At 43.8% G+C, this 142,864-nt stretch overlaps 1 protein-coding gene across 1 annotated transcript; it reads left to right on the top strand.

The window, feature by feature from the left end:
• Window positions 1-33,727: 33,727 nt before the first annotated feature.
• Window positions 33,728-94,210, top strand: LOC308154265 (solute carrier family 22 member 3-like; the record flags this gene model as incomplete). Its single annotated transcript, XM_080527432.1, has 7 exons — window positions 33,728-34,162; window positions 53,754-53,854; window positions 90,071-90,285; window positions 92,855-92,963; window positions 93,270-93,382; window positions 93,548-93,647; window positions 94,120-94,210. 7 exons carry the CDS (start codon window positions 33,728-33,730, stop codon window positions 94,208-94,210), a joined length of 1,164 nt encoding a protein of 387 aa, XP_080383558.1.
• Between the last annotated feature and the right edge of the window lie 48,654 nt (window positions 94,211-142,864).

The following is a 142,864-nucleotide window of genomic DNA, read 5'->3' as shown; positions in this document are numbered from 1 at the left end:
TAGTGAGTTGGACTTGTGATCGGAAGGTTGTGAGTTCAAATCCCGCCTGAAACCACACCACTACTAGTGTGCCCTTGAGTTCTTCTTCTCTTCTATAATTTTTTTTTTAATTAAAAATTAATTCTTCTTCTTCTTCTTCTTCTTCTTCTTCTTCTTCTTCTTCTTCTTCTTCTTCTTCTTCTTCTTCTTCTTCTTCTTCTTCTTCTTCTTCTTCTTCTTCTTCTTCTTCTTCTTCTTCTTCTTCTTCTTCTTCTTCTTCTTCTTCTTCTTCTTCTTCTTCTTCTTCTTCTTCTTCTTCTTCTTCTTCTTCTTCTTCTTCTTCTTCTTCTTCTTCTTCTTCTTCTTCTTCTTCTTCTTCTTCTTCTTCTTCTTCTTCTTCTTCTTCTTCTTCTTCTTCTTCTTCTTCTTCTTCTTCTTCTTCTTCTTCTTCTTCTTCTTCTTCTTCTTCTTCTTCTTCTTCTTCTTCTTCTTCTTCTTCTTCTTCTTCTTCTTCTTCTTCTTCTTCTACATGAGATAGGAGTGCACCGTTCCTGGATGTACTGCAATACCAGGTCGATGCGTGGAGTGGACGGAGCAAGCCCCGATTCCAGCTCCCTGTTGCAAAAATCAATTTAATATATGGTCCCCGGGTAGGGGACGTATCAGATATTAAACTGATAAGAACAGATACTACACTTGATCTTAGCCAAAAGGCCGAGAAGCGATAACCCATGAATGGAACCGCGCCGACCTCCGCCGCCATTAAATTCAAAGTGTGAAAGCTGGGTTGACCTGTGACCTGTGACCCCCACCTGGCTTACCTTGAAACACGGATATGGGCTCAGCTAGACGCAGAGCCTGCCAAAAATAGCTTGAACTCGTAAGTGTTCCTCTCCACAGAAGTCTTTAGTAAAAGGCGAAAGGTTGTGAGTTCAAATCCCGCCTGAAACCACACCACTACTAGTGTGCCCTTGAGTTCTTCTTCTCTTCTATAATTTTTTTTTTAATTAAAAATTAATTCTTCTTCTTCTTCTTCTTCTTCTTCTTCTTCTTCTTCTTCTTCTTCTTCTTCTTCTTCTTCTTCTTCTTCTTCTTCTTCTTCTTCTTCTTCTTCTTCTTCTTCTTCTTCTTCTTCTTCTTCTTCTTCTTCTTCTTCTTCTTCTTCTTCTTCTTCTTCTTCTTCTTCTTCTTCTTCTTCTTCTTCTTCTTCTTCTTCTTCTTCTTCTTCTTCTTCTTCTTCTTCTTCTTCTTCTTCTTCTTCTTCTTCTTCTTCTTCTTCTTCTTCTTCTTCTTCTTCTTCTTCTTCTTCTTCTTCTTCTTCTTCTTCTTCTTCTTCTTCTTCTTCTTCTTCTTCTTCTTCTTCTTCTTCTTCTTCTTCTTCTTCTTCTTCTTCTTCTTCTTCTTCTTCTTCTTCATGAGATAGGAGTGCACCGTTCCTGGATGTACTGCAATACCAGGTCGATGCGTGGAGTGGACGGAGCAAGCCCCGATTCCAGCTCCCTGTTGCAAAAATCAATTTAATATATGGTCCCCGGGTAGGGGACGTATCAGATATTAAACTGATAAGAACAGATTGTTAAAGTATTTTTATTTCCATTTTTCGTACACGGGGAACCTTGTTCCCCCTTTCCATTAAAACTGCACAAAAATAATCAAACACGTCCACCCCCCGTTCTTTTGTGGGGGGTTAAGGCGCAAACCAAAACAAACAGCACTTTCTTTTCACAATCAGTCAATTTGTATTAAAACAAAAACAACCCTGTTGCCCCCCATCCTTTTGTGGAGGGTCAGGATGCAAAACCTGCATATCAACTTAACAAAACAAGCAAACAAACCGACAACCACACTCCTCAATGTGCAACATAAACCAATAAACAATTATACATCACCCCGAGGGGTAAAGGTCCTCCTCAATCGACATTCCTTTCAGAACTTTCATCCGTCTCATCCGTCTCAACAGACCTTCCGTCCGTCTCCATGGCTTTTTCAGCCTCTTCCCTTTCCATCTGGGTAGCCCATGTAGGGCTTGAGACCGGGGGCTCCGGCATCCTCAGAACCGCCTGAGGCCCCCCTCTCTCCCCCAGATTTTCTCCACTTTCCCCCTGGGCAGGGGGACCAGCGATCAGTAAATGCAAGTGACTCACTCGCGACGGGTCAAACCGACTCACTCGCTTAGACCCCCCACCCGGGCTCTCTTCACTGCTCCCACTGCGGCTCCTGCTGCGGCTCCTGTCCGCTTTCCTCTCCCTCTCCTTGTCCTTTTCCTTCTTCCGCTGCCTCTTCCGCTGCTTCCTGGGGGTCGACTCCTGCTGCGTGCCCCCCAGAGGTGTCACGAAATCCTGGAGCGGGTCTTCTTCCCCCAGGAGCACATTCAGCTCCCTCTCCAGGGCATCCAGGGTCTGTTTCCCCCGGGGCACACTCAGCTCCCTCTCCAGGGCCTCCAGGGTCCTCTCCTCCCCCGCCGCGTCACTCCCCTCCCCGGGGGCCGAAACCGGAAAACCGTTGGTTCTCCGGGTCCTTCGGTCTGGGGGGTGGGGGGGGCGGGTGGGGGAGGGGGGGGGGGAGGAAGGGGGGGGGGGAGGAAGACGTTTGTTCCTTTCAGCTTCCTTCCTTGTTTTAACAGTGCAGTTTTGTATTTTCTGTTGGTGAATCTCATAATGATGATTGCCGGATTGTCGCCGTCGTTTCTCCGGGGCAGAGGGTGGCATGCCTCGATGTTGTCGCAGTTCACTTCAATCCCCTTGGACTGGAGAAAGGTAGCTACCTGTTGCTCCGCGGAACTGACATCCTGCTCGCCGGATGTTGATTTGATTTGATTTGATTCCTCTGCCCGGCGTCAGTCCAATGGAATCGTCAAGCACAGCCTTCCCCATATAAATACATCGGTGCGCGATTACAGAGATGTACAATCATGTTTATTTAAAAATAAATTGTGGTGTTTGACAGCGGATGATGGTAGACATATTTAATGTAAAGTTATCTATCTAAAGTTATCTATCCACAGGCTGATATGTGCATGATATGCGCAAATCCCCCCCCCCCCCCCCCCCCCCCCCTGGTGGTATATGACGCTATCTGTATTGCGGCACTTATTATATTATCGATGGATGTGCCATGATGGAGGGCAGTGAGCGGGAGACTCATCAAGGACATGTAGTTAATTAATGCAGTGTTCCTGTCACATCGGATTTCGTAACGCCATCAAAATATATCTGTGCTGTTATATATATATATATATAAATTACATGTTATAAGGCTGATCTGCGCATGATAGTGCTGCATTTTGACATATTTCATGTTTCCGCCCGTTGATGGTATATGACGCTATAGTCAGTCCCAATGGTCCAAAAGTCAAGCGCTTCGTAACACAGACGGGGTGAATTTTATGAATGAAAGTGAAAGTTCTGTCACAAAACACCGTTACGTATCCTCACACATTTTTAAGTGGGTATATGGAAATCCTTGGCCTTTCCTAGTGGGTATACGGCATAGTCCTGCGTATCACCTAGACTACACCACTGGAGCACAGGTTTCATACAGGTTTAGAGCTTATTCTGTCATGGTCTGATAATGAAGCATTGTTCTTTTTTATTTGATGACTTGTTTGATCGATTGATAGCGTTCAAGTTCATTCAAGTTGTGAATGAATCGCAAGCGTCAATGCTTTTTAACCCTCAGGAAACTAAATTGCAGGAATGAATCGCAAGCGTCAATGCTTTTTAACCCTCAGGAAACTAAATTGCAGGGCTGACACGTTTAAATAGCTAAACAATAATAATAATAATAATAATAATAATAATAATTCAATATTCATGATTTTTTATTGCCATGTGTGCCAAAAGTTTATTACATCCCATTACAAGTACAAGAGAGTAAAATTCATGGCAATGGAAAACATTTGGCAAGATACAATTGAGCAATACAATAATAGAATGGTCAAAAATTATAATGTTGTCCGTGTGCACATGCATTTATCATTTGGGGGCCCCCGGATGCCCCGTGTGCCTGGTCTGTTCCGCCGCCGGGGCACCTGCTTGGCCGTCCTTGTGCGGGGCCTTTTATGGTCTGTGCTTGCTTGGCTGGGCCGGGCGGGCTGGGTGTGTGTGCTCCCCGGGGGGGGGGGGGGGGGTCCACCGCTGGGTGCTGGTAGGCAAACTGGTTAGTAGTCGCTGTATGTGTAGAGGGCTGCAAGGGAATTTTCCTGGCTACATAGTGTACAGGTTTTTTACTTTTGCCTGCTTGCGGCTCTGTCAGTATGTGAAGCGCATTGAGTTGCATCAATACAAATAATACGCTATACAAATAAAATGTGGTTTGATTTGATTTGATTATAGTCCATAAAGCATCTAGTGGGACTTCGGCGTAGTTCCTTCCCATCCCATCTGGGCATCAAAGCTGTAATAAAAAAAGAAGACAGTACATTTAAAATGATTGCCCACTGTTACCAACACCACTTTTACGAAATAGCCTACTACTATCTTCATAAAATAGAATTGCTTATACAATGACAATGACAAAGGGGTGGTATGCTGGTGACTCTCATCAAGGTGTCATCTCTCAGAACCTCTCACCTCCTCATTCTGTAACACAAATTTCAGGTCAGAGGTGTGGACTCTTCTCTAGTGTAGGTTTTCCATAGACTGTACTTGTACTGAAGTAGGCTAGTGAAATCATTTAAATTCACAGTATTATTCTACAGCAAATCTACATATCAATGAATTAATCATTATTTTTGATTCCACATAACATTACCGTTCATTACAAAAGCATTTACTTTTTCTATAATCTATTACATCTCTAACAAAGCTAGCTAGCTAGCTAACAAGCTGACACTTGTTTGGCTAGCTAGCTAACAAGCTAACACTTGTTTGGCTAGCTGGTACACACAAACACACTAAAATGGTGCATGAAACATACTGTACAGTATGTTGCATGTTTAGTAGGTCTGCAACAAATGTATTTATTCATTATGTTTTATCTTTGACAACCTATTTCTTCCTCCCACTGTTAGGGATTTGTATTAAAATAACTAGAAGTGATAAATCAAGTACTGTGTGTTCATTTAAATAATATGTGACTGAGGTCAGTTGAGGTCTCACAAAGCCAAATAAAAGAGAGGTTCTGCTTTTGAGCGACATGGGGGGAAGGGGCTCCTGACTGGGAGAAAGTGTTGTGGTTCAAACCGCCTGTAGATTGCTTATTTTTACCTATGTGCTAACAACCATTTTGTATATGCTGTTATGATATTCTATTTTCCTATACTGATTTTATACTATCATAACTAATGATTAATGATAAGTCTATTCTTCTATACTGTATTTTAACTAGTTAATCGAATCCCAAGTCATGGGACTCTGTGGGCCTGGCAACAGTGATGTTTACACAAGCGATCCTGATAAGGGCCTACTGACCTGGCCAGGAGGGAATGTGTTTGAAGATCAATTAACTGGCCAATTAGTGCTTTAGAACGTACGTAGAATACACCCAAAATAACTATCAAAATATCTGTGCATCCTAAAAACATAACTGTGTGCATATGCTTACTGGTTTCTTAAAAAACACAACAGAATGTGTGTGTGTGTGTGTGTGTGTGTGTGTCTAACGTGGCGCAAGACTAGGCTGCTCAGGATACCGTTGCCGACAGAGTGTCCGAACACTCTCACCATGACAAACGACCGGGGGGTCAGAAGAAGAAGATAACACACAGCACACTCGCACGGACACCGAAAGAAGTCGAAAGCCACATACCGATATAAAACAGACGCTTACCATAAAATCTACCAGAGGGACAGCCCATCCCTAAATGTTAAGGAAAATGTATAAAGACTATGCACCAAGAGGAAACGGGGCTCTTGTCTGGTGAAGCTTCTGCAGTTAACCTATTGACGACTAGCTGATACCTTGCCTGCGGAGGTGAAGCTAGATAAGACCCCTTTCCATGGAATGAAATGCTATTGCTTGCTGATGCTATTGTTTGCTGATGTGCTCAAATAAATATTCTCTTAAAGAACAGTTCAGTAGTGGTGCCGAATATATGAGTGGATCATTTTATCTTAGAAGTTATATCAAGGACGTCTCGTTGAGATTAAACGAACTCGCTTGTAAGTAAAGACTCAATTAACTAAATTCTGGAGAAGTTGATCGCCTTACACCACCATCTCATTAGTTTTGGAGAGGGGTGGTATAATTGTGGTGAGCAGTTTCAGTGGTTTGATATGATGCTAACAACGGGGCTATCTACCTTACTCACAAAACAACAAATAACTGTTTGGCTATCCTAAGTAAACAACACAAAAACCTAGTAAACAACACATGTAACTCACTAAAACTTACCCAAGAACACAGCAGAAGGTCTGTCTGTAGACGACTGCTCCGTGAACTGATGTGGAGATCAATGTCTGACATTCCGTTGTCATCTGTTATCGTCAGATTCGGAGTTCGGAGTTGCCGTTCGTAGTTCCCATTATGTATAGTCCAATATGAAGGAGTTCATTAATTGCCCACTGTCGATATTTCTGCCTGCTTATGAAATTCTGTTGATAGCATTAGCGAGAGCTTCAGCATCCATTTTGTCAACAAACAACTCCACACACATGGCTCCTTACATACAGCTGGGGTGGGCGTGGCTACACACACTGCCACACTAATACGAATAATACCCGCCACCCGACTTTGCTAACTAAATGTAGGTATTTAGTGAATGTAAAACTGTTGGATATGATATCGAGTGGGTTCTTCATCGCTTCGTTTGTCGTCCTATGCCAAAAACCGGAAAACATTTTTTTTCACAACAAGACTTGTTTGACTCGATTGCGAGGTTTCACAATTGCCGAGATGGGAACCTTTTAATGAAACCCTGTCACATATGGTTACTTTCTTGGCTGAAAACATATTAAAACTTCATAAAATGACATTAGACATTACACACTTGTAGAGCCAAAATTACATCTTTTATCTGGAGGTTTAAAATGGAGGATTTAAAATCCCCGCTCCACGACCGGCCGGTGCGAAATGCATTCTGGGAGGCAGTATGCATGCTGCAGTGTAAACAGTCGGCTGGTATTGGCATACTTAATATGAATTTACTATGCAGTATGCAGTATGTACTCATTGAGTCAGTGTTGCCAACTTGGCGACTTAACTAGTCAAAAGCGCCCAGCGACAAATCTAGCTACTTTTTCTGGTCATTTGGGGAGTATCTAACATATCCCATCACAACAATGATTTTTCACACTAAAAAAATCCCACATACATGAATATAGGGGATTTTGGCAAATATTTTTGGGCCGCTACCCACACGTTTAGCTTTGTTGCTCATTCCACGAATGCATGATCCATACAAGTTGTACCTCGTTGTAAAGGTGACTAATCAGGCTTTCCAACGATACAAAATACAATACCAATTGGTATTATTAAAGGGGAGGAATAATCAACAAAAAAGCGTTTCCAAACTTTTTTTGAGGGGTTTAGTTAGTTTGTAAACCTGGTCAGCCTATTTTTTATTCATTTAGCCTTTCAGAATTGCATATTATGCAAACTAGTTGATTACGTAATCTAGCTACTTCTAGCTGCTTTTGGGAGAGCCAACAGCTACTTCCATTACAGAGGAGTTGGCAACGCTGCATCTAGTATGCGGTATAATTCTCATTGAGTATGCCAGTATGCTAGTATGCCAGTATGCTAGTATGCAGTATGCTAGTATGCCATTTCGAACACAGCCTCTGAGTTTATTCCGTACCTCATCATATGCGCGTTGCATCTTGTGCAACCCCGCGGAGAGGTCCGGGTGGAGACGAACCTGCTCGTTGTTGTAGGCTAGAGGACCTTTCTTTCTGTATTATCTAAATGCAATTCCCGAAATCTAGGTGTAATTGCAGTATACAGACTAGATTGTCCTACAAAGACACTTAGATTTTGATTTAGTAATGTAAGGCGATCAACTTCTCCAGAATTGAGTTAATTGAGTCGTCACTTACAACAACAGTTCGTTTAATCTCAACGAGACGTCCTTGATATAACTTCTTAAGATAAAATGATCCAATCAAATATCAGGCACCACTACTGCACTGTTCTTTAAGAGAACATTTATTCAAGCACATCAGCAAGCAATAATAGTTCATTTCCATGGAAAAGGGGTCCCATCTAGTTTCACCTCCGCAGGCCAGTATCAGCTAGCTGTCAATAGGTTAACTGCAGAAGCTTCACCAGACAAGAACCCAGTTTCGCCTTGATACATAGTCTTTATACATTTTGATTTAACATTTGGGGCTGGGCTCCCCCTGCTCCCCCTATCTGGTAGTTTTTTAATTGTCAGCATTAAATCTGTTGCAGCTGTGACCATTTGATTAGTAAGCAAGTGTTTTAATTAGTTATGTGGCCTTCAACTCCTTTTGGTGTGTGTGCGAGTGTACTGTGTGTTATCTTCTTCTTCTGGCCCCCGGCCGTTAGTCATGGTGATCCACCTGTGTGAGCAGCCTAGTCTTGCGCAACGTTAGACACACACACATTCTGTTATGTTTTTAAGAAATCAGTAAGCATATGCACACAGTTATATTTTTAGGATGAACAGACATTTTTATACAGTTAATTCTACGTGCGTTCTAAAGCACTAATTGGCCAGTTATTTGATCTACAAACCCATTCCCTCATGACTAGGTCAGTGTGTCCTTTATCAGAATAGCTTGTGAGTCCCATGACTTGGGATTCGATTAACAAGTTAAAATACAGTATAGAAGAATAGACTTATCATTAATCATTAGTTATGAAAGTATAAAATCAGTACAGGAAAATAGAATATCATAACAGCAGGTGTAAAATGGTTCTTCTTTGGCGTACGGGTAGTTGTTTTCCGAAATCTAGGTGTAATTTCAGTATACAGAGTAGATTGTCCTACAAAGACACTTAGATTTTGATTTAGTAATCAAAAAATCAATAAGACCCCTATACTTTCTTTTGTTTCTTTTTTGTTTCTTTTTATTATTACTACTCTATCTTTTCCGTTTGTAAAGCGTCCTGGAGACGGTTCTCCTCCTCGTAGAGGCGCCCCGCTGTGCAGGAGGGTCTGAGGCGGGGGGTCTGGGCTGAATGACGCTGTCCTGAACAGACGCCCGCATTTCCTCCTCTGAGCCAGTCTGCCTCAGGGCCTTCTTCTCTGAGGTGGTGGAGGATTCTCCATCATAGGAGGACGGACTGCTTGACTGCTCAGTCAGGAAGTAAAGGGGGTTCCTGAAGATGGTGTGGATTCTCACCCTCTTTGGGGCGACCCCGGGGTCGTGTTCCACACAACTGGCTGGTGAGGAGGAAGGTTCTGATGCCTCTCCGTCTGTCGGGGGCACAGGGAGGTCCTGTGAGACCGACGTGCCGGGCTCCTGCAGGGGTACGAGATTGTGGTCCAGTATGTTGTTGAACACCGTCTCCATGAGGCCTGCCACGATGTCGTCCATCTTCTGGGACGGCATCCAGGTCCCTGGATGTCTGTCGTCTAGCTCCTCTGACAGATGGCTGACAGAAGGCAGTGGAGTTCCCTCTCCAAGTCCGATGTCACCCTGGTTCACATCGTCCTTCACCCTCTCCAGAACACTGGTCACCACATCCAAGGCTGTTTGACTGGCCTTTGAAGAGGCAACGAGGTCCTGGTCCAGTGTGTTGTCGAACACCGTGTCCATGAAGACTGCCACGATGTCGTCCATCTTATGGGACGGCATCCAGGTCCCTGGATGTGCGTCGTCTAGCTCCGGCTGGAACCTGGCCTCCTCTGATTGGCTGACAGACGGCACTGGAGTCCCCTCTCCAAGTCCGATATCACCCTGGGTCACATGGTCCTTCACCCCCTCCAGGATACTGGTCACCACGTCCAAGGCTGTTTGACTGGCCTTCGCAGAGGCAACTCTAACAGCTGGAGGGCGGACCTGGTACATCCAGACGGTGACTTGCTCCTTCACCTCCTCCAGAACACTTGTGATGAACGCGATCACAATCCTGTCGAGGTTTCCAGCGTTCAGCTCCTCTGATTGTTCGTCATCTCGTCTCCCCCCAAGGAGCCTGACCACCGGCTCCTCGCTGGGTCGGAACGGGTTCACAACCCGAGAAACGCACCTCAACATGCCGGAGGCGATTCTGGCACTGCCAGCCCGCTGTGCCGCTGGTTTCAGCCCTCGCGCTGACGCCTCCGGTTTCAGCTCAGCCTTGACCGCCTTGGCGAGCTGCTTCCTGACACCCGTCGTGCCCAGGTGGTCCAGGACAGAGCACCTGACAACTGCCCTCAGCTGTCTAAGCTTGTTGACGACTCCTGAGTTCCTGATCTTGTCCAATACCGGTCCTCCAGAACTCTGCTCTGTCTCCCTTCCAGTCGACTGTACAGTAAGCAGAAGTACAATTATTATTTTCTTTAAAAAGAAACTAGAAATTATGCAATCAACGCTATCTGAAAGAACATAATAGCAATTTACACACTTTCAAAAAATATCAACAATCTTATTTCATCTGTACCTGCTCTGTCATGTTGGCCTTCTCTCCCCTCAGCCTGGCGTAGCTAGGCAACGGCGGCAGGCGCTCCAGGGTCCACCTCCTCTCGATCTGCTCGTCCAGAGGTGTCACATGACCTACGAACACAGAACACATCACATGACCTCACAACCTGTTATTATAATGACATCACAACCTGTTATTATACGGTACCTACGACCGAATCACAGCCGTGCTGATATTCAGTATAACACACTCCCTCTCGTGTGATATTGCTTAATTAATGCATTTAAACATTGAGACAAGAAGCTGTCTTCTGTACCCGCTCTCCCAATATCTCAAACTGTGACCCCCCTCCCCAAGAAAAAGTTTCAGGCACAGGATTTTTTCCCACTTTAAGCCCTGTGTGTCTGTGAAATCGACTTACCTGCCGGTGAGGGCCACTTACCTGCCGGTGAGGGCCACTTACCTGCCTCTGGCTGAGGAGCTGGAGGAGCGGTCTGATGAACAGGGGCTTCAATTCAAACACAAATCAAAGATTATAGGTCATTGATGTGATTTGGTTTTACATGTTGATTTCACGTTGTATTTTAAACTTTCAAGCCCAAATCCCATGACTTCATGTGAAATTTCAAGTTGTGGCGTTTTACATATTTTGTCCAGGAGCCTGTTCCCACGGCGACAGGCCTCTGTCCTCCTCTTATACTCCTTTATGCTGTTTTGCATCTCCTGCACTTTCCTCTGCTGACAGGGTCCATATTGGTACTGATTCTTTTTCTGTGAGGAGGAACATTATTTGGATATGTCCAAGGTAAAAACAAGGTTATTGATTTGGATTGTCAATTCAATCACCCTTCTTGGGACAGGTACAAAGATGCTAAGGCTTTGTTGTCAATTTCTAGGGTAAAACGTTGACATTTGTACAGCTTCCATGGCTTAAAACAGACGTGTTGGTTACATCATTCCATACATCTCTGAATTATTGAAACTGGACAGTGTTGTTTGTGTTTGGGAGCTTTGTAAAGTATAAAAGTGTAAAACATTTGACCTTGCTATCCCGCTGGTCTCTGGCCTCCTTCTGGTACTTGGCCTTGTTGAACTCCTGCTTTACCTCCTTTTCTATCAGTTGGAGCCGAGTTCGCGCCTTACGTTGCATTGGATCAGAACAGGAGTTTAAATACCACACGAGACCACACGGTCACAAACACATTGCAGAAGAGGAACTGTCATTTTCATGTCCTTATCAACTAATTATTGTTGTCACTGACACTCTAATTAACAACTCTAATTAACAACTCTCTGACAGTGTTCATTCTCCTTGACTCCCTACCAGCTGGGTAACGTCCTCTCTCTGTGGGACACCTGATGCAGTCTGCAGGCCATCTCTCTGTCCCTCTCTGTCCCTAGCACTGAATTCAACAAATCATTTACTGAACATTTCGAAATACTTTCTTATGTGGCTAAACATCATCCAACCCAGCTGGAATGTGACGTCACAGATGTACAATCTGCCCACCTGGAGTCACTGGCTGACTGGAGCTGCTTCAGGCTCTTCTCTCCCTTCTCCAACAGGAAGTCAGTCATGTCGGCCAGAGTGAAGTTCTCAGCAGCCTGGCGTTCCTCTTGCAGCTTCACCAGATCCTTCATGTGTCCCCGCTGGAATATGATAAAGAACACACTACTATACTGCATTTGCAGATTTTAAAACGATATGTTCGAATATGTTACTTCATGTGTGATCTTTTATTTTTATTTTTTTTAGAACATTACCATCTGTGTTTTGTCCGTTTTAACGGTGTCCAGGTACTCGTTGAAGGTGTTGTACTCCTTCACTGAGCAGACAACCTTGGGAAGAGACTTTGGGAAGAGAGTGTGTGAGAAGTGAATATGGTCTGATTAAAGTGTATCCTGTCACCTCAATCACTTCTGACATCATTAAGTTCAGTTTCACCTCACAACAGTAAGGCGTAATAAACGTCACACTTACATTGTCATCTTGCGTGATGAAGTTCTGCTTCTTCAGCTTGTCATGCCTGTCCTTCTGGTGGTGATACTCTTTGAGGTTTGGGTCATGCAAGCTGTGGTAATCAGACCTCATAATGTGACACTTGGGGTCATTGAGGCTGAAGACAGTTGTTGGCTGAAACAACTGGAGGAATAACATCAATACTTTACTTATACGGCCCTTGGTTCTGGGTTAGGGTTAGTAAGTAAGATTCAGTCCTAGATGGACCTTGGTACTGGGTTAGGGTTAGTAAGTAAGATTCAGTCCTAGATGGACCTTGGTACTGGGTTAGGGTTAGTAAGTAAGATTCAGTCCTAGATGGACCTTGGTACTGGGTTAGGGTTAGTAAGTAAGATTCAGTCCTAGATGGACCTTGGTACTGGGTTAGGGTTAGTAAGTAAGAGTAAGAGGTCTAGATGGAGGTTAAGCTGGTAGAACATGATGGTGTTTGGGTATTTGAGTTTTGCTCTGAAGCTAATCTGAATCTGATAAAGCAGGACTGTCATTTCCTTTTTCACAGCTAGTCTAACAAAGAAAATTACATCACTACCAAGTGATCAAACACTACAATGAGTAGTAGAGGGCTAGCATTAGCGTTGGGGTAAGCTATAAAACAAGATGTTGGTTACTAAAACATGCCCTATGACAGAATAGGTGGAATCTCCTAGACACCTTGCTTAGACCTTTATCCAGTCCTTTCAGATCTATACAACTCTGGGGAGTAGGGGCCTATGTTTCTGGACACGGCCTAGCTTATGCCTATCCAGTCCTGTCAGATCTGCTCCTGCCTTGGGAGCTATGGGTAGGTCTGTGCAGGGCCTCCATGTCTACTCTAACAGTCTGAAAGTGTTGTGATGTGAGATGAGGCGTGGTCCCTACCTGTTCACCCAGGCTGCTCCTGGTCAGCTCAAAAGTGTCATTTTCTTTCAGTGAGTCGATCTCTTCATTCATCGCTCGTTCCCATCCGGGTGCCTCTGGTGACCTCAGGGCTTCTCTATAGGTTTGAGGGACTCCACATACCGCCCTGTAACAATAATCAACACTTGTATTGGTTACGTCCTCATCTGTAAAGTCTGATGAATAGTCGTTTAAGTATTGTGGGGCCCTCTTGTCTCTTTTTGGATAGCGATGCTTTTCACTATGACTAGGTTGTGAATCTGCATTGTTTTCATCATGTTCGTCTGTATCTGTATTTACAGTCTCATCACTCCCCTCTAGAACCTGACTCCCTGTGCTCTCTTCACCCTGTTGGAGTGGCACATGAGTGCTGTTCTCACTACCAGATGTTCTGCCATTATGTGTCTGGAGTTCTGTATCATCCTCATCAGTTTGAGTATGTTGTTCCGCACTGTTCTTTCTAATGAATTTTACTAGTCTGTGTTTTGATACCTTTCCTGTATGTGGTTTGTATACTAGGTATGCCGGGCTGTTTTTGCAGTGACTGAAAATAATTGCTTGTGAATTCCGTACCATTATCTGATCTTATGCACTTGACTTGGCCATATGGTGCACTGTCTGCAAGGAATCTTTCAGTTGCTAATGTTGTCTCACTCTTGTTTTTAAGGAAATAAACTGACACTGCCCCTGAGAAATCATCTGTGAATGCAATCGCATATTTATGTCCATCTTGAGAAGTTGGGTAAATAGGACCTGCTAAGTCAGTATGTACTAACTCTAGGGGTGCACTAGCTTTTGCGTCAGGTTTCCTATTTCTGATGTTGGTAAATTTCCCTTCAGTACAGACACTACAGTCTATCTTAGTGTTACCTGTGATCTTCTTACCCTCTACCACCTTTGGTAATTTCAACACATCATCTACATTACAATGACCCATAATTTCATGCCATGTTTTCACATCACAAGTCAAGTTCACTTTGTCTCTGGACATCATATCATTTACTATGTTAAGAAGTTATATCAAGGACGTCTCGTTGAGATTAAACGAACTCTCTTGTGACAACTCAATTAACTCAATTCTGGAGAAGTTGATCGCCTTACATCAGCATAGCTATGGTAGTTAACGCTATGCCTCTTGATAACAGAACTGAGGGGTAGCATGTATAGGCTAAAAAGCAACGGTCCTAAAATGGACCCCTGGGGAACTCCACAGGTTGCGCTATATTTTTTTGACTTATGGTCACCAAGGGCTACAAAGTAGTCTCGGTCAGCCAGGTAAGTCCTGAACCAGTTTAAGACCGGACCTGAGAGGCCAACCCAGTTTTCAAGTCTCTCAATAAGTATGGAATGGTCTACCGTATCAAAGGCTGCACTTAAGTCTAAGAGTACAAGAATCGAGAGTTTTTTCGAGTCTGCATTAATCCTAAGGTCATTAGTTACCTTAAGCAAAGCGGTTTCTGTGCTGTTGTATGATCGGAAACCTGACTGAAGTGGTCATATCTATTATTTAAGACAAAAATTTCATGAAGCTGTTTGTACGCTGCCTTTTCTAAAATGTTGCTTAGAAAAGTGAGATTGGATATTGGTCTACAGTTTTTGGGATCAGAAGGATCTAGGTTACTTTTCTTCAGGGTGGGTCTAACCAGGGCAGTTTTAAGCACCGCTGGAAAAATTCCTTTAAGTAGGGAGTGATTTACAATGCCTAGTATGTCATCAGACACAGATTCAAAAATAGGTAGGAATAGGGTCAAGAGGACACGTAGACTGTTTAAGCTGTGACACAATTTTGCCTAATGTTTCAGCACTAATCATGGTGAACATGCTCATAGTCATGTTCTGTGGTGGCGGATCTACAGTGTTACACACAGGCATGAAAATGGGTCGGGGTGAAAAAGGTGAGAAGGATACGAGACCCGGAACCTGCTAGGCGGTCCCGGCGGAAAGTCTTTTTTTTTGGAAAAATTAGCTTCCATGTGCTCATATCTGATTTCTTTTAGATTTACTCTAGTGGTGGTCACATGCAGAATTACAAGATTGCAACCCCCCCAAAAAAGTATGAATGTAGGTCACCTATTTTGGATTCAAAACGGCGAATTTCGCCGAAAGGTGAGCGATTATCATGCCTGAAAGAAACCAAGGAAATAAAATAACACATCCAATCACAAGCAGTGTTGCCAACTTGTCGACTTTGTCGCTAGATCTGGCGACTTTCCATACACCCTTAACTAGTCAAAAGCGACCAGCGACAAATCTAGCTACTTTTTCTGGTCATTTGGGGAGTATCTAACACATCCCATCACAACAATGATTTTTCACACTAAAAAAATCCCACATATATGAATATAGGGGATTTTGGCAAATATGTTTGGGCCGCTACCCACACGTTTAGCTGTGTTGCTCATTCCACGAATGCATGATCCATACAAGTTGTACCTCGTTGTAAAGGTGACTAATCAGGCTTTCCAACGATATAAAATACAATACCAATTGGTATTATTAAAGGGGAGGAATAATCAACAAAAAAGCTTTCCGAACTTTTTGGGGGGTTTAGTTAGTTTGTAAACCTAGTCAGCCTATTTTTTATTCATTTAGCCTTTCAGAATTGCATATTATGCAAACTAGTTGATTACGTTATCTAGCTACTTCTAGCTGCTTTTGGGAGAGCCAACAGCTACTTCCATTACAGAGGAGTTGGCAACGCTGCATCTAGTATGCGGTATATTCTCATTGAGTATGCCAGTATGCTAGTATGCAGTATGCTAGTATGCCATTTCGAACACAGCCTCTGAGTTTATTCCGTACCTCATCATATGCGCGTTGCATCTTGTGCACCCCCGCGGAGAGGTCCGGGTGGAGACGAACCTGCTCGTTGTTGTAGGCTAGAGGACCTTTCTTTCTGTATTATCTAAATGCAATTCCCGAAATCTAGGTGTAATTGCAGTATACAGACTAGATTGTCCTACAAAGACACTTAGATTTTGATTTAGTAATGTAAGGCGATCAACTTCTCCAGAATTTAGTTAATTGAGTTGTCACTTACAAGCGAGTTCGTTTAATCTCAACGAGACGTCCTTGATATAACTTCTTAAGATAAAATGATCCAATCAAATATTAGGCACCACTACTGAACTGTTCTTTAACCCTTGTGTGGTGTTCGGGTCAACTGGACCCGTTTTACATTTTTACTTGGTGAGAAATGGTACAAGAATACATTTGATCAATATGAAACTCCATGGCCTTGGCTTATTTTCTATGAAAAACATGTAAAAGTGAAAGTTTTTTTTTTTTACACATCCTACAATACCCCAACACATTTATGTCCTTCATAAGATCTTCGGGTCATTTAGGCCCGGATGCACAGAGACACACAGAAACATACACACACTCACACTGACACTCACTCACTCACTCACACACCTCTGCTCGAGCTTTCCCGTGCCAAGAAGCCGTCTGCTCTCGCACTTTTTACCCTTTGAAGTGCAACATTGTAAAACATTTTACATTTTCTTGCACTGTACAGAACGTATGCAGCAACTGCAAAAAGTACATTTGAGGTACACACACTGTCACATTCTGTGCTTCATGTGTTGTGTAGACAGGCATACCCATGCACACACAATTGTAGCCAGTGGTATTTCAGAATTATTTGGGATTTTTCAGACATAATACTGTATTTCGACAGTGACAGTGAAAACAGTGTACATTCCGTTCGTGTTTTGTGATTCAGCATTTGCAGAAATTTTTGAGAGATGTATTTCATAGCTATTGGCAAAAACAATCTTAGTTTGGTTCTTTCATTTCTATTCTTGTTCATCACCTGTATTTTCTTTACAGCTTTGATTGTAATTAGATAAATGTGAAATTCAATTGAGAATATAAATTCAAAATAATAAACAGCAATGAAAACATTGTTTCATTTACATTTTTCCTAGATAAGTATGATTTATGACACCCAGGTCTTTATTATAGTGGATTTTGCATTTTCAAAGTTAGGGGCATCATGTGCGTAAAAACGCTTCTACTCATCATGCTGTCGTTCGGCCCCACCTATTCTCAGGGGTCTGACACTTTGTGGGTTGTTACTAAGCATCCTCTGCTCCAGCCTCTCCAAAGGGCAGCCCCCTAGATCCACTAGAACAAAATATATGCACTTTTGAATGTGTACACAGTACCTATTGTGCATTATTGGGTACAGTACCTGTTTGTGCCCACAGGAGGCGCCCTTTAATATTATGGGCTATTTTGGGGCTTTCTTGCGCCCTGAGTATACCCCCTTGTATGGGTCACCCTTGGGACTAGGAGCACCGTGTCAAGACAAGTGCTTTTAAAACCCCAATGATGTCCCGGGTCAACTTGACCCGAACACTACGAAAGGGTCCAAAAAGTGAACACCACACAAGGGTTAAGAGAACATTTATTCAAGCACATCAGCAAGCAATAATAGTTCATTTCCATGGAAAAGGGGTCCCATTTAGTTTCACCTCCGCAGGCCAGTATCAGCTAGCTGTCAATAGGTTAACTGCAGAAGCTTCACCAGACAAGAACCCAGTTTCGCCTTGATACATAGTCTTTATACATTTTGATTTAACATTTGGGGCTGGGCTGTCCCATCTGGTAGTTTTTTAATTGTCAGCATTAAATCTGTTGCAGCTGTGACCATTTGATTAGTAAACAAGTGTTTTAATTAGTTATGTGGCCTTCAACTCCTTTTGGTGTGTGTGCGAGTGTACTGTGTGTTATCTTCTTCTTCTGGCCCCCGGCCGTTAGTCATGGTGATCCACCTGTGTGAGCAGCCTAGTCTTGCGCAACGTTAGACACACACACATTCTGTTATGTTTTTAAGAAATCAGTAAGCATATGCACACAGTTATATTTTTAGGATGAACAGACATTTTTATACAGTTAATTCTACGTGCGTTCTAAAGCACTAATTGGCCAGTTATTTGATCTTCAAACCCATTCCCTCATGACTAGGTCAGTGTGTCCTTTATCAGAATAGCTTGTGAGTCCCATGACTTGGGATTCGATTAACAAGTTAAAATACAGTATAGAAGAATAGACTTATCATTAATCATTAGTTATGAAAGTATAAAATCAGTACAGGAAAATAGAATATCATAACAGCAGGTGTAAAATGGTTCTTCTTCGGCGTATGGCTAGTTGTTTTCCGAAATCTAGGTGTAATTTCAGTATACAGAGTAGATTGTCCTACAAAGACACTTAGATTTTGATTTAGTAATCAAAAAATCAATAAGACCTGTTGGAGCCAAAAAAGCTTTATATTATTATTGATGAAAAGCCACTTGAATGGTATTTTGAAAGTGGTACTTTGGCCCATAAAGACTTTTATTTTGAAAATGGGTGTCGCCCAATCTAAGGACATAATTGATATAAGGAAGTGATCTCTCCTTGCTTGGGCTTGATGAGTCCTGACACGTGAGGGTGCGACACAGTTTTTCAACCATCACGATAAACCACCACCACCACATTAGAAAAGATTGATTGTTTTGTTTGTTACAAGTTTTGTTTGATACAAGTTTTGTTTGATACAAGTTTTTGTTTGATACCTTTGTTTGATAACTTTGCTTTTGAATTCCGATCGGGGATAGGCCCGACCCAGAAGTGACACACATACAAACAAACATTTACATACGCGTACATACCACACCACACCAACATATATTACTTTCGTTTGTTACTTTTATTTGGACTTTGGATTTCAAGACCACTTCAATTCATGGAAAGGTCCAGAGTCTTTGTTGCAAACGGAGGAACTACAAACAGCAGGTGCGTTGGAACCAACACCCACTCATGCCAGGACGATGGCTAATTTGATAGACATGATAAAATCAATAAGACCCCTATACTTTCTTTTGTTTCTTTTTTGTTTCTTTTTATTATTACTACTCTATCTTTTCCGTTTGTAAAGCGTCCTGGAGACGGTTCTCCTCCTCGTAGAGGCGCCCCGCTGTGCAGGAGGGTCTGAGGCGGGGGGTCTGGGCTGAATGACGCTGTCCTGAACAGACGCCCGCATGTCCTCCTCTGAGCCAGTCTGCCTCAGGGCCTTCTTCTCTGAGGTGGTGGAGGATTCTCCATCATAGGAGGACGGACTGCTTGACTGCTCAGTCAGGAAGTAAAGGGGGTTCCTGAAGATGGTGTGGATTCTCACCCTCTTTGGGGCGACCCCGGGGTCGTGTTCCACACAACTGGCTGGTGAGGAGGAAGGTTCTGATGCCTCTCCGTCTGTCGGGGGCACAGGGAGGTCCTGTGAGACCGACGTGCCGGGCTCCTGCAGGGGTACGAGATCGTGGTCCAGTATGTTGTCGAACACCGTCTCCATGAAGCCTGCCACTATGTCGTCCATCTTCTGGGACAGCATCCAGGTCCCTGGATGTCTGTCGTCTAGCTCCTCTGACAGATGGCTGACAGACAGCACTGGAGTTCCCTCTCCAAGTCCGATGTCACCCTGGTTCACATCGTCCTTCACCCTTTCCAGAACACTGGTCACCACATCCAAGGCTGTTTGACTGGCCTTTGAAGAGGCAACGAGGTCCTGGTCCAGTGTGTTGTCGAACACCGTGTCCATGAAGCCTGCCACGATGTCGTCCATCTTATGGGACGGCATCCAGGTCCCTGGATGTGCGTCGTCTAGCTCCGGCTGGAGCCTGGCCTCCTCTGATTGGCTGACAGACGGCACTGGAGTCCCCTCTCCAAGTCCGATGTCACCCTGGGTCACATGGTCCTTCACCCCCTCCAGGATACTGGTCACCACGTCCAAGGCTGTTTGACTGGCCTTCGCAGAGGCAACTCTAACAGCTGGAGGGCGGACCTGGTACATCCAGACGGTGACTTGCTCCTTCACCTCCTCCAGAACACTTGCGACGAACGCGATCACAATCCTGTTTCGAGGTTTCCAGCGTTCAGCTCCTCTGATTGTTCGTCATCTCGACTCCCCCCAAGGAGCCTGACCACGGGCTCCTCGCTGGGTCGGAACGGGTTCACAACCCGAGAAACGCACCTCAACATGCCGGAGGCGATTCTGGCATTGCCCTCGCGCTGACGCCTCCGGTTTCAGCTCAGCCTTGACCGCCTTGGCGAGCTGCTTCCTGACACCCGTCGTGCCCAGGTGGTCCAGGACAGAGCACCTGATAACTGCCCTCAGCTGTCTAAGCTTGTTGACGACTTACCTGCCTCTGGCTGAGGAGCTGGAGGAGCGGTCTGATGAACAGGGGCTTAAATTCAAACACAAATCAAAGATTATAGGTCATTGATGTGATTTGGTTTTACATGTTGATTTCACGTTGTATTTTAAACTTTCAAGCCCAAATCCCATGACTTCATGTGAAATCTTACCAAGTTGTGGCGTTTTACATATTTTGTCTAGGAGCCTGTTCCGACGGTGACAGGCCTCTGTCATCCTCTTATACTCCTTGATGCTGTTTTGCATCTCCTGCACTTTCCTCTGCTGAAAAGGTCCATATTGGTACTGATTCTTTTTCTGTGAGGAGGAACATTTTTGGATATGTCCAAGGTAAAAACAAGGTTATTGATTTGGATTGTCAATTCAATCATCCTTCTTGGGACAAGTACAAAGATGCTAAGGCTTTGTTGTCAATTTCTAGGGTAAAACGTTGACATTTGTACAGCTTCCATGGCTTAAAACAGACGTGTTGGTTACATCATTCCATACATCTCTGAATTATTGAAACTGGACAGTGCTGTTTGTGTTTGGGAGCTTTGTAAAGTATAAAAGTGTAAAACATTTGACCTTGCTATCCCGCTGGTCTCTGGCCTCCTTCTGGTACTTGGCCTTGTTGACCTCCTGCTTTACCTCCTTTTCTATCAGTTGGAGCCGAGTTCGCGCCTTACGTTGCATTGGATCAGAACAGGAGTTTAAATACCACACGAGACCACACGGTCACAAACACATTGCAGAAGAGGAACTGTCATTTTCATGTCCTTATCAACTAATTATTTTTGTCACTGACACTCTAATTAACAACTCTCTGACAGTGTTCATTCTCCTTGACTCCCTACCAGCTGGGTAACGTCCTCTCTCTGTGGGACACCTGATGCAGTCTGCAGGCCATCTCTCTGTCCCTCTCTGTCCCTAGCACTGAATTCAACAAATCATTTACTGAACATTTCGAAATACTTTCTTATGTGGCTAAACAGATTCTATCCATGTTTTCATCATCCAACCTAGCTGGAATGTGACGTCACAGATGTAGAATCTGCCCACCTGGAGTCACTGGCTGACTGGAGCTGCTTCAGGCTCTTCTCTCCCTTCTCCAACAGGAAGTCAGTCATGTCGGCCAGAGTGAAGTTCTCAGCAGCCTGGCCTTCCTCTTGCAGCTTCACCAGATCCTTCATGTGTCCCCGCTGGAATATGATAAAGAACACACTACTATACTGCATTTGCAGATTTTAAAACGATATGTACGAATATGTTCTAATTACTTCATGTGTGATCTTAAAAAAATGTTTCTTTTAGAACATTACCATCTGTGTTTTGTCCGTTTTAACGGTGTCCAGGTACTCGTTGAAGGTGTTGTACTCCTTCACTGAGCAGACAACCTTGGGAAGAGACCACAGTGTGTGAGAAGTGAATATGGTCTGATTAAAGTGTATCCTGTCACCTCAATCACTTCTGACATCATTAAGTTCAGTTTCACCTCACAACGGTAAGGCGTAATAAACGTCACACTTACATTGTCATCTTGCGTGATGAAGTTCTGCTTCTTCAGCTTGTCATGCCTGTCCTTCTGGTGGTGATACTCTTTGAGGTTTGGGTCATGCAAGCTGTGGTAATCAGACCTCATAATGTGACACTTGGGGTCATTGAGGCTGAAGACTGGCTGAAACAACTGGAGGAATAACATCAATACTTTACTTATACGGCCCTTGGTACTGGGTTAGGGTTAGTAGGTAAGAGTCAGTCCTAGATGGACCTTGGTACTGGGTTAGGGTTAGTAAGTAAGAGTAAGAGGTCTAGATGGAGGTTAAGCTGGTAGAACATGATGGTGTTTGGGTATTTGGGTTTTGCTCTGAAGCTAATCTGAATCTGATAAAGCAGGACTGTCATTTCCTTTTTCACAGTCATTTCCTTTTTCACCAGTCTGCCTCAGGGCCTTCTTCTCTGAGGTGGTGGAGGATTCTCCATCATAGGAGGACGGACTGCTTGACTGCTCAGTCAGGAAGTAAAGGGGGTTCCTGAAGATGGTGTGGATTCTCACCCTCTTTGGGGCGACCCCGGGGTCGTGTTCCACACAACTGGCTGGTGAGGAGGAAGGTTCTGATGCCTCTCCGTCTGTCGGGGGCACAGGGAGGTCCTGTGAGACCGACGTGCCGGGCTCCTGCAGGGGTACGAGATCGTGGTCCAGTATGTTGTCGAACACCGTCTCCATGAAGCCTGCCACGATGTCGTCCATCTTCTGGGACGGCATCCAGGTCCCTGGATGTCTGTCGTCTAGCTCCTCTGACAGATGGCTGACAGACGGCACTGGAGTTCCCTCTCCAAGTCCGATGTCACCCTGGTTCACATCGTCCTTCACCCTCTCCAGAACACTGGTCACCACATCCAAGGCTGTTTGACTGGCCTTTGAAGAGGAAACGAGGTCCTGGTCCAGTGTGTTGTCGAACACCGTGTCCATGAACCCTGACACAATGTCGTCCATCTTATGGGACGGCATCCAGGTCCCTGGATGTGCGTCGTCTAGCTCCGGCTGGAGCCTGGCCTCCTCTGATTGGCTGACAGACGGAACTGGAGTCCCCTCTCCAAGTCCGATGTCACCCTGGGTCACATGGTCCTTCACCCCCTCCAGGATACTGGTCACCACGTCCAAGGCTGTTTGACTGGCCTTCGCAGAGGCAACTCTAACAGCTGGAGGGCGGACCGGGTACATCCAGACGGTGACTTGCTCCTTCACCTCCTCCAGAACACTTGTGACGAACGCGATCACAATCCTGTCGAGGTTTACAGCGTTCAGCTCCTCTGATTGTTTGTCATCTCGATGTTGGTCACCACATCCAAGGCTGTTTGACTGGCCTTTGAAGAGGCAACAAGGTCCTGGTCCAGTGTGTTGTCGAACACCGTGTCCATGAAGCCTGCCACGATGTCGTCCATCTTATGGGACTGCATCCAGGTCCCTGGATGTGCGTCGTCTAGCTCCGGCTGGAGCCTGGCCTCCTCTGATTGGCTGACAGACGGCACTGGAGTCCCCTCTCCAAGTCCGATGTCACCCTGGGTCACATGGTCCTTCACCCCCTCCAGGATACTGGTCACCACGTCCAAGGCTGTTTGACTGGCCTTCGCAGAGGCAACTCTAACAGCTGGAGGGCGGACCGGGTACATCCAGACGGTGACTTGCTCCTTCACCTCCTCCAGAACACTTGCGACGAACGCGATCACAATCCTGTTTCGAGGTTTCCAGCGTTCAGCTCCTCTGATTGTTCGTCATCTCGACTCCCCCCAAGGAGCCTGACCACCGGCTCCTCGCTGGGTCGGAACGGGTTCACAACCCGAGAAACGCACCTCAACATGCCGGAGGCGATTCTGGCACTGCCAGCCCGCTGTGCCGCTGGTTTCAGCCCTCGCGCTGACGCCTCCGGTTTCAGCTCAGCCTTGACCGCCTTGGCGAGCTGCTTCCTGACACCCGTCGTGCCCAGGTGGTCCAGGACAGCGCACCTGACAACTGCCCTCAGCTGTCTAAGCTTGTTGACGACTTACCTGCCTCTGGCTGAGGAGCTGGAGGAGCGGTCTGATGAACAGGGGCTTCAATTCAAACACAAATCAAAGATTATAGGTCATTGATGTGATTTGGTTTTACATGTTGATTTCACGTTGTATTTTAAACTTTCAAGCCCAAATCCCATGACTTCATGTGAAATCTTACCAAGTTGTGGCGTTTTACATATTTTGTCCAGGAGCCTGTTCCCACGGCGACAGGCCTCTGTCATCTTCTTATACTCCTTGATGCTGTTTTGCATCTCCTGCACTTTCCTCTGCTGAAAGGGTCCATATTGGTACTGATTCTTTTTCTGTGAGGAGGAACATTATTTGGATATGTCCAAGGTAAAAACAAGGTTATTGATTTGGATTGTCAATTCAATCATCCTTCTTGGGACGAGTACAAAGATGCTAAGGCTTTGTTGTCAATTTCTAGGGTAAAACGTTGACATTTGTACAGCTTCCATGGCTTAAAACAGACGTGTTGGTTACATCATTCCATACATCTCTGAATTATTGAAACTGGACAGTGCTGTTTGTGTTTGGGAGCTTTGTAAAGTATAAAAGTGTAAAACATTTGACCTTGCTATCCCGCTGGTCTCTGGCCTCCTTCTGGTACTTGGCCTTGTTGACCTCCTGCTTTACCTCCTTTTCTATCAGTTGGAGCCGAGTTCGCGCCTTACGTTGCATTGGATCAGAACAGGAGTTTAAATACCACACGAGACCACACGGTCACAAACACATTGCAGAAGAGGAACTGTCATTTTCATGTCCTTATCAACTAATTATTTTTGTCACTGACACTCTAATTAACAACTCTCTGACAGTGTTCATTCTCCTTGACTCCCTACCAGCTGGGTAACGTCCTCTCTCTGTGGGACACCTGATGCAGTCTGCAGGCCATCTCTCTGTCCCTAGCACTGAATTCAACTAATCATTTACTGAACATTTCGAAATACTTTCTTATGTGGCTAAACAGATTCTATCCATGTTTTCATCATCCAACCCAGCTGGAATGTGACGTCACAGATGTACAATCTGCCCACCTGGAGTCACTGGCTGACTGGAGCTGCTTCAGGCTCTTCTCTCCCTTCTCCAACAGGAAGTCAGTCATGTCGGCCAGAGTGAAGTTCTCAGCAGCCTGGCCTTCCTCTTGCAGCTTCACCAGATCCTTCATGTGTCCCTGCTGGAATATGATAAAGAACACACTACTATACTGCATTTGCAGATTTTAAAACGATATGTACGAATATGTTCTAATTACTTCATGTGTGATCTTAAAAAAATGTTCCTTTTAGAACATTACCATCTGTGTTTTGTCCGTTTTAACGGTGTCCAGGTACTTGTTGAAGGTGTTGTACTCCTTCACTGAGCAGACAACCTTGGGAAGAGACCACCGTGTGTGAGAAGTGAATATGGTCTGATTAAAGTGTATCCTGTCACCTCAATCACTTCTGACATCATTAAGTTGAGTTTCACCTCACAACGGTAAGGCGTAATAAACGTCACACTTACATTGTCATCTTGCGTGATGAAGTTCTGCTTCTTCAGCTTGTCATGCCTGTCCTTCTGGTGGTGATACTCTTTGAGGTTTGGGTCATGCAAGCTGTGGTAATCAGACCTCATAATGTGACACTTGGGGTCATTGAGGCTGAAGACTGGCTGAAACAACTGGAGGAATAACATCAATACTTTACTTATACGGCCCTTGGTACTGGGTTAGGGTTAGTAGGTAAGAGTCAGTCCTAGATGGACCTTGGTACTGGGTTAGGGTTAGTAAGTACGAGTAAGAGGTCTAGATGGAGGTTAAGCTGGTAGAACATGATGGTGTTTGGGTATTTGGGTTTTGCTCTGAAGCTAATCTGAATCTGATAAAGCAGGACTGTCATTTCCTTTTTCACAGCTAGTCTAACAAAGAAAATTACATCACTACCAAGTGATCAAACACTACAATGAGTAGTAGAGGGCTAGCATTAGCGTTGGGGTAAGCTATAAAACAAGATGTTGGTTACTAAAACATGCCCTATGACAGAATAGGTGGAATCTCCTAGACACCTTGCTTAGACCTTTATCCAGTCCTTTCAGATCTATACAACTCTGGGGAGTAGGGGCCTATGTTTCTGGACACGGCCTAGCTTATGCCTATCCAGTCCTGTCAGATCTGCTCCTGCCTTGGGAGCTATGGGTAGGTCTGTGCAGGGCCTCCATGTCTACTCTAACAGTCTGAAAGTGTTGTGATGTGAGATGAGGCGTGGTCCCTACCTGTTCACCCAGGCTGCTCCTGGTCAGCTCAAAAGTGTCATTTTCTTTCAGTGAGTCGATCTCTTCATTCATCGCTCGTTCCCATCCGGGTGCCTCTGGTGACCTCAGGGCTTCTCTATAGGTTTGAGGGACTCCACATACCGCCCTGTAACAATAATCAACACTTGTATTGGTTACGTCCTCATCTGTAAAGTCTGATGAGTAGTCGTTTAAGTATTGTGGGGCCCTCTTGTCTCTTTTTGGATAGCGATGCTTTTCACTATGACTAGGTTGTGAATCTGCATTGTTTTCATCATGTTCGTCTGTATCTGTATTTACAGTCTCATCACTCCCCTCTAGAACCTGACTCCCTGTGCTCTCTTCACCCTGTTGGAGTGGCACATGAGTGCTGTTCTCACTACCAGATGTTCTGCCATTATGTGTCTGGAGTTCTGTATCATCCTCATCAGTTTGAGTATGTTGTTCCGCACTGTTCTTTCTAATGAATTTTACTAGTCTGTGTTTTGATACCTTTCCTGTATGTGGTTTGTATACTAGGTTTGCCGGGCTGTTTTTGCTGTACCCCACAAATATCCCTTTTTCACATCTGGGGTCAAGCTTCTTATGATCGTGTTTATACGCATAACACTCTGAGCCGAACACCCACATTTGACAGATTGGGTTTCTGTCCTGTTAACATGAAGGGGTATTGTTGGTCCTTTCTTTGTAGCATCTATTTCGGATGTGAGCTGCATTTTTTACAGCATAAGGCCACAGTACCTTTGGTAATCCCTTCTCTAGTAATTGGCACCTTCCCATTTCAAATAATGTCCTAAACTGTCTCTCGGCGGTGCCATTTTGATGAGGTGAAAAGGGGCACGATGTCTCATGTCGTATCCATCTATCTCTTAACAGTGACTGAAAATAATTGCTTGTGAATTCCGTACCATTATCTGATCTTATGCACTTGACTTGGCCATATGGTGCACTGTCTGCAAGGAATCTTTCAGTTGCTAATGTTGTCTCACTCTTGTTTTTAAGGAAATAAACTGACACTGCCCCTGAGAAATCATCTGTGAATGCAATCGCATATTTATGTCCATCTTGAGAAGTTGGGTCAATAGGACCTGCTAAGTCAGTATGTACTAACTCTAGGGGTGCACTAGCTTTTGCGTCAGGTTTCCTATTTCTGATGTTGGTAAATTTCCCTTCAGTACAGACACTACAGTATATCTTAGTGTTACCTGTGATCTTCTTACCCTCTACCACCTTTGGTAATTTCAACACATCATCTACATTACAATGACCCATAATTTCATGCCATGTTTTTACATCACAAGTCAAGTTCACTTTGTCTCTGGACATCATATCATTTACTGAATAATCAACACATGTTTCATCATTTACCGTTTCCAAGTAGTACAGTCTCTCATACTGCTCTATGCGGAAAACGGCTCCATCTCTGTTGATGAGCATGTTCTGTCCTTCTTGAAAGGTCACCTTATCTCCGTCAGTTGTGGCTGCTTGTACGGAGAGTATGCTCTGTGGGTAGGATGGTATGAATAGCGCATTCCTCAGTGTGACTCCGACGCATCTTCCTTCTGAGTCCTGTAAGAACACCTCTGCATCGCCCCGTTTCACTGCCACGTTGTTCATCCTGGTTCCGTCAGCTAGTTCCATGTAGTGTGACTTCGGGTCAAAGGTCTCGTCAAATCTCGTGAACTTGTTTTCCTCTGTTATGATGTGGGATGTAGCTCCGCAGTCTACCATTAGTCCGTTTCTTCTAATAGTGTCTGGGAGGAATCCTTGACTGACTGTGAATACAAAAGTATGTTCTTCCTCACCTTCTCGTCTGTCCGCAGTCTGTTTTGCGTCATCTTTCTGCTGGGGGTTTTTGCGACATGTTTCATCGCTGTGTGTAGAGCTTCTATGGTAGCTGCACCACTTAGCTCCACTGCCTCTCTTCTGAGCTACACTGGTTCCTTTCTGACGACACTCTCTTGCTATGTGTCCCTGGCCTCCGCATCCGTAACATGTCACCGATGCTATGTTTACTTTCATGACGTTGTCTGATTTTTCTTTAGTGTCAAACTTTTATGTCTCCTCGTAGCTCCGTAGCTTACTTTTAAACTGGGTGAACGTCAGTTCATCACTGCTCTGTGTTGTATGAATGGCGAAAAGCTTGTACGCCTCTGGAAGTCCCTTTAGAATCATCGCTATAATTAGTCCGTCACCAATAATTTCTTTTGCATTTCTTAGGGAAGTTACTGCCTTTTCAGCTCGGATGATGTAATCTGTCACAGTTCCACCAGACTCTTTCTTTAGTGACGTTAGTTCTGTATACAGGGCAATACTCCTTGGCTTACCCTGACTGGCGTAATGACTTCGTAGTATTTCAAGTGCTTTCTTGCCTTCATCTGCCGCCTCTCTCATAACCAACGATAGGCTCTTGTCGTCCAGGAATTGGATTAGCTCTGCGTAGCATTCTTCGTTCTTTTCTGGATCTGGACCTTCATTCCTGGTGCAGAGTATCGTGTCTTTTAATCCCATCATTCTCATGTGGCCGAGAAACTTCACTTCCCAAAGTTCGTAGTTGTTTTCATCTCCGTCAAAAACGAAACGGATATTTATACCTAAATGTCACGTGATATATATATGCATAAACGTCACGTGTTACACATGTCACATGTACAGATAAACCTATATATAAGATATAACCTTTACAATAAATGTGTACAAGGCACTACAACACAAATATGTACCATGAATGTACACTCATCCTAATACATGAGAACACACATCCCAACAGACCTTTTCTTTATAACAAGCACAACAACAACAAAACGTTATTATGCCGATGTGCTGTGTGTCTAACGTTACAAGCTGATTTGTGCATGACAGCCGCGCATTGACATATTTCCATGTCTGATGTCTAATGTCTAATGTCTGATGTACTTATGTCATTTCAATGCATTATAGACCTTTTCTTTACACGCTTCGTGCACTAGGTGGGCCGCGAATACTGTAGAGATTTGTAAAGTGGGCCGTGAGTCCAAAAAGGTTGGGAACCGCTGCATTACGCCGGGTGCACACAGGGCCATTGCGTTGCGTTGCGTCGTTCTGGCGCAACCTGGTGGGATGGACTTCAAAACTGCGTGTTGCTAGCGAAGTTTCCCACAGAAGTGGGGAAAAAAACGTCAGATCAGATATATAAACGGGTTATTTTGATAAACTGGACACATTTTGTGAATATATATGGTTACTTTCTCGCCTGAAAACATATAAAAACTTCATAAAATGACATATTAACACGTGTAGAGCCAAATTACAGATTTTAGCCAATGGCGGCCAAAATTGAGGATTTAAAATCTGAGGCGAGAGCTCTGGGCAAGAAACTACTTCCGGTTGTTTTGACGGATCCAACGCAACGCAAAAGCTGATTTTTTGACTGATTGCCGCACCCTGACGGTCAAGAAACGCAATGCAGAGCAACGCAACTGATCAACGCAACGGCAACGCAACGGCCCCATTGAGATGAATGACTTCCGGTGCAACGCAACCCAACGCAATGGCCCTGTGTGCAAGCGGCGTTAGACTATCAAAGCAGGACACCTGAGATATCTGCGCGTTTGTCACAGGGCGACAGTGAGTTGCGCATTGAGTTGCATCTTGTAAGAAATGCGCTATACAAATCAAATTTGATTTGATTTGATTTGATTCCTCTGCCCGGCGTCAGTCCAATGGAATCGTCAAGCACAGCCTTCCCCTTATAAATACATCGGTGCGCGATTACAGAGATGTACAATCATGTTTATTTAAAAATAAATTGTGGTGTTTGACAGCGGATGATGGTAGACATATTTAATGTAAAGTTATCTATCTAAAGTTATCTATCCACAGACTGATATGTGCATGATATGCGCAAATCCCCCCCCCCCCCCTTGGTGGTATATGACGCTATCTGTATTGCGGCACTTATTATATTATCGATGGATGTGCCATGATGGAGGGCAGTGAGCGGGAGACTCATCAAGGACATGTAGTTAATTAATGCAGTGTTCCTGTCACATCGGATTTCGTAACGCCATCAAAATATATCTGTGCTGTTATATATATATATATAAATTACATGTTATAAGGCTGATCTGCGCATGATAGTGCTGCATTTTGACATATTTCATGTTTCCGCCCGTTGATGGTATATGACGCTATAGTCAGTCCCAATGGTCCAAAAGTCAAGCGCTTCGTAACACAGACGGGGTGAATTTTATGAATGAAAGTGAAAGTTCTGTCACAAAACACCGTTACGTATCCTCACACATTTTTAAGTGGGTATATGGAAATCCTTGGCCTTTCCTAGTGGGTATACGGCATAGTCCTGCGTATCACCTAGACTACACCACTGGAGCACAGGTTTCATACAGGTTAGAGCTTATTCTGTCATGGTCTGATAATGAAGCATTGTTCTTTTTTATTTGATGACTTGTTTGATCGATTGATAGCGTTCAAGTTCATTCAAGTTGTGAATGAATCGCAAGCGTCAATGCTTTTTAACCCTCAGGAAACTAAATTGCAGGAATGAATCGCAAGCGTCAATGCTTTTTAACCCTCAGGAAACTAAATTGCAGGGCTGACACGTTTAAATAGCTAAACAATAATCATAATCATAATAATTATAATAATAATAATAAATTAATATTCATGATTTTTTATTGCCATGTGTGCCAAAAGTTTATTACATCCCATTACAAGTACAAGAGAGTAAAATTCATGGCAATGGAAAACATTTGGCAAGATACAATTGAGCAATACAATAATAGAATGGTCAAAAATTATAATGTTGTCCGTGTGCACATGCATTTATCATTTGGGGGCCCCCGGATGCCCCGTGTGCCTGGTCTGTTCCGCCGCCGGGGCACCTGCTTGGCCGTCCTTGTGCGGGGCATTTTATGGTCTGTGCTTGCTTGGCTGGGCCGGGCGGGCTGGGTGTGTGTGCTCCCCGGGGGGGGGGTCCACCGCTGGGTGCTGGTAGGCAAACTGGTTAGTAGTCGCTGTATGTGTAGAGGGCTGCAAGGGAATTTTCCTGGCTACATAGTGTACAGGTTTTTTACTTTTGCCTGCTTGCGGCTCTGTCAGTATGTGAAGCGCATTGAGTTGCATCAATACAAATAATACGCTATACAAATAAAATGTGGTTTGATTTGATTTGATTATAGTCCATAAAGCATCTAGTGGGACTTCGGCGTAGTTCCTTCCCATCCCATCTGGGCATCAAAGCTGTAATAAAAAAAGAAGACAGTACATTTAAAATGATTGCCCACTGTTACCAACACCACTTTTACGAAATAGCCTACTACTATCTTCATAAAATAGAATTGCTTATACAATGACAATGACAAATACCTGAAGTGCTGGTGACTCATCAAGGTGTCATCTCTCAGAACCTCTCACCTCCTCATTCTGTAACACAAATTTCAGGTCAGAGGTGTGGACTCTTCTCTAGTGTAGGTTTTCCATAGACTGTACTTGTACTGAAGTAGGCTAGTGAAGTCATTTAAATTCACAGTATTATTCTACAGCAAATCTACATATCAATGAATTAATCATTATTTTTGATTCCACATAACATTACCGTTCATTACAAAAGCATTTACTTTTTCTATAATCTATTACATCTCTAACAAAGCTAGCTAGCTAGCTAACAAGCTGACACTTGTTTGGCTAGCTAGCTAACAAGCTAACACTTGTTTGGCTAGCTGGTACACACAAACACACTAAAATGGTGCATGAAACATACTGTACAGTATGTTGCATGTTTAGTAGGTCTGCAACAAATGTATTTATTCATTATGTTTTATCTTTGACAACCTATTTCTTCCTCCCACTGTTAGGGATTTGTATTAAAATAACTAGAAGTGATAAATCAAGTACTGTGTGTTCATTTAAATAATATGTGACTGAGGTCAGTTGAGGTCTCACAAAGCCAAATAAAAGAGAGGTTCTGCTTTTGAGCGACATGGGGGGAAGGGGCTCCTGACTGGGAGAAAGTGTTGTGGTTCAAACCGCCTGTAGATTGCTTATTTTTACCTGCTAACCATTTTGTACCTGCTGTTATCTGCTGTTACCTGCTGTTATGATACAACCTGCTGTTATTATTGATAGCATTAGCGCGAGCTTCAGCATCCATTTTGTCAACAAACAACTCCACACACATGGCTCCTTACATACAGCTGGGGTGGGCGTGGCTACACACACTGCCACACTAATACGAATAATACCCCCCACCCGACTTTGCTAACTAAATGTAGGTATTTAGTGAATGTGATATCGAGTGGGTTCTTCATCACTTCGTTTGTCGTCCTATGCCAAAAACCGGAAAACATTTTTTTTCACAACAAGACTTGTTTGACTCGATTGCGAGGTTTCACAATTGCCGAGATGGGAACCTGTTAATGAAACCCTGTCTCATATGGTTACTTTCTCGGCTGAAAACATATTAAAACTTCATAAAATGACATTAGACATTACACACTTGTAGAGCCAAAATTACATCTTTTATCTGGAGGTATAAAATGGAGGATTTAAAATCCCCGCTCCACGACCGGCCGGTGCGAAATGCATTCTGGGAGGCAGTATGCATGCTGCAGTGTAAACAGTCGGCTGGTATTGGCATACTTATTATGAATTTAGTATGCAGTATGTACTCATTGAGTCAGTGTTGCCAACTTGGCGACTTAACTAGTCAAAAGCGCCCAGCGACAAATCTAGCTACTTTTTCTGGTCATTTGGGGAGTATCTAACATATCCAATCACAACAATGATTTTTCACACTAAAAAAATCCCACATACATGAATATAGTGGATTTTGGCAAATATTTTTGGGCCGCTACCCACACGTTTAGCTTTGTTGCTCATTCCACGAATGCATGATCCATACAAGTTGTACCTCGTTGTAAAGGTGACTAATCAGGCTTTCCAACAATACAAAATACAATACCAATTGGTATTATTAAAGGGGAGGAATAATCAACAAAAAAGCGTTTCCGAACTTTTTTTGAGCGGTTTAGTTTTTTTTTAGGGGTTTTGTAAACCTGGTCAGCCTATTTTTTATTCATTTAGCCTTTCAGAATTGCATATTATGCAAACTAGTTGATTACGTAATCTAGCTACTTCTAGCTGCTTTTGGGAGAGCCAACAGCTACTTCCATTACAGAGGAGTTGGCAACGCTGCATCTAGTATGCTGTATATTCTCATTGAGTATGCCAGTATGCTAGTATGCCAGTATGCAGTATGGTGACCAGTGTTCTGGAAAGGGTGAAGGACGATGTGAACCAGGGTGACATCGGACTTGGAGAGGGAACTCCAGTGCCGTCTGTCAGAGGAGCTAGACGACAGACATCCAGGGACCTGGATGCCGTCCCAGAAGATGGACGACATCGTGGCAGGCTTCATGGAGACGGTGTTCGACAACATACTGGACCACGATCTCGTACCCCTGCAGGAGCCCGGCACGTCGGTCTCACAGGACCTCCCTGTGCCCCCGACAGACGGAGAGGCATCAGAACCTTCCTCCTCACCAGCCAGTTGTGTGGAACACGACCCCGGGGTCGCCCCAAAGAGGGTGAGAATCCACACCTTCAGGAACCCCCTTTACTTGCTGACTGAGCAGTCAAGCAGTCCGTCCTCCTATGATGGAGAATCCTCCACCACCTCAGAGAAGAAGGCCCTGAGGCAGACTGGCTCAGAGGAGGACATGCGGGCGTCTATTCAGGACACCGTCATTCAGCCCAGACCCCCCGCCTCAGACCCTCCTGCACAGCGGGGCGCCTCTACGAGGAGGAGAACCGTCTCCAGGACGCTTTACAAACAGAAAAGATAGAGTAGTAATAATAAAAAGAAACAAAAAAGAAACAAAAGAAAGTATAGGGGTCTTATTGATTTTTTGATTACTAAATCAAAATCTAAGTGTCTTTGTAGGACAATCTACTCTGTATACTGAAATTACACCTAGATTTCGGAAAACAACTACCCATACGCCGAAGAAGAACCATTTTACACCTGCTGTTATGATATTCTATTTTCGTATAGTCAGAGTAGCACTGACACCTCTGGGTACACTTCCTCTGATGGCTCCCAGAGTGCCAGGACTACCACTGCCAGCTGTGGCTTGGCCTCATCTCAGGCAGCAACACAGAGGGGCACAATGGATGTGATCTGCTCTTATGCTGGTGCGTTCTATATCGTGGAGCTCCGCCCCATAGGGGAGCTCTGCTCCTATTGGTTTACCCCGCTACCTAAAGTAGCCAATGACTGAATTTTTTCAATGCCTGCGCCCGCCCTGGGGTGCTATATAAAGGGGCGTCCTTCGATCCCTCATTCTCCCAAAAATTTCAGCACAGGTTTATATCTGAGACTGAGAAGGACGACTACTGAGACTGGAGAACCCGCCAGACTTTTCCCTTCAAGATATGGATCGTCCGCCGCCTATGAAGAAGTTCCTCCGGGACGCCTGCTGCTGCGACTTCCAAGCAGCGGAGGACAAGCACGACTACTGCCACGTCTGCCTCGGCCCCGAACATGCATGGCAGATACATTGATGACATTTTATTGTTTTTTTCGGGGTCAGAAGAAGAATTGCTACTGTTCCACAAGTATGTCAACTCCACAAATGAGAACATCAGATTGACTATTGATTACAGTCAAACAGAAATTAATTTCCTTGATTTAAAAATCATCAAAACTGACAAAGGGTCACTTCATACCACTATTTACAGAAAGACCACAGACCGCAACACCATCCTTAGAGCGGATAGTTTTCACCCCTCCAGCTTGATCAAAAATATACCATTTGGGCAATTCCAAAGGCTGCGGCGCATCTGTGACAGGAAAGAGGACTTTGAGGAAAAGGCATGTCAAAGGTTCCAACAACGGGGCTACCAACCCAGCCTTCTTGATCAATCCCTCACCAAAACCAAAGCTCTGGAGAGAGCTAACCTCCTCAGACCATCACACCGAGCCCAAAAACCCAAACAGATCTATTTTGTCACTCGATACAGCAGGGAGGCGGCTCGCATCAACAACATCATAAAAAAGAACTGGAGCATCATAGAAAGTGACCCAGCTTTGCATGATGCACTCCCAGAGCCCCCGTCTGTCTCATACCGACGCGCACCCACCCTCAAGGACAAACTGGTGCGTAGTGACATGGTGCCTAAAACCAAACAGCATTGGCTATCAGCCCCTGAAGGCCATTACCAGTGTGGACACTGCAATTATTGTCAACACATGATCAGAACCAAGCACTTCACAGATACAAGTGGCTTCAGGTACCAGCTAAAGTCTTTTTCCAACTGCAACACCACATATGTTGTTTACAGGCTGGAATGTGGATGTGGTTGCTTCTATGTGGGACGCTCTAAGCGTAGACTGAGGGACAGATTCGCAGAGCATGTTTATGCCATCAGAACATCCAATGACCAATATCCTATGGCTAAGCATTACCAACAGGCTGGCCATAGCAGCCCCAGTTCTTTAAAAGTGGTGGTTCTGGAAGTGGTCCACTCCTCTCGCAGAGGAGGGGACAGGCTCAAACGGCTCCTACAAAGGGAAACATTTTGGATTTTTAAACTCAATGCCATGGTTTCCCCTGGGTTAAATGAAGAAATTGATTATTCTCCATTTCTGTAATTTTTGTATGGCCATACAGCTGTTTTTAATTTTGTTTTGACATTGTTTTCAATCATATCTATATATTGTGGTGTTTGGTTTTACTGTACATAATTGGTGTTTCATGGTACATATTTACCTGTATAACCCATGTTGACCACTAGGGTAGTCACCTCCACCCATTGATTATGATGTCACTTCCACTCATTGTCTTCATAAGTGAAATGTTTGTACCAGTACTCCATGTGCCCTGAGGAAGGTCAGAAGACCGCAACGCGTCGGCATAGCCACTCCTAATAAAGGCTTTTTAATTTTTTCTACAATAAGAGTGCCTTGGTTCCCCTTTTTTCTTGGATATTACTGCACCTCTCTCCAAAGAGCACCTTATTGGGATTATTACTCTCCAAACAGAAGCGCTTCTCTCCTCTGCTTTCTGTATGATTATAGAGTTTACATGTTCAAGGAAATATTGTATGATAATAGAAAGGTACACTTTAATTTAATTAAAGAAGTAACAAAGAACACATTTATTATCACAATTGCATTGTGTTCCATGTCTTTCTCCATTTAATAAATAATGCCTAGTTGAATGGCTAAACAAGACAACTGTCTGGACAGTACTATATACAGTATATTCTCATGCTAAAATCGACTGTAAATCCAGATTTTAAAGTTGATATTCTTCCCCGTGGAGCATGCCCCCATAACCTGTGCCCCACCCAACATTTTTAGCTCCAGCCGCCACTGGTATAGCTATATAGAGAGAAATGTGTCATTTGCCGTAACGCAAGTAAGCCTACGTGTTAGCTAGCAAGCTGGGCTAGCTAGCTACAGTGTGGTGTTAGCTAGCTACGGCGTGGGTTAGCTAGCAAGCAGAGGACTAGCTAGCTACAGTGTGGTCCTATGTTAGCTAGCAAGCAAATGTTTGCAATGTAGCAGATGAGTTTTATGAGGACACTGCCGTCTAGAAAATGCAGCCACATTATTAACTAGCTACCAATTGATAGCAAGCTTCACAGTAGCTAGATTGATTTGTGCAGTAGAGTGATACAATTAAACAGAACTAGCTGTGTTGTATAACACCATGTAACCCAGTACAGTGCAAGTCATATTTTAGAGTCAGGCCAAATTATAATATTCTGCCTGATCACTTATGGAGTCAAAACTAGATTGAAAGGTGTGCGTGCCTTGCAGACAGCTCCATGTGGAAGAAAAAAAACTTGCAGGGGTACGTTTGTGGGCGAGTGGTCAGCTAGGAAGGTAGGAGGTAGACAGCCGAGGGGCTTTGAACATTCATCATTATTTTTGTCCTTTTCAAGTCTTGCAGCTGCAGTAATGAAATGGAGCACAGACGCAACTGAGGAGAAAGGCACAGAGGAACGGTGTACTCAATGAGTTTGTATTGTCCTGACAGATTCAGCCCCGCCACTGACGGGCTGAAGAGGTTCCTATTCCTAAATAATAACAGTTATTCTATCTCTCTCTCTTCCTCTCTCAGTGGCCGCGTGTCTCTGCCTCCTCCTACTACCGGGGGAAGTGGAGAAGCGAGAAGAGGTTTTTGAATGACGACAGACGCCGTGTGTAAGCCTTATATAGGCGGACAATTGAGGAGAAAGGCAGTGTAAAGGTCTCTAGGCACAGAGGAACGGTGTAGTCAATGAGTTTGTATTGTCCTGACAGATTCAGCCCCGCCACTGACGGGCTGAAGAGGTTCCTAAATAATAACAGTTATTCTATCTCTCTCTCTCTTCCTCTCTCAGTGTCCGCGTGTCTCTGCCTCCTCCTACTACCGGTTGCTTTATATAGGCGGAGGGTCCCGTCCCTCGTGACACAAGCGTCGCCTGGGCCAGCCAATGGGCTGGCGCAGTGTAATTCAGCTTCTGATGAGGTCACGCAGGGGGCGTTCCCATAGTGAGATACGAAATTAATACTATGAAAGAGAACGAGTCTGATCACTGACACCTGTCCGTAATCAGACCGTCAACCCTCTCCACCAAAAGTCTGGCTCCCTCTACAGGCCAGAACGCGCCATGCTCCCCACAGTCAGACTACGCTTCAGAGCACCTTACATGCACCAGAGAGGAAGGGAGGTGGAGACACACGAGAGTAGGAAACTTGACCTCAGCTTTGTTAATTGGTGTTATGGTTGTTAGTTGGTATGTTATGGTTGTTAATTGGTAGGTTATGGTTAGTTGGTTTGTTATGCAGAGTGTGCGAGAGATATACACACACAAACCAACACAGTCTCACACTAAAACAAACACACTCTTCCTCATACTGTCATTCTCTCCCTCACATGAGGCTCACCACAGACCAACAAAGTATCACACGCACAAAAACACACAGTTATCCCACACTGTCATTCTCTCTCTCACACTCTCACACTCTCTCTCACACACACACACACACACACACACACACACACACACACACACACACACACAAACGCACACACTCCCCTACACACTCAGTCATAGACACACAAATGCACACGGGTAGGTTAGTGGATTGTGTGTGGGGGGCAGTTAAATAATGGCTACACATTCTCTCTCTCTCTCCCCTCCGTCCCTCTCTCTCTCCCCTCCGTCCCTCTGTCTCTCTCCTCCGTCCCTCTCCCCTCCGGATCTGCAAAGAGGAGTGGACCAACATCTCTCCTGAGATGTGCACAAACCTGGTGACCAACTACAAGAAACAACTTTTATATAATGTGTTTTTTCGGGATTTGTTGGTATTCAGACTTTCACTGTTAAAGTAAACCTACCATTAAAATTATAGATTGTTCATTTCTTTGTAAGTGTGCAAACGTACAAAATCAGCAGGGGATCAAATACTTATTTCCCCCACTGTATATGTGTGTGTGTGTGTAAGGTTCATGCAAGTCTTGCTCTTTATTATTGCATTATTAGCTATCGGCCAGGGGGGTATTCCACGAACGTTGATTAGTATATAGGCGATAAAAATAAATGCCGCGATCAGGCAACTCGAGATTGGAATTCAAGCCTCAGGTGATTCCTCGAACGAGGATCAGGCTTGTGTCATGAGTGTTCATAGAACACCGGCTTAGAAATCCTCGATATGGGCGCGTGCACGCAGGCATAAAGAGCCCCGAAGAGTCGAACTGTCGAAATGAAGATGGATCTTTATGAAGACGAAAAATAAGATGTAAAATAGTGTAATACTGCCTCAATTAACAAGGCGAGGGAAATGGTTTGGCAAGAAATTGCTGACCGATTAAATGCGTAGGTCATACTAGCTAGCCCCAGTTATTGTTATATGTTCATATTTTAATAAAATAATATTTACTACTGTGGTGATATCAGCAGCAGGCTACAAACCGTCATATTGTCACGATGGCCTAGTGGTATTAATATTAAAATCTCATCTAAACAAGTATATAGGCCAGGGGTCGGCAACTAAGTTTGGCCTCGGGCCCCCAAAAAATTGAGCCACTAGATGGCGGGCCCGAACATAATCAAAGGCTAAGTTAAGTAATTGATTGTTAAAAAATGTGACGTTCTAATGCTTTGACTTTTCTTTCGAAAAATGTACATGTTTGGCTAATCCATGGGAGGGTAGTTCATTTGGAGGTTATTTTATTTGTTTGATTTGTGATTGGTTAAAAGTATGCATGCGGAGAGTGATTGGCTTAGATAGAAATGGGGGCGGGCTTAATGAGTGTAATCTGGGTGACAGGGGAAACGGAAGGTTAGTTGTAGAGAGAGATGGGAGTTGGTGAGTTGAGCTCTGAATGATTGTGTTTTGTTAAATCTTTTCTGTTAATTCGTTCACTGTTTGGTTGTTATATGTACTAATGGATCGATGTGTTTTGTCAGTTTTACAATCTGTTTAATTAAGGAAGAAGGAAAAGCAAACCGAATTGTGTCAAGTCTCGTCATTTCACCCGCACTGCCGGAGTAAGCAGAAGATTCACCCATTCAGCTAACTAGAGGGAGAGCTGAACAGTACACATCGCTAGTCAACTAACACAGCTTGTTTTGTGAGCCTGCTAACAATGTAAAGTAGTGTTATAGTTAACTAGGTAGCAGTCCAATCCATTACGTTGCAGTATTTTGGCTTGACTAGCGAGTTTGTGTTATGATTCTCAACAACGTTGAAACGTAGTTTCACCCTTTTCCATATTTTTGAATAATAAATGTGTGGACTGACGATGTAGCGCAGCCTAACTTATTCTAATGATTATTTAACATACTTTTGTTCTGATAATTATTCCCCCCTCCTCCCAGACAAGGTCACATTATTATTGGATTGGTTGTTTGCGTGTCTGGTGAAGTTAGCTAAACATTTAACCTGCTAGCTAGCAAGATAAACATAATGTCACTCTTCAAAGGTCTAAAGAGGAAAGTTGACGGTGAAAACAGGGCATTTAAAGAGGAATGGACAGTGAACTATACGTTACCTATAGGGAGCTAGGGGTTTGTAAGGGATAGTTTACTTTACAAACAACATTGGAAATAACATGTTCTGCTTTGGCTTGTACCTTAGTTGGGAAGGTACTGCCAGGGAAGGGGGTGGGGGGGTTGGGGAGAGTGGCTTACTGTTCAGGTTTGATTTTTTAGGTTTGTTTTTTCTTTATCGTGTTTTTTTATTTTATTTTTGTTCACTCACACATCACATCATCATTCTTTACTACACTGACTGTGGGTTCATGGGGATGTATCTACTACCATTCAAGGTTGTATGACGGGGAGAACTAATGCCAATGCTCAGGGTGATAGAGATCATATAAAATATATTTCTTGGAATGTAAAGGGTGTAAATACAAACAGTATGCAGTTGGAGTATTTATTGATCTTAAAAAAGCTTTCGACACAATCAATCACAACATATTAATCAGTAAACTGGAACGGTATGGGATCAGGGGGGTAGCATTGCACTGGGTGAGAAGTTATTTAAGAGACAAGAAACAATTTGTGAAGTTGGGAATGTATTCATCGTCATGCTTGGACATTGCTTGTGGCGTCCCCCAAGGGTCAGTATTGGGTCCGAAACTGTTTATTCTTTATATAAATGATATTTGCAAGCTATCAAAAACATTAAAATTAGTACTATTCGCAGATGATACAAATATGTTTTGTTCTGGGGGGAATTTAAAGGAGCTAATGGAGATGATTACTTCAGAAATGTGCCAATTAAAAAGATGGTTTGACATAAACAAAGTATCATTAAACCTAAGCAAAACTAACTACATGTTATTTGGTAATTATACAATGAATACTCAAGTACAGATACAGGTAGATGGTGTGGACATTGAAAGAGTTCATGAAATTAAGTTTCTTGGTGTGATAATTGATGATAGAATAAGCTGGTCATCTCATATAAAAAATGTCCGAAATAAACTGTCAAGAAGCATTTCAGTACTGAGTAAGGCAAGACACGTTCTGGACCATAAATCACTCCACACTCTCTACTGCTCACTGCTTTTACCATATTTAAATTATTGTGCGGAGGTTTGGGGCAACACTTATAAATGTAGACTACAATCACTATTAATATTGCAAAAAAAGAGCCATAAGGTTAATTCATAATTCCGGTTATAGAGATCACACAAATTCATTATTCTTAAAATCAAAAACATTAAAATTCACGGATCTGGTCCACCTTCTAACAGCACAAATAATGTATAAAGCAAATAACCTACTCCCTAGGAATATTCAAAAATTGTTTTTTGATAGAGATGGGAGTTATCATTTGAGGGGGGAGTTACATTTAAAACATATTTATGTACGTACAACGTTAAAACGTTTTTGTATTTCTATATGTGGAGTGAAGCTGTGGAACGGATTGAGTGTGGAGCTAAAGCGGTGTCCAAGCATGACCCAGTTCAAAAAGCGGTATAAAAACATGGTTTTCACCAGGTACGAGGAGGAAGAAGGGCTTTGATAGTCACCAGTTGTTTCCACAGATTATTTGTTTATTTACATTATCTGTTTTCTATTGTTGGTCAATATGTAAATATGTAAATACATTTGATTTAATAAAAAAATAAAAAATATATTAATATTGAAGTCAACTGCAGATTATTAATTATTAATCTCTGATTATTGGAGAAGGGGTAGGATTAAATAAGCTTATGCTTCTTCCTGCTCCTTTTCGGACATGTTAAGTAAATAGTGTTTTTTTTGTTTTGTTTTTTTGTTTTTGTTTTTGTTTTTTCTTGTTTTTGTTTTGTCTTTTGTTGTTATGACTATTTCTTTCTACACATGTTCGAAATAAAGCTTTCATTCATTCATTCATTCAAATAATCCTGTTAAAAGAAAAAGAGTCATGACCCATCTTAAGGGTTTAAATGCGAATTTTGCATTCTTACAAGAAACACATTTAAGTGATCACTTTAGAATCCGCAAGGACTGGGTAGGTCAATTATTTCATCATAAATCAAGAGGTGCTGCCATTTTGGTTAATAAATCCACACCATTTATTGCGTCAGATGTTATTACGGACTCCAAAGGGAGATATGTTATAGTCACAGGGAAGTTATTTTCCACTCCACTTGTTTTGGCCAATTTATATGCTCCCAATTGGGACGTAACAAATTTCATATCCGCATTTGTATCTACTATTCCAAATTTGGATTCACACTCACTCATTTTAGGGGGGTGACATCAACTTGGTTATGTCCCCAGCTTTAGATAGGTCCTCCCGGAGGGTCACTGGTCCGTCGAAATGTGCATTATTAATTCAGATGTTTCTCCAGAAATATGGCCTGTGCGATGAATGGCGCTTTCTACATCCATCAGCTAGACAATATTCATTTTTTCCCCATGTGCACCATACCTTTTCCCGCATTGATTATTTCTTCATGGACAAAAAACTTTTACCCAACCTTCAGGACTCTAGTTACAAGAGCATTGTTATCTCAGACCACGCTCCCGTTGTTCTTAAATTGACATTTCCACAACTGACCCCTAGGTGCTACCAATGGCGTCTTAACTTACTCTTGCTCTCTGACAACATTTATTCAGATGATGTCTATAGAAATCCCTTTATTTCTAGAAATTAATACAACTCCAGGCATGTCTTACTCTATTATATGGGAGTCTCTTAAAGCCTCTCTGCTTGGTAAATCCATTGCCTTTGGAGCCTCAGTTAATAAGGAGCGCACACAACGACTTTGTGACATAAGCAATTTAATTGCTACACTTGATGGAAGATATGCAACAGACCGTTCACCAGATCTATACACACAACGTCTTCTGCTCCAATCGGAATATGACAGTCTCTTGACGGTACATGTAGTGCGCTTGCTTCAACAGGCCCGCTATAGGATTTATGAATTTGATTGATTGATTGAAAACTTTATTAGAAGATTTGCAGAAGTAGGTACATGAAAGTACATATTACATACAAGGTCAACTAACAGGATAAAAACCCAAGAAAGCCACTGGCTTATTTCAATTGGGGTCCTTGATTCTCAATTCATCGTTACATGTAAGACCGACAAAAAACCTAGTACTATCTACAAGATAATACAGACAAATAACTAGTACTATCTACAAGATAAACGTACATCCAACATGGGAAGAACAATACAACAAAACATAAGGTATGTACAGCGATGAACAAGGTGACAAGACCAGTAAATTGCTTGCTCATCAGATTCGCAAGTCAGAAGCAGCACGTATTATTCCTCAAATAAGGACTAATTCTGGCGCCACTACTGTTGTTCATGAGGAAATAAACAATCGTTTTAAGCAGTTCTACGCATCTCTTTATACTTCAGAATCTTCTCAGGACCAGTGGCGGCTGGCCGATAGAGGGCGCTGGGGTGCCGCCCCCACCTTCACTTCCTAGTTGCGATTTGTAAAAAAAATAAAATTTAAATAAACATTGTTTATTCACAAAATGCGGCTGATATTCTGTCGGCGCCTATCAGCATTCATTAAAAAATGTGTGTAAAATTCACTGTTAAAATACATAGGGGGAGGAGTCGGGGCGCCGGCCGAATGCAAGTCTATGGCAGGCCAAATACTTTTGGCTTACACGTGAGCTGTAGCAGCGCTCCAATTGGCTGTCTCCTATTTCTCGGCCGGGGCGCAAAAAATTGCGCCCTGAATATCCGGTTGTTAAGTCTGACGTCAAACGTGACGTTTTGCAATTTCCGGCTCCAAACCAGAAATACAACATTGTGCGCGCGACGCGAGAGAGTTTTTGCCGGGTGAGATGTCTTCAGATAGAAAGTAAGCAAGTTGAAACGTTAGCAAATATAATTGCTGAGTGTTCTGACAGAGAAAGTTGGTTAAAATTGGTCGTTATTATTGTGACTAGAAAGTGTCTGACTGACACTTGACAATGACTATAATTCCATTGTGTAAATAGTGTCAAAGAACTATCAAGCTAGCTAGCTCAGAGGTGATGAGATGAGCTAGTCTGCTGCACACATGCCAGCTAAAGAGCTAACTGGAGGCACTTTATTATTTTACTTAAGTTAAATTAGATATACAATCTTTCTTATTCTGCTAGAATTGGGCTTCATTGGTAATACCATAATGGCATATTTACAGTACATGGACAGTGGATTGAAGCATTTGAAATGTCTGTTTTGTATAGTATAGTTGGACATGTTTTTTTTCCAGGTGAGAGAGTAATGTCAAAATGACATTATCTGACTGCATTGCCCACAGCAATCCAAAATTCAATTATAATTATGTTATACCAGAGAGAGAGAGAGCAAGAACCAGGTAAGAAAGTGGACAGGTAGTCAAGACCACATAAGTAAGTAGCCTTGAGAACCGATGGTTCTCGAGCCTAATGGCCCATAGGGAAGGAGCATATCTCCTGTTTCCGTAGCGTGAGGCGGCTTAATGTACAAGTTAGTACACCCCCTGGACATGACGCTGGTATGTCGCAGGGTCTTACCCCCTGGGGGGGGGGGGGGGTCCATGCCACCCCCCCAAGGCAGCAAACCTAGGGGAAACACTGTTATTCTCATGCTAAAATCGACTGTAAATCCAGATTTTAAAGTTGATATTCTTCCCCGTGGAGCATGCCCCCATAATCTGTGCCCCACCCAAAATGTGTAGCACCAGCCGCCACTGCTCAGGACCCTCAAGTGATTAACTCATTCTTTAATGGCCTTAATATCCCATCGATTAGTTAAAACTCTCATGATAGTTTAGAACAGGAATTCTCCTCTGAAGAGATAGAGGCTGCCATATCTTCTATGAAAAGTGGGAAGGCGGCTGGCCCAGATGGCTTTCCAAATGAATTTTATAAGGCATTTTCCAAACAGCTTTCCCCATTTCTATCTTTATTATTTGCAGAGTGCCTGGAAAATATGACTCTTCCGCCTACCTTTTATCAGGCATCTGTCTCTCTGCTCTTAAAGAAAAATAAAGACCCACTGGAGCCCGGATCCTACAGAGCTATATCCCTCCTAAATTCGGACTTTAAAATTCTGACAAAGCTCCTAGCAAAACGTATGGAAGGCCCTCTGCATGAGGTAATACATTCTGACCAAACAGGATTTATTAGTAATAGACATTCCTTTTTCAACATTCGACGGCTCCTCAATGTGTTATACTCCCCCGCATCAAAGGATCCTGAGGTAGTGGTATCATTTGATGCGGAGAAGGCGTTCGACCGCGTTGAGTGGGACTATTTGATAAACGCCCTTCCAAGATTCGGATTTGGCCCCAAATTTGTGATGTGGATCAAGACTCTATATTCCTCCCCTATGGCGTCAGTGCGTTCGAATAACATTTCTTCAGAGTATTTCTCTCTCCAACGTGGCACGAGACAGGGATGCGCTTTGTCTCCAATTTTTTTGCCCTCGCGGTCGAGCCCCTCGCCGTAGCACCAGTGGCGCCGGCAGGATTCGATTTCATAGTACGCACAGAAACGTAAAAAACTTTGCAGAAATAGCGCAGACTAGCCTACAATATACATAGGTTGGATGATTGTATCACCTATTCATAGTTTTCAGTCACGTGACTGGCACAGAGCCCTGGCGGCCAAAACATAGTGGAAACTCCGTAGAACTGCAGCACTGCCCTGTCATTAACCACCTGTTTCAAGCAACAATTATTTAGATCACCTCTCAAAGAAGAAAAACAAAGATATGTGAACAAACTACACATTTTGGACACTTGCAATCCATATAGAGCACCTGCCGCAGTATTTCAATCACTAAAAACAGCGACGTCGCTGCCAGAGCTGCAGTTCGGTGATGTCTACATACATCTTGTGGAGAATCTTTCCCCTCACACTGCCGCCAGGATGAAAGCGTACAAAAGTACAGACAGTTATCTGTTAGATCTGGATCGGTCAATAATGCTAATGTTAGCTAGCTAGCTAAAGGACCTATACAACCAACTCCAAGCTGGTAGCGTCCACAACAACAAACCATGTCAGAACGATTATGCAAAGATAATGACTAAAAATAGAATAACTAGGCTAGTCAAAGTCAACTTTATTGTCAATCCAATATATGTACAGACATGGATTATATGTACAGTCAATCCAATATATGTACAGACATAAGATTAGAAAATAACTATATATACAAAAAATACTAGATAAAAGATTTGAAATGTGCGGTACAATGTACAGGGGTGGAATACAATATGAACAATGACAATAGTGCAATAGTGATAATTGGCTCAGTATAATCGAGTAAAGTGGCTAAGTAAATAATTAAAATCATCAGTGTTTACTTGAGCTTAATCTTCTCCTCTGAGTTTTTCTTTTTCTGACGGAATTCTGTAGAAGCCCAACCCAGGGTCGTCTCCTCGTCGATTAGTGCACCCGATTGCACAGCAACTATCCAGCATTTTGTCAAACAACTACTTACTTGGTAAAAACCTGATAAAATAGCTGGCAGGCAGCGGAAGAACGATTTGTTTTGCCCGCCAGGTGGGCGTTCCCCTTATGCCGTGACGACCTCGTCAGATGAAAACAGCCCAGGTGACAGCGCATGCGCACCTAACACATGGGGAAAACAAAGGGCCTATTTGGTGACACTGTGACAGCGCACCAATACATAGGCTAGCACCGAAACGAGAGTTTTGCACTCACTTTAGGCCTACAACACACACAGCAGCATACACGTTTCAACGACCAGATATGTGACAATATAGGCTAGCCCAGACAGAAGCCGCTGCACCACTTAACAATAAAAGCAAGACCAAACCAATCCGACTGGCAATAAAATCATAAAATGTTCCTACCTATTTGAAGTGAAGTCTGCGCCTCCCCGTTGCATCAAACTCCAGCAGAATGGCCTCCGCATCAATAGGAATATCATGATGTATATTCATAAGGGCAAGTCCACTCAGTCTCTTGTCTGTCATGCTGTTCCGGAGATATGTCTTCAAGGAATGGAATGGAATGGAATGGAATGGACTTTATTTGTCATTGCTACAGTACAGGTACCAAACAACGGAATTTAGGAGGGGTGGCTCCCCTGGTGTTAGGAAAGGGAAAAAAAAAATACATTTTAGAAAAAGCATAAAATCACAAGAAGGTAAGGAGCTGGTTTACATAAATAAAGGCTATGTACACAATCCACTGTACTATACTGCACAGATAGTCAACTAGGGTTGTCATGTTGCACAAAAGTATTTTTTTCACGTTATTTTAAAGTGTCACAGTTTGCAGGCTTGAAATGTACATGTTTGGCAGTGGACACCGGCATTGTTAGGAGAACCTTCATGACAGTATGCAGGTTGGGGTAGAAGTCTGCGGTTAGTCTCAGAACTTGGAGGATGTCACTGGTGACAGGTGTATCATGCGGCCTGTTGCGCTCCCTCCACAGATTAAGCTCCATATCTGCAGTGTCAACACTGGGCATCAGCGCACCATACTCCTCCTTGATCTCCCTCCATAAACTGTCCGTCAACAGTGGCAATTTGTCGGGTAGAAGGTACTGGGCTTTAAGACGTGGCAGTGCAAGGCATACTCTGTCTCTCACCTCTGTGGTCAGGTGGTCGATGAACGGAAAGAAAATGATTCTTTTCCAGTACTCTTGTGGGTTTTCTGCAGGTGTGTTAGACCTGTGAGCTTGTCTTTTGGCGATGCGAGGCAGTGAAGGGACAACATCAACAATCGCAGCCAGAGAGCATGTTTTTCCCCATATATCGCTGTATGTGGAGTCATCTCTTTTGTGCTCAAGCACACTCACAAGATCCGTGGCCATTTGAGCGGCCATAGGTAGCTCGCATTTTGGATTCTGTAAGCCATTACTCAGCGGTGTCAGGCAGTGAAGAAGCTCCTGAGTAATGATTAGACAGACGATGAATTCAAAGGTCTCCATGGCCCGAGTGAGGGAGGATGCTGTGGAGCTGCATTTGGCGTCAGTGTCTGTTTTCAGCTCAGCCAGTGTGGTTAACACGTCCTCGTAGTTTTCGATTATAGTAGACAGACACATATCATGCTGAGACCAGCGGGTATCAGAGAACTTTTGGAGGGGTTTTTTGCTGCTACTGTTGCTCAGTAAGCACTGTAAGCGCTTTGGGGAGGCTGTGATGAAGGTTACTATCTCTCGACTTGTTTGCAGAGTATTGCGGACCACAGGGATTTTCGTTGAGTGCACAATCGCTAGGTTTAGCGCATGATTTCTACAGTGCACATAGACGGCAGCAGGGTACTGTACTCTGATGCACTGTTGTCTGTCCTGTGTTGTGGTTGTTGTGTTGTCCTGTTTTTTGACACGTGAAAAAAGTATAAACGCACTTGCTGTGGTGACGAAGCAAATTCCTATATGTGTAATGCATAGTGGCAATAAACGTTATCTGAATCTGAATCTGAATCTGATGCGCGCCGGAACGCCTCGCACCTTCCCACTGACATTCCCAGCGCCGTCATACCCCTGTCCAACCATACGAGCAGGATCCAGATCCAGTTCTCTTAATCGGTTTAACAGAAGTTGGGTCAAGGTCTCGCCTGTTGTGTCAAATCCCCAAAATCCTCTCGCACAGAGTAGCTGCAATCAAAACAGTCCACGTATCTTACTACGAGAGCTACTTGTTCTATGTTGCTTATCAGCAGTCTCATCATCCAATAAGCTGAACCACTTGGCATCCCTGCATTTGTTGAGAATTTTGTCTTGAATCTGTTTCCCACATAGTTCAATCAACTCGTTCTGGATTTGATGACTAAAGTACTTTGCGTTACTTGGTGCATTTTCGAAATATTCTTTCAGATTCTCATCTCCTTCAGCACGGTATTTCAGAAGCGCCTGGAAATTACTTCGCTCATCAGTGTGGCCTCGAATGGGTATATTTTGCTGTCCGCAAACAGCAATTAGATCGATGACTGCTTTCAGTCCATGTTTATTGCGCTCTACTGCTTGTTGGTGTGAGCGATCTAATTTGGAATAGATAGACTGGCTCTTTCCCGAAGCAACATCAACAAATTCACCTGCTCGCAGTTGGGCACTAATGTGAGCTGGAGTTGACAAGTGTCTTGAAACTATTTTCTTTGCATTACTCCAGTCAGTAAGTGGCTTCGTTCTCAGAATCATGTCTCCTGATGAGAAAAGCATGCAAGCTACACAAAAAACGCCATCAACGCTTTTACTGTAACGCAGAGTGGGGTAAATGCTCTCATCAAAAAACTCCTCCGGTATTTTCCGTTGCTTCCCACATATTACCCTACTTGGGGGTATCCAACCTCTGGGAGGCTTGAATCTCGTCTGTAACATTTTCAGTTTTACAGAGTCTGATGTCGTTTTCAGTTCACCAATGACACAGCCAATGTCATCTTCAGAGCCAGCACATACAACCTCATACCTCTGCTGCTGTGTGTCCTCGGGGCTCGGCCTAGCTACACAGCAAGCTACCGTAGGGGGCTCGTCACCATGTAGCTGACTGCTGCTGGCGCCTTCGCTGGTGTTCTCTTCGCATATTTTTATTTTCTTCCCTCTCCCAAATGCCTGAAGAAGGCTCAACTGTCTTTTGGACATTTTCACATCAAATCAGACACTAGACAGCTAATTAGGAAGCTAGTTGAGCTAGTTGAAAATAATTTTAGCGCCAGAAATGAGTGACAAGTCAAATCAAATGACAGTGACGTAAGCACCAATCATTGGTCTTTATGTTTACAAACAACAAACTAATGAGTGATTGGCTGAACGCAACGTGAAAGAGTTTATTAGGGGGTGTTCACACTTAACTTATTTTTTAAGAAAAAAGCGTGGCCTTCAGCGCCTTTTTACATACAACCCTATGGGAAAAGGGGAAAAGCGGCCGCCTTTTAAAAAGCGTGAGAAAAGCGCAGCTGCCTTTTAACTTTTCAGAAAGGCGCTGTGTGATGTCAAGCGCCTTTCTGACAGCTGACCAATCAGGACGAGGAGAATAGGTAGGCGTGTACCTTCCCTAGTAACCTACTTCCTAGCTACCGGTGCTCCAAGACGTCAGACCCATCAAGATGGACAAAAACAATGCTGCACTACCAGTTGAACAACTCGTGATTGCTACTGGTGTTTCATAACGTGGTTCCAGTGTTAGCAGCATTCGGCAGAAATCTTCATTTTCCGCAACACTGTTGCAAATATACCCAGTTCAACACAACACAAAATACATATAATTATTAAGCACGTTTATTACAGAAAAAAAAAATCCTTTAAAAAAATGTGGATGCACAGTGCGTACAGGATTCCGGCTGCCGGCGCCACTGCGTAGCACTACGGGCTAACAATGGTATTCAGGGTATCTCTCGTGGGACTTTAAATCTTAAGCTGTCTTTATACGCTGACAATCTACTTTTGTTTATTTCTAATCCAAATGTCTCCCTCCCTAAGGCCTTATCTGTTATGGAAGCTTTTGGCAAAGTGTCAGGGTATAAGTTGAATGTTGGGAAAAGTAAAGTGTTCCCAATAAACAATGCTGCCGTGAATAGCTAATTTTCCCACTTTCAGTTCAGAGTGGTCCAAGACCAGTTTACATATTTAGGAGTAAAGGTGACAAGAAAGCACTCAGACTTATTCAAGGCAAACATTGCTGCTCTAGTCGATAGGCTCAAGCAGTCTTTTATATACTGGAGGTCTCTACCTCTTTCACTCATTGGCCGGGTCAATGTTATAAAAATGAATGTGCTCCCGAAGTTCTTGTATTTTTTTCAATGTTTACCTGTTTTTATACCCACATCTTTTTTCACTCTAATTGAACTGACTTTTCTGTCTTTCATTTGGGATGGCAAAGTACCACGCATTGGGAAGAAACACTTACAAAAATCCAAAGATTTGGGCGGTCTTGCCAAACTTCCAATCATATTACTGGGCAGCAAATTTCATGGGCCTCCTTCACTGGATACCACCAGATCAAGGGCAGGTCATTCCTTTTTGGGCCCAACTAGAGTGGGAGTCGTGTAAACCTGCCAATCTGTCCTCTTTACTGTGTTGCTCTCTTCCATTTCCTTTAAGAAAATGTGGTGACAACCCAGTGGTAAAACAGTCACTCAGGATCTGGAATCAATTCCGATTAGCCTTTAACTTGAAACATCTCTCCATATCTGGTCCAATTTCTAAAAATATTCTGTTTCCCCCATCATTAAATGATGGTGCCTTTCAGGCCTGGCACACATCTGGGTTAAAATCTCTATCACAGCTATACATTGATGGCACACATTTTTTTAAAAAGCACTACGGTTTTCTTATTTTATCGGATTAAAGTAGCGAAGACCAGAAATTCCCATTCATCAGAGCAATTGCGCGTCATCTCCCTGTCATCAGAATGTCCACGCCCCTTTTTGGGTGATAGAAGCGGAGAAGTTTGACTGGCGGTCAATGGAAATTTCTGGTCTTCGCTACTTTAATCCGATAAAATAAGAAAACCGTAGTGCTTTTTAGATATTAGGAGCACAAATCCGATGGCCAGTTAGGCAAACTATTATATAGTGTCGTTGCCGATCAATGATCGACGTCGTTATATAGAGAAAAGTAATGAAATAGGGGTTGATTCACCAGATCAGTCATACGTCATCTCCCTGTCATCTGGGATGTGTAGTTCTTCATTTGATCTAGCCTACTAAGGTACTACTTAGTACCTACTAACCCTTCACCCATAACGGCTATCGACTAGTGCTACTGTGCATGATATTTCTATTGTAATCATGGGAGATAAATGTTCAAAGAAGAAACGAAAGCAAACGCTGTTGGGGGGACTGGAGGTGAAGACGTTAGGACCACGGCAAATCAACTGAAGAACTACAAATCCCTGATGACAGGGAGATGACGTATGACTGATCTGGTGAATCAACCCCTATTTCATTAATTTTCTCTATATAACGACGTCGATCATTGATCGGCAACGACACTATATAATAGTTTGCCTAACTGGCCATCGGATTTGGGCTCCTAATATCTAAAAAGCACTACGGTTTTCTTATTTTATCGGATTAAAGTAGCAAAGACCAGAAATTCCCATTGACCGCCAGTCAAACTTCTCCGCTTCTATCACCCAAAAAGGGGCGTGGACATGACGGGAGGGGAAAGTACCCGGAGGCGTTGCTCTGATGAATTGACCGCCAGTCAAACTTCTCCGCTTCTATCACCCAAAAAGGGGCGTGGACATGATGGGAGAGCAAAGTACCCGGATGCGTTGCTCTGATGAATGGGGTGACATTTCTTCAGATTACCTCTACAAATTAACAGCTAGAATGCCAAAGGTCTGCAATGCTGTAATTGCTGCAAAGGGAGCATTATTTGACGAAAGCAAAGTTTGAAGGACAAAATTATTATTTCAAATAAAAATCATTATTTCTAACCTTGTCAATGTCTTGACTACCGTATTTTCCGGACTATAAATCGCTCCGGAGTATATAAGTCGCATCAGTCCAAAAATGCGTCATTAAGAGGAAAAAACCATATAAATCGCACTGGACTATAAATCGCATTTATTTATACATTTATTTCCCAAAATCCAAGACCAAGAACAGACATTTAATCTGGAAAGGCAAGTTTATTCAACTACACAATAGCACACAGAACAACAGGCTGAATAGAAGTCCGGTATGTTAACGTAACACATTAACAGTTATTCAGCAAAACAATAGCATAAAGAACATACCTGGGAGGCTGAATAGGCTAAATTAACATAACAAGCCAGCGAGTCCAACAAGCAAGTTACCAGTAAGCAAGTTCACCAAGCTACCGTTTGCTTAGCTTCAACAAGCTAATGTTTCATTTCTTCAGTGGTATAGGAGCAGCATATAGTTGTCACAAGCCCAGAGCGGCCCAGAGCGCCCTCTGTCGGCTGTAGACGGTAATGTTTACTCCTTGGTTCATGTCTGTCAGTATGAAATTCTATATATTGATATATAAGTCGTATATCTGACTATAAGTCGCAGGACCAGCCAAACTATGAAAAAAAGTGTGACTTATAGTTCGGAAAATACGGTATATTTTCTATTCATTTTGCAACTCATTTGATAAATAAAAGTGTGAGTTTTCATGGAAAACACGAAATTGTCTGGGTGACCCCAAACTTTTGAACGGTAGTGTACATTCACACATTAAAACTAATAAACATTATGCCAACATCCTTTAAAAACGTACACAGACATCGACCTCAACTTCACTCATCATCATATTCTTTAACCTGCCCAGAGAGTCTGAGGCACCAGTTTCATAGTCTCTTTACACTCATTCCCAGCAGTTACAGAAGTAAAAGCAGCTACAGAACTATCCAAATTAGTTATTATGTTACATATTATTATACAAATAATATATATTTCATATATTAAATGATATATTACATAATATATATTTTATATGTTAAGTTATGTAATGATTGAATGTTTATTGTGTCTTCCAGACTCTGAGAGATGACAATGCTGAGACGTCGACAGCCACGTTCATGGACCTGATCAGGACCCCCAACATGAGGAAACACACCTTCATCCTGAGCTTCAACTGGTGAGACCCACTCAGCATCTACTGACCACGTTAAACACAGGATCATTACTTCCTCCTCTCCTCTCCTTTCCTCTCCTCTCCCTCCTCTCCTCTCCTCTCCTCTCCTCTCCTCTCCTCTCCTCTCCTCTCCTCTCCTCTCCTCTCCTCTCCCCTCCCCATCTATCCTCTCCTCTCCCTCCTCTCCCAGAGGCCAAGATCATTAAGTCCTCCTCTCCTCTCCTTTCCTGTCTTCTCCCTCCTCTCCTCTCCTCTCCTCTCCCCTCCCCATCTCTCCTCTCCTCTCCCCTCCCCATCTCTCCTCTCCTCTCCCTCCTCCCCTCTCCTCTCTCTCCTCTCCCCTCCTCCCCCTGCATGGAATGGAATTCTACCTCCACCAGCCTCCCCTAGTGTTCTACTTCAGACTCCCACACACACGCACACACACGCACGCACACGCACACACACACACACACACACACACACACACACACACACACACACACACACACACACACACAGTACACAGGGTTCCTACAAGTTTCAACAAGTCAAATTTAAGACCTTTTTAGACCTCTTTGAATATAATTTTAGACCTATTCGTGACACCATGTGATAGCTTTTTGTCATCCTCGAGGTGATGGAATTAGGGATTTCACTGCCATACAGACAAAAAAGGAAGCGAATTGGCATTTATTTGGTTCCAGCTTGATTCATTTCTGCGTAAATAGATTTTGGTCAGACTGATTTCCTTGCAGGATCTCATTTTTAAGACCTAGCACCTAATTTTTAGCCCGAATAACTGAACATTTTGACCTTTTTAGGCCTTATAAATTCAATTGCTGGATTTTAGACTTTAAGGCTTTTTAAAACCAGCGCGGGAACCCTGAGTACTGTATGAAACGTCCTCCGTGTCCCTAACCCCTCTAACCCCCCTCCCCCAGGTTCACCAGTGCCGTGGTCTACCAGGGGCTGATTATGCGTCTGGGCATTCTGGGAGGAGACGTGTACATCGACTTCCTGATCTCCGGCCTGGTGGAGTTCCCCGCCGCCTTCCTCATCCTCTTCACCATCGAGCGCATCGGCCGCCGCCTGCCCTTCGCCACCGCCAACATGGTGGCCGGGGCCGCCTGCTTCATCACCTCCATGATCCCAGAGCGTGAGTTCAGTTATGGGGCGGCTGTGGCGCAGGAGGTAGAGCCGGCGTCTATTGATCGCAAGGTTGGCAGAGCAGCGGTTCGAGCCCCGGCTGGCCACATGTCGCAGTGTCCTTGGGCAAGACAATGAACCCCAAATTGCTCCCAGTGAGCGGGCCCGGTCGGCGCCTTGCATGGTAGCTTGGCCGCCATTGGTGTGTGAATGTGTGTGTGAATGGGTGAATGAGAGGCCGTTGTAAAGCGCTTTGGATAAAGGCGCTATAAGTGGCTGTGTTCGTAAATACGCTCTGACAGCGCTGGAGCGCACACTGGGTTCAACGTCATAAAGGGACCAAGTCATTTGATCGGACAAGAGGCATTCCACAAGTGCTGATCAGATTTCCAGAGCGAATTTACAGCGAACACAGCCTTAATCTCATTCAGATAACATCTGAGACCTGGGTGGTATTCCATCAACGTCGCTAAAGAATAAATCCAGATTTATAATTTTTTAAATCTCACGAGATTTATCAGAATAAGCCTGGATTTTCCTTTTAGCGACGTTGATGAAATACGCCCCTGGTCCTAATAATGAGTCTAGGATCCCCCAGAGTTCATTTGGACCTTTATTTATTGACTCAAGTCCAGTCTTGTTTATTTGTCATTACACTGATACACAAGGCACAAGGCAACGGAATGCCTGAGCTCTACAACATCCCTCACCAACATCCGTCTCAACACTAGAACATGACAAGGATAATAGACACAATATAAACATCAACAGTAATAACATTACATTCAGTAAATATAAAATAAAGTATACATAATGTTAGTAGCATTAGTAGTTAGGAGTCGCCTTATGATGACTTCTGAGACCCGTTCCAGATAAGGCAAGGCAAGTGTAGTGGAGGAGAAGTAAGCAGATTAAAAAAATTAAAATTAAAATGATAAGAATAGATATACAGATAAACATTTAATAAGATAATGAATAAGATAATATAAATGAATAAAAATACATGGATGGAATTGTTCATGTTTAATCATAACTGTTGCAAAACATGACGTTTTTTTTTAGCTTAGATTTAAATATTTGTAGGGTTTGGGCCTGTTTGATTTCTTCAGGGAGTTTGTTCCAGGAGCATGCAGCAGAGTGACTGAAAGCTGCTGCACAGTGTTTAGTTTTCACTCTTGGAACGATTAGCTGATTAGTCTCAGCTGACCTTAGGGGCCATGGTGGAATATAGGGTGTTAGGAGATGGGATGGTATGTATTTTGGTTCTAGACCATTTTGCGATTTGTATACAATTAGGAGCACTTTTAATTAAATTCTCTGAGAGACTAGTAGCTAGTGCAGGGATCTCAGGATTGGTGAATGTGTTCAAACGTCTTCATTTTTGTTAGGACCCTAGCAGTGGCATTTTGGATAAGCTGCAAATTAAAGTACAGCCCCTTTAGATAGGCCTGTTAGTAGACCATTACGATAATCAAGTCTACTCGAAGCAAATACATGGATGAGCTTTTCAAGTTCTTGTTTGGACATGAAACCTCTCATTCTTGTTGTGTTTTTCAGGTGATAGTAGGCTGATTTAGTTATCGAGTTTATGTGGCTGTTGAGGTTTAGATTGGAGTCTAGAATTACACCAAGATTCTGACCAGTTTTTTAGTTTGAAGAGAGAGATGTTTCATCATCATGTTTTGCACTGACTTTCGATCTTATGTCAGGTGCACCGAATACAATTATCTCTGTTTTGTCCTTGTTTAGTTGGAGGAAGTTTTGTCTCATCCAGGCATTTATTTGTTCAATGCAATTACAGAGATTGTCGATGGGACTATAGTCGTTCGGTGAGAGGGCTATGTAGATTTGAGTGTCATCCGCATAGTTGTGGTAGGCAATTTTGTTCTTTTTTGTGATGTGTCCCAATGGAAGCATGTAGAGATTGAATAGAAGGGGGCCAAGGATTGATCCTTGGGGAACCCCACATGTCATTTTAATGGTAGTCTATGGTGATGTGGATTGTAGGGGTTGGGATTATGGTTAGAGGTCAGAGGTTAAAGGAGTTTCTCTGTCTTGTTCTAGACATGTTCTGGTTCCGGACCATATTGGCCTGCATAGGGCGTCTGGGCATCACCATGACCTTTGAGATGGTGGTCTTCGTCAACACAGAGCTGTACCCCACGTTTGTCAGGTAAGGAACCCTGACCCTAACTCTAACCCTAACCTTACCCCTGACCCTAACCCTTACTCTAACCCTAACCTTACCACTGACCCTGACCCTCTCTCTCCTCAGCAACCTGGGCGTGTCGGTGTGTTCTACTCTGACCCTGACTCTAACCTTAACCCTGACCCCTGACCTCTGACCCTCTCTCTCCTCAGGAGCCTGGGTGTGTCTGTGTGTTCTACTCTGACCCTGATCTCTGACCCTCTGTCTCCTCAGGAACATGGGTGTGTCTGTGTGTTCTACTCTGTGTGACGTGGGAGGCATCGTAGCTCCCTTCATGCTCTACCGGCTGGCTGTCATCTGGCTGGAGCTCCCTCTCATCATCTTTGGTGGGTTATTAACGTGTAATAACAGTGTTATAACAGCTGTCATCTGTCTGGAGCTGCCTCTCATCATCTTCGGTGGGTTATTAATGTGTAATAACAGTGTTATAACACGCTGATGCCGCTCAACCACAGGGACTGTTAATGGTAACGAGTGTGTCGTCCCTGCAGGGTGTCTGGCGTTCCTGGCAGGAGGTTTGGTGTTGTTGCTACCGGAGACCAGAGGCGTCCCACTGCCTGAGACCATCGACGACATTGAGTTCCCAGAGAGGTGAGGGGGAGGGGGGTAGTGGGAGAGGGGGAAGGGGGGGGAGGGGGGGGGGTAGTGCTGGTTGAGAAGGGGGGGGGGGGGGGTACAGAAGCTCTGCTACCTTTTTCCAGGACATTCTGACACAAGTAAGTAAGTAACATTTATTCATACAGCACCTTTCCCAGACCAAGGGTCACAAAGTGCTTTACATAACAAGGAAGAAACACAATAAAACATAATACAAGAGCGAAAGCCACAGCAGGTTAAAACAGGCAAACAAGTGAAAATAAAAACAAGTGACAGACAACAGGCGTACAACAACGTCAACAGGACACAACGAAAGACAGGACCTTGGGGATTATCCAAAAGCCTGTCCTACAGGGATGTGTCACTGACTTGTCCTCATGCACCGAAGCACAGTTCATGTTAACAGTCGTTCTGAGGTAAACATTTAAACACTCTTGTTGTTTTTGTTGTTGTTTTAGGAACAAAGACAACGGACTGAAGAGCCAACAACTGACGAACCTGTTGCCTAGCAGCGACGTGACGACCAATAAGGAGTCGGCTATAGTCTGAGCCCCATGATTGGCCAGAGTATTTATTTGAATTTACATTATTGTAAGTCTTCTTTATGTTTATTGGTTCACGGGTCCTTACCGGTCCTTTGTTGGGGCAGTGTGCGGGAGCTGTGGTTTGTGTGAGTTGTTATCATGCTGAAAATATAAAAAACTTTTATCTAAACAGATTTATCTAAACAGGGTGGGACTCCTTTCTTCAGTTGATGTTAGAGAAAAACAAAACCAGTCCATGGTTTAATGACCAATCACATTTACGTTTTTTGGCATTTAGCAGACGCCTTTATCCAAAGCCACTTCCAACAAAAACATTAAAATGAACAACATGTTATATCTTTGCACTCAATCAAATTTCAGGACTGTCCTTTCATGACTTTTCCTAGATATGTGCGTTCTACCACCCCAGTATCCTTACATTTTCAGGATAAGCTATTTTGCAGATTTTCAGTGGGCTAATTTACAAGGCGGCCAACTAGTGGTCGTTGTGTGTAAATAGCAGCTTTCCATTGTGAAGACTCGAGGCGGCTCTTATAGTAGCTAAAAAAGGTACGGCTGTTAAACCTACAGTAGTTACTAGTGTTGCTGCCAATCACTGTTGGAATCTGGAATTTCTGCACATAACCCCCTGAGACAATGGGACAACACACGTGCACACCCCCCTAGACACACGTGCACACCCACCTAGACACACTTGCACACCAGGGGCGGCGCTAGGGGGTGGCTACTGGGGCTCAAGCCCCGGATGTTTTCTGAAAAGCCCCGAATGTTTTACTTAAAAAAAAATAATAAAAAAAAAACTATTGTGAGTAACGTGCAGTACCGGAGTCCAACAGAGAGGCAGCAGCTGCGCGACATTAGCCTGCATACTGCGTAGCCTACCCTGCCCTGAAGAAGAAGTGATCTCAATCAGTGCCTGACTTGCAAAAGTGTAAGGATGGATATCCCAAAGTTGTTTTCAACAAAACAAGCGCCAAGAACTGTTGCAGCAGCCGTATCAGCAGCTGACAACAATGACATCACCAGCAGTGATGACATAGATGATGTTTCAGGTTTGTGAATCTTATTAGAAAGGTGACTGACTCACTGACACTACTTTTCCGGTTTGCTAATGCTAGCTGGCTATCATAACATAACGTTATGTTAATGAAAATGAAACATAGCAAGGTACTGTTACGGTACATGGTAAGAAATCAAACAAAGGATAATACTTATACAAATAAAGTGAATAACAGGCTGATAGTCTTTGATATCTGCACTCTGGTTGACTGAGTAACAAGTGAAAAAGAATGATGTAACGTTAATGTTACAGCTAGTAAACATGGAGTAACCACATTAAGTATGCCCTTATGGTAGTATGTATGTATACAGAACATGACTCAAATCTATCCTAAGATGTAACGCTAACTAACTAAGTCTGTTTTTATTTAAATTTGTTTTTTCAGATTTTATCCCTTTTTCACCCAATTTGGTAGCCAATTGAACCCAACCTAGCATCCAATTATCCCCTGCCTATTGCATAGGATCCGCCGCACGACCCCGTGGCCGGCAGTCCCAGAAGAGGCCGCCAGGCAGACTAGCTGACTGGCTCCTCGAGCCCAGCACCGTTATTCCGGCACCCAGGGGGCGGTGTTGCGCGACGGATCCTTGTCCAGAAATACTCCTATACCGCCCTCGGAAGCGGCCGCCCAATATGCCGCTTCCCGTGTGCCTCGGCCATATCTGACTAAGTCTGTTTAATGTCCCAGGGGGGATTTGATTTCACAGTACTATACACAGGCCAACAATACATGTAATATATCGTCATATAACACAGGACAAGACTCTAAATACAATATAAGTGGTGAGCACAGAGTCTGCCCTGATATACATACTGTAACATAACTAGCCTCAGCCCATCAATGATGTAATTCTATACAAATATAAATGATGGTGACTGACAGGGGGAGCTACGTGTGCTGACCTCCCTCTGTGCCCAGAACCACCACAATTAGTTTGCTTCATTAAAGGGTGTGAATGTATATGTGTTCTCCAGTGCCTTTTGTCCGCTTTAAGGTGGTGGTAAGTTGAAGGTTGAAGGCAAAATTTTCCGGCGCGCTCCGCACGCACATTATATTCTCCCTCTGGGCTAAGCCCCGGATCTCCTACGATCCTAAATCCGCCCCTGGTGCACACCCACCTAGACATATATGCACACCCCAAGGGACAACACACGTGCACACACCCCTAGTCACACGTGCACACCCCCAGTAACAACACACGTGCACACCCCCAGAGACAACACACGTGCACACCCCCAGGGACAACACACGTGCACACCCCCTAGACACACGTGCACACCCCTCTAGACACACGTGCACACCCCCAGAGACAACACACGTGCACCCCCCCCTAGACACACGTGCACACCCCCAGGGACAACACACGTGCACACCCCCTAGACACGTGCACACCCCCAGAGACAACACACGTGCACACCCCCCTAGACACACGTGCACACCCCCCTAGACACACGTGCACACCCCCAGGGACAACACACGTGCACACCCCCAGGGACACCACACGTGCACACCCCCAGGGACAACACACGTGCACACCCCCTAGACACAAGTGCACACCCCCCTAGACACACGTGCACACCCCCTAGACACACGTGCACACCCCCGGGGACGACTGGGCTCTGGGTCAGCCATCTTCAGCCTCTGGAGAAGTTAGGGGTTAAGTGCCTTGCTCAAGGGCACAACGGCAGTGGTAGGCACCTTAGATATGATGCCAGCAACTCTCCAATCACCAGCTCACATCCGGTTCCCTCCTGATTACTATTATTCTATTATTATTTTTATGCTGTGTGGATATGTTACGTTTGCAGGAAAAGTGCTATATACAAAGGTTTATTATTATTATTATTATTATTATTATTATTATTATTATTATTATTATTATTATTATTATTACAGTTGCTAAATTGCAGGATATACAAAACAAATGGAGTTCTCTCGCCCTAGTGGTTGATGTGTGAACAGCCCTAATTACGTTTATTCAGCTCAAAAACAAGTGATATCTTTAGGGTGTTAGAGGGTTTAGGCCCCTACAGGTTAGGAGTTGCATTGTGGGACAGCCAGCGAGGGTGAACTCGCTACCCACAGAGCAGTTTGCTAAGCTAACTTAGTGCTCCTTTTCTTTGTTTGCATCTTTTAAATTCCACACAGATTAAGGTTAACAGGTTAAATAGCAGGAATTTTAAAATATGTTTTGTAATACTTTGTGTAATTGAATAAAGATCTGGATTATCTTGTCATGCACGTCATAGAGCTGGTATTACTGCCTTCCATTCCCTTATCCTAGCACTGTAATACGAGTTGTCATCTATCTGTGTATTGTCTCGCTTTGTCTTGTATTGTCATGTAGTGTATTGCCTGTTGTGTCGTTTTGTTGATGTTGTTAATGACACGTGACTACACCATTCATTTTGTAATAGCCTGCTCAGGGACTACAGATGGAAATTAGCTCATGAGCTAACTCTGGCACATTTACATTGATGTGGAAACTGATTTGTTGATGAATGTGCACTGTCCCTGGTAAATAAATAAACAGTATCATTTCTTTACATTTCTTATTTAATGTATTAATACCACCTCAGGAAGCACACCGAGGGGCTTTACCTGGGGCGTGTCTGGGGGGTGGGGGCTGAAAAGTGCTATGCAAATCAAGGTTGTTATTATTATTATTACAGTTGCTCAATTGCTGGATTTACAAAACATATGGAGTTCTATTGCCCCCTAGTGGTTGATGTGTAAACAGCCCGTATTCCGTTTATTCAGCTCAAAAACAAGTGATATCTTGGTCTCCACAGCAGCAACCTTCTAAGCAGCAGAGGGATGGGTCCGAGTAAATACGACCACTCTCAAGGTATTAAACATATTTTTAAACTATACATTGTTTGTTAAACAATAAAGTAAAAACAACCGTACATTTGGGTTATGATGAGGTAAGACCGTTTTACTACACAGCGGTGTGTTGACAGTCAATCATGTCAGCATTGCTGAGTTAGCAGCCGGGCTAAGGGGCTGTTACTTAGCAACCGTTGGTTGAGATGGCTGTGTCCTGGCGCGTCAGGAAAATGACAATTGCGATGATGTCATAATAGTAATGGTTTAGGTCAGGTGCTATATAAACGCGTCGCCAGACGTGAAGCTCATTTCTACGATGTTTCGGTATGGATGAAGCATGTAACGGAAAACAGGTAGAATACTTTTACTATCAAACTTGCATTTTGCCTCTTAATTCAATCATTAGACTGTTGACAATTGTGGTAAAATGGTTTTTAATTCAAATCTAATTGACCACAATGGCCATATGTGCACTAAATGCAGTGTTTCCCCGTTTTTAAAAAAAACTGTATAGCTGTATTTTGTTTCAAATGGTTTTTATTGAGCCAAAACAACGTTCACAGATTATGTTGTATGAAATGTATAGCTGTATTTTAATTGTATTGTTGTATTTTCATTATACTGTTACAAGCACCTTGTATTGCTTATTTATTTATTTTTTGTGAAAGGAGCTATATAAATAAAGTTTGATTTGATTTACGGTATGCCTATAGCTGAGCTGCTTATTTCTTTTTCAGAATGCCTGCTTGGCTTCTAAGCCTATGGGGAAGCCCCCTACACCAGCCACGCATCCTCATCCACCAATGGGGAAGCTCCCTCAGATCCTGAGGAAGACTCTGGCGAATGCTCCGAGCCGATTGGCTGCCAGGACAAAACTCCCAGTGTTACCTGGGGTTGGCCTGACGCTGACCAGGAGCAGCCTGGGTGAACAGGTAGGGACCACGCCTCATCTCACATCACAACACTTTCAGACTGTTAGAGTAGACATGGAGGCCCTGCACAGACCTACCCATAGCTCCCAAGGCAGGAGCAGATCTGACAGGACTGGATAGGCATAAGCTAGGCCGTGTCCAGAAACATAGGCCCCTACTCCCCAGAGTTGTATAGATCTGAAAGGACTGGATAAAGGTCTAAGCAAGGTGTCTAGGAGATTCCACCTATTCTGTCATAGGGCATGTTTTAGTAACCAACATCTTGTTTTATAGCTTACCCCAACGCTAATGCTAGCCCTCTACTACTCATTGTAGTGTTTGATCACTTGGTAGTGATGTAATTTTCTTTGTTAGACTAGCTGTGAAAAAGGAAATGACAGTCCTGCTTTATCAGATTCAGATTAGCTTCAGAGCAAAACCCAAATACCCAAACACCATCATGTTCTACCAGCTTAACCTCCATCTAGACCTCTTACTCTTACTTACTAACCCTAACCCAGTACCAAGGTCCATCTAGGACTGAATCTTACTTACTAACCCTAACCCAGTACCAAGGTCCATCTAGGACTGAATCTTACTTACTTACCCTAACCCAGTACCAAGGTCCATCTAGGACTGAATCTTACTTACTAACCCTAACCCAGAACCAAGGGCCGTATAAGTAAAGTATTGATGTTATTCCTCCAGTTGTTTCAGCCAACAACTGTCTTCAGCCTCAATGACCCCAAGTGTCACATTATGAGGTCTGATTACCACAGCTTGCATGACCCAAACCTCAAAGAGTATCACCACCAGAAGGACAGGCATGACAAGCTGAAGAAGCAGAACTTCATCACGCAAGATGACAATGTAAGTGTGACGTTTATTACGCCTTACCGTTGTGAGGTGAAACTGAAGTTAATGATGTCAGAAGTGATTGAGGTGACAGGATACACTTTAATCAGACCATATTCACTTCTCACACACTCTCTTCCCAAAGTCTCTTCCCAAGGTTGTCTGCTCAGTGAAGGAGTACAACACCTTCAACGAGTACCTGGACACCGTTAAAACGGACAAAACACAGATGGTAATGTTCTAAAAGAAACATTTTTTAAAGATCACACATGAAGTAATTACAACATATTCGTACATATCGTTTTAAAATATGCAAATGCAGTATAGTAGTGTGTTCTTTATCATATTCCAGCGGGGACACATGAAGGATCTGGTGAAGCTGCAAGAGGAAGGCCAGGCTGCTGAGAACTTCACTCTGGCCGACATGACTGACTTCCTGTTGGAGAAGGGAGAGAAGAGCCTGAAGCAGCTCCAGTCAGCCAGTGACTCCAGGTGGGCAGATTGTACATCTGTGACGTCACATTCCAGCTGGGTTGGATGATGAAAACATGGATAGAATCTGTTTAGCCACATAAGAAAGTATTTCGAAATGTTCAGTAAATGATTTGTTGAATTCAGTGCTAGGGACAGAAAGGGACAGAGAGATGGCCTGCAGACTGCATCAGGTGTCCCACAGAGAGAGGACGTTACCCAGCTGGTAGGGAGTCAAGGAGAATGAACACTGTCAGAGAGTTGTTAATTAGAGTGTCAGTGACAAAAATAATTAGTTGATAAGGACATGAAAATGACAGTTCCTCTTCTGCAATGTGTTTGTGACCGTGTGGTCTCGTGTGGTATTTAAACTCCTGTTCTGATCCAATGCAACGTAAGGCGCGAACTCGGCTCCAACTGATAGAAAAGGAGGTAAAGCAGGAGTTCAACAAGGCCAAGTACCAGAAGGAGGCCAGAGACCAGCGGGATAGCAAGGTCAAATGTTTTACACTTTTATACTTTACAAAGCTCCCAAACACAAACAGCACTGTCCAGTTTCAATAATTCAGAGATGTATGGAATGATGTAACCGACACGTCTGTTTTAAGCCATGGAAGCTGTACAAATGTCAACGTTTTACCCTAGAAATTGACAACAAAGCCTTAGCATCTTTGTACCTGTCCCAAGAAGGGTGATTGAATTGACAATCCAAATCAATAACCTTGTTTTTACCTTGGACATATCCAAATAATGTTCCTCCTCACAGAAAAAGAATCAGTACCAATATGGACCCTGTCAGCAGAGGAAAGTGCAGGAGTTGCAAAAGAGCATAAAGGAGTATAAGAGGAGGACAGAGGCCTGTCGCCGTGGGAACAGGCTCCTGGACAAAATATGTAAAACGCCACAACTTGAAATTTCACATGAAGTCATGGGATTTGGGCTTGAAAGTTTAAAATACAACGTGAAATCAACATGTAAAACCAAATCACATCAATGACCTATAATCTTTGATTTGTGTTTGAATTGAAGCCCCTGTTCATCAGACCGCTCCTCCAGCTCCTCAGCCAGAGGCAGGTAAGTGGCCCTCACCGGCAGGTAAGTCGATTTCACAGACACACAGGGCTTAAAGTGGGAAAAAATCCTGTGCCTGAAACTTTTTCTTGGGGAGGGGGGTCACAGTTTGAGATATTGGGAGAGCGGGTACAGAAGACAGCTTCTTGTCTCAATGTTTAAATGCATTAATTAAGCAATATCACACGAGAGGGAGTGTGTTATACTGAATATCAGCACGGCTGTGATTCGGTCGTAGGTACCGTATAATAACAGGTTGTGATGTCATTATAATAACAGGTTGTGAGGTCATGTGATGTGTTCTGTGTTCGTAGGTCATGTGACACCTCTGGACGAGCAGATCGAGAGGAGGTGGACCCTGGAGCGCCTGCCGCCGTTGCCTAGCTACGCCAGGCTGAGGGGAGAGAAGGCCAACATGACAGAGCAGGTACAGATGAAATAAGATTGTTGATATTTTTTGAAAGTGTGTAAATTGCTATTATGTTCTTTCAGATAGCGTTGATTGCATAATTTCTAGTCTCTTTTTAAAGAAAATAATAATTTTACTTCTGCTTACTGTACAGTCGACTGGAAGGGAGACAGAGCAGAGTTCTGGAGGACCGGTATTGGACAAGATCAGGAACTCAAGAGTCGTCAACAAGCTTAGACAGCTGAGGGCAGTTGTCAGGTGCTCTGTCCTGGACCACCTGGGCACGACGGGTGTCAGGAAGCAGCTCGCCAAGGCGGTCAAGGCTGAGCTGAAACCGGAGGCGTCAGCGCGAGGGCTGAAACCAGCGGCACAGCGGGCTGGCAGTGCCAGAATCGCCTCCGACATGTTGAGGTGCGTTTCTCGGGTTGTGAACCCGTTCCGACCCAGCGAGGAGCTGGTGGTCAGGCTCCTTGGGGGGAGTCGAGATGACAAACAATCAGAGGAGCTGAACGCTGGAAACCTCAACAGGATTGTGATCGCGTTCATCACAAGTGTTCTGGAGGAGGTGAAGGAGCAAGTCACCGTCTGGATGTACCAGGTCCGCCCTCCAGCTGTTAGAGTTGCCTCTGCGAAGGCCAGTCAAACAGCCTTGGACGTGGTGACCAGTATCCTGGAGGGGGTGAAGGACCATGTGACCCAGGGTGACATCGGACTTGGAGAGGGGACTCCAGTGCCGTCTGTCAGCCAATCAGAGGGGGCCAGGCTCCAGCCGGAGCTAGACGACGCACATCCAGGGACCTGGATGCCGTCCCATAAGATGGACGACATCGTGGCAGTCTTCATGGACACGGTGTTCGACAACACACTGGACCAGGACCTCGTTGCCTCTTCAAAGGCCAGTCAAACAGCCTTGGATGTGGTGACCAGTGTTCTGGAGAGGGTGAAGGACGATGTGAACCAGGGTGACATCGGACTTGGAGAGGGAACTCCAGTGCCGTCTGTCAGCCATCTGTCAGAGGAGCGAGACGACAGACATCCAGGGACCTGGATGCCGTCCCAGAAGATGGACGACATCGTGGCAGGCCTCATGGAGACGGTGTTCAACAACATACTGGACCACAATCTCGTACCCCTGCAGGAGCCCGGCACGTCGGTCTCACAGGACCTCCCTGTGCCCCCGACAGACGGAGAGGCATCAGAACCTTCCTCCTCACCAGCCAGTTGTGTGGAACACGACCCCGGGGTCGCCCCAAAGAGGGTGAGAATCCACACCATCTTCAGGAACCCCCTTTACTTCCTGACTGAGCAGTCAAGCAGTCCGTCCTCCTATGATGGAGAATCCTCCACCACCTCAGAGAAGAAGGCCCTGAGGCAGACTGGCTCAGAGGAGGAAATGCGGGCGTCTGTTCAGGACAGCGTCATTCAGCCCAGACCCCCCGCCTCAGACCCTCCTGCACAGTGGGGCGCCTCTACGAGGAGGAGAACCGTCTCCAGGACGCTTTACAAACAGAAAAGATAGAGTAGTAATAATAAAAAGAAACAAAAAATAAACAAAAGAAAGTATAGGGGTCTTATTGATTTTTTGATTACTAAATCAAAATCTAAGTGTCTTTGTAGGACAATCTACTCTGTATACTGAAATTACACCTAGATTTCGGAAAACAACTACCCGTACGCCGAAGAAGAACCATTTTACACCTGCTGTTATGATATTCTATTTTCCTGTACAGATTTTATACTTTCATAACTAATGATTAATGATAAGTCTATTCTTCTATACTGTATTTTAACTTGTTAATCGAATCCCAAGTCATGGGACTCACAAGCTATTCTGATAAAGGACACACTGACCTAGTCATGAGGGAATGGGTTTGAAGATCAAATAACTGGCCAATTAGTGCTTTAGAACGCACGTAGAATTAACTGTATAAAAATGTCTGTTCATCCTAAAAATATAACTGTGTGCATATGCTTACTGATTTCTTAAAAACATAACAGAATGTGTGTGTGTCTAACGTTGCGCAAGACTAGGCTGCTCACACAGGTGGATCACCATGACTAACGGCCGGGGGCCAGAAGAAGAAGATAACACACAGTACACTCGCACACACACCAAAAGGAGTTGAAGGCCACATAATTAATTAAAACACTTGCTTACTAATCAAATGGTCACAGCCAGTGTGCGAATTAAATCACGGTGTGCGGGGGAGCCCAGGGATTAAAGCAACAAACAAAAAATCTCCTGACGGAAAAAAAAAATCAGGCCAAATCGGGGCCGGTGGCTTTCCGTGCGCAAAGCGCGCGTGCGATTTTCCGTTCTACGTTCTAATGCTTTGACTTTTCTTTCGAAAAATGTGAACACATTTCCGCGTTGTCAAAAATCAATGACACATCGCTAGTCAACTAACACGGCTTGTTTTGTGAGCCTGCTAACAATGTAAAGTAGTGTTCTAGTTAACTAGGTAACAATGTAAAGTAGTGTTATAGTTAATAAGTTAGCAGTCCAATCCATTTCGCTGCTGTATTTTGGCTTGACTAGCGAGTTTGTGTTGTGATTCTCAACAACGTTGAAACGTAGTTTCACCCTTTTCCATAGTTTTGAATAATAAATGTGTGGACTGACGATGTAGCGCAGCCTAACTTATTCTAATAATTATTTAACATAGTTTCATTCTGATAATTATTCCCCCTCCTCCCAGACTTACATGGTCACATTATTATTGGATTGGTTGTTTGCGTGCCGGGTGAAGTTAGCTAAACATTTAACCTGCTAGCTAGCAAGAGAAACATAATGTCACTCTCCAAAGGTCTAAAGAGGAAAGTTGACGGTGAAAACAGGGCATTTAAAGAGGAATGGACAGCGAACTATGCGTTCATCCTACCTGGTTTCATCAATGCAAAGCCGTTGTGAGACTCACATTTTCCGTGCTCACAATGAATGTTCCCTTCCACCATGCGAGTCGTCCTTTTCGTCAATGAATGTGATAAAGACGCACGAGAGGAATTGCTTGGTGCATAAAATCCTTGAGAACTGCCGGACGTCCATAATAACTGCCGGACGTTAAAGTGACGTCCATAATAATAATACATTAGACTTATAGCGCTTTTCTAGACACTCAAAGACGTCCATATCACCAGATAGCCTACAAATAGTGACCGATGGGAGATGCCAGTTTTCTCATTAAGTGAGATTTAATAGCCGAATATTATTTTTTCTATTTTTAATGAATGGCTCATTGTAATTATTATCCCTAGTAATGTAGCGTGTTTGCTCTGTCATTTCAAGAGCATATAGGCTAAGCGGATTCAGCTTTTTTTTTTTTTTGCGCCGATTTAGTTGTCAATGTTTTTCATAAAATTAAACTGCATTTGCTTTGTTACTGTTCACGTGTGGTGCAGTCACATAGCCTATAAGTAAACATTAAGTTTGAATTATTTACTGAGCTGGCGTTACTTTTTTCAAACCACACACCGCATGTCGGCTATTTCAGCACCACGCGTTGTCCACCTACTTATCACTATGAGGGGTTCAGCGTCAGTGCACCCCGCTCTGTTACTGTCAGGCATAGTTGTAGCCAATAAAGGCCTATATGTAGGCTATAAAATATCATATACCTAATACCAACATCAAAATAGATTGTATGCCTCTACAAATCATATTACACCAGGTAAAATCTGTCACAACTTGGAATAAATCCATCGCAATTTGGAATATTTTAGAGCTCCCCCAAAATTTCACAAACCATGTTTCCAGGGGAGCTCATGTCACCACTAGGGGAGCTATAGCTCCCCGAGCTCCCCCTTATTTCGCACTCTGGTCACAGCTGCAACAGATTTAATGCTGACAATTAAAAAACTACCAGATAGGGGGAGCAGGGACAGCCCAGCCCCAAATGTTAAATCAAAATCTATAAAGACTATGTATCAAGGCGAAACTGGGTTCTCGTCTGGTGAAGCTTCTGCAGTTAACCTATTGACAGCTAGCTGATACTGGCCTGCGGAGGTGAAACTAGATGGGACCCCTTTTCCATGGACATGAACTATTATTGCTTGCTGATGTGCTTGAATAAATGTTATCTTAAAGAACAGTTCAGTAGTGGTGCCTAATATTTGATTGGATCATTTTATCTTAAGAAGTTATATCAAGGACGTCTCGAGATTAAACGAACTCGCTTGTAAGTGACGACTCAATAAACTGAATTCTGGAGAAGTTGATCGCCTTACATTACTAAATCAAAATCTAAGTGTCTTTGTAGGACAATCTAGTATGTATACTGCAATTACACCTAGATTTCGGGAATTGCATTTAGATAATACAGAAAGAAAGGTCCTCTAGCCTACAACAACGAGCAGGTTCGTCTCCACCCGGACCTCTCCGCGGGGGTGCACAAGATGCAACGCGCATATGATGAGGTACGGAATAAACTCAGAGGCTGTGTTCGAAATGGCATACTGCATACTAGCATACTGGCATACTAGCATACTGGCATACTCAATGAGAATATACCGCATACTAGATGCAGCGTTGCCAACTCCTCTGTAATGGAAGTAGCTGTTGGCTCTCCCAAAAGCAGCTAGAAGTAGCTAGATTACGTAATCCACTAGTTTGCATAATATGCAATTCTGAAAGGCTAAATGAATAAAAAATAGGCTAACTAAACCCCTCCAAAAAAGTTCGGAAACGCTTTTTTGTTGATTATTCCTCCCCTTTAATAATACCAATTGGTATTGTAACCAGGGAGTAGCTAAAGGACTGTAGGATTTTAGGAAGGGCTGGTTATCTAACTAACTCTGAGCTAAATCGGCAGTGTAGGAGGATAGAGGCAGGGGGCGCCAGCAACCCTTTAGACTAGCATATCACAGTTATATATACTATAAGACAATACTTAATCCCAATACTAGATTTGCTGTTAAACTAAACAATACAGACAACTAAACACACAGCAATGTATCAAATATAAAACAAACACATTTATTTATACAAATTATATATACATCCCAATCTACTCCCTCCCCGCCGGCCACACACACACTCACTCACTCACTCACACACAGTACCTGGCCTGAAAAGGCTTAGAGTCCCGGACTGAAATGAGCGCGTTGAGGCCTGGTTGGAGCTCGCATGTGACTCGAGGAAGGCCGCAGACAAGGGGGGGGAGTGACGTTGCAATTTGAAGGGAAAGGGCCGTCTTCGTAGCAAACGACGAGGTGTGAATGGCTCAGGTCCGGTGGTCCACGGTCAGCTCCGGTGGTGTCAGCGGTCGGTCGCAATCCCCCTCGGAGGCGACGGCTCTGTCCGGCTTGGGTCTCGCTATGCGCCAACGTTAGCAGCCGGCGGCTAGCAAGGCTGGCTAACGGTGACACAGCTAAACTGGGCTAGCGCTGTTAACTCACTAAAACTCAGAACTCTTCTTCACGTCGTCTGTCAGCTTGAAGGCCTCGAAGATCCTCTTGAAGAAGATGAAGTTGGGGTCGAAGATCTCTGGTTCCTCTGTGATGTACTCTATCTCCACCTCGGGCTCCTTCTCCTTCTCCTTCTCACTCTCGTCACTCTAACGCACAGACCACTTCCGTCGCTATATATACCAACCGGACATACATCAAGTCACGTACGCCAATCAAAACCACGCCCACTAATCTGGCGCTTGCACAATACTGAACAAATCTAAGACAGAACTTATACAATTACAATAACAATACATACACCTTCATGAAAACGTACATGAATAGTATGGAAAATAATTAAGGAAATAACAGGGGCAAAATAGGGCTGATTTGGGGAAACTAACTGGCTCTAAATTGTGGGCCTTCATAACAGCCGCCCCATGAAACCCTCGGTTTCATTTAACTATGGAAGGCACACTGGCTAGGCTGCTCTAGCAGCGTGAGGTATGAGGTGATAGTGTCCTTTGTAATTTGAGGGAGCTCAATCAGGCGTGCCACAGGTCGGGTGTAAGTGCGACCACCAACGTCCACGATGGCCGTCCGCACCCTTCCATCCGGACCCGGCAGGACCTTGGTCACTCTGCCTGTCTGCCAGGCGGCGCGTGGAAGGGACTGGTCGATCACCAGTACCACGGCACCTTCGGACAAGTTGTCTCTCTCCCTCGTCCACTTCTGCCTGACTTGCAGGGTCGGCAGGTAGTGCAGTATGAACTGCCTCCAAAACTGGTCCGCGAGCACCTGGCTGTGCCTCCACCATCTTCTTCCGGTGAGCTCTGCAGGGTCGTAGACTACCTGAGGCAGTGCAGAGTCTCGCCGCCCCATCAGCAAGAAGTTGGGCGTAATGGGATCCAGATCTGCTACATCACTGGAGGTATAGCCTAGGGGCCGGGAGTTCAAGATGCCCTCAATCTCTGCTAGTACAGTCTCGAGCACCTCATCGGTAGGCACCTTCTGTCCGAGAATGGTACGTAGGACGTTCTTTACTGAGCGAATCTCCCGCTCCCAGGCTCCCCCGAAGTGTGGAGCATTTGGGGGGTTGAACTCAAACCTCACTTGCTGGGAGGCGAGTCTGTCACGGGCCTCCTCAGTCATCGCAGCGTAGCTCGCCCTCAGCTCGGCCTCACCACCGACGAAGTTGGTGCCTCTGTCCGACCGGAGGGTCTTAGGGGTCCCTCGCCTGGAGGTGAACCTCTTGAAGGACATGAGGAAGCTGTCGCTTGTGAGCTGGAGAGTGGGAAGTTCCTGCTCCCAGGCCTTCCACTTCTCTTCTAGGTGACGAGGCAGAGGATCGTCCCATCCTCGTTCTTGGGCCCACAGCTCCCGGACAAGCACCTTGGCCATCGTCGTGAAGGGAGCGATATATCCCAGTGGGTCGTACTGGCTCGCTAGAGTGCTGTATATCGTTCTCATCGTGACGCGTTGGGGCTTGGCAGGCTTATTGCGATAGCGTAGAGTGTCGGTCTGGAACTGCCAGATAAGTCCGAGCGTCATCTCCTGAGCATCATCTGGTGAGTGAGAGACCCAAGCCTCGCTGCTGGTCGAGGTGGCCTCCTCCGGGAGGTCTCTGATGACTTGCGGGTCGTTGCTGGCCCACTGGCAGATCTCAAATCCACCCTCCGGGAGATGAGCACGCAGGTCCTGGACTAGCTGGCGGGCTTCCGTGGCTGTCTTCGAACTGTGGAGGCAGTTGTCCACGTAAAAGCTCTTATGGACGGCGTCAAACACTCCAGGAGGTGCCGTCTCCTGCGCGGCGTGAGTCTGTAGCGCATAGGTGGCGCAACAGGGGCTGCAGGTTGTCCCGAAGGGTAGCACCTCCCACTGGTAGATAGAGGGGTCGGGGTCGCTCGGGTCCTCTCTCCAGAGAAACCTCATGAGTGGCTTGTCTTCCTCCAACATCCTGACCTGGTGAAACATTCGCTTAATGTCACCACTGACTGCGATCGGCTGCTGACGGAATCGCACCAGAACTCCCAAGAGGGCTGGGGTCAAGGTTGGACCAGGGAGAAGATAGTGGTTGAGGTTGAGCTTCCCCACCTGGTAGCTACAGTTGAAGACCACTCGGTTCTTCCCGTTGTGGTGAACATTGTGGTGCGGGAGGTACCAAGACTCGGCACTCTGGTTCGCCTCGGCTGGCTCAAGCTTCTTCACCAGACCGGACTCCGTCAGTTTCTTCATCTCCGTTCTGTAAGAAGCAGCAAGGACCTCGTCCTTCCTCATACGCTTCTCAGTGCTGGTCAGACACTGTAGGACGGTTCGAGGGGATACTCGAAACTCTGGCATGGGTTCTCTTCGGAGTAGTGGTGTGACGTATCTCTTCACGCCCTGGACTTCGATACGCACTGTCTTTGCTTTAAGGAGGTCTATGGCGTAGACGTCCTCCTTTGACCGTACGTAGAGCTTCTCATTCTTGTAGGGCGCAACGTCTAGCGTCCACAGCTTCTGGACGTTGTCTAGTAGCGCCGCATTCATGGAGTCCACACTGGTGTGAAGGCAGTTGATGGTCTGCACTTCTTCGGTTCGGACATGGAGGGATGACGTAGCTCTCCCGTCTCTATCTCTCCACTCGGTAGCGCCTTGGAGGGCCCACCCAAGCGCAGTCTTAACAGCCATCGGGCAGCCTCGTGGTCCTCTCAGCGGAGGACGGAGCGACACGATCAGTGCAGCGTTGTCCGAGCCGATGAGAAGGGTTGGCTCCGCTCCTTCTATCGGATGTAGGTCTACTCGCCGTAGGTGGGAATATCTTGCGCGTAATCGCTCCAGGGGGTAGTCGTAGCGGGAGAGCGCTAGCTGGTCTGCGGTGAAGACATTCTGAAGCCGATATCTGTCCGACGGCCGCCCCGCCGGGGAGATAGAGAAGTTGATTCTCGCCCCGGTGACCTCTTTAAGGTCGCGACGTATCGTGCGCAGAGTCAGCTTCTCCTCAGTCCCTTGGAGCCCCAACTGGCGCACTGCCTCCTGGAGAAGGATGGTCCGTTCCGACCCGTCGTCTAGAACGGCGTACGTGTCGTACACAGCGTTGTTGTGGTGAAGTCGGACCTTCACCACCTTCAGTAGGACCTTGGAGCCGCTGCTCTGGGTTGGGTCTAGATAGTAGACAGGTGTTTCCTCTTCCGGTGCGCTACCGGACCTAGGGCTTCTGGTGCCCTCCGTGGACCTGGCGAGGGAGACCTCGTGTAGGATGTTGAGGTGGACCTCCTCACAGCGGTTGCACTTTCTCCTCAAGGTGCAGTTCTTAGCCAGATGGTCGCGCCCACAGTTCCAGCACCTCTTGTTCTCCTCGAGCCACCTCTGCTTGGCCTCGGTACTCAGGTTGTTGAAGTCACTGCACTCATTGAACCAGTGCTCGCTGGTGCAGTACGGACATGGCGGTGGACCTCTCCGTCCCTTTTGAGGGGGTTGAGAGGAATCCTTTCCCTCAGGTCGGGCTTTCCTCTCTCTCCGAGGCTCCTTCTCCGTGTGCAGCACTCCTACTGGGCGTCCTCTGTTCGAGCTCGGCCTGTCCCAGCGGTCTCCCTTCTCCCTCTCCTTCTTCGGCTCAGCGTAACCCATGGCGTCTACGTTGGTGTCATGCACTTCCTCCAGTAGGAACTCCGCGAAGGCAGCCATGCTCAGACCCAACTTCCCGGGGTTACGAACGCGCTGCTGTCGCCGGAACCTCTCCTGCCGGAAGCGTGGGATCTTGCGGAGCAGCCGCTCTACGTTGGAGGTGCTGTTGATCTCGCTGGCGCCAGCTGGGCCCTGCGTCTTCAGCATTCCAACCAAGGTGTGCACGCGGAGCGCGAAGTCATCCAGCGCCCGTTCATCCTTGATGGGGGCCTGCTGTTCGAGGGCTTGCAGTTCAGCAAGGGCGTGGTTCCAGGGACGACCGTAGCGGGCATCCAAGTCGGCGAGCGCTCTGGTGTAAGGTGTCGGTGCGGAGGCATGGGCCAGAACCATGTTGTGGGCTCTGGGGTTCCTCACATGCTGAAGGAGAATCGCATATTTGTAGGACTCTGAGCAGGAGTCGTCCAAGAGCGTGTCTAGGCAGATGCGTAGTTCCACATACTGGCTCCTGTCCTCGTCCTTGAAGAAGGGGAACTTGGGTCCCTCCACCTGGGGAAACATCCTGTAGTGGATGATCGGGGCTGGAGTGACGGTCTGGGTGTCCGGCCTGCATGCCTTTTGGTTCACTGGAGGACCTAGGGGTGTGCTACGCTCTTGGGGAATGGCTCCCCTCCCGGGCAGCGACGCTGGCTCCCTCTGGGCCGCGTAGCGGTCGGGTCCCTGGTCCTCTTCCTTCAAGGTGGTCAGCTGGGCCTGTAGTTGGACAGTCATGGCGGGGGTCATGGAGCCATCGGCGGGGGGTTCAGGAGATGGCACTCGAGAGGGCCGTGCGGATGATGCTCTGGAGCTACGGGCCGACGGAGCTCTGCTGATGCACACGTCGCGCATGGTCTGCATCACTTCCTCCATCTTCTCCGCGTGCAGTTGCTCTCTCTCCATCTGGAGGCGGTCGCGCTCCATCTGGAGGCGTTCACGTTCTAGCGCCTCCTGGCGCTGCCTCTCCGCCGCGCGTTCCGCCCCCTCCATCTGGAGGCGCTCGCGCTCGAACTGGATGCGTTCCCTCTCTAACGCCTCCTGGCGCTGTCTCTCCGCCGCACGTTCCCTCTCTAACGCCTCCTGGCACTGTCTCTCCGCCGCACGTTCCGCTCCTTCCATCTGGAGGCGTTCACGCTCGAACTGGAGGCGTTCCCGCTCTAACGCCATCTCGGCCTGTTGGCGCATACATTCTAACAGCGCGGCACTACTCCCTCTGGAGTGCATGCTATCCGCCCCAGAGGCAGAACTGCCCACGGAAACCCTGGACCGGGAGGAAGCCACTGAACGGCAGGAGCTAGGTCTCGAGCGCGCCGTACTGGGAGGCAGATCGTTAAGGCTGAGGCCCTCCCTCTTCCGCCCGCAGGCGCTGTCAGACCGGGCCTCTCCTTCCTGCTCTTCCGTTTCTACGGCAAAACCCTGCTGTTCTGCCATCTCATCCTCAGGCTGGTGCTCTTTGATGGCTGTCTCAGTGCTAGCCACCCGCGGGACTCTCTGTGGTCGTGGCTCTGGCTCAGGGGGCGGAGAAGGGGGGGTAACTGTCTTGTCTGGTTGGCTGCGCTCAGCCATGCTATCACTACACAACCTATCCGGCTCGAAGGACCAATTGTAACCAGGGAGTAGCTAAAGGACTGTAGGATTTTAGGAAGGGCTGGTTATCTAACTAACTCTGAGCTAAATCGGCAGTGTAGGAGGATAGAGGCAGGGGGCGCCAGCAACCCTTTAGACTAGCATATCACAGTTATATATACTATAAGACAATACTTAAACCCAATACTAGATTTGCTGTTAAACTAAACAATACAGACAACTAAACACACAGCAATGTATCAAATATAAAACAAACACATTTATTTATACAAATTATATATACATCCCAATCTACTCCCTCCCCGCCGGCCACACACACACTCACTCACTCACTCACACACAGTACCTGGCCTGAAAAGGCTTAGAGTCCCGGACTGAAATGAGCGCGTTGAGGCCTGGTTGGAGCTCGCATGTGACTCGAGGAAGGCCGCAGACAAGGGGGGGGAGTGACGTTGCAATTTGAAGGGAAAGGGCCGTCTTCGTAGCAAACGACGAGGTGTGAATGGCTCAGGTCCGGTGGTCCACGGTCAGCTCCGGTGGTGTCAGCGGTCGGTCGCAATCCCCCTCGGAGGCGACGGCTCTGTCCGGCTTGGGTCTCGCTATGCGCCAACGTTAGCAGCCGGCGGCTAGCAAGGCTGGCTAACGGTGACACAGCTAAACTGGGCTAGCGCTGTTAACTCACTAAAACTCCGAACTCTTCTTCACGTCGTCTGTCAGCTTGAAGGCCTCGAAGATCCTCTTGAAGAAGATGAAGTTGGGGTCGAAGATCTCTGGTTCCTCTGTGATGTACTCTATCTCCACCTCGGGCTCCTTCTCCTTCTCCTTCTCACTCTCGTCACTCTAACGCACAGACCACTTCCGTCGCTATATATACCAACCGGACATACATCAAGTCACGTACGCCAATCAAAACCACGCCCACTAATCTGGCGCTTGCACAATACTGAACAAATCTAAGACAGAACTTATACAATTACAATAACAATACATACACCTTCATGAAAACGTACATGAATAGTATGGAAAATAATTAAGGAAATAACAGGGGCAAAATAGGGCTGATTTGGGGAAACTAACTGGCTCTAAATTGTGGGCCTTCATAACAGGTATTGTATTTTATATCGTTGGAAAGCCTGATTAGTCACCTTTACAACGAGGTACAACTTGTATGGATCATGCATTCGTGGAATGAGCAACACAGCTAAACGTGTGGGTAGCGGCCCAAAAATATTTGCCAAAATCCCCTATATTCATATGTGGGATTTTTTTAGTGTGAAAAATCATTGTTGTGATGGGATATGTTAGATACTCCCCAAATGACCAGAAAAAGTAGCTAGATTTGTCGCTGGGCGCTTTTGACTAGTTAAGTCGCCAAGTTGGCAACACTGACTCAATGAGTATATACTGCATACTGCATAGTAATTTCATAATAAGTATGCCAATACCAGCCGACTGTTTACACTGCAGCATGCATACTGCCTCCCAGAATGCATTTCGCACCGGCCGGTCGTGGAGCGGGGATTTTAAATCCTCCATTTTAAACCTCCAGATAAAAGATGTAATTTTGGCTCTACAAGTGTGTAATGTCTAATGTCATTTTATGAAGTTTTAATATGTTTTCAGCCGAGAAAGTAACCATATGTGACAGGGTTTCATTAAAAGGTTCCCATCTCGGCAATTGTGAAACCTCGCAATCGAGTCAAACAAGTCTTGTTGTGAAAAAAAATGTTTTCCGGTTTTTGGCATAGGACGACAAACGAAGCGATGAAGAACCCACTTGATATCATATCCAACAGTTTTACATTCACTAAATACCTACATTTAGTTAGCAAAGTCGGGTGGCGGGTATTATTCGTATTAGTGTGGCAGTGTGTGTAGCCACGCCCACCCCAGCTGTATGTAAGGAGCCATGTGTGTGGAGTTGTTTGTTGACAAAATGGATGCTGAAGCTCTCGCTAATGCTATCAACAGAATTTCATAAGCAGGCAGAAATATCGACAGTGGGCAATTAATGAACTCCTTCATTTTGGAGTAATTGGACTATACATAATGGGAACTCCGAACGGCAACTCCGAACTCCGAATCTGAAGATAACAGATGACAACGGAATGTCAGACATTGATCTCCACATCAGTTCACGGAGCAGTCGTCTACAGACAGACCTTCTGCTGTGTTCTTGGGTAAGTTTGAGTGAGTTACATGTGTTGTTTACTAGGATTTTGTGTTGTTTACTTAGGATAGCCAAACAGTTATTTGTTGTTTTGTGAGTAAGGTAGATAGCCCCGTTGTTAGCATCATATCAAACCACTGAAACTGCTCACCACAATTATACCACCCCTCTCCAAAACTAATGAGATGGTGGTGTAAGGCGATCAACTTCTCCAGAATTTAGTTAATTGAGTCTTTACTTACAAGCGAGTTCGTTTAATCTCAACGAGACGTCCTTGATATAACTTCTAAGATAAAATGATCCACTCATATATTCGGCACCACTACTGAACTGTTCTTTAAGAGAATATTTATTTGAGCACATCAGCAAACAATAGCATCAGCAAGCAATAGCATCAGCAAGCAATAGCATTTCATTCCATGGAAAGGGGTCTTATCTAGCTTCACCTCCGCAGGCAAGGTATCAGCTAGTCGTCAATAGGTTAACTGCAGAAGCTTCACCAGACAAGAGCCCCGTTTCCTCTTGGTGCATAGTCTTTATACATTTTCCTTAACATTTAGGGATGGGCTGTCCCTCTGGTAGGTTTTATGGTAAGCGTCTGTTTTATATCGGTATGTGGCTTTCGACTTATTTCGGTGTCCGTGCGAGTGTGCTGTGTGTTATCTTCTTCTTCTGACCCCCCGGTCGTTTGTCATGGTGAGAGTGTTCGGACACTCTGTCGGCAACGGTATCCTGAGCAGCCTAGTCTTGCGCCACGTTAGACACACACACACACACACACACACACATTCTGTTGTATTTTTTAAGAAACCAGTAAGCATATGCACACAGTTATGTTTTTAGGATGCACAGATATTTTGATAGTTATTTTGGGTGTATTCTACGTACGTTATAAAGCACTAATTGGCCAGTTAATTGATCTTCAAACACATTCCCTCCTGGCCAGGTCAGTAGGCCCTTATCAGGATCGCTTGTGTAAACATCACTGTTGCCAGGCCCACAGAGTCCCATGACTTGGGATTCGATTAACTAGTTAAAATACAGTATAGAAGAATAGACTTATCATTAATCATTAGTTATGATAGTATAAAATCAGTATAGGAAAATAGAATATCATAACAGCAGGTACAAAATGGTTGTTAGCACATAGGTAAAAATAAGCAATCTACAGGCGGTTTGAACCACAACACTTTCTCCCAGTCAGGAGCCCCTTCCCCCCATGTCGCTCAAAAGCAGAACCTCTCTTTTATTTGGCTTTGTGAGACCTCAACTGACCTCAGCCACATATTATTTAAATGAACACACAGTACTTTATTTATCACTTCTAGTTATTTTAATACAAATCCCTAACAGTGGGAGGAAGAAATAGGTTGTCAAAGATAAAACATAATGAATAATTACATTTGTTGCAGACCTACTAAACATGCAACATACTGTACACCATACCACCATACCAGAACATCACAGCAGGAACAAAAAAGTGATCGTATTGTAATAAACCAGTCCTGAAAGTTCTCTGTCGCTTACCAATAATCTAACCTGGAGAAATCAGCTACGAATGTCCCCTCCCCTCGCAGGTTCATCACAGTATATTACATAAATGTATTACTGTTAAGTGTTGTTGTGGATGTTATCCCTAGTGCCATTCTGAGGTTAGCATTGCGATGTGTTCGTCTTAACGTTTACAAACTAAAATATACGATCGCTTTTTGTGATATGTTGCTCCTCTGATGTCCTGGAAACGAACACATAAGCACTCTGAACAGCTGTCAGCGTCTTTTGTTGCTATAGGAAACCACTACTCTGTCTGCTTGCGATTGATCAGCTGTCAGTAGTGTTATTACGGGTATGTTCGTAAATGCACGAACGGTCAGTTCGCTCGGGCAAAACCGTGTTTTCAGTCAGAGCACCCATCTCTGAGCGCTCCCAGAGCGCAGAGCTCTGAACTTTTTTAACTTTGTTATGTTTTGATATGAGAAATTCGGACTGGTCAGTTTATGAAAATAATACCATAGAATACTAAATAAAACATTAAAATAATAGCCCCCTAGCGTTTGCGGCCATATTGTGACACCCCCCCCCCCGCCCAAAGTCCAATCAAAAATGAATAAATATTAGCATCATAAAACAGCAATTTGGCGAAATGCAACACCAGCACACTTAAAAAACAAACAATGTTAGTTGTAATATACAGTTTTGTAGCCTACTGTTTGTTCTGCACCGGACATGTGTGAAATCGCTGCTGTGTTATTGTTGTTCTGTGATATAACACAGAATATTAGTCAGCATTAATATTCAGGGAAGAAAATAAGCCTACTTTTTTTTGATGGGGGGCGGTAAGAGACCTGGATAATGGACAGGGGGGCGCTGGCCCAAAAAAGGTTGAGAACCACTGCTGTAGATGTTTCGCAATGCATGCCGGAAGGGAGTCTCATGGCTCCGAATCGAACGAGGGTCAAGATTTTCTCCAAACGGAGCCATGGAAAACCCTAACCCTAACCCTAAATGAGTAATGAATTGGGACGCCACTACGGCTACACGTAAACGCGCAAAACGGAGCGGAGGGGTGAAAACGGAGCCGGAGTGGTGAATTGGGATTCACCCGTAGTGTAATGGGGGAGTGGTTGTCTTGAGCGTGTGGTTGTCTTGAGGGAGTGATTAGGGTGGAGTTAACCAGCTATTGTTCCCACCCATTACCTCTGTGAAAAACATCTCTGAAGATTGAGGCTGGATATCTCAGTACGGTGGTTCAGGGGGTATCAACATTCAAATATCCATGACTTCTTCAACTTGTTTCAGATTTCAATGTATGACATGTCATTTTAAAGCTTACAATCTACCCTTTCATAATCTGGAAAAAACAGAAAAATGATTTTGCCCTAGTTGCGGACTTTTTAACCATGCCCTGTCACATATCAATTCCAAAAATGTGTCAAGTTTATCAAAATAACCTGTCTGTATATCTGATCTGACGTTTTTACGTCTGTTCGCTAGCTACGTTACCGTAGATACTACTTTGACAGAAACGTCGGAACTTAATAGCTAAACAAGTTGTAAAATGTGTGTGTGTGTAAGACACGAATAAACGTTGATTTTCTGCATCTTCAGGGATTAAAGTTCTCCTTCGCTACGACGGAATTCGAATTTGTCAGATGCTGCTTATTGATCTTATGTTTCCCGAAGTCTTTGATTTCTTCAAATAAAGAATTTCTTACTAAAATATCTGTCTCAGAATTTTTGGATTTTTACTGTTTAGTTGTCTTGGGAACGTAGCTACCAACTAGCTACATGGAAAAATTTGGTTTTATTATATAAGACAATCTGTTATTCATGCTCACAATGAATCTACCAACAATAAGTTAGAAACAAACACTTTAATACAATTAAGAACAGTAAAAGAAAAATACAAAAATATGCAAAGATGATGGAATACCCCCCGAATAACACAAACTGGAACAGAACTGTAAACAACTTGGGGCCTATTCCATCAACGTTGCTAAAGGAAAATCCAGGAAATAAGGACTTTCCTTTAGCATAGTTGATGGAATACCCCCTCTAAACTATTTGTCTGGGATTTTGTCAATTAATAGCTTAAAAGGGGAGAGGAACTCTTTAGTATTTGTGTTATTCGTGGCGTGACGCTGTTGCTCAAGCTCCATGTCCCTTTCTATTATGGACCCAACGTTGGTATTCCTCCTCTTCTTCCTCAGGGTTTGAGGGCTGGCTGGGGCTGGGGCTGAGGCGGAGGGAGAGGCTGGGGCTGGGGCTGAGGCGGAGGGAGAGGCTGGGGCTGGGGCTGAGGCGGAGGGAGAGGCTGGGGCTGGGGCTGAGGCGAGGTTGGGGCTGGGCATTTCCTGAAAGAAAAAACAAAACAAATGAGAAGTAAATACATGCCAGAAATGGATGAATTACTGTTGTATTACTTGGTAAATGTGGTTGTATCTAATCTTCAAACCTTACCTTGGGACCAGTCTCTAAAGAACTGACCACCACAGGCGGGTCAATAGATGGTCTAGCACCCAGCACATCGTGCATGTTGGAGAAGAACTGCCAGTTGGCAGCTGTAACTTCTCCAGCCTCTGCCCCCGTTTTGGGAGTTTTCAACTCCTGCAATAAACACATAAACACACACACACACACACACACACACACACACACACACACTGTTAATAATGACAAGAATTACAAATAATGCTTTTATGCCTTTCTTACAGTACACCTTCAGTAGTCGTGATGGAAAAAAGGTTAAACAGTACATCTAACCACATTGCTCTCTGGTAACCTTATATATTTTCTTGAGATTTTCCCATTTTTTGGATGCCTGCTGGGGGTTTATTATCTACTACGGAGCCCCTCTGGGGTCACCTAGGAGAAAAAGAAAAAAAAAGATTAAACTGTGCGCACAGTTTAGTAAACTGTGGCCTCAGATTCATAAACTGTGCGCACAGTTTAGTAAACTGTGGCCTCAGATTCATAAACTGTGCGCACAGTTTAGTAAACTGTGGCCTCAGATTCATAAACTGTGCGCACAGTTTAGTAAACTGTGGCCTCAGATTCATAAACTGTGCGCACAGTTTAGTAAACTCACTCCGCAAATCACTCCGCCCGCAAATCACTCCGCAAATCACTCCGCACCTGACGTAAACTGAGGGCTCCCTACTCCTGCCCGTCCGCGGCGCATGTTCGGCAGGTTCATACAGTCAGCATCCCACTTTCCCAAAATTCACGTTGTTGTAACTGGTAAGTAGACTAATGTTATAACCTACATAAATTACACGTATTTACATTCATCCAGGATTCTATTACTGTAACCTAATACCGAAATCTGAAGCAAGCCTACACTGACATTTCGGGGACATTTTCCTGTTCCTTTGAAGTCTGTTCAGTGCTGTAAAAATGTATTGACTAATACTAATCAGTCAATTAATTGACTAATGGGTGGCATCCATACCATTTTGTGTTGTCTTTAATAGGTGCAGACCTCCTGGTTGCCAAGGAAATCCACATCCGATTTGTTGAGCCTAAAGGGCTCTGCACACAGCGTGCGATTTCTGTTGCGCGTCAACGTTCCATTTTGAAGTTTGAATGGAAGTCTATGAGAACATACAACAGAAATTGCATCGCACGCTGTGTGCATTGGGATGCGATGTTTTATGATGTTCTCATAGACTTCCATTCAAACTTCAAAATGGAACGTTGACGCGCAACAGAAATCGCACGCTGTGTGCAGAGCCCTTAAGAGTACCTTTACAAGAAGCCCCCAGTCCCACACATGTGGGTGTGTGTTAGAAGTCCCAAACAACTATGGATCATACCTTGAATTGGCAGAAGAGTTCACCAGCGTCCTTGATGCAAACGTGTGGGTGATGGACATTATTTAGTGGTAAGTGTCAGGTGTGTGAGTTCAATGTACATGATTGGGTATGTACATCTACAACTGCATGTAGCTCATGTTATGCTTCTCTATTCTACTGTAGGTAATTCACCATCTCTCTGGAGGTCCCCAGGAAACGGTGTTGTTGTGGCAGAATGGCACCTTCATTCTCTCTCTTTCCGTAATTCTGCTTAGCCTGAGTTTCTTTCATGTTATGCTATTAACAGTATATCAGGGTCCTCAAACAGCATGCACATTCGTCAATTATTCAACAAAAAAGGGGACTTTATTTATTTTTTGTACATTCATTTGATTATTTCCACTGCCAGGGTTCAGTTTACCCTGGGTTAGTTTCATGTTTAACAGCATATCAGGGTTCTGATTAACAGTATATCAGGGTGCTCAAATAACATGCACAAGTCAATTATTCAACAAAAACGTGGCATTAATCTTTGTCATTTATTTGATTATTTCCAGTGCTAAGGTTCAGCTTACCCTGAGTTTCTTTCATGTTATGATATTAACAGTATATCAGAGTTCTCAAATAACATGCACAATGGTCAATTTATTAAACAAAAATGTTTTGACTTTAATTTTGTTTTACCATTTATTTGATAATTTCCACTGCTAAGGTAAATGCATTATATTCTGTAGTTTTACTCAAGATCCCAGGTTTGTCCATCACCCTTTCAAAATAATAAGAGTCTGAGTCTATGAAGAGGCTGCTTGGAGCTGGCCCATGTGAATGTATTCCAGAGCCTGGTGATGGTCCTCATATGAATCTCACTCACTCAACATTTACAAGTGCAGACAATTCTTCCCTCAAGGAAATGTAGAGGCCAATTGCCATGAATGCATCCACAGGAACATGGAGATTGTTTTGTGCCATTATGTGGGTGCACAGGGTGAAAACGTCCTCATCACAAGCTATGTCATGGCGGTGGATACAGTCGCCTTCACAGTTGGTACGATTTTCCTTGACACAGATAATCGCCTGTGCCATACAATTCAGGTATGGTATACATGATATCCGGGCGACCGTGGGGAACAAGCTCATTCCTTGATGGACGAATCAGATGGCTGTTCCAGGTCTCCTTAACTGAATCCAATTCATCCTGCGGACATGATCAGAGTAATACCAAATCAAATTACAAAATTGATTACTGGGAAAGGTTTAGGCCTTTTATTAAAGTATAATCATAGGCCTGTTGGTTAGAGTATTTTAGGCTATACATGTCTACACCATCCATTGTTGATGCCACTTACCTGAATCAAACCAAGGAAGCAGAATAAGATAAGGTTCTTGTCCAAGAAGTCACCATCAAACTGACCTTCATCTGTGAGTCTGTGAAGATGTTGGAGCCATAAAAAATTATAAAAAAAATAGGTATATAGCCATAAAAATATCTAGCCCAGTCTAAGTAGCCTACATGAAATAAACATCTGTGTAGCCTAATGCAATATATTGGTAAAAATGTCTACAGAATTTCAAAATCTCATCTATAAACTGCTTGGGAGCTGCTTGGGAGCTGGTAGCTAGCCAGACAATTGTCCAGACAATTATTCAACAACCTAACACTCAATGTTCTAATTGGAACGTTTGAATATCCTGAGTGAATGCAAATAAGCCTGTACTTAGGTATAACCATAGCGGGAGGTGCGTTGGCAGGCTGTCGGCTAACATTATCCTAGGCTAGGCTATCAACACTGCTAAAATGTCAGTGTAGGCTTGCTTCAGATTTCAGTATTCAGTCACAGTAATAGAATCCTGGATGAATGTAAATACGTGTAATTTATGTAGGTTATAACATTAGTCTACTTACCAGTCACAACAACGTGAATTTTGGGAAAGTAGGATGCTGACTGTATGAACCTGCCGAACATGCACCGCGGACGGGCAGGAGTAGGGAGCCCTCAGTTTACGTCAGGTGCGGAGTGATTTGCGGAGTGATTTGCGGGCGGAGTGATTTGCGGAGTGAGTTTACTAAACTGTGCGCACAGTTTATGAATCTGAGGCCACAGTTTACTAAACTGTGCGCACAGTTTATGAATCTGAGGCCACAGTTTACTAAACTGTGCGCACAGTTTACTCTTTTTTTTTTCTTCTTCTCCTAGGTGACCCCAGAGGGGCTGATGACAGGGAGATGACGTATGACTGATCTGGTGAATCAACCCCTATTTCATAAATTTTCTCTATATAACGACGTCGATCATTGATCGGCAACGACACTATATAATAGTTTGCCTAACTGGCCATCGGATTTGGGCTCCTAATATCTAAAAAGCACTACGGTTTTCTTATTTTATCGGATTAAAGTAGCAAAGACCAGAAATTCCCATTGACCGCCAGTCAAACTTCTCCGCTTCTATCACCCAAAAAGGGGCGTGGACATGACGGGAGGGGAAAGTACCCGGATGCGTTGCTCTGATGAATTGACCGCCAGTCAAACTTCTCCGCTTCTATCACCCAAAAAGGGGCGTGGACATGACGGGAGAGCAAAGTACCCGGATGCGTTGCTCTGATGAATGGGGTGACATTTCTTCAGATTACCTCTACAAATTAACAGCTAGAATGCCAAAGGTCTGCAATGCTGTAATTGCTGCAAAGGGAGCATTATTTGACGAAAGCAAAGTTTGAAGGACAAAATTATTATTTCAAATAAAAATCATTATTTCTAACCTTGTCAATGTCTTGACTACCGTATTTTCCGGACTATAAATCGCTCCGGAGTATATAAGTCGCATCAGTCCAAAAATGTGTCATTAAGAGGAAAAAACCATATAAATCGCACTGGACTATAAATCGCATTTATTTATACATTTATTTCCCAAAATCCAAGACCAAGAACAGACATTTAATCTGGAAAGGCAAGTTTATTCAACTACACAATAGCACACAGAACAACAGGCTGAATAGAAGTCCGGTATGTTAATGTAACACATTATTCAGTTATTCAGCAAAACAATAGCATAAAGAACATACCTGGGAGGCTGAATAGGCTAAATTAACATAACAAGCCAGCGAGTCCAACAAGCAAGTTACCAGTAAGCAAGTTCACCAAGCTACCGTTTGCTTAGCTTCAACAAGCTAATGTTGCATTTCTTCAGTGGTATAGGAGCAGCATATAGTTGTCACAAGCCCAGAGCGGCCCAGAGCGCCCTCTGTCGGCTGTAGACGGTAATGTTTACTCCTTGGTTCATGTCTGTCAGTATGAAATTCTATATATTGATATATAAGTCGTATATCTGACTATAAGTCGCAGGACCAGCCAAACTATGAAAAAAAGTGTGACTTATAGTTCGGAAAATACGGTATATTTTCTATTCATTTTGCAACTCATTTGATAAATAAAAGTGTGAGTTTTCATGGAAAACACGAAATTGTCTGGGTGACCCCAAACTTTTGAACGGTAGTGTACATTCACACATTAAAACTAATAAACATTATGCCAACATCCTTTAAAAACGTACACAGACATCGACCTCAACTTCACTCATCATCATATTCTTTAACCTGCCCAGAGAGTCTGAGGCACCGGTTTCATAGTCTCTTTACACTCATTCCCAGCAGTTACAGTAGTAAAAGCAGTTACAGAACTATCCAAATTAGTTATTATGTTACATATTATTATACTAATAATATATATTTCATATATTAAATGATATATTACATAATATATATTTTATATGTTAAGTTATGTAATGATTGAATGTTTAATGTGTCTTCCAGACTCTGAGAGATGACAATGCTGAGACGTCGACAGCCTCATCATGGACCTGATCAGGACCCCCAACATGAGGAAACACACCTTCATCCTGAGCTTCAACTGGTGAGACCCACTCAGCATCTACTGACCACGTTAAACACAGGATCATTACTTCCTCCTCTCCTCTCCTTTCCTCTCTTCTCCCTCCTCTCCTCTCCTCTCCCCTCCCCATCTATCCTCTCCTCTCTCCTCTCCCCGAGGCCAAGATCATTAAGTCCTCCTCTCCTCTCCTTTCCTGTCTTCTCCCCATCTCTCCTCTCCTCTCCCCTCCCCATCTCTCCTCTCCTCTCCCTCCTCCCCTCTCCTCTCTCTCCTCTCCCCTCCTCCCCCTGCATGGAATGGAATTCTACCTCCACCAGCCTCCCCTAGTGTTCTACTTCAGACTCCCACACACACGCACACACACGCACACATGCGCACACACACACACACACACACACACACACACACACACACACATTTTAATCATTTATTTCTGTCCACATAGAAACAAGTATACAGGGACACAAATACTGAAGGCACAGATGGGATGCATTCACAAACAGACATGGACAATGTCTTTCACATACAACAGGACAAGACTCACGGGTACAAGTAACACCGTCTCCGCCATATTTGGCGGCTGCCAATAATCGCAGAGACAGAGCAATACTTGCTGAGCCTTTTTGCTTCTCCCTTGGACATTCCCAGTAGACGTAGTCCTCTGACAACCAATCTGTGCACATGTCCTAGACTGCCAAATATAAAGACTAAATAGCGTACACCTATAGCCTAGCTCTGAGATGGTGTCTACAAGCTGCTGGTATTTCATGACCTTAGTCATGAAGGCTTCCTCTAGGCTTATATCAAAGGTGCATGCTACCTCTAATACAGACACCTCTCTGGACTCTTCATTAACAACAACAACATCTGGTGTGTTAGCAGACAACTGTGAAAAGTGACATTGGTCATTACAGAAATTGAACATGGATGCATTGACACAAGCATGTGTATACATTTTCACTGTAACTGGGAAGTGGAGTGATATGTCCTTTACTATTAGGCTCACAATTCTGTCATGACGTGCTATATACATTCCTTTGTAAACATAACAGCCATTCAAGATATGCGATAGTGTTTCTGTAACCTGTTCTGTGGTGTGGTGCAAGCAATGAGGAACCTGAGTGGAGGGAAACCAAATAGAGAGGTTGAGTCTGGTAGGAAGGACTTGTAATCTGGCCTTGGTTGTGAATATGACAATGTCCTCATCGAGTGCAGTGTTTTTTAGAAAAGAATGGGAAACAGAGTGATCAGCTGTGGGAAGACATGCCAGTTTTCCCTGGAGTTTCAGACCAGTCCAGTGTTGTTGTTGTTGATGTTGATGAAGGTCTATGAGAGTCCGTCTGGCCCCTCTAGATGTTAGCTGGTGGCTCTGTCCAGCAAAGGAGGCTGTTGCACACACACACACACACACACACACACACATTTTAAATGCTTTATTTATGTCCACATACATACAAAGTACAATTCTAAAGGACATAAATACTAACAGTGCATTTTGACATCCTGGAAACAATTTGTTACAGTAATGCAGAGCCAACAACCAGTTCTGCCACACACAGGATGTTATTTGCACCAGACCAGTGGGTTGATCAATACTATAAGACAGACAGTATCCCGCTCATGGGTACAGGAAGCACCGCCTTCTCCATATTGAGCGGCTACCAATAACAGCGGATATTGAGCAATATTTTGCTAACTGTTACACACACACACACACACACACACACACACACACACACACACACAGTACACAGGGTTCCTACAAGTTTCAACAAGTCAAATTTAAGACCTTTTTAGACCTCTTTGAATATAATTTTAGACCTATTCGTGACACCATGTGATAGCTTTTTGTCATCCTCGAGGTGATGAAATTAGGGATTTCACTGCCATACAGACAAAAAAGGAAGCGAATTGGCATTTCTTTGGTTCCAGCTTGATTCATTTCTGCGTAAATAGATTTTGGTCAGACTGATTTCCTTGCAGGATCTCATTTTTAAGACCTAGCACCTAACTTTTAGCCCAAATAACTGAACATTTTGACCTTTTTAGGCCTTATAAATTCAATTGCTGGATTTTAGACTTTAAGGCTTTTTAAAACCAGCGCGGGAACCCTGAGTACTGTATGAAACGTCCTCCGTGTCCCTAACCCCTCTAACCCCCCTCCCCCAGGTTCACCAGTGCCGTGGTCTACCAGGGGCTGATTATGCGTCTGGGCATTCTGGGAGGAGACGTGTACATCGACTTCCTGATCTCCGGCCTGGTGGAGTTCCCCGCCGCCTTCCTCATCCTCTTCACCATCGAGCGCATCGGCCGCCGCCTGCCCTTCGCCACCGCCAACATGGTGGCCGGGGCCGCCTGCTTCATCACCGCCATGATCCCAGAGCGTGAGTTCAGTTATGGGGCGGCTGTGGCGCAGGAGGTAGAGCCGGCGTCTATTGATCGCAAGGTTGGCAGAGCAGCGGTTCGAGCCCCGGCTGGCCACATGTCGCAGTGTCCTTGGGCAAGACAATGAACCCCAAATTGCTCCCAGTGAGCGGGCCCGGTCGGCGCCTTGCATGGTAGCTTGGCCGCCATTGGTGTGTGAATGTGTGTGTGAATGGGTGAATGAGAGGCCGTTGTAAAGCGCTTTGGATAAAGGCGCTATAAGTGGCTGTGTTCGTAAATACGCTCTGACAGCGCTGGAGCGCACACTGGGTTCAACGTCATAAAGGGACCAAGTCATTTGATCGGACAAGAGGCATTCCACAAGTGCTGATCAGATTTCCAGAGCGAATTTACAGCGAACACAGCCTTAATCTCATTCAGATAACATCTGAGACCTGGGTGGTATTCCATCAACGTCGCTTAAGAATAAATCCAGATTTATTATTTTTTAAATCTCACGAGACTTATCAGAATAAGCCTGGATTTTCCTTTTAGCGACGTTGATGAAATACGCCCCTGGTCCTACTAATGAGTCTAGGATCCCCCAGAGTTCATTTGGACCTTTATTTATTGACTCAAGTCCAGTCTTGTTTATTTGTCATTACACTGATACACAAGGCACAAGGCAACGGAATGCCTGAGCTCTACAACATCCCTCACCAACATCCGTCTCAACACTAGAACATGACAAGGATAATAGACACAATATAAACATCAACAGTAATAACATTACATTCAGTAAATATAAAATAAAATATACATAATGTTAGTAGCATTAGTAGTTAGGAGTCGCCTTATGATGACTTCTGAGACCCGTTCCAGATAAGGCAAGGCAAGTGTAGTGGAGGAGAAGTAAGCAGATTAAAAAATTTAAAATTAAAATGATAAGAATAGATATACAGATAAACATTTAATAAGATAATGAATAAGATAATATAAATGAATAAAAATACATGGATGGAATTGTTCGTGTTTAATCATAACTGTTGCAAAACAGTTATGATTAAGTTTTTTTTTAGCTTAGATTTAAATATTTGTAGGGTTTGGGCCTGTTTGGTTTCTTCAGGGAGTTTGTTCCAGGAGCATGCAGCAGAGTGACTGAAAGCTGCTGCACAGTGTTTTGTTTTCACTCTTGGAACGATTAGCTGATTAGTCTCAGCTGACCTTAGGGGCCATGGTGGAATATAGGGTGTTAGGAGATGGGATGGTATGTATTTTGGTTCTAGACCATTTTGCGATTTGTATACAATTAGGAGCACTTTTAATTAAATTCTCTGAGAGACTAGTAGCTAGTGCAGGGATCTCAGGATTGGTGAATGTGTTCAAACGTCTTCATTTTTGTTAGGACCCTAGCAGTGGCATTTTGGATGAGCTGCACATTAAAGTACAGCCCCTTTAGATAGGCCTGTTCAAAGTCAAAAGTCAAAAGTCACTTTATTGTCCCATCACTGGGAAATTTGTATTGGGCTTACACCCCACAGCAGCCAACAAAGAGCAACAGACAATACAGAATGATAAAAACACAGACAGAAGGCAGCCCTGATTAAGACAAGAGTGGAAACAAAACGATAAGCAAGATATGTTTACATTCATCTGGTGCAGTTTAAAAGTTTAACAGAAACAGGAATAAAATAATTTGTAAATCTATTTAATCTAGAGCGGGGGACTCTGAACCTCCTCCCAGAGGGCAGCAGTTCATACTCTGCATGTAGGACATGGGAGGGATTCATGAGAATTCTATTAGCCTGTCTGAGAGTAGCCTGTTCAAAAATAGACTGCAGGGATGAGTGGTCTTTCATCCCGATGATCTTCCATGCAGTCTGTATCAGTCGGACCAGTTTGGACCTTAGTTGGACAGATAGGTTACCAAACCAAGATGTAATGCCGTATCTGATGAGACTCTCTAAGACTCTCTGTTAGTAGACCATTACGATAATCAAGTCTACTCGAAGCAAATACATGGATGAGCTTTTTAAGTTCTTGTTTGGACATGAAACCTCTCATTCTTGTTGTGTTTTTCAGGTGATAGTAGGCTGATTTAGTTATCGAGTTTATGTGGCTGTTGAGGTTTAGATTGGAGTCTAGAATTACACCAAGATTCTGACCTGTTTTTTAGTTTGAAGAGAGAGATGTTTCATCATCATGTTTTGCACTGACTTTCGATCTTATGTCAGGTGCACCGAATACAATTATCTCTGTTTTGTCCTTGTTTAGTTGGAGGAAGTTTTGTCTCATCCAGGCATTTATTTGTTCAATGCAATTACAGAGATTGTCGATGGGACTATAGTCGTTCGGTGAGAGGGCTATGTAGATTTGAGTGTCATCCGCATAGTTGTGGTAGGCGATTTTGTTCTTTTTTGTGATGTGTCCCAATGGAAGCATGTAGAGATTGAATAGAAGGGGGCCAAGGATTGATCCTTGGGGAACCCCACATGACATTTTAATGGTAGTCTATGGTGATGTGGATTGTAGGGGTTGGGATTATGGTTAGAGGTCAGAGGTTAAAGGAGTTTCTCTGTCTTGTTCTAGACATGTTCTGGTTCCGGACCATAGTGGCCTGCATAGGGCGTCTGGGCATCACCATGACCTTTGAGATGGTGGTCTTCGTCAACACAGAGCTGTACCCCACGTTTGTCAGGTAAGGAACCCTGACCCTAACCCTAACCTTACCCCTGACCCTAACCCTTACTCTAACCCTAACCTTACCACTGACCCTGACCCTCTCTCTCCTCAGCAACCTAGGCGTGTCGGTGTGTTCTACTCTGACCCTGACTCTAACCTTAACCCTGACCCCTGACCTCTGACCCTCTCTCTCCTCAGGAACCTGGGTGTGTCTGTGTGTTCTACTCTGACCTCTGACCCTCTCTCTCCTCAGGAGCCTGGGTGTGTCTGTGTGTTCTACTCTGACCTCTGACCTCTGACCTCTGACCCTCTGTCTCCTCAGGAACATGGGTGTGTCTGTGTGTTCTACTCTGTGTGACGTGGGAGGCATCGTAGCTCCCTTCATGCTCTACCGGCTGGCTGTCATCTGGCTGGAGCTCCCTCTCATCATCTTTGGTGGGTTATTAACCTGTAATAACAGTGTTATAACAGCTGTCATCTGTCTGGAGCTGCCTCTCATCATCTTTGGTGGGTTATTAATGTGTAATAACAGTGTTATAACACGCTGATGCCGCTCAACCACAGGGACTGTTAATGGTAACGAGTGTGTCGTCCCTGCAGGGTGTCTGGCGTTCCTGGCAGGAGGTTTGGTGTTGTTGCTACCGGAGACCAGAGGCGTCCCACTGCCTGAGACCATCGACGACATCGAGTTCCCAGAGAGGTGAGGGGGAGGGGGGTAGTGGGGGAGGGGGAAGGGGGGGGAGGGGGGAGGGGTAGTGCTGGTTGAGAAGGGGGGGGGGGGGGGGGGTACAGAAGCTCTGCTACCTTTTTCCAGGACATTCTGATACAAGTAAGTAAGTAAGTAAAATGTATTCATACAGCACCTTTCCCAGACCAAGGGTCACAAAGTGCTTTACATAACAAGGAAGAAACACAATAAAACATAATACAAGAGCGAAAGCCACAGCAGGTTAAAACAGGCAAACAAGTGTAAATAAAAACAAGTGACAGACAACAGGCGTACAACAACGTCAACAGGACACAACGAAAGACAGGACCTTGGGGATTATCCAAAAGCCTGTCCTACAGGGATGTGTCACTGACTTGTCCTCATGCACCGAAGCACAGTTCATGTTAACAGTCGTTCTGAGGTAAACATTTAAACACTCTTGTTGTTTTTGTTGTTGTTTTAGGAACAAAGACAACGGACTGAAGAGCCAACAACTGACACAACTGTTGCCTAGCAGCGACGTGACGACCAATAAGGAGTCGGCTATAGTCTGAGCCCCATGATTGGCCAGAGTATTTATTTGAATTTACATTATTGTAAGTCTTCTTTATGTTTATTGGTTCACGGGTCCTTACCGGTCCTTTGTTGGGGCGGTGTGCGGGAGCTGTGGTTTGTGTGAGTTGTTATCATGCTGAAAATATAAAAAACTTTTATCTAAACAGATTTATCTAAACAGGGTGGGACTCCTTTCTTCAGTTGATGTTAGAGAAAAACTAAACCAGTCCATGGTTTAATGACCAATCACATTTACGTTTTTTGGCATTTAGCAGACGCCTTTATCCAAAGCCACTTCCAACAAAAACATTAAAATGAACAACATGTTATATCTTTGCACTCAATCAAATTTCAGGATTGTCCTTTCATGACTTTTCCTAGATATGTGCGTTCTACCACCCCAGTATCCTTACATTTTCAGGATAAGCTATTTTGCAGATTTTCAGTGGGCTAATTTACAAGGCGGCCAACTAGTGGTCGTTGTGTGTAAATAGCAGCTTTCCATTGTGAAGACTCGAGGCGGCTCTTATAGTAGCTAAAAAAGGTACGGCTGTTAAACCTACAGTAGTTAGCAGTGTTGCTGCTAATCACTGTTGGAATCTGGAATTTCTGCACATAACCCCCTGAGACAATGGGACAACACACGTGCACACCCCCCTAGACACACGTGCACACCCACCTAGACACACGTGCACACCCACCTAGACATATATGCACACCCCAAGGGACAACACACGTGCACACACCCCTAGACACACGTGCACACCCCCACACCGGCGCCCCCCTCCCCTCTCTGGAAGAGCTGTACAACACACGCTGTCTCAGGAAGGCCTCCAAGATCTCCAGGGACCCGACCCACCCTGGGCACGTACACTTTATCAGGCTGCCCTCGAAAAGGAGGTACAGGACCCCGGCCGCTAAGACAAACAGACTGAAGAACTGCTTCTACCACAGGGCCGTCAAGGCCCTGAACACAGCAAAGGCCTAAGTTCTGGGCCCAGGACAGTCTGGACGGATTGTATGGCAGCTAGTGCTGAGGCACAAACATGTACATTTCAAGCCTGCAAACTGTGACACTTTAAATAACGTGAAAAAATACTTTTGTGCAATATGACAACCCTAGTTGACTATCTGTGCAGTATAGTACAGTGGATTGTGTACATAGCCTTTATTTATGTAAACCAGCTCCTTTTTTTCCCCTTTCCTAACACCAGGGGAGCCACCCCTCCTAAATGTCGTTGTTTGGTACCTGTACTGTAGCAATGACAATAAAGTCCATTCATTCATTCATTCAACACACGTGCACACCCCCAGAGACAACACACGTGCACACCCCCAGGGACAACACACGTGCACACCCCCTAGACACACGTGCACACACCCAGAGACACACGTGCACACACCCAGAGACAACACACGTGCACACCCCCCTAGACACACGTGCACACCCCCAGGGACAACACACGTGCACACCCCCTAGACACGTGCACACCCCCAGAGACAACACACGTGCACACCCCCCTAGACACACGTGCACACCCCCAGGGACAACACACGTGCACACCCCCAGGGACACCACACGTGCACCCCCCCAGGGACAACACACGTGCACACACCCCTAGACACACGTGCACACCCCCTAGACACACGTGCACACCCCCAGGGACGACTGGGCTCTGGGTCAGCCATCTTCAGCCTCTGGAGAAGTTAGGGGTTAAGTGCCTTGCTCAAGGGCACAACGGCAGTGGTAGGCACCTTAGATATGATGCCAGCAACTCTCCAATCACCAGCTCACATCCGGTTCCCTCCTGATTACTATTATTCTATTATTATTTTTATGCTGTGTGGATATGTTACGTTTGCAGGAAAAGTGCTATATACAAAGGTTATTATTATTATTATTATTATTATTATTACAGTTGCTAAATCGCAGGATATACAAAACAAATGGAGTTCTCTCGCCCTAGTGGTTGATGTGTGAACAGCCCTAATTACGTTTATTCAGCTCAAAAACAAGTGATATCTTTAGGGTGTTAGAGGGTTTAGGCCCCTACAGGTTAGGAGTTGCATTGTGGGACAGCCAGCGAGGGGGAACTCGCTACCCACAGAGCAGTTTGCTAAGCTAACTTAGTGCTCCTTTTCTTTGTTTGCATCTTTTAAGTTCCACACAGATTAAGGTTAACAGGTTAAATTGTTTAAAAATATGTTTTGTAATACTTTGTGTAATTGAATAAAGATCTGGCTTATCTTGTCATGCACGTCATAGAGCTGGTATTACTGCCTTCCATTCCCTTATCCTAGCACTGTAATACGAGTTGTCATCTATCTGTGTATTGTCTCGCTTTGTCTTGTATTGTCATGTAGTGTATTGCCTGTTGTGTCGTTTTGTTGATGTTTTTAATGACACGTGACTACACCATTCATTTTGTAATAGCCTGCTCAGGGACTACAGATGGAAATTAGCTCATGAGCTAACTCTGGCACATTTACATTGATGTGGAAACTGATTTGTTGATGAATGTGCACTGTCCCTGGTAAATAAATAAACAGTATCATTTCTTTACATTTCTTATTTAATGTATTAATACCACCTCAGGAAGCACACCGAGGGGCTTTCCCTGGGGCGTGTCTGGGGGGTGGGGGCTGAAAAGTGCTATGCAAATCAAGGTTGTTATTATTATTATTACAGTTGCTCAATTGCTGGATTTACAAAACAGATGGAGTTCTATCGCCCCCTAGTGGTTGATGTGTAAACAGCCCGTATTCCGTTTATTCAGCTCAAAAACAAGTGATATCTTGGTCTCCACAGCAGCAACCTTCTAAGCAGCAGAGGGATGGGTCCGAGTAAATACGACCACTCTCAAGGTATTAAACATATTTTAAAACTATACATTGTTTGTTAAACAATAAAGTAAAAACAACCGTACATTTGGGTTATGATGAGGTAAGACCGTTTTACTACACAGCGGTGTGTTGACAGTCAATCATGTCAGCATTGCTGAGTTAGCAGCCGGGCCAAGGGGCTGTTACTTAGCAACCGTTGGTTGAGTTGGCTGTGTCCTGGCGCGTCAGGAAAAAGACAATTGCGATGATGTCATAATAGTAATTGTTTAGGTTAGGTGCCTTTGACGTCACGTCTGTGCTGCTGTAAATGCGTCGCCAGACGTGAAGCTCATGTCTACGATGTTTCGGTATGGATGAAGCATGTAACGGAAAACAGGTAGAATACTTTTACTATCAAACTTGCATTTTGCCTCTTAATTCAATCATTAGAGTGATTAGACTGTTGACAATTGTGGTAAAATGGTTTTTAATTCAAATCTAATTGACCAAAATGGCCATATGTGCACTAAATGCAGTGTGTCCCCGTTTTTTAAAAACTGTATAGCTGTATTTTGTTTCAAATGTTTTTTATTGAGCCAAAACAACGTTCACAGATTATGTTGTATGAAACATATAGCTGTATTTTAATTGTATTGTTGTATTTTCATTATACTGTTACAAGCACCTTGTATTGCTTATTTTTTTATTTTTTTGTGAAAGGCGCTATATAAATAAAGTTTGATTTGATTTACAGTATGCCTGTAGCTGAGCTGCTCATTTCTTTTTCAGAATGCCTGCTTGGCTTCTAAGCCAATGGGGAAGCCCCCTACACCAGCCACGCATCCTCATCCACCAATGGGGAAGCTCCCTCAGATCCTGAGGAAGACTCTGGCGAATGCTCCGAGCCGATTGGCTGCCAGGACAAAACTCCCAGTGTTACCTGGGGTTGGCCTGACGCTGACCAGGAGCAGCCTGGGTGAACAGGTAGGGACCACGCCTCATCTCACATCACAACACTTTCAGACTGTTAGAGTAGACATGGAGGCCCTGCACAGACCTACCCATAGCTCCCAAGGCAGGAGCAGATCTGACAGGACTGGATAGGCATAAGCTAGGCCGTGTCCAGAAACATAGGCCCCTACTCCCCAGAGTTGTATAGATCTGAAAGGACTGGATAAAGGTCTAAGCAAGGTGTCTAGGAGATTCCACCTATTCTGTCATAGGGCATGTTTTAGTAACCAACATCTTGTTTTATAGCTTACCCCAACGCTAATGCTAGCCCTCTACTACTCATTGTAGTGTTTGATCACTTGGTAGTGATGTAATTTTCTTTGTTAGACTAGCTGTGAAAAAGGAAATGACAGTCCTGCTTTATCAGATTCAGATTAGCTTCAGAGCAAAACTCAAATACCCAAACACCATCATGTTCTACCAGCTTAACCTCCATCTAGACCTCTTACTCTTACTTACTAACCCTAACCCAGTACCAAGGTCCATCTAGGACTGAATCTTACTTACTAACCCTAACCCAGTACCAAGGTCCATCTAGGACTGAATCTTACTTACTAACCCTAAACCAGTACCAAGGTCCATCTAGGACTGACTCTTTCTTACTAACCCTAACCCAGAACCAAGGTCCATCTAGGACTGAATCTTACTTACTAACCCTAACCCAGTACCAAGGTCCATCTAGGACTGAATCTTACCTACTAACCCTAACCCAGAACCAAGGTCCATCTAGGACTGAATCTTACTTACTAACCCTAACCCAGTACCAAGGGCCGTATAAGTAAAGTATTGATGTTGTTCCTCCAGTTGTTTCAGCCAACAACTGTCTTCAGCCTCAATGACCCCAAGTGTCACATTATGAGGTCTGATTACCACAGCTTGCATGACCCAAACCTCAAAGAGTATCACCACCAGAAGGACAGGCATGACAAGCTGAAGAAGCAGAACTTCATCACGCAAGATGACAATGTAAGTGTGACGTTTATTACGCCTTACCGTTGTGAGGTGAAACTCAACTTAATGATGTCAGAAGTGATTGAGGTGACAGGATACACTTTAATCAGACCATATTCACTTCTCACACACTCTCTTCCCAAAGTCTCTTCCCAAGGTTGTCTGCTCAGTGAAGGAGTACAACACCTTCAACGAGTACCTGGACACCGTTAAAACGGACAAAACACAGATGGTAATGTTCTAAAAGAAACATTTTTTAAAGATCACACATGAAGTAATTAGAACATATTCCTACATATCGTTTTAAAATATGCAAATGCAGTATAGTAGTGTGTTCTTTATCATATTCCAGCGGGGACACATGAAGGATCTGGTGAAGCTGCAAGAGGAAGGCCAGGCTGCTGAGAACTTCACTCTGGCCGACATGACTGACTTCCTGTTGGAGAAGGGAGAGAAGAGCCTGAAGCAGCTCCAGTCAGCCAGTGACTCCAGGTGGGCAGATTGTACATCTGTGACGTCACATTCCAGCTGGGTTGGATGATGAAAACATGGATAGAATCTGTTTAGCCACATAAGAAAGTATTTCGAAATGTTCAGTAAATGATTTGTTGAATTCAGTGCTAGGGACAGAAAGGGACAGAGAGATGGCCTGCAGACTGCATCAGGTGTCCCACAGAGAGAGGACGTTACCCAGCTGGTAGGGAGTCAAGGAGAATGAACACTGTCAGAGAGTTGTTAATTAGAGTGTCAGTGACAAAAATAATTAGTTGATAAGGACATGAAAATGACAGTTCCTCTTCTGCAATGTGTTTGTGACCGTGTGGTCTCGTGTGGTATTTAAACTCCTGTTCTGATCCAATGCAACGTAAGGCGCGAACTCGGCTCCAACTGATAGAAAAGGAGGTAAAGCAGGAGTTCAACAGGGCCAAGTACCAGAAGGAGGCCAGAGACCAGCGGGATAGCAAGGTCAAATGTTTTACACTTTTATACTTTACAAAGCTCCCAAACACAAGCAGCACTGTCCAGTTTCAATAATTCAGAGATGTATGGAATGATGTAACCAACACGTCTGTTTTAAGCCATGGAAGCTGTACAAATGTCAACGTTTTACCCTAGAAATTGACAACAAAGCCTTAGCATATTTGTACCTGTCCCAAGAAGGGTGATTGAATTGACAATCCAAATCAATAACCTTGTTTTTACCTTGGACATATCCAAATAATGTTCCTCCTCACAGAAAAAGAATCAGTACCAATATGGACCCTGTCAGCAGAGGAAAGTGCAGGAGTTGCAAAAGAGCATAAAGGAGTATAAGAGGAGGACAGAGGCCTGTCGCCGTGGGAACAGGCTCCTGGACAAAATATGTAAAACGCCACAACTTGAAATTTCACATGAAGTCATGGGATTTGGGCTTGAAAGTTTAAAATACAACGTGAAATCAACATGTAAAACCAAATCACATCAATGACCTATAATCTTTGATTTGTGTTTGAATTGAAGCCCCTGTTCATCAGACCGCTCCTCCAGCTCCTCAGCCAGAGGCAGGTAAGTGGCCCTCACCGGCAGGTAAGTCGATTTCACAGACACACAGGGCTTAAAGTGGGAAAAAATCCTGTGCCTGAAACTTTTTCTTGGGGAGGGGGGTCACAGTTTGAGATATTGGGAGAGCGGGTACAGAAGACAGCTTCTTGTCTCAATGTTTAAATGCATTAATTAAGCAATATCACACGAGAGGGAGTGTGTTATACTGAATATCAGCACGGCTGTGATTCGGTCGTAGGTACCGTATAATAACAGGTTGTGATGTCATTATAATAACAGGTTGTGAGGTCATGTGATGTGTTCTGTGTTCGTAGGTCATGTGACACCTCTGGACGAGCAGATCGAGAGGAGGTGGACCCTGGAGCGCCTGCCGCCGTTGCCTAGCTACGCCAGGCTGAGGGGAGAGAAGGCCAACATGACAGAGCAGGTACAGATGAAATAAGATTGTTGATATTTTTTGAAAGTGTGTAAATTGCTATTATGTTCTTTCAGATAGCGTTGATTGCATAATTTCTAGTCTCTTTTTAAAGAAAATAATAATTTTACTTCTGCTTACTGTACAGTCGACTGGAAGGGAGACAGAGCAGAGTTCTGGAGGACCGGTATTGGACAAGATCAGGAACTCAAGAGTCGTCAACAAGCTTAGACAGCTGAGGGCAGTTGTCAGGTGCTCTGTCCTGGACCACCTGGGCACGACGGGTGTCAGGAAGCAGCTCGCCAAGGCGGTCAAGGCTGAGCTGAAACCGGAGGCGTCAGCGCGAGGGCTGAAACCAGCGGCACAGCGGGCTGGCAGTGCCAGAATCGCCTCCGACATGTTGAGGTGCGTTTCTCGGGTTGTGAACCCGTTCCGACCCAGCGAGGAGCTGGTGGTCAGGCTCCTTGGGGGGAGTCGAGATGACAAACAATCAGAGGAGCTGAACGCTGGAAACCTCAACAGGATTGTGATCGCGTTCATCACAAGTGTTCTGGAGGAGGTGAAGGAGCAAGTCACCGTCTGGATGTACCAGGTCCGCCCTCCAGCTGTTAGAGTTGCCTCTGCGAAGGCCAGTCAAACAGCCTTGGACGTGGTGACCAGTATCCTGGAGGGGGTGAAGGACCATGTGACCCAGGGTGACATCGGACTTGGAGAGGGGACTCCAGTGCCGTCTGTCAGCCAATCAGAGGGGGCCAGGCTCCAGCCGGAGCTAGACGACGCACATCCAGGGACCTGGATGCCGTCCCATAAGATGGACGACATCGTGGCAGTCTTCATGGACACGGTGTTCGACAACACACTGGACCAGGACCTCGTTGCCTCTTCAAAGGCCAGTCAAACAGCCTTGGATGTGGTGACCAGTGTTCTGGAGAGGGTGAAGGACGATGTGAACCAGGGTGACATCGGACTTGGAGAGGGAACTCCAGTGCCGTCTGTCAGCCATCTGTCAGAGGAGCGAGACGACAGACATCCAGGGACCTGGATGCCGTCCCAGAAGATGGACGACATCGTGGCAGGCCTCATGGAGACGGTGTTCAACAACATACTGGACCACAATCTCGTACCCCTGCAGGAGCCCGGCACGTCGGTCTCACAGGACCTCCCTGTGCCCCCGACAGACGGAGAGGCATCAGAACCTTCCTCCTCACCAGCCAGTTGTGTGGAACACGACCCCGGGGTCGCCCCAAAGAGGGTGAGAATCCACACCATCTTCAGGAACCCCCTTTACTTCCTGACTGAGCAGTCAAGCAGTCCGTCCTCCTATGATGGTGAATCCTCCACCACCTCAGAGAAGAAGGCCCTGAGGCAGACTGGCTCAGAGGAGGAAATGCGGGCGTCTGTTCAGGACAGCGTCATTCAGCCCAGACCCCCCGCCTCAGACCCTCCTGCACAGCGGGGCGCCTCTACGAGGAGGAGAACCGTCTCCAGGACGCTTTACAAACGGAAAAGATAGAGTAGTAATAATAAAAAGAAACAAAAAAGAAACAAAAGAAAGTATAGGGGTCTTATTGATTTTTTGATTACTAAATCAAAATCTAAGTGTCTTTGTAGGACAATCTACTCTGTATACTGAAATTACACCTAGATTTCGGAAAACAACTACCCATACGCCGAAGAAGAACCATTTTACACCTGCTGTTATGATATTCTATTTTCCTGTACAGATTTTATACTTTCATAACTAATGATTAATGATAAGTCTATTCTTCTATACTGTATTTTAACTTGTTAATCGAATCCCAAGTCATGGGACTCACAAGCTATTCTGATAAAGGACACACTGACCTAGTCATGAGGGAATGGGTTTGAAGATCAAATAACTGGCCAATTAGTGCTTTAGAACGCACGTAGAATTAACTGTATAAAAATGTCTGTTCATCCTAAAAATATAACTGTGTGCATATGCTTACTGATTTCTTAAAAACATAACAGAATGTGTGTGTGTCTAACGTTGCGCAAGACTAGGCTGCTCACACAGGTGGATCACCATGACTAACGGCCGGGGGCCAGAAGAAGAAGATAACACACAGTACACTCGCACACACACCAAAAGGAGTTGAAGGCCACATAACTAATTAAAACACTTGCTTACTAATCAAATGGTCACAGCCAGTGTGCGAATTAAATCACGGTGTGCGGGGGAGCCCAGGGATTAAAGCAACAAACAAAAAATCTCCTGACGGAAAAAAAAAATCAGGCCAAATCGGGGCCGGTGGCTTTCCGTGCGCAAAGCGCGCGTGCGATTTTCCGTTCTACGTTCTAATGCTTTGACTTTTCTTTCGAAAAATGTGAACACATTTCCGCGTTGTCAAAAATCAATGACACATCGCTAGTCAACTAACACGGCTTGTTTTGTGAGCCTGCTAACAATGTAAAGTAGTGTTCTAGTTAACTAGGTAACAATGTAAAGTAGTGTTATAGTTAATTAGGTAGCAGTCCAATCCATTTCGCTGCTGTATTTTGGCTTGACTAGCGAGTTTGTGTTGTGATTCTCAACAACGTTGAAACGTAGTTTCACCCTTTTCCATAGTTTTGAATAATAAATGTGTGGACTGACGATGTAGCGCAGCCTAACTTATTCTAATAATTATTTAACATAGTTTCATTCTGATAATTATTCCCCCTCCTCCCAGACTTACATGGTCACATTATTATTGGATTGGTTGTTTGCGTGCCGGGTGAAGTTAGCTAAACATTTAACCTGCTAGCTAGCAAGAGAAACATAATGTCACTCTCCAAAGGTCTAAAGAGGAAAGTTGACGGTGAAAACAGGGCATTTAAAGAGGAATGGACAGCGAACTATGCGTTCATCCTACCTGGTTTCATCAATGCAAAGCCGTTGTGAGACTCACATTTTCCGTGCTCACAATGAATGTTCCCTTCCACCATGCGAGTCGTCCTTTTCGTCAATGAATGTGATAAAGACGCACGAGAGGAATTGATTGGTGCATAAAAACCTTGAGAACTGCCGGACGTCCATAATAACTGCCGGACGTTAAAGTGACGTCCATAATAATAATACATTAGACTTATAGCGCTTTTCTAGACACTCAAAGACGTCCATATCACCAGATAGCCAACAAATAGTGACCGATGGGAGATGCCAGTTTTCTCATTAAGTGAGATTTAATAGCCTAATATTATTTTTTCTATTTTTAATGAATGGCTCATTGTAATTATTATCCCTAGTAATGTAGCGTGTTTGCTCTGTCATTTCAAGAGCATATAGGCTAAGCGGATTCAGCTTTTTTTTTTTGCGCCGATTTAGTTGTCAATGTTTTTCATAAAATTAAACTGCATTTGCTTTGTTACTGTTCACGTGTGGTGCAGTCACATAGCCTATAAGTAAACATTAAGTTTGAATTATTTACTGAGCTGGCGTTACTTTTTTCAAACCACACACCGCATGTCGGCTATTTCAGCACCACGCGTTGTCCACCTACTTATCACTATGAGGGGTTCAGCGTCAGTGCACCCCGCTCTGTTACTGTCAGGCATAGTTGTAGCCAATAAAGGCCTATATGTAGGCTATAATATATCATATACCTAATACCAACATCAAAATAGATTGTATGCCTCTACAAATCATATTACACCAGGTAAAATCCGTCACAACTTGGAATAAATCCATCGCAATTTGGAATATTTTAGAGCTCCCCCAAAATTTCACAAACCATGTTTCCAGGGGAGCTCATGTCACCACTAGGGGAGCTATAGCTCCCCGAGCTCCCCCTTATTTCGCACCCTGGTCACAGCTGCAACAGATTTAATGCTGACAATTAAAAAACTACCAGATAGGGGGAGCAGGGACAGCCCAGCCCCAAATGTTAAATCAAAATCTATAAAGACTATGTATCAAGGCGAAACTGGGTTCTTGTCTGGTGAAGCTTCTGCAGTTAACCTATTGACAGCTAGCTGATACTGGCCTGCGGAGGTGAAACTAGATGGGACCCCTTTTCCATGGAAATGAACTATTATTGCTTGCTGATGTGCTTGAATAAATGTTATCTTAAAGAACAGTTCAGTAGTGGTGCCTAATATTTGATTGGATCATTTTATCTTAAGAAGTTATATCAAGGACGTCTCGAGATTAAACGAACTCGCTTGTAAGTGACGACTCAATTAACTGAATTCTGGAGAAGTTGATCGCCTTACATTACTAAATCAAAATCTAAGTGTCTTTGTAGGACAATCTAGTATGTATACTGCAATTACACCTAGATTTCGGGAATTGCATTTAGATAATACAGAAAGAAAGGTCCTCTAGCCTAGAACAACGAGCAGGTTCGTCTCCACCCGGACCTCTCCGCGGGGGTGCACAAGATGCAACGCGCATATGATGAGGTACGGAATAAACTCAGAGGCTGTGTTCGAAATGGCATACTGCATACTAGCATACTGGCATACTAGCATACTGGCATACTCAATGAGAATATACCGCATACTAGATGCAGCGTTGCCAACTCCTCTGTAATGGAAGTAGCTGTGGGCTCTCCCAAAAGCAGCTAGAAGTAGCTAGATTACGTAATCCACTAGTTTGCATAATATGCAATTCTGAAAGGCTAAATGAATAAAAAATAGGCTAACTAAACCCCTCAAAAAACGTTCGGAAACGCTTTTTTGTTGATTATTCCTCCCCTTTAATAATACCAATTGGTATTGTATTTTATATCGTTGGAAAGCCTGATTAGTCACCTTTACAACGAGGTACAACTTGTATGGATCATGCATTCGTGGAATGAGCAACACAGCTAAACGTGTGGGTAGCGGCCCAAAAATATTTGCCAAAATCCCCTATATTCATATGTGGGATTTTTTTAGTGTGAAAAATCATTGTTGTGATGGGATATGTTAGATACTCCCCAAATGACCAGAAAAAGTAGCTAGATTTGTCGCTGGGCGCTTTTGACTAGTTAAGTCGCCAAGTTGGCAACACTGACTCAATGAGTATATACTGCATACTGCATAGTAAATTCATAATAAGTATGCCAATACCAGCCGACTGTTTACACTGCAGCATGCATACTGCCTCCCAGAATGCATTTCGCACCGGCCGGTCGTGGAGCGGGGATTTTAAATCCTCCATTTTAAACCTCCAGATAAAAGATGTAATTTTGGCTCTACAAGTGTGTAATGTCTAATGTCATTTTATGAAGTTTTAATATGTTTTCAGCCGAGAAAGTAACCATATGTGACAGGGTTTCATTAAAAGGTTCCCATCTCGGCAATTGTGAAACCTCGCAATCGAGTCAAACAAGTCTTGTTGTGAAAAAAAATGTTTTCCAGTTTTTGGCATAGGACGACAAACGAAGCGATGAAGAACCCACTCGATATCATATCCAACAGTTTTACATTCACTAAATACCTACATTTAGTTAGCAAAGTCGGGTGGCGGGTATTATTCGTATTAGTGTGGCAGTGTGTGTAGCCACGCCCACCCCAGCTGTATGTAAGGAGCCATGTGTGTGGAGTTGTTTGTTGACAAAATGGATGCTGAAGCTCTCGCTAATGCTATCAACAGAATTTCATAAGCAGGCAGAAATATCGACAGTGGGCAATTAATGAACTCCTTCATATTGGACTATACATAATGGGAACTACGAACGGCAACTCCGAACTCCGAATCTGACGATAACAGATGACAACGGAATGTCAGACATTGATCTCCACATCAGTTCACGGAGCAGTCGTCTACAGACAGACCTTCTGCTGTGTTCTTGGGTAAGTTTTAGTGAGTTACATGTGTTGTTTACTAGGATTTTGTGTTGTTTACTTAGGATAGCCAAACAGTTATTTGTTGTTTTGTGAGTAAGGTAGATAGCCCCGTTGTTAGCATCATATCAAACCACTGAAACTGCTCACCACAATTATGCCACCCCTCTCCAAAACTAATGAGATGGTGGTGTAAGGCGATCAACTTCTCCAGAATTGAGTTAATTGAGTCTTTACTTACAAGCGAGTTCGTTTAATCTCAACGAGACGTCCTTGATATAACTTCTAAGATAAAATGATCCACTCATATATTCGGCACCACTACTGAACTGTTCTTTAAGAGAATATTTATTTGAGCACATTAGCAAACAATAGCATCAGCAAGCAATAGCATCAGCAAGCAATAGCATTTCATTCCATGGAAAGGGGTCTTATCTAGCTTCACCTCCGCAGGCAAGGTATCAGCTAGTCGTCAATAGGTTAACTGCAGAAGCTTCACCAGACAAGAGCCCCGTTTCCTCTTGGTGCATAGTCTTTATACATTTTCCTTAACATTTAGGGATGGGCTGTCCCTCTGGTAGGTTTTATGGTTAGCGTCTGTTTTATATCGGTATGTGGCTTTCGACTTCTTTCGGTGTCCGTGCGAGTGTGCTGTGTGTTATCTTCTTCTTCTGACCCCCCGGTCGTTTGTCATGGTGAGAGTGTTCGGACACTCTGTCGGCAACGGTATCCTGAGCAGCCTAGTCTTGCGCCACGTTAGACACACACACACACACACACACACACACACATTCTGTTGTGTTTTTTAAGAAACCAGTAAGCATATGCACACAGTTATGTTTTTAGGATGCACAGATATTTTGATAGTTATTTTGGGTGTATTCTACGTACGTTCTAAAGCACTAATTGGCCAGTTAATTGATCTTCAAACACATTCCCTCCTGGCCAGGTCAGTAGGCCCTATGTCCTTATCAGGATTGCTTGTGTAAACATCACTGTTGCCAGGCCCACAGAGTCCCATGACTTGGGATTCGATTAACTAGTTAAAATACAGTATAGAAGAATAGACTTATCATTAATCATTAGTTATGATAGTATAAAATCAGTATAGGAAAATAGAATATCATAACAGCAGGTACAAAATGGTTGTTAGCACATAGGTAAAAATAAGCAATCTACAGGCGGTTTGAACCACAACACTTTCTCCCAGTCAGGAGCCCCTTCCCCCCATGTCGCTCAAAAGCAGAACCTCTCTTTTATTTGGCTTTGTGAGACCTCAACTGACCTCAGTCACGTATTATTTAAATGAACACACAGTACTTGATTTATCACTTCTAGTTATTTTAATACAAATCCCTAACAGTGGGAGGAAGAAATAGGTTGTCAAAGATAAAACATAATGAATAAATACATTTGTTGCAGACCTACTAAACATGCAACATACTGTACAGTATGTTTCATGCACCATTTTAGTGTGTTTGTGTGTACCAGCTAGCCAAACAAGTGTTAGCTTGTTCGCTAGCTAGCCAAACAAGTGTCAGCTTGTTAGCTAGCTAGCTAGCTTTGTTAGAGATGTAATAGATTATAGAAAAAGTAAATGCTTTTGTAATGAACGGTAATGTTATGTGGAATCAAAAAGAATGATTAATTCATTGATATAGAATAGAATAGAATAGAATAGAATAGACTTTATTGTCGTTGTACCGTTGCCTATACAATGAAATTGTAGTGGTTCTACTGAAGGTGCAAAAAACAGAAAACATATTCACATATTCACAAACATATACACATATAACATATCACAGATATTACACACTAGACAATTAAAAAGCGAAAATGCTATAAAACAAGCTAAGAGACAATGAGGTCTGTGGTGTCAAGTGCAAATAAAGACAACAATCTTAAGAAAATAAAAACAACTATAAAAGCAAGCTAAAAGACATGAGGTCAGTGGTGTTATAATACTATAATACTATAAAAATATATAAATGTATAAATAGGCACTTAGAATAGAGTTATTGCACATTTCTATTGCACTTTTTCCCCTGAAGATAAACATTTATGAACATGTCTTATGTCTATTGTTCAGTGTTCTGATGGTCCATGGGTAGAAACTGTTGGACAGCCTGTTTGTTCTAGCCTTTATACTCCTGTACCTCACTCCAGAGCGCATCAGGCTGAACAGGTGGTGACCAGGGTGGAGGTGGTCTTTAAGAATCATTCCTGCTCTGGAGAGGCACCGAGAGCGTGCCACGTCATCCAGGGAGGGCAGGGGACAGCCGATTATTTTTTCCGCTGACTTCACCACTCTCTGCAGTCTCTTTTTGTCCACTACTTTGCAGCCAGCATACCATGCTGTGATGGAGAATGTCAGCACACTCTCAATGATGGAGTGGTAGAAGGTTACCAGCAGCTTCTCCTCCACCCACTTCTTTTGAGAACTCTCAGGAAATGGAGTCGCTGCTGGGCCTTCTTTACCACCGCTGTGGTGTTGGCTGACCAGGTGAGGTCCTCTGAGATATGTAGATTTGCTGTAGAATAATACTGTGAATTGAAATGATTTCACTAGCCTACTTCAGTACAAGTACAGTACACTGAGTCTATGGAAAACCTACACTAGAGAAGTGTCCACACCTCTGACCTGAAATTTGTGTTACAGAATGAGGAGGTGAGAGGTTCTGAGAGATGACACCTTGATGAGAGTCACCAGCACTTCAGGTATTTCTCATTGTCATTGTATAAGCAATTCTATTTTATGAAGATAGTAGTAGGCTATTTCGTAAAAGTGGTGTTGGTAACAGTGGGCAATCATTTTAAATGTACTGTCTTCTTTTTTTATTACAGCTTTGATGCCCAGATGGGATGGGAAGGAACTACGCCGAAGTCCCACTAGATGCTTTATGGACTATAATCAAATCAAATCAAATCACATTTTATTTGTATAGCGTATTATTTGTATTGATGCAACTCAATGCGCTTCACATACTGACAGAGCCGCAAGCAGGCAAAAGTAAAAAACCTGTACACTATGTAGCCAGGAAAATTCCCTTGCAGCCCTCTACACATAGAGCGACTACTAACCAGTTTGCCTACCAGCACCCAGCGGTGGACCCCCCCCCCCCCCCCCCCCCGGGGAGCACACACACCCAGCCCGCCCGGCCCAGCCAAGCAAGCACAGACCATAAAAGGCCCCGCACAAGGACGGCCAAGCAGGTGCCCCGGCGGCGGAACAGACCAGGCACACGGGGCATCCGGGGGCCCCCAAATGATAAATGCATGTGCACACGGACAACATTATAGTTTTTGACCATTCTATTATTGTATTGCTCAATTGTATCTTGCCAAATGTTTTCCATTGCCATGAATTTTACTCTCTTGTACTTGTAATGGGATGTAATAAACTTTTGGCACACATGGCAATAAAAAATCATGAATCTTGAATTATTATTATTATTATTATTATTATTATGATTATTGTTTAGCTATTTAAACGTGTCAGCCCTGCAATTTAGTTTCCTGAGGGTTAGCTGACAACCCCACTGACAGGTAGATAATGACAGGTAGGCCCAATCCCGATCTCTTTTTTACCACTTCGGCTCATTTTGGAGTCACTCGTTTTGGAGTCACTCGTTTTGGAGTCACTCGTTTTGGAGCCATAGCCGTAGTGCAGGGGAGGCTGGTTCATTAGGGGCAATTGGACAATGCCCCACCAAAGGGAGAAGAGAGAGATTTTTTTTCTATGACTTCTAGACAGTGTTGCTTCTGAATATCATAGTCCAATCAGCTAGTGTTCTGTGGAGTATATCATAGTCCAATCAGCTAGTGTTCTGTGGAGTATGTTCCAATCAGCTTCAAGTCCCGCCCCTTTCAGGGCAACTTTCTCTCTACTCAAAATTGCACTAGGCTGTTCTCGTAGACTTGCATGTAAAATCTATTTTGGTAACTTCAGGCCATTCGGTCATTTGTCTATGGGGTTTTGGGACATGCACAAAGAATCGTACGTGCTTACGTCATGTCATACGGCCGGCGTAGCTTTAGACGTTCGTTCACCTGCTTCACCATGGCTATGGCGGCTAGTAATGTTTGCTTCGTGTTTTTATTTGTTTTGTTCGTTTTGTGTTTTGTGTAATATGTCTATTGGCAACATTCTACTGCTGGTCTTAATTATCAGCGACCGTCTCCGCTGCCGTGCGACCAACACGCAGGGGGAATATGGAACTATACAGCAAATCACACAGCAAACCACTACCGGACTTTGTAAACAAATTGAACAAATGGATTAGAAGGAGGCATCTTTTGTTCCCAACTTGATGATATTGCAACTGGACCTATTACCGAAGTCAAACTTGTGTAAGTAAGTGAATCATCTGTCCTTCAGTCATGATAGGAAAACCAAATCGATGCTGGGAGAAGGAATGGCAGACTGTATTCTGATTGTATCTTCTATGCTCTTTGTATGTTTCTATGCTCTTTGTATGTTTCTATGCTCTTTGTATGTGTCTTGGTGTAGGAGAAACGTAGGACCACGTTGGAAACAAGTGTTTCGGTACACGTTGACGTGTAGAAACTGTAGAGAGAAAATTGTAGAAATTGTAGAGAAAACTGGGGGGGTAGAGGTGATGAAGAGGTCTGTACAGGGGGGGTAGAGGTGATGAAGAGGTCTGTACAGGGGGGGTAGAGGTGATGAAGAGGTCTGTACAGGGGGGTAGAGGTGATGAAGAGGTCTGTACAGGGGGGGTAGTGTTGGGAATTTGTATTAAAATAACTAGAAGTGATAAATCATGTACTATGTGCTCATTTAAATAATATGTGAATGCGGTCAGTTGAGAACAATAGGAAGGTCACGCAAAGCCAAAAGAGAGGTTCTGTTTTTGAGCGACAAGAAGAAATACAAGCTCCTGACTAAAAGAACGTTTTATGATTCAAACTGCCTGTAAATTACTTATTTTTACCTATGTGCTAACAACCATTTTACACCTGCTGTTATAATATTCTATGTTTCTGTACTTTCATAACTAATGATTAATGATAAGTCTATTCTTCTAACTTGTAAATCAAATCCTAATATTACTGTGTAACTTCAATAGTTGGGTTTTCACAAGACATTCTGATAACAAGACATTCTGATAAGGACACTGACACAATGCTCTGCTCATACAAAGTACGATATCACCATGGGAACGAGACGCTAGCAGGACACTCAAGCTGATAACATACATACACTCTCGCACCCACACAGGAGAAGAATTGAAGGCCAATGCTAACGAGAAGACTTTCTGCAGCTGCAACGGATTTGTGCTGACACTTGGAAAACTACCAGATAGAGGGGGGGGGGGCATCACCCAGCCCAAAATGTTTAATGAATTGGATAAAAGACTATGTACGGAGGTGAGAGGGACTCTTGTTTTAGTGGAGCCACTGCAGTTAACTTGTTGACGGCTAGCTGAGATAGGCCTGCAGAGGTGAAACTAGAAAAGACTCTTTTCCATGGAAATGAACTATTATTGCTTGCTGATGTGCTTGAATAAATATTATCTTAATGAACAGTTCAGTAGTGGTGCCTAATATTTGATTGGATCATATCATCTTAAGAAGTGATATCAAGAACGTCTCGTTGAGATTAAACGAACTCGCTTGTAAGTGACGACTCAATTAAATCGATACTGGAGAAGTTGATCACCTTACAAAATTGGTGACCCCGACGTGATCTTCAACGGGATGCAAGGAGGAGTGGGCGAGGCTGGGTTCGGACTGAGCACTTCCACGGTACCAAGACAAAAGAGGTGAGCAGAGCCATTTAATGAAATCTGCTTAGGTAGACAATAGTATTCTAGGTGGAAGTGCTGGGCCTGAATCGTGTGTCAAACCCATTCTGATCTGTGTCTGTGAAGATCCGTCAAAAGTAAGGATAATCATTAATTAAATTGACATTCTATACATTATTGAACACCACTGTCTGATATTTAAGCACATCTTGTATTAACGTGTAATAGACCCGCCGAGGTCTAAAGAAGGGACAGTAGCTAAGTCCTGGATAAAAAGGGGTAACCAGCCCCCAGGATAGACCCGCCGAGGTCTAAGGTAAGGAAGGACACGACAGTCCTGGATATTAAGAGGTAACCAGCCCCCAGGATAGACCCGACGAGGTCTAAAGAAAGGACGGTGTCCCGAAGGTTGAAATACCTTGCAAACCAAGTGAGAAGTGAGGTCATTGCGAGTAGGGTAGCGTCTACGGCAGGACTGCAGTCCGGTAGAGGTCCTATATTAGCGTGCCTCCTCTCACAGCGGGCGCTAAAACAATTGTGACGTTAGGATTATAAGGTTCTATCATCATTTTAGTCAAAATTGAGTTTTTTGCATAATCTGATCCATTAGATGTTTATTAATGTGTGGTGGTATTTTTAAAATGTTGACATTTTGAGTGGGTAATTCATAAAATACAAGGGTTCCATCTCACGGAACATAGTGGAATGTAAAAACGTTGACGCTCAGTGTCTCTGAACTACCCTAAACGGAGATAGAACCTTATAATTCTAAACTCATGCAAAGGTGTTACGTAATATTGTATGTAAATCATAGTTGGAATTGTTATTATTATTGTAATTATTACTATTAAAAGGGATAGTTGAGTGAGGCGCCCTGGAGCAACTGGGGGGTGTTCCATCGGCGTCGCTGGGGGAGAGTCCGGGTTTGGTCTGACGGGTCTCGCGAGAGTTCCTAAAAATATCCAGGCATATTCTGGGTCTCGCGGGAGTTGTCGGAGGTGGGCCGGGTTTTTTCCTTTGGCGCCGTTGATGGGGTGCTCCCCTGGTCTAGAGTGAGTGCTCCCTGGCTTGGTATCGCTCAAGTATCACTTGCAAACGTTGTAAAATATGTTATGCCTCGTTCAAGGTGTTTAAAGAAGTGTTGTGCTGCGCGTGTGACCCACCATTGAAGCGCAGACAGCAGGAAAAAAAAAAAGCTCACTAGGAGTGTCTCTGTTGACGCACGGTGATGTATGTCTCACGGGTTGTATAATAGTAGTATTTTTGGTGTGTTCTGATATTGACATATTGGGTGAGGGTGGTTTTGTTTAGTTGTTCAGTTTGTTTAGTATTGGTTGGCAATAATAATATTGATGATAAGGGTGGCAGCATAGCCACACGATACAGTGAACCTTCAGTAGAATGACTATCTAGATGAGCAGATAATGCAGAACACATAAGACAGAAGAATACATAGAGGACCGACAAGATAGATACACACAGAGACCCTATAATATATAATATAAGACCTTAATTAATTCAGAAGAAAGAAAAACCGACGAGACCGAGGAGAAACAGGCCGTGCAGCATGAGAGGTTGTTGAAAATGCAGGTGACCGTAGTTGTGGCTACGACAAGGAAGAAGGAATGTAAAGAATGCAAGATATTGGTCCAGCTTGGAGAGGTGCCGCAGGCCTCTGCAGCACCACAGCCCCCGGCTCAGTACCAATCCTTCCCCGAATATCAACAGAGAGGCGGAGGGAGAGGACGTGGGTGAGGAGGCCGCAGGAGAGGCCGTGGAGGACCAATAGCACCAGGAGCAGGTGCCTGCCACACATGTGGAGGAACAGGACACTGGAAGAAGAAATGCCCTAACCAAGGGGGCCAACAGCAGTCATGGGGACCAACGCAGCAGCAATGGCAGCCCCAGCAGTTTCGACCCCCCACACAGCAACAGTGGGGGGGCCCGATGCCAGGCCAACCGGCCCCAACCATAATGGCCCCCATGATGAATCAACCACAAGGAGGGGCTCCTTATGGTCAAAGCCTATAGGGATGCCCGGGAGGCGAAAGAGGAACCTACCACTTCCACCCGAACGAAGAACCAATGATTGAAATACTGGTGGGAGGAGAGAAAAAACAGTTCATGGTAGATACTGGAGCAGCGTCCACCATGACAAACCACAAGGGTAGAGTTCCTCCTCTGTCGGAAAATCTGGCCATGACGACAGTAGGCTACTCCGGGCAGGCACAGACACAGAAATAAACAATCCCCCTAGAAACAAAAATAGGCTACCAGAAATTGTCACACAACTACCTGTTCGCTCCCCAATGCCCCGTAAACTTAATGGGGAGGGACCTGCTATGTAAATTGAACGCGGAGGTAACTTGTGGACCAGACGGATTAACAGTAACACTTCCCGGCGGCAGGAAAGTCACCGGGGAAGCCCCATGCAGAATACTAATAATGAGAGATTGGTGGATCCCTTATGGTTTGGAGATGGTTAAGAATTTCATCTCAGACTGTGATGTGTGCAATAAGCACAACCCAAAAACAGTACTTAAATGCCCAATGGGCACATATCCAGTGCCTCCCTGCCCATTTCGAGAGATATGTATTGACTTCACGGACATGGGAGTGATTGATAGATTTTCAAGGTGGCCTGAAGCATATCCGTGTAAACGGGAGGATGCCGCATCTGTAATAAAGTGCCTCTTAAAGGAATTCATACCACGGTTTAGTTTCCCTACAATAATACACTTTGATAATGGGTCACATAAAAAAAAAAAAAAAAAAATCCATATGGCTGCAATTGAGACAGCAATGGGGATTAAGCATCGATTTGGTTCAGTCTACCACCCCCAGTAGTCACAGGGTTAGGGTTAGGTTGAGAGGGATAACCAATCTATTAAAAGAAAGCTTGCCGACATGATACAGAGACAGAGGGAGGTGGCTTGAACCCCCTCTCCATGAAAATGAATATATGTCAAAACTCTAACTAATCTCAATCGAGTTTTTCTCTTCACAGGAACTGAATGCTGCGGAGAAAGCAGACAACGGCGCAAAACAGACTCCTATTTTAGACCCAGGCGACGTGGTGGACAAGACCGTGGGAGGTATATTGACCACCTCACACGCTGTCAGAGTCGAAGGTAAACCGGGTACAAGGTGGCCTCTCTTGTCACACTGTACCAAAGCAGACCCACCACATGTATACAATTTTCTAATTCCTGGCGGCTCAGCATGCACCTCAATGGTGACGTTTACTGGGGTCCCAGGGGGGGGTTTGGGTTCCGAGAAGCATTTCATGACTTCAAATAATGTGGAAAGTAACACAACAAGTGGAATATTAATCCATGATATTAGCGAACACCTGCCTGTCTTTTCATTTTATGAATGTCATTATAGAAAGAAGAGGGAGTTAAAGAGAATAAGAACTGAGGAATCCATATCTGCTTTTAGAAATGAGTTATTAAAATGGAATTGGAAAAGTGATATGAAGAATCAGATGTGGACAAAGCGTATGGGTTATTGCTAGAAACATTTAAAGTTCTATATGACAAAACTGCCCACTAAAACAATGTAGCAATAAGAATAAATATTCTGAAAATCTGTGGATGTCCAAGGACATTAAAAATGAATACAAGAAATAGAATACTCTAGTTGGGTATTTATACAGCATAAAACAAAGGAGGCAGGGGTTAAATATAAGAAATACAAAAAAACAAACTAATTAGTATTATGAGAATATGTAAGAAGGATTATTATTCCAAATTATTAGATGAGAATAAAAATAATGTTAAAGGAACAAAGTAGAACATTTTACAGACAATGACAGGGAAATTAGCCTTATAAATGAGGTGGTGGATGGATTTAATAAAAAATAGAGATTTGCTGAGGAGGACTGTGGAGAGAGAATCACTGACTCAATATCTTTGGGAACTATAGGAAAAAAAAAAATAATAATAATAATAATAATAACTATTTTACTGATATACTGATATGGTACACAAATGTATGAACAAAACTTCAACAGATAAACACCTCTTCACTAATTACAGACCGGTATCCTTATTATAACAGTTAGGGTTAGGGTTAGGGTTTGAGAAACTATATGATGAAAGACTGGCCAATTTCATTGAAAAACATCAACTATTAATGGATAGTCAGTATGGTAGTTTAGAACAGCTAGATCTACTGCCATGGCATTAATGGAGCTAGTAGAAGCAAATAACAACTTGTACAGAGAGAAAGAAATATGCATTGGGCATATTCATTTAACTTAAAAAAAAAAAAAAAAAAAGAAGCATTCGACACAATACATCATGAGATTCTACTTTAAAAAATGGGCAGGTATGGTGTCAGAGGGGTCGCACTTGAATGGCTTAAAAGCTATATTAGTTATAGACAGCAATTTGTTCAAATAGGCCAGAACAAATCAAGGTGCTTAAATATTACCTGTGGTGAAAAATGCTGGGTTGAGACAAACAAGCTATAATTAAATCTGAATAAAAACAAATTCATGCTATTTGGAAATTGCAATATAAATACAGAACTCCATCTGGAAATTGAAAATGTCTAAATCAACAAAGTGATGAAATCAAGTTTTTGGGTGTCTTAAATAGACCACAAACTCTGCTGGAAACAAAGTGAAAATATCTGTGCTCAAAGATTGCGAGAAGCTTGGGAGTTCTGGGTAAAATTAAATACATCTTAAATCAGAAATCACTATACACTCTATATTGCACACTCATTGTACCTATCTGTCCTATCTGTCATATTGTGTTGAAGTTTGGGGAAATGCATATTAAACCAACCTACAAAAGATATGCACATTGCAAAAAAGAGCTATAAGGATTGTACTTCATAGAGATCATACCAATTATATAAAAAATAAAAGAAAGTCAAACTGAAGTCTGGAGAAGTGTAAATTCAGAGCTGCACGATTCATGTTTAAAGTAACAGAAAATAAGGTCCCTGGCAACTTACAAAAATTGTTTTGTTCATGAGCAGAGATGGGGGTTGTAGTCTAGGAGGGAAATTGAATGTAGAACAGCCTGTTGTCCATGCAGCGCTCAGGGGCAGGTGCATCTCAGTGGGGTGGCCATTTGGAATGGCCTTGATGTAACAATGAAAACAAGTAATACTATTGAGAGGTTTGGAGGGATATATGTTGGAGGAGCTTGAGAATGACGTGAACTGGTATTTTTGTGGATATTTGGTTCCTGGTTCGCTATAGTGGATAGCCATATTATTATTGATATTGATAGATAATCTATTGCGTAATGGTATAATATTGTGGGGAAGGGGCAGGACCAGGTGGTTTTTGTTTCTTTCTGTCTTTTCTCGAACAGGGCCATTGCCGACTGTTGCTTCCATGTCGAGGAAGATATATTTTATTTCAATATTATATCTTATTTTATTTGTATTTTTATTTATTTTTTGGGGTTTGTTTTTGTTGTTTTTTGTTGTTTTTTGTTCGAGATAAATGGAGAGCAAATCAAATCAAATTAAAATGTTTGGTACAACTGGGTAAACTACACAATATCCACCATTTCTAATGTGACATGTTTAGTCTGCTTGAAACAACCTAGAGATAGTACACTGTTTCCCTCCCCCTACTAGCCTGATAATTGTTCAAATTCTCCAGTAGGGATGGGACGAGGGGGAGAACATGCTGCCCCGGTATGAATAGAACTAAAGGCCCCATGATATATGAGGGACATCACCCTTTACACTTAGAAAAAGCCTACGACTGCTTAACAGGACGGGAAAGGGGGGCGACGTGGGACGCCTTAATGCTACGCACTTCTGCAATATGTTCATGAGTGCATGGTCAAGACAGGGAAACATTTGTGAACAGGACTTCACTTGCGCATGTTGGCGGGGGGGGGGGGGTTCAAGGATACCAAACAAGGGCTGTGTTTATGCCTCTGTTTTTATACTTGTTAATCATCTTATTTTTTGTGATTTTTTTTTTTAGTCCTTTTGGTGTGCTGCACATTTTCATTTCCTTTTCGGCGGTGTTCCATGGGTAGGCTCCTTTAACTGTTATACATCTTTGTTTTGCATTTGTTTTAATCTTTGTTTTCATAAACATACATATTCCTCTGAGTTCGTAATTAGTCTGTCTAACTTGGAACAGTCTCTGGATACAGTCTGGAAGCATCTTATTTTTATTTTGTACATTACTTGTGCCATTTTGAAGTCCACCAATTCTTTAAATTTGAGATCATAGGGGTTTATGAATAATTTGTTAGTTGGGTCTTGATAGGTAGCTCTGTTTATTTAATAGCATTCTACTTACTATTTTACTCCCAATTTCATTGGTAAAAATGTTATCTATTAAAGTAGCACTGTTACTTGTTATTCTAGTCGGTTTTAAGATTGTAGGAAATAGACTGTACATTGTGTCCATGAAGTCTGTAACATTTTTTTGTGTTCATTTGGGTTCAACAAATCTATATTTAAGTCCCCACATACAAAGACCGTCTTTCTGTCATTTAGTTTATCATACATATCAACCATCATATCTTTGAATGTGTCAAGACAGGATCCTGGAGTTCTATATACAAAGTGTATTATTATGGTTTCTCCTTATTTTATTTCTACAGTGACACAATCCATAATGTTTTCTATTGTTATTGACATATATATATTATTTTTTTAAACTATTTTACAGTCAAAGTCATTATTTACATACAAGGCAACTCCTACTCCTTTCTTGTTTGTTCTGTTGGAGGTAAATAGTTCATAGTCCTCATGTTCCACATCGGCTTCTTTTTCTTTACTGAGCCATGTCTCCGATACAGCAATGATGCTGAACTTGGTGAACTGTCTCAAATAGTCCTTAGTTTTCTTAAAGTTTCTATAAAGACTTCTACTGTTGAAGTGTATTGTTGATAAAATACCATCCAATATTATATCACTTTTGAATTGTTCCTCTGTGTAATACTCAAAGTTGCAGACGGTTATTATTGTTGTAGAAGTGGTTCGATGTTATTATTGTTGTAGAGGTGGTCGATGTTGTTCTCAATGTCATACATGTTGTCCTCTGTAAAGTCAAAAGTTTTCAAAGTTCAACTCTTCATAGTTTTTAGGTGCAGCTGGATTATAATTCACACAGTCCAGTGATCCCATTTCTCCAAACTCATCATCATTTATATCGTTTAGTGGAAATGAATAATCCTTGTCCATTCCCATTTTTACAGTCATTGTCTGTTCAAGTATTTCCACTCAGATTTGAGTCAATTGTCTGTTCAGGTATTTCACAGTCATTATTTGTTCTCTCACCATAATCCCTTTGGAGGTTTCAGGAGATCCATTGGGCCTAATCATCACTTTACAGTTTCTTGTCCAAATGCCTTGCAATTTGTTTTGCTTCCTTAGAATGCGTGACTGCCAGGCAATTTCAGTAAACCTGTAGCAGACATGTTTGGAAAGGTGGGGGCTCACCCCATAGATATCTGCCTTTAGATTAGAGGCACCGCTGAAGGGACACTCGAAAGCCGACACAGACGAAGAAAAAGGAAATTATGCTGCAGATGCAGCCGCTAAATCAGGAGGGGGTGGCTGTGATGCAGGAGGTAGAGCCGCCCTCTAATGATCGCAAGGTTGGCAGATCGGCGGTTCGAGCCCCGGCAGGCCACATGTCAGAGTGTCCTTGGGCAAGACACTGAAACCCGAATTGCTCCCAGGGCCGGCGCCTTGTATGGCAGCTTGCCACCATTGGTGTGTGAATGTGTGTGTTGGTGAATGAGAAGCCATTGAAGCGCTTTTGGATAAAGGCGGTATGTAAGCGCAGTCCATTGATATGTCCCCAGAGAACATCAGCTGGTCTCAATCCAGCTAGACAAACCTAAATGCGCTGTACAGACTATAGATGACATACAGGGGGCCGCCTCCCCCCAAGAAAGGTCAGTGTGGGTAACAAGGGGGGTGACGCAAAGCTGGTTGTGGAGAGCGCATGACGGAAGAATAGTGGCCCGTGCAGGTCTAATGAATGTTATTGGTGCTGAGGCACATGGTCCCACTCATGGGTCGGTGCGAGACACTTGGGCGCTGATAATGAGAAATTTGGAAGATGGTGATGAGGATGTTTACAAGAGGTGTATGCAAACGCTGGAGTTAGCAATGTTATTGGAGAGTGGTTCGACTCTGGTTTTGGTAAATGGAAAAAATCTGGCTATGTCTATGCTCACTGCCCACCTCATCTCTGCCACATTGTTGATCCTGTTTGATCCTGTTTGGCTATCCCTTGCATTAGAGGCCTGACCCAGCGACTGATTACTGCGGCCCTAACCAAGGTTGATGTTGGTACACAGAGACAATTACAAATGCTTATTGCTGAACAGCAGCAGTCACTGTTGGAGGGTGAGGAGATCATGGATCATGATACAGGAGTTGAAGATCTGTTGTAATTATGGAGGTTTGTGAAGGAATGGTGTAAATAAAGGCATTTGCGGTCTACGACCCATCTCACCATTTCTGGCTACAAATTCTCTGTAATGGTCATAATTTAGTTTAATGACCAAAGGGGGGATTTGTTGGGAATTTGTATTAAAATAACTAGAAGTGATAAATCATGTACTATGTGCTCATTTAAATAATATGTGAATGCGGTCAGTTGAGAACAATAGGAAGGTCACGCAAAGCCAAAAGAGAGGTTCTGTTTTTGAGCGACAAGAAGAAATACAAGCTCCTGACTAAAAGAACGTTTTATGATTCAAACTGCCTGTAAATTACTTATTTTTACCTATGTGCTAACAACCATTTTACACCTGCTGTTATAATATTCTATGTTTCTGTACTTTCATAACTAATGATTAATGATAAGTCTATTCTTCTAACTTGTAAATCAAATCCTAATATTACTGTGTAACTTCAATAGTTGGGTTTTCACAAGACATTCTGATAACAAGACATTCTGATAAGGACACTGACACAATGCTCTGCTCATACAAAGTACGATATCACCATGGGAACGAGACGCTAGCAGGACACTCAAGCTGATAACATACATACACTCTCGCACCCACACAGGAGAAGAATTGAAGGCCAATGCTAACGAGAAGACTTTCTGCAGCTGCAACGGATTTGTGCTGACACTTGGAAAACTACCAGATAGAGGGGGGGGGGGGGCATCACCCAGCCCAAAATGTTTAATGAATTGGATAAAAGACTATGTACGGAGGTGAGAGGGACTCTTGTTTTAGTGGAGCCACTGCAGTTAACTTGTTGACGGCTAGCTGAGATAGGCCTGCAGAGGTGAAACTAGAAAAGACTCTTTTCCATGGAAATGAACTATTATTGCTTGCTGATGTGCTTGAATAAATATTATCTTAATGAACAGTTCAGTAGTGGTGCCTAATATTTGATTGGATCATATCATCTTAAGAAGTGATATCAAGAACGTCTCGTTGAGATTAAACGAACTCGCTTGTAAGTGACGACTCAATTAAATCGATACTGGAGAAGTTGATCACCTTACAGTAGAGGGGATGGAGAGGTCTGTACAGGGGGGTAGAGGGGATGAAGAGGTCTGTACAGGGGGGGTAGAGGGGATGAAGAGGTCTGTACAGGGGGGTAGAGGGGATGAAGAGGTCTGTACAGGGGGGTAGAGGGGATGAAGAGGTCTACAGGGGGGTAGAGGGTATGAAGAGGTCTGTACAGGGGGGTAGAGGGGATGAAGAGGTCTGTACAGGGGGGGTAGAGGGGATGAAGAGGTCTGTACAGGGGGGTAGAGGGGATGGAGAGGTCTGTACAGGGGGGTAGAGGGGATGAAGAGGTCTGTACAGGGGGGTAGAGGGGATGAAGAGGTCTGTACAGGGGGGGTAGAGGGGATGAAGAGGTCTGTACAGGGGGGTAGAGAGATGAAGAGGTCTGTACAGGGGGGTAGAGGGTATGAAGAGGTCTGTACAGGGGGGTAGAGGGGATGAAGAGGTCTGTACAGGGGGGTTGAGGGGATGAAGAGGTCTGTAGAGGAGGGTAGAGGGGATGGAGAGGTCTGTAGAGGAGGGTAGAGGGGATGAAGAGGTCTGTACAGTGGGGTAGAGGGGATGAAGAGGTCTGTAGAGGAGGGTAGAGGGGATGAAGAGGTCTGTAGAGGTGGGTAGAGGGGATGAAGAGGTCTGTACAGGGGGTAGAGGGGATGGAGAGGTCTGTACAGGGGGTAGAGGGGATGGAGAGGTCTGTACAGGGGGGTAGAGGGGATGGAGAGGTCTGTAGAGGTGGGTAGAGGGGATGGAGAGGTCTGTAGAGGTGGGTAGAGGGGATGTAGAGGGGGGTAGAGCTATTCTCATGCTAAAATTGACTGTAAATCCAGATTTTAAAGTTTATATTCTTCCCCGTGGAGCATGCCCCCATAACCTGTGCCCCACCCAAACATTTTAGCACCAGCCGCCACTGCCGTAGTGGTTCCCCGGGGGAAATGGGACAACCCTTCACGACGTCATCCGTAGTGTAATGAATGGGTTAATTCATAGTCAGGACAGCGCATGCGCCTTAGAGAGAGTTCGTGATATACCAGTAGGTGACTGACAGGTGTCGAGAGAACCGAAGTAAACTGGTTATACCTTTGTTGAACCCAGACTCAAGTGTCTTATTATTCTATGTTCAAGTGACATTACACGTAGTATCGTAGAAAAGCATTGACGCTTGCGATTCATTCACAACTTGAATGAACTTGAACGCTATCAATCGATCAAACAAGTCATCAAATAAAAAAGAACAATGCTTCATTATCAGACCATGACAGAATAAGCTCTAACCTGTATGAAACCTGTGCTCCAGTGGTGTAGTCTAGGTGATACGCAGGACTATGCCGTATACCCACTAGGAAAGGCCAAGGATTTCCATATACATGTACCCACTTAAAAATGTGTGAGGATACGTAACGGCGTTTTGTGACAGAACTTTCACTTTCATTCATAAAATTCACCCCGTCTGTGTTACGAAGCGCTTGACTTTTGGACCATTGGGACTGACTATAGCGTCATATACCATCAACGGGCGGAAACATGAAATATGTCAAAATGCAGCACTATCATGCGCAGATCAGCCTTATAACATGTAATTTATATTATATTACAGCACAGATATATTTGTATGGCGTTACGAAATCCGATGTGACAGGAACACTGCATTAATTAACTACATGTCCTTGATGAGTCTCCCGCTCACTGCCCTCCATCAAAAATGGCACATCCATCGATAATATTACATAATAACAACTGCTCGGATTAGATTGCGAGTTGTTTTGGTATAATAAGTGCCGCAATACAGATAGCGTCATATACCACCAAGGGGAGGGGGGGGAATTTGCGCCTATCATGCACATATCAGCCTGTGGATAGATAACTTTAGATAGATAACTTTACATTAAATATGTCTACCATCATCCGCTGTCAAACACCACAATTTATTTTTAAATAAACATGATTGTACATCTCTGTAATCGCGCACCGATGTATTTATATGGGGAAGGCTGTGCTTGACGATTCCATTGGACTGACGCCGGGCAGAGGAATCAAATCAAATCAAATCAAATTGTATTTGTATAGCGCATTTCTTACAAGATGCAACTCAATGCGCAACTCACTGTCGCCCTGTGACAAACGCGCAGATATCTCCGGTGTCCTGCTTTGATAGTCTAATGCAGCGGTTCCCAACCTTTTTGGACTCACGGCCCACTTTACAAATCTCTACAGTATTCGCGGCCCACCTAGTGCACGAAGCGTGTAAAGAAAAGGTATATAATGCATTGAAATGACATTAGTACATCAGACATTAGACATTAGACATCAGACATGGAAATATGTCAATGCGCGGCTGTCATGCACAAATCAGCTTGTAACGTTAGACACACAGCACATCGGCATAATAACGTTTTGTTGTTGTTGTGCTTGTTATAAAGAAAAGGTCTGTTGGGATGTGTGTTCTCATGTATTAGGATGAGTGTACATTCATGGTACATATTTGTGTTGTAGTGCCTTGTACACATTTATTGTAAAGGTTATTGTTATCTGTACATGTGACATGTGTAACACGTGACGTTTATGCATATACTGTATATATATATATATATATATATATATATATATATATATATATATCACGTGACGTTTAGGTATAAATATCCGTTTTGGCGCGGATGTTGCATCAGACAAGTTGATGGATACCACAGTATTGAGGAGTTTGCTGGTGCTGTGAAGATTTTGGTAAATAAACCAATAATATGAACATGTGAGTGTGATAGTTCTTCTTTGTATATGGACGAGGATAATATAATATTGCACATTGAGATGGCGGATCAAGAAACTGAACGTCTTACAGGTTATGGGCCCAGGCGTGGTGGTACCTCAGGAGGAAAATGGCAGAGACTCGTTTTTGACGGAGATGAAAACAACTACGAACTTTGGGAAGTGAAGTTTCTCGGCCACATGAGAATGATGGGATTAAAAGACACGATACTCTGCACCAGGAATGAAGGTCCAGATCCAGAAAAGAACGAAGAATGCTACGCAGAGCTAATCCAATTCCTGGACGACAAGAGCCTATCGTTGGTTATGAGAGAGGCGGCAGATGTTGGCAAGAAAGCACTTGAAATACTACGAAGTCATTACGCCAGTCAGGGTAAGCCAAGGAGTATTGCCCTGTATACAGAACTAACGTCACTAAAGAAAGAGTCTGGTGAAACTGTGACAGATTACATCATCCGAGCTGAAAAGGCAGTAACTTCCCTAAGAAATGCAAAAGAAATTATTGGTGACGGACTAATTATAGCCATGATTCTAAAGGGACTTCCAGAGGCGTACAAGCTTTTCGCCATTCATACAACACAGAGCAGTGATGAACTGACGTTCACCTAGTTTAAAAGTAAGCTACGGAGCTACGAGGAGACAGAAAAGTTTGACACTAAAGTTTGACACTAAGTTTGACACTAAGAAAAATCAGACAACGTCATGAAAGTAAACATAGCATCGGTGACATGTTACGGATGCGGAGGCCAGGGACACATAGCAAGAGAGTGTCGTCAGCAAGGAACCAGTGTAGCTCAGAAGAGAGGCAGTGTAGCTAAGTGGTGCAGCTACCATAGAAGCTCTACACACAGCGATGAAACATGTCGCAAAAAACCCCAGCAGAAAGATGACGCAAAACAGACTGCGGACAGACGAGAAGGTGAGGAAGAACATACTTTTGTATTCACAGTCAGTCAAGGATTCCTCCCAGACACTATTAGAAGAAACGGACTAATGGTAGACTGCGGAGCTACATCCCACATCATAACAGAGGAAAACAAGTTCACGAGATTTGACGAGACCTTTGACCCGAAGTCACACTACATGGAACTAGCTGACGGAACCAGGATGAACAACGTGGCAGTGAAACGGGGCGATGCAGAGGTGTTCTTACATGACTCAGAAGGAAGATGCGTCAGAGTCACACTGAGGAATGCGCTATTCATACCATCCTACCCACAGAGCATACTCTCCGTACAAGCAGCCACAACTGACGGAGATAAGGTGACCTTTCAAGAAGGACAGAACATGCTCATCAACAGAGATGGAGCCGTTTTCCGCATAGAGCAGTATGAGAGACTGTACTACTTGGAAACGGTAAATGATGAAACATGTGTTGATTATTCAGTAAATGATATGATGTCCAGAGACAAAGTGAACTTGACTTGTGATGTAAAAACATGGCATGAAATTATGGGTCATTGTAATGTAGATGATGTGTTGAAATTACCAAAGGTGGTAGAGGGTAAGAAGATCACAGGTAACACTAAGATAGACTGTAGTGTCTGTACTGAAGGGAAATTTACCAACATCAGAAATAGGAAACCTGACGCAAAAGCTAGTGCACCCCTAGAGTTAGTACATACTGACTTAGCAGGTCCTATTGACCCAACTTCTCAAGATGGACATAAATATGCGATTGCATTCACAGATGATTTCTCAGGGGCAGTGTCAGTTTATTTCCTTAAAAACAAGAGTGAGACAACATTAGCAACTGAAAGATTCCTTGCAGACAGTGCACCATATGGCCAAGTCAAGTGCATAAGATCAGATAATGGTACGGAATTCACAAGCAATTATTTTCAGTCACTGCAAAAACAGCCCGGCATACCTAGTATACAAACCACATACAGGAAAGGTATCAAAACACAGACTAGTAAAATTCATTAGAAAGAACAGTGCGGAACAACATACTCAAACTGATGAGGATGATACAGAACTCCAGACACATAATGGCAGAACATCTGGTAGTGAGAACAGCACTCATGTGCCACTCCAACAGGGTGAAGAGAGCACAGGGAGTCAGGTTCTAGAGGGGAGTGATGAGACTGTAAATACAGATACAGACGAACATGATGAAAACAATGCAGATTCACAACCTAGTCATAGTGAAAAGCATCGCTATCCAAAAAGAGACAAGAGGGCCCCACAATACTTAAGATAGATAGATAGATAGATAGATAGATACTTTATTTATCCCCGTGGGTAACATAGACACTCTTATAGTAGGTAACATAGACACTCTTAGTTTAGTTTAGTTTAGTTTATTTATTTAGCACACAAGAAATTGTGCAAGGAGGGAACGAAGCCCAGAAGGCTTGTACAGAGTTCCACTCCACGTCAATATCATTGTTTCAAATAAAACTCATGGGACACTTACTGCACGTCAATAGGAGAAAAGAAACCACAAACAAAATCATATCCATCGGGCAGAAAGGTAGGATAGCACATACAGACACACAAGACAAAAAAAAAAAAAAAAAAACTGAAAATAGATACAAGGATGGTAAGATTAGTAAAAAAATAAACATAGATTTCCATCTAGCCCACCTTTCAACAGGAAAAATATGCCGTATTTTTGCATTGTATTTTGTGTTACACGTGTATTGCATTCCGATGTGTGTATTGCATTCCGATGTGTGTATTGCATTTAAATGTGGCACGATCCACCCTCCATAGAGTTAGGTACGCTTAAAATAGCTTACAACGGCTACTAGCATAAAGAAATGTCTGATTGTTGCGTGTTCGGTTGTCAGAATCGATATTCCACGACTATCGGACTCAAGTTCTACCGAATTCCATCAGGATCAGACCATTTCAGAGCAACAGGCGGCGTCAACTGGACTGAGGACAAGATTTAAAAAAAATGCTTGTGCATGTGCCGCCCATTTTATATCAGGTAAAGTATTGTAGCAACCGTGTAATAATATGTTCATTAATGTTGCAATTAATGCTCAGAAATTCAATGTTAGCACTGTTACTGTGAGCTGTGTTGTGTGCAAATGCATTCCTGTGATTGGTGGAGGTCACGGGGGGGGGTTGCGTTGTGGAAAGGAGAGCAATTAGTTTGCAATTAAACGCACGGATTGTAAGACAACCTATCTTGTCTTTGGCTTGGGAGGACTTCTGATTTCAAGACATAAAAGTCTGAATCTAGGGAATATTGCACTACGGTCATATTATGTTTAGGTGCACCGGAAGAGGAAATAGATAGACTGTTCTAATGTTTACACCTGCGTTCGCCCTGCTCAGGACTTGTTTAATTATTGTCATTTCATTAAAGCAAATGAACAAATGGAATATTGTTCTTATTTATAATTAAACAATGTGATGCAGTCAAGCAGACAAATCCAGCAAAGAGGAAGACGCATGTATTCGCGGACGACTCACACGGACATCGGCAAATAACGCCACCCCGGAATCTGTAAGCAAATGGAATATTGTTCTAATTTAGAATCTATGTCATGGGCCCCGCGGTGGTGTAGCGGTCTACGCACTGGCCACTAGTGCATACTGCCCACCGGGGCCGGGGTTCGTATCCCGGCTCGCCAGATCCAGATATGGCCGAGGCACACGGGAAGCGGCATATTGGGCGGCCGCTTCCGAGGGCGGTATAGGAGTATTTCTGGACAAGGATCCGTCGCGCAACACCGCCCCCTGGGTGCCGGAATAACGGTGCTGGGCTCGAGGAGCCAGTCAGCTAGTCTGCCTGGCGGCCTCTTCTGGGACTGCCGGCCACGGGGTCGTGCGGCGGATCCTATGCAATAGGCAGGGGATAATTGGATGCTAGGTTGGGTTCAATTGGCTACCAAATTGGGTGAAAAAGGGGATAAAATCTGAAAAAACAAACAAAACAAAACAAAAAAGAATCTATGTCATGGTATTTGATGTACTGTACATGACCACAGATTGCGTAGTTGTAGGCATCTAGTGATTTTTATGCTCTCAATTTCTCACGGGCCTACACGCTAGGCAATGCAAACTTGAATGGCCAGGTAATGGATTGGAACAATATCTCGTTAACTCCGACCACTCCCCCAGATTTGTTTGTTTAAAGAATAAATATATTAACGCTTTATTAATGCAAGTGCAATCGGGCTAATGTTACTCATTCTCGCAGTTCCAAATGAATGAACGTTGAAGCGCTTGTATCTCAAAATGTGGCGTGCAGCCCGACAGGCGCACATATCACGCGCACCCCTGCGCTTTCAGAGCTTGTTTTCTCGTCGGAATTCGACGTTTGGAGACGAACGACAGACGTCGAATCCTGACGGCTGCCGTGTGAGACCAGGTTGATATAACATATCACAGATATTACACACTAGACAATTAAAAAGCGAAAATGCTATAAAACAAGCTAAGAGACAATGAGGTCTGTGGTGTCAAGTGCAAATAAAGACAACAATCTTAAGAAAATAAAAACAACTATAAAAGCAAGCTAAAAGACATGAGGTCAGTGGTGTTATAATACTATAATACTATAAAAATATATAAATGTATAAATAGGCACTTAGAATAGAGTTATTGCACATTTCTATTGCACTTTTTCCCCTGAAGATAAACATTTATGAACATGTCTTATGTCTATTGTTCAGTGTTCTGATGGTCCATGGGTAGAAACTGTTGGACAGCCTGTTTGTTCTAGCCTTTATACTCCTGTACCTCACTCCAGAGTGCATCAGGCTGAACAGGTGGTGACCAGGGTGGAGGTGGTCTTTAAGAATCATTCCTGCTCTGGAGAGGCACCGAGAGCGTGCCACGTCATCCAGGGAGGGCAGGGGACAGCCGATTATTTTTTCCGCTGACTTCACCACTCTCTGCAGTCTCTTTTTGTCCACTACTTTGCAGCCAGCATACCATGCTGTGATGGAGAATGTCAGCACACTCTCAATGATGGAGTGGTAGAAGGTTACCAGCAGCTTCTCCTCCACCCTGTTTCTTTTGAGAACTCTCAGGAAATGGAGTCGCTGCTGGGCCTTCTTTACCACCGCTGTGGTGTTGGCTGACCAGGTGAGGTCCTCTGAGATATGTAGATTTGCTGTAGAATAATACTGTGAATTGAAATGATTTCACTAGCCTACTTCAGTACAAGTACAGTACACTGAGTCTATGGAAAACCTACACTAGAGAAGTGTCCACACCTCTGACCTGAAATTTGTGTTACAGAATGAGGAGGTGAGAGGTTCTGAGAGATGACACCTTGATGAGAGTCACCAGCACTTCAGGTATTTCTCATTGTCATTGTATAAGCAATTCTATTTTATGAAGATAGTAGTAGGCTATTTCGTAAAAGTGGTGTTGGTAACAGTGGGCAATCATTTTAAATGTACTGTCTTCTTTTTTTATTACAGCTTTGATGCCCAGATGGGATGGGAAGGAACTACGCCGAAGTCCCACTAGATGCTTTATGGACTATAATCAAATCAAATCAAATCACATTTTATTTGTATAGCGTATTATTTGTATTGATGCAACTCAATGCGCTTCACATACTGACAGAGCCGCAAGCAGGCAAAAGTAAAAAACCTGTACACTATGTAGCCAGGAAAATTCCCTTGCAGCCCTCTACACATAGAGCGACTACTAACCAGTTTGCCTACCAGCACCCAGCGGTGGACCCCCCCCCCTGGGGAGCACACACACCCAGTCCGCCCGGCCCAGCCAAGCAAGCACAGACCATAAAAGGCCCCGCACAAGGACGGCCAAGCAGGTGCCCCGGCGGCGGAACAGACCAGGCACACGGGGCATCCGGGGGCCCCCAAATGATAAATGCATGTGCACACGGACAACATTATAGTTTTTGACCATTCTATTATTGTATTGCTCAATTGTATCTTGCCAAATGTTTTCCATTGCCATGAATTTTACTCTCTTGTACTTGTAATGGGATGTAATAAACTTTTGGCACACATGGCAATAAAAAATCATGAATCTTGAATTATTATTATTATTATTATTATTATGATTATTGTTTAGCTATTTAAACGTGTCAGCCCTGCAATTTAGTTTCCTGAGGGTTAGCTGACACCCCCACTGACAGGTAGATAATGACAGGTAGGCCCAATCCCGATCTCTTTTTTACCACTTCGGCTCATTTTGGAGTCACTCGTTTTGGAGTCACTCGTTTTGGAGTCACTCGTTTTGGAGCCATAGCCGTAGTGGTTCCCCGGGGGAAATGGGACAACCCTTCACGACGTCATCCGTAGTGTAATGAATGGGTTAATTCATAGTCAGGACAGCGCATGCGCCTTAGAGAGAGTTCGTGATATACCAGTAGGTGACTGACAGGTGTCGAGAGAACCGAAGTAAACTGGTTATACCTTTGTTGAACCCAGACTCAAGTGTCTTATTATTCTATGTTCAAGTGACATTACACGTAGTATCGTAGAAAAGCATTGATGCTTGCGATTCATTCACAACTTGAATGAACTTGAACGCTATCAATCGATCAAACAAGTCATCAAATAAAAAAGAACAATGCTTCATTATCAGACCATGACAGAATAAGCTCTAACCTGTATGAAACCTGTGCTCCAGTGGTGTAGTCTAGGTGATACGCAGGACTATGCCGTATACCCACTAGGAAAGGCCAAGGATTTCCATATACATGTACCCACTTAAAAATGTGTGAGGATACGTAACGGCGTTTTGTGACAGAACTTTCACTTTCATTCATAAAATTCACCCCGTCTGTGTTACGAAGCGCTTGACTTTTGGACCATTGGGACTGACTATAGCGTCATATACCATCAACGGGGGGAAACATGAAATATGTCAAAATTCAGCACTATCATGCGCAGATCAGCCTTATAACATGTAATTTATATATATATATATATATATATATTACAGCACAGATATATTTGTATGGCGTTACGAAATCCGATGTGACAGGAACACTGCATTAATTAACTACATGTCCTTGATGAGTCTCCCGCTCACTGCCCTCCATCAAAAATGGCACATCCATCGATAATATTACATAATAACAACTGCTCGGATTAGATTGCGAGTTGTTTTGGTATAATAAGTGCCGCAATACAGATAGCGTCATATACCACCAAGGGGAGGGGGGGGGAATTTGCGCCTATCATGCACATATCAGCCTGTGGATAGATAACTTTAGATAGATAACTTTACATTAAATATGTCTACCATCATCCGCTGTCAAACACCACAATTGATTTTTAAATAAACATGATTGTACATCTCTGTAATCGCGCACCGATGTATTTATATGGGGAAGGCTGTGCTTGACGATTCCATTGGACTGACGCCGGGCAGAGGAATCAAATCAAATCAAATCAAATTGTATTTGTATAGCGCATTTCTTACAAGATGCAACTCAATGCGCAACTCACTGTCGCCCTGTGACAAACGCGCAGATATCTCCGGTGTCCTGCTTTGATAGTCTAATGCAGCGGTTCCCAACCTTTTTGGACTCACGGCCCACTTTACAAATCTCTACAGTATTCGCGGCCCACCTAGTGCGCGAAGCGTGTAAAGAAAAGGTATATAATGCATTGAAATGACATTAGTACATCAGACATTAGACATTAGACATCAGACATGGAAATATGTCAATGCGCGGCTGTCATGCACAAATCAGCTTGTAACGTTAGACACACAGCACATCGGCATAATAACGTTTTGTTGTTGTTGTGCTTGTTATAAAGAAAAGGTCTGTTGGGATGTGTGTTCTCATGTATTAGGATGAGTGTACATTCATGGTACATATTTGTGTTGTAGTGCCTTGTACACATTTATTGTAAAGGTTATATTGTTATCTGTACATGTGACATGTGTAACACGTGACGTTTATGCATATACTGTATATATATATATATATATATCACGTGACGTTTAGGTATAAATATCCGTTTTGGCGCAGATGTTGCATCAGACAAGTTGATGGATACCACAGTATTGAGGAGTTTGCTGGTGCTGTGAAAATTTTGGTAAATAAACCAATAATATGAACATGTGAGTGTGATAGTTCTTCTTTGTATATGGACGAGGATAATATAATATTGCACATTGAGATGGCGGATCAAGAAACTGAACGTCTTACAGGTTATGGGCCCAGGCGTGGTGGTACCTCAGGAGGAAAATGGCAGAGACTCGTTTTTGACGGAGATGAAAACAACTACGAACTTTGGGAAGTGAAGTTTCTCGGCCACATGAGAATGATGGGATTAAAAGACACGATACTCTGCACCAGGAATGAAGGTCCAGATCCAGAAAAGAACGAAGAATGCTACGCAGAGCTAATCCAATTCCTGGACGACAAGAGCCTATCGTTGGTTATGAGAGAGGCGGCAGATGATGGCAAGAAAGCACTTGAAATACTACGAAGTCATTACGCCAGTCAGGGTAAGCCAAGGATTATTGCCCTGTATACAGAACTAACGTCACTAAAGAAAGAGTCTGGAGAAACTGTGACAGATTACATCATCCGAGCTGAAAAGGCAGTAACTTCCCTAAGAAATGCAAAAGAAATTATTGGTGACGGACTAATTATAGCCATGATTCTAAAGGGACTTCCAGAGGCGTACAAGCTTTTCGCCATTCATACAACACAGAGCAGTGATGAACTGACGTTCACTCAGTTTAAAAGTAAGCTACGGAGCTACGAGGAGACAGAAAAGTTTGACACTAAAGTTTGACACTAAGTTTGACACTAAGAAAAATCAGACAACGTCATGAAAGTAAACATAGCATCGGTGACATGTTACGGATGCGGAGGCCAGGGACACATAGCAAGAGAGTGTCGTCAGCAAGGAACCAGTGTAGCTCAGAAGAGAGGCAGTGTAGCTAAGTGGTGCAGCTACCATAGAAGCTCTACACACAGCGATGAAACATGTCGCAAAAAACCCCAGCAGAAAGATGACGCAAAACAGACTGCGGACAGACGAGAAGGTGAGGAAGAACATACTTTTGTATTCACAGTCAGTCAAGGATTCCTCCCAGACACTATTAGAAGAAACGGACTAATGGTAGACTGCGGAGCTACATCCCACATCATAACAGAGGAAAACAAGTTCACGAGATTTGACGAGACCTTTGACCCGAAGTCACACTACATGGAACTAGCTGACGGAACCAGGATGAACAACGTGGCAGTGAAACGGGGCGATGCAGAGGTGTTCTTACAGGACTCAGAAGGAAGATGCGTCGGAGTCACACTGAGGAATGCGCTATTCATACCATCCTACCCACAGAGCATACTCTCCGTACAAGCAGCCACAACTGACGGAGATAAGGTGACCTTTCAAGAAGGACAGAACATGCTCATCAACAGAGATGGAGCCGTTTTCCGCATAGAGCAGTATGAGAGACTGTACTACTTGGAAACGGTAAATGATGAAACATGTGTTGATTATTCAGTAAATGATATGATGTCCAGAGACAAAGTGAACTTGACTTGTGATGTAAAAACATGGCATGAAATTATGGGTCATTGTAATGTAGATGATGTGTTGAAATTACCAAAGGTGGTAGAGGGTAAGAAGATCACAGGTAACACTAAGATAGACTGTAGTGTCTGTACTGAAGGGAAATTTACCAACATCAGAAATAGGAAACCTGACGCAAAAGCTAGTGCACCCCTAGAGTTAGTACATACTGACTTAGCAGGTCCTATTGACCCAACTTCTCAAGATGGACATAAATATGCGATTGCATTCACAGATGATTTCTCAGGGGCAGTGTCAGTTTATTTCCTTAAAAACAAGAGTGAGACAACATTAGCAACTGAAAGATTCCTTGCAGACAGTGCACCATATGGCCAAGTCAAGTGCATAAGATCAGATAATGGTACGGAATTCACAAGCAATTATTTTCAGTCACTGCAAAAACAGCCCGGCATACCTAGTATACAAACCACATACAGGAAAGGTATCAAAACACAGACTAGTAAAATTCATTAGAAAGAACAGTGCGGAACAACATACTCAAACTGATGAGGATGATACAGAACTCCAGACACATATTGGCAGAACATCTGGTAGTGAGAACAGCACTCATGTGCCACTCCAACAGGGTGAAGAGAGCACAGGGAGTCAGGTTCTAGAGGGGAGTGATGAGACTGTAAATACAGATACAGACGAACATGATGAAAACAATGCAGATTCACAACCTAGTCATAGTGAAAAGCATCGCTATCCAAAAAGAGACAAGAGGGCCCCACAATACTTAAGATAGATAGATAGATAGATAGATACTTTATTTATCCCCGTGGGTAACATAGACACTCTTATAGTAGGTAACATAGACACTCTTAGTTTAGTTTAGTTTAGTTTATTTATTTAGCACACAAGAAATTGTGCAAGGAGGGAACGAAGCCCAGAAGGCTTGTACAGAGTTCCACTCCACGTCAATATCATTGTTTCAAATAAAACTCATGGGACACTTACTGCACGTCAATAGGAGAAAAGAAACCACAAACAAAATCATATCCATCGGGCAGAAAGGTAGGATAGCACATACAGACACACAAGACAAAAAAAAAAAAAAAAAAAATAGATACAAGGATGGTAAGATTAGTAAAAAAATAAACATAGATTTCCATCTAGCCCACCTTTCAACAGGAAAAATATGCCGTATTTTTGCATTGTATTTTGTGTTACACGTGTATTGCATTCCGATGTGTGTATTGCATTCCGATGTGTGTATTGCATTTAAATGTGGCACGATCCACCCTCCATAGAGTTAGGTACGCTTAAAATAGCTTACAACGGCTACTAGCATAAAGAAATGTCTGATTGTTGCGTGTTCGGTTGTCAGAATCGATATTCCACGACTATCGGACTCAAGTTCTACCGAATTCCATCAGGATCAGACCATTTCCGAGCAACAGGCGGCGTCAACTGGACTGAGGACAAGATTTTAAAAAAATGCTTGTGCATGTGCCGCCCATTTTATATCAGGTAAAGTATTGTAGCAACCGTGTAATAATATGTTCATTATTGTTGCAATTCATGCTCAGAAATTCAATGTTAGCACTGTTACTGTGAGCTGTGTTGTGTGCAAATGCATTCCTGTGATTGGTGGAGGTCACGGGGGGGGGGGGGGGGTTGCGTTGAGGAAAGGAGAGCAATTAGTTTGCAATTAAACGCACGGATTGTAAGACAACCTATCTTGTCTTTGGCTTGGGAGGACTTCTGATTTCAAGACATAAAAGTCTGAATCTAGGGAATATTGCACTACGGTCATATTATGTTTAGGTGCACCGGAAGAGGAAATAGATAGACTGTTCTAATGTTTACACCTGCGTTCGCCCTGCTCAGGACTTGTTTAATTATTGTCATTTCATTAAAGCAAATGAACAAATGGAATATTGTTCTTATTTATAATTAAACAACGTGATGCAGTCAAGCAGACAAATCCAGCAAAGAGGAAGACGCATGTATTCGCGGACGACTCACACGGACATCGGCAAATAACGCCACCCCGGAATCTGTAAGCAAATGGAATATTGTTCTTATTTAGAATCTATGTCATGGTATTTGATGTACTGTACATGACCACAGATTGCGTAGTTGTAGGCATCTAGTGATTTATATGCTCTCAATTTCTCACGGGCCTACACGCTAGGCAATGCAAACTTGAATGGCCAGGTAATGGATTGGAACAATATCTCGTTAACTCCGACCACTCCCCCAGATTTGTTTGTTTAAAGAATAAATATATTAACGCTTTATTAATGCAAGTGCAATCGGGCTAATGTTACTCATTCTCGCAGTTCCAAATGAATGAACGTTGAAGCGCTTGTATCTCAAAATGTGGCGTGCAGCCCGACAGGCGCACATATCACGCGCACCCCTGCGCTTTCAGAGCTTGTTTTCTCGTCGGAATTCGACGTTTGGAGACGAACGACAGACGTCGAATCCTGACGGCTGCCGTGTGAGACCAGGTTGCTGGTGAACACCAGAATAACTATGCACCACGACAGTCAATAAAAAACTGACAAAGAAAAATAAAAGAAACGAGGTGGCCATAGATAGTATGAGTGGCCTAGGCTATCTGTAACTTTACCACAACAGTCAATGAAATCAGACTATTAAGCAGTGGCGGGCGGTGCATTTCACACCTAGGCCTTCAGTGATGTCCGACACATTCCTACCTGAATTATTCTACCTCTTAATACCATCGTTATGACGCCATGGCTCTAGAAACTAGACAGAAACACAGTATAACCGGGCGTTGCATCACCTTAACATAGTCAGACAAGTACAACAGAGTTATATTAATATTTCCGAAGCATTTTTAATCAATAAATCCGCATTTACAATGAAGAGTGTTAAACTAACATCTTTAAGATCGCTACATTACCCACGTCTGTCGTCTCGTCCACCATAATAGCGACAAAGGGTGCCTTTTTAATCTCCATTTTGATCTCTTCTTCCATCACTTCAGCAATAGCAAAAATCAGGTCGTTTTGTATTTTGCCTGACGTCCCAGTAAACACTTTGTTTGTGGACAGGTGGTAATGTAAATCTGGGTTGTTTTCAGCCAGAAAAGAAAGAAGCTCAACGTAGTTTCCTCTGTTTGTGGACTTGGCGCTTTCATTGTGTCCCCTAAATGAAAGTTATTGTTTACCCAAAAACAGGACACAATCGATCAGTATTATCGATCAGTCAACGAAAGCTTTCGTTGTAAGGCTCCGTTTCCCTGCGCACTTTCAAAAGTTTCACATCTACCGGCATAGTTCCGCATCTCAATAGTGAATATCAATAGTGCGTATCAATAGTGCGTAGCAATAGTGCGTATCCAATCAAAAGACGTGCTGGGTGCTGACATCATTGAGCCTTACAGCAGGCGCCGTTGTTGCTTTTGCTCGCATCTACGTAGATTTACTAGGTACGCCACAGGTTTTCTTGTTCCAATGTTAAGTTACAGGTCGAATCCGCAGCACCGTTTAATGTGAAGGCGGGCAGATTTTTGAGCCCCCTAGCAACACATTTTGATTGGATAAAAGCTCTAACATAAAGGCCAGCCCTCCAAATCTCAATCGGAGACTGGAAGCAGCGCAACCAAGAGGAAAGCTATGAAATGAAGAGAATAGACTATGGGGAATCATTAATACATATTTGTGGAAAATATATATTAAAATAAAATGTATATTCTGATGATGTTTAGGCCAGCAGAGAAGGCCTTGCTGGCCCTGACGGCACACCACTGCTATTAAGTTAGCATTAAGTTAACATTACTCACCCCTGCCCTAATTTAGTAGTGACTTATGAACACTACAAGTCCATTTCACTTCTTTATGTGTCGCTCAAAGTGGGTCACTGCCTCCTCCGGGGTATCAAACGAGAACTCCTTGCCCCCATACGACAGCCAGAGTCGGGCAGGGAACGCAGTCCATACTTCACATCGGGGTAGTCACAGAGCCTCCGCTTGACATCTCCGTAACTCGCCCGCTGTTTCGCCAGAGTGGATGACGTATCCGGTTGTTAAGTCTGACGTCAAAAGTGACGTTTAGCCATTTCCGGGTCCAAACCAGAAATTCCCCGCACCAGAGTACCAGTGTACTACAGCGGTAGAATGACAGATTAATCGTTTTTTAGACTCGGATCTATTCATACAACAAGGGACACAGCACTTTCCCGTTTTCTCCATATTGTCAGGGTATTTGAGCCTCGGAAAAGCGCTATATAAATATAATTAATTATTATTATTATTTCGGCATTTCGAAGACAGCGCCTCAGCCAACTTTGGACCCGGAAACACGTCACGACTTAACAACCGGTAGTCCTGGTAGATGTAAAAGCGCTGTCCTTGGTAGTCTAGTGTAGAGTTGCGTGCCCGTTGTAGGATCTCGTTTTTCACGTGAAAGAAATGTACTCGCAGAATGATTTCACGAGGTCTGTCCCTTGTGCCCGCTGTGTTGGGTGGTTTGGCCGGGGAGATGCGGTGACAACGGTCAAGGAGAGGCTTGTCATCCAGTGATAGCGCGTCCTGCAGTAGCCCCGCTATGAACTCGGTAGGACGAGGGAGCTCCACGTTTTCTTTAAGTCCGGAAATCCTGAGATTATTTCTGCGTGAACGTCCCTCCAGGTCCTCACATTTCTGTTGTACATCCTTCAATTCAAGTCTCACCTCTCTGTCCAGGGTTGTATTGTCGTCTGAGGTGGCAGTGGCAGCCTCTTCAAGGTCCCGCATCTTAGTGGAGTGTGTTTCCATTGTTTCCGACAGTGAGAGGATGGCAGGGCGAACCTCTTCTTGCAAACGCATAATGTCCCCTCTTAGCAGTTGTGTAACAGTCTCTATTCGTCCATCAATAATAGCACAAAGATCCGTTTTGAGAGTGGAAATGTCTGACTTCAATTCCGACCGCATGTTGGCAATTGCCTTGAGAATGTTAGCTTCAGAGTCAGCCTTGTCAACACGTCTATTCGCCATTTTGGAATCGTCTGGTGCTTGAGCTAGCCCGTCTTCGTCGCGTGTTGTTCCACTTCTCAGTAGCATCTACGACTATCTGGTATGACCAAAATGTTCTCCAGCACTTAATAAAGCATGTACTGTGATAATATATGAACAAATAAAACCATATAACTGCGAAACTCGCTCAATTATTTGCATATCAACGGGAGCTGTGGAAAAACACGTCAGTCGCTCATTGCGCCCCCAAGCTTGTGTCTCTGCACCTGTCTGGACCAGTCTTATAGTGTTCACCACTATAAAACTCTGCCAGGATGAGTTCCAGTTCTGAGTACCTTTGCCCTCAGTAAGGTGGCTGATCATGACATGGTTGGGTCGTCCTGAATACTCGGCAGCGTGAGTGACCAGCGCCTCACGACCCACCTCCACACCGTTCAGCACCACGGCGGGCCGGGAACCGATGTACAAGCTGAACACGTTTCCATAGCGCCCTGACAGCTGAGAGAGAGAGAGAGATTGAGTGAGAGAATGAGAGAGATAGTGAGTGAGAGAATGAGAGAGATAGTGAGAGAGTGAGAGAGAGAGAGAGATTGAGTGAGAGATTGAGTGAGAGAGAGATTGAGAGAGAGATTGAGTGGTTGAACCACTTGTTATGTTTACATGTGTTTACATGTGAATTACTCGCTGTGTTTGTGAACAAAAGGAATTCCTAAATCAACTGAGACCACTTGACTTTTAGTGTTTCGGGTACATTGTGCCACAGGTGAATGGGCACACCTAGCAGACATCCTGTCTGCGATCAAATCAACACACCCTTTTTCCCTTATTATTGTCCATCGGACACCCCTCTTCATGTCATCATGAGTGTGAGACGCGTCGTCATCCACACGAGACCAGGAAGTGCTCTTCTTCTGTGGTGTCAGTGCTACGGTAAAACGAGTGAAAGAGGTAGAGACCTCCAGTATATAAAAGACTGCTTGAGCCTATCGACTAGAGCAGCAATGTTTGCCTTGAATACGTCTGAGTGCTTTCTTGTCACCTTTACTCCTAAATATGTCAACTGGTCTTGGACCACTCTGAACTGAAAGTGGGAAAATGAGCTATTCACGGCAGCATTGTTTATTGGGAACAGTTCACTTTTCCCAACATTCAACTTATACCCTGACACTTTGCCAAAAGCTTCCATAACAGATAAGGCTTTAGGGAGGGAGGCATTTGGATTAGAAATAAACCAAAGTAGATTGTCAGCGTATAAAGACAGCTTAAGATTGAAAGTCCCACGAGAGATACACTGAATACCATTGTTAGCCCGTAGTGCTACGGCGAGGGGCTCGACCGCGAGGGCAAATAAAATGGGAGACAAAGCGCATCCCTGTCTCGTGCCACGTTGGAGAGAGAAATACTCTGAAGAAATGTTATTCGAACGCACTGACGCCATAGGGGAGGAATATAGAGTCTTGATCCACATCACAAATTTGGGGCCAAATCCGAATCTTGGAAGGGCGTTTATCAAATTGTCCCACTCAATGCGGTCGAACGCCTTCTCCGCATCAAATGATACCACTACCTCAGGATCCTTTGATGCGGGGGAGTATAACACATTGAGGAACCGTCGAATGTTGAAAAAGGAATGTCTATTACTAATAAATCCTGTTTGGTCAGAATGTATTACCTCATGCAGAGGGCCTTCCATACGTTTTGCTAGGAGCTTTGTCAGAATTTTATAGTCCGAATTTAGGAGGGATATAGCTCTGTAGGATCCGGGCTCCAGTGGGTCTTTATTTTTCTTTAAGAGCAGAGAGATAGATGCCTGAAAAAAGGTAGGCGGAAGAGTCATATTTTCCAGGCACTCTGCAAATAATAAAGATAGAAATGGGGAAAGCTGTTTGGAAAATGCCTTATAAAATTCATTTGGAAAGCCATCTGGGCCAGCCGCCTTCCCACTTTTCATAGAAGATATGGCAGCCTCTATCTCTTCAGAGGAGAATTCCTGTTCTAAACTATCATGAGAGTTTTTACTAATCGATGGGATATTAAGGCCATTAAAGAATGAGTTAATCACTTGAGGGTCCTGAGAAGATTCTGAAGTATAAAGAGATGCATAGAACTGCTTAAAACGATTGTTTATTTCCTCATGAACAACAGTAGTGGCGCCAGAATTAGTCCTTATTTGAGGAATAATACGTGCTGCTTCTGACTTGCGAATCTGATGAGCAAGCAATTTACTGGTCTTGTCACCTTGTTCATAAATCCTATAGCGGGCCTGTTGAAGCAAACGCTCTACATGTACCGTCGAGAGACTGTCATATTCCGATTGGAGCAGAAGACGTTGTGTGTATAGATCTGGTGAAGGGTCTGTTGCATATCTTCCATCAAGTGTAGCAATTAAATTGCTTATGTCACAAAGTTGTTGTGTGTGCGCCTTATTAACTGAGGCTCCATAGGCAATGGATTTACCACGCAGATAGGCTTTAAGAGACTCCCATATAATAGAGTAAGACATGCCTGGATTTGTATTAATTTCTAGAAATAAAGGGATTTCTATAGACATCATCTGAATAAATGTTGTCAGAGAGCAAGAGTAAGTTAAGACGCCATTGGTAGCACCTAGGGGTCAGTTGTGGAAATGTCAATTTAAGAACAACGGGAGCGTGGTCTGAGATAACAATGCTCTTGTAACTAGAGTCCTGAAGGTTGGGTAAAAGTTGTTTGTCCATGAAGAAATAATCAATGCGGGAAAAGGTATGGTGCACATGGGAAAAAAATGAATATTGTCTAGCTGATGGATGTAGAAAGCGCCATGCATCGCACAGGCCATATTTCTGGAGAAACATCTGAATTAATAATGCACATTTCGACGGACCAGTGACCCTCTGGGAGGACCTATCTAAAGCTGGGGACATAACCAAGTTGATGTCACCCCCCTAACATGAGTGAGTGTGAATCCAAATTTGGAATAGTAGATACAAATGCGGATATGAAATTTGTAACGTCCCAATAGGGAGCATATAAATTGGCCAAAACAAGTGGAGTGGAAAATAACTTCCCTGTGACTATAACATATCTCCCTTTGGAGTCCGTAATAACATCTGACGCAATAAATGGTGTGGATTTATTAACCAAAATGGCAGCACCTCTTGATTTATGATGAAAGTTAGAATGAAATAATTGACCTACCCAGTCCTTGCGGATTCTAAAGTGATCACTTAAATTAGCTTCTCTGAGACCAAGTTTGATGAATCAATCAAAGACCCAGAGATTGAAATAGTTAACTACACAGTCATCAGAAACGACAGGAACAGGTATGGGGGTGGTGTCTGCATGTACATTCACAACGATATTATCTTTAACACCCGGTATGACCTGAATCGTGACAAATTAGAATCTGTTTGGGTTGAAATTATCTTTAACAAAGCAAAACCGGTGCTGGTTGGTACTATCTACAGACCTCCCGATCAGAATGATTTCTATGATATTCTTGAGGGGTGCTTGGATGACGTTGACTGTGTGGAAAAGATTCTTATTGGGGATTTGAACACGGACATGCTCAGAAATGAAGCATCCGTTTTCAAATCCTTCACTAGGTTTTCTGAATTACACGGTCTCCGTCAACAAATTACCAAACCCACTAGGGTGTGTATTTCTACTCAAACCACCATAGATCTCATTCTAACATCGGATGAGTCCAAAATCTCCAAGAGTGGGGTTATT

The sequence above is a fragment of the Nansenia antarctica genome, assembly GCF_963989245.1.
Source record: "Nansenia antarctica genome assembly, chromosome: 3".
Lineage (NCBI taxonomy): Eukaryota > Metazoa > Chordata > Actinopteri > Argentiniformes > Microstomatidae > Nansenia > Nansenia antarctica.
The sequence above is the reverse complement of the archived record's forward strand: the minus strand, read 5'-3'. Positions and strand labels throughout refer to the sequence as shown.